This window comes from Ictidomys tridecemlineatus, chromosome 5 (genome assembly GCF_052094955.1).
Source record: "Ictidomys tridecemlineatus isolate mIctTri1 chromosome 5, mIctTri1.hap1, whole genome shotgun sequence".
NCBI lineage: Eukaryota > Metazoa > Chordata > Mammalia > Rodentia > Sciuridae > Ictidomys > Ictidomys tridecemlineatus.
In genome coordinates this window covers 173,710,302-173,854,480 of record NC_135481.1, presented here as the reverse complement: position 1 = coordinate 173,854,480, position 144,179 = coordinate 173,710,302, and the positions used below count along the sequence as shown (strand labels likewise).

The window sequence follows — 144,179 nt, the reverse complement described above, 5'->3', positions numbered from 1 at the left end:
ATCATCACTTCTGTTCTTACACTTCTTTATTCTTCATCACTTCTGTTCTCTTTTGTCCACCATTAGAAAAAATAAATCTTTTGTAAACTTACTGTTTTTATTGTAGGCAATAACTGATCATATGATTTTCTGATTATTTGGACAATTAACCTGTTACCATAGCAGTAACTATTTACTTAATGTTGTATATTCTTTGCATTGGTTGTTGTTTTTATTTATCTCTCCCAAACTATGAGTTACTGGTAACTTTCAGGAACACTGTTCGCTCACAGGGTAAAACTTCAGCTACCTGTAGATGGGCAGAGACAGAAACAACGTGAAAAAGCAAGGGAAAAAATCACCTCAAATAAGCCAAAATACTTAAATGACAGAATCTATCAACAATATAGTGGAAGAAATGTTAGAAAAGGAGTTTATAATGTACATAGTTAAACTGATCTGGGGGGTAATGGATGATGTAAGAGTGAAATCAGAGAGAAAATATAGGAAGTGAAAGACAACTTCAATAAAGAGAAATCTGGAAAAATATCAATTAGAGGTCCTCAAAATAAAAGTATTAATAAACCAAATTGAAATTTCAATGGAAAGCAACACCAACAGGGTAGACCACTTGGAAGACAGAGTTTCAGGCAATGAAGACAAAGCATGTGATCTCAAAAATAAAATGGACCATGGGGAAAGATGTGAAGAGACTATGAACACAGAATTTCCAAGAAATATGAGATAACGAGAATAGACCAAATATAATATTTATTGGGCTATATAAAGCCTCAGAGATACAAAGAAAAGGAATGTGGAATCTTTTCAATGAACTAATATCAAGAATTTTACTAAACCTTAACAATAAAATGGAAAATTAGAGGCCTACAGGACCTCAAATATTCAACATTATCACAGACCCACACCAAGTCACATTGTTAAACAAATCCTACCATAAGAAATAAAGATAGAATTTTAAAACCTGCCAGAAAAAAATGCCAGATCACATTTAGAAGAAAACCCATCCTGATCTCAGCTGATTTCCAAACCCAGACCCTCAAACCTATCTGGTCTTGAAATGATATGTACCAAACTCTGAAAAAAAAATGTTAATGAAGACTACTATATCCCCAAAAAAACTATGCTTCGAAATAGATTATGAAATTAAAGCTTTCCATGATAAACAAAAGTAAAAAGAATTCACATCTAAAAAGCTTGTGGTATAAAGCATACACTATAAAATATTCTATGAAGAAGAAATGGAAAATGAAAGTGAAAATCAGGAAACAGACTATAAAAGAATGGTAAGTCAAAGGAGAAATAAATTCAAAACAAAAAACCAGAAATAACTAAAAAATGATGGGGAATAAAAATATTTCTCAGTAATAACATGGAATGTAAATGGTCTACATTCCTGAATCAAAATACATAGAATCACAAATTAAATTAAAAGACAAGACCCAATAATATGCTGTCTCAAGAGACTAACCTCATAGTTAAAGACATCACTAACAGGAAGTCATATTTGGGAAAAAACATATCACTCACATGGATCTTAAAAAGAAGCAGGGGTTTCTATTCTATATAATGGGAACTTCAAGCTAAAGTAAATCAGAGGGGACAATTAAGACTATTCATACTGCTTAAGGTAATTATACATAAGTAAGACATAGCAATCATAAATATATATTCCCCATCAATGGAACATCTACATACATTAAGCAAACCCTTCACAATAGCAGAAATCAAATAGATCACAACACAATAATACTGAGTGACTTTAAATTGCCTCTCACATTATTGGACAGATCCTCCAAACAAAATCTAAAGAAGATACAGAATTAAATAATACAATTAATAATTTAGAATTAACAGACATATGCAAAATAGATCATTCATCATTGACTGAATACACTTGCTTCTCAGCAGCACACAGATCATTCTATAGCTAGGCCACAAAGCAACTCTTAGCAATTAAAAAATAGAGACAATATCTTGCAATTTACCAATAGAAGTTGATGATAATGATGAAAGAAAAATAAAAATGACTCTAACCCTAGACCCTAAATAACACATTATTGAATGTCCAAATGATAGCAGAAGTGATCAGGGATAAAACAAAAAAAAAATACCTAGAGGTAAATGAGAATAGTGAAACAACATATCAAAATGTCTGGAGCACTTGAAGGTAGTACTGAGAGGGGACTTCAAGGCTTTGAGCTCATTCATTAAAGAATAAAAAACCAACAAAAATAACCTACATTACAACTGAGAGACATAGAAGAAAAGAACAAATCAACACCAAAAGCAATAGAAGAAATTATTAAAATCAAAGTTGAATCAATGAAATTGAAATTTAAAACAAAAAGAGCAATTAAAATTATCCATGAAACAAAGTTGGCTTTTTGAAAAAATAAATACAACTGTTAAATCCTGAGTCTTGCTAACAAAGAGAAAAAGAAACTCAAATTAATAAAATTTGTGTTGAAGAAAGGAATATCAACACAGATAGCACTGAAATACAGATAATAATTGGAAACTATGTTGAAAATTTATACTTCAATCAAATAGAAAATCATGAAAAACATTGACAAATTTTTAGAGACATAAGACCTACCCAAATTAAATCAGAAGATATGAAATATTTAAACAGATCAATTTCAAGCAATGAATTTAAAGATGCCATGAAAAGCTGCCCAACAAAGAAAAGCCCAGGACCAGATGGATTCTCAGCCATGATCTATCAGGTCTTCATGGAGAAACTAACACCAATCCTTAAATTATTCCATGAAATAGAAAAAGAGGGCACCCTTCCAAACTCATTCCATGAACTTAGTATCACACTGATACCAAAACCACACAAAGACACATCAAGGAAAGAAAACATGAGACCAATATCCTTCATGAACCATAGATGAAAAAATTCTCAATAACATTTTGTCAAATCACATACAAAAAAATTTAAAAAATAGCGCACCATGATCAGATGGGGTTCATCTTAGAAATGCAAGGTTGGTTCAACAGACAAAAATAAATAGATGTAATTGATCACATAAATATATTTAAAGATAAAAATCATATGATCATCTCAATGAATGCAGAAAAATCATTTGGTAAAATAGAGCACCCCTTCATGTTCAAAACACTAGGAAACTAGAGATAGTAGAAACATACACCAATGTTGTGAAAGCTAAGTATGCTAAGCCCAAGGCCAAAATCATTCTGATTATAGAAAAAGGAATAGCATTGCCTCTAAAAACTGGAATAAGACAGGGATGCCCTGTTTTCACCACTAATATTTAACATAGTCCTGGGAAATCTAGCCACAGCAATTAGACAGATAAAAGAAATTAAAAGAATACAAATAGGATAAAATGGGGCTGGAGTTGTGGCTCAGTGGTAGAGCGCTTGCCTTATACACGTGAGGCACTGCATTTGATTCCCAGCACCACATATAAATAAAAAAATAAAATAAAGGACCATCAACAACTAAAAAAATATTCAAAACAAAAATAGGACAAAAGGATCTCAAGCTGTCACTATTTGCCAACAACATGATTCTATACATGGAAGATACAAAAAAAAATCCACCAGAAAACACCTAGAGCTAATAAATGAATTCAGCAAAGTAGCAAAATAGAAAATCAACACCATAAATCAAATGCATGAATCAATAAAATTGAAATTTAAAACAAGAAGAGCAATTAAAATTATCCACAAAACAAAGTTGGCTTTTGAAAAAATAAATACAACTGTTAAATCCTGAGTCATGCTAATGAAGAGAAAAAGAAACTCAAATTAATTTCCAAAAATCAGTGATGAATCAACTTAAAGAGAAATTAGGAAAACTATCACAATTGCAATAGCCTCAAAACATAAATAAATAAATAAATAAATAAATAAGATCCTTGAGAATTAATCTAACAAAAGAGGTGAAAGACCTCTACAATGAAAACTACAGAACACTAAAGAAGAAAACTAAGGAAGACCTTAAAAGGTGGCAAGATCTCCCATGTTCTTGGATAGGCAGGATTAATATTGTCAAAATGGCCATACTATCTAAACTGTTATACAGATTTAATGCAATTCCTATTAAAATCCCAATGACATTCTTCATAGAAAGAGGAAAAAGCAGTCATGAAATTCATTTGGAAAAATAAGAGACCCAGAATAACCAAAGCAATCGTTAGCAAAAAGAGTAAAACAGAAAGCATCACAATAACAGACATTACACTATACTAAAAAGCAGTAGTAAAAGAACCATCATGGTATTATCACCAAAACAGACATGTAGAGCAATGGTACAGAACAGAATACATAGAGACAAACCCACATTGATACAGTTATCTCATACTAGACAAAAGTGCCAAAAATATACATTGGAGAAGAGATGGCCTATTCAACCACTGATGCTGGGAAAACTGGAAATTCATATGTAGCACAATGAAATTAAACCTCTGTCTCTCACCCTGAACAAAACTCAACTCAAAGTGGATCAAGGACCTAGGAATTAGACCAGAGATCTCTGCCTAATAGAAGAAAAATGGGTCCAAATCTTTATCATATCAGCTTAGGACCTGACTTTTCTTAACACAACTCCTGAAGCACAAGAAATATAATCAGGAATCAATAAATGAGATGGATTCAAACTAAAAAGCTTCCTCTCAGCAAAGAAAATAATCAATAACATGAAGAGAGCATACAGAGTGAGAGAAAATCTTTACTGCACACACATCAGATAGAGCATTAATCTCCAGGATATATAAAGAACTCAAACAACTTAACACCAAAAGAAAAAAAAAATAACCCAATCAATAAATGGGCAAAGGAACTGAAAAGACACTTCACAGAAGAAGAAATACACTTGATCAACAAACATGTGCAAAAATGTTCAACATCTTTAGCAATTAGAGAAATGGAAATCAAGACTATACTGAGATTTCATCTCACTCCCGTCAGAATAGCAATTATCAAGAATACAAGCAACAATATGTGTTGCTGAGGATATGGAGGCGGGGAGGTACACTCCTACATTGGTGGTGCAGCCAAGCTGGAAAGCAGCATGGAGATTCCTAAGAAAACTTGAAGTTGAATCACCATTTGACCCCACTATCCCACTCCTTGGTTTATACCCAAATGCCTTAAAACCAGCATACTATAGCGGCACAGTAAACACATCAATGTTTATAGCAGCTCAATTCACAATAGCTAAACTATGGAACCAACCTAGATGCCTGTCATTCAACAGATAAATGGGTAAAGAAAATGTGTTATACATACATAAGAGGATACTACCCAGCCTTAAAAAAGAATATCATGCTAAGTGAAATAAGCCAATCTCCAAAAACCAGAGGCCGAATATTTTCTTTGATATGTGGATGCTAATTCATGATAAGGTGGGGGCACTAAAGAAGAAAAGAGTTACCTTAGATTAGGTACAGGGAAGTGAAAGGAGGGGAAGAGAAGAAAGGGTATGTGGGAATAGGAAGTAGAGTAGAATGAAACATACACTATTATTATCATTATCATATGTATATGTATGACTGCATGACCAATGTGATTCTACAACATGTCACTCAGAAAAATGAGAAATTATACCCCTATGTATATCAAAGTGCATAAATTATACCCCTATGTATATCATGTATAACTAACTAAAACAAATAAAAAATTAAAAATTAAGAAAATAAATGAGATTATGGTATTTGCAGATAAATTAGTGTAGTTGGAGTCTATCATGCTAAGTGAAATAAGCCAATTCCAAAAATCCAAAGATTAATATTTCTTTTTTATGTGAATGCTGATCATAATAGATGAGGGGCTAGTGAAGAATAGAGAAACTCTGGATTGGGCAGAGGGGAATGAGGGAAGAGGAAGAGGTGTGGGGGTAGGAAGGATGGGGGGATGAGATGGACATTATTACCCTATGCACATGTATGATTGCATGAACAGTGTGACTCTGCATCATATACAGTCAATGAAATGAGAAGTTGTGCTTCATTTGTGCACAATGAGTTGAAATGCATTCTGCTGTCATGTATAATATTTATAACAAAAGAAGACCCCTAAAGTGCAAGAAGTAAAACCAAGAATCAACAAACTCAAAAGCTTCATAGCAAAGGAAATAATCAAGAATGTGAACAGAGAGCCTACAGAATGAGAGAAAAATCTCTGACACCTGCACCTCAGATATATCATTAATATCCAGGATATACAAAGAACTAAAAAAATTAACACACACCACACACAAAAAAGGAAATTCTAAAAAACCCAAACAATAGATGAATAAATTAGTGAAGAAACTTAACAGGCATTTCATGGTAGAAGAAATACAATGTTCAAAAAATATATTTAAAAATATTTAACATCACTAGCAATTTGGGAAATGCAAATTAAAGCTACATTTAGACTCCATCTCACTCCAGTCAAGATGACAATTATAAAGAATACCAGTAACAATGAATGTTGGTGAGGATGTGGGGAAAAGGCACACTCATACATTGCTGGTAGGACTGCAAATTGGTGCAACCCCCCTGGAAAGCAGTATGGAGATTCCTTAGAAAACTTAGAATGGAACTACCATCTGGCTGAGTTATCCCACTCTTAATATATACCAGAAGGACTTAAAATCAGCATACTATAGTGACAAGGCCACATCAATGTTTATAGTAGCTCAATTCACAATAGCTAAGCTATGGAACCAACCTCGATGCCCTCAAGAGAAAAATAGATAAAGAAAAAAACATTAAAAATATATACATAATGTGATATTACTCCATCATAAAGAAGAATGAAATTATGGAATTTGCCAGTAAATTGATGGAACTGGAGATTATCATACTAGGTGAAATAAGCCAATCCCAAGAAACCAAAGGCCAACTATTCTCTCTGATATATGGATGCTAACCAATAACACAGGAGAGTAGGAATGCGGAGTATGAAGTTCACTGGATTCGAATTAAGGGAAGGGAGCAGGGATGGGAATAGGGTAGATAGTAGAATGAATTGGCCATTAGCTTCCCATGTTCATATATGATACAGCCACAAGAATGGGAGGTCGCGGGCTGGGGATGTGGCTCAAGTGGTAGCGCGCTCGCCTGGCATGCGTGCGGCCCGGGTTCGATCCTCAGCACCACATACCAACAAAGATGTTGTGCCTGCCGAGAACTAAAAAATAAATGTTGGAAATTCTCTCTCTCTCTCCTCTCACCCTCTCTTTAAAAAAAAAACACATTTCAATACATTACATTTCTAAAAAAAAAAAAAAAAGAATGGGAGGTCGCATTCCATGTTTGTATAATATGTCAAAATGCACTCAATGTCATGTACAGCCAGAAAGAACAACTACAAAATTTTAAAAACCCAACACACACCCCTTCAATCAAGCAAAGCCAAATTCCTCTTGGAGTCTAGACCACTCACAAAGACCATAAACTGCCCCATGGCTTTGGAGGCAGACATCTGCCCTCATGTCTTTGAGTTACATATCATGAAAAGTCTTTACCGCACACACATCAGATAGAGCATTAATCTCCAGGATATTTAAAGAACTCAAAAAACTTCTTGAGTGACTTCTTGGCTCTCTGGGACTTAGATATTCCAAAAACTCATCACCATCCAAGCTCCCCACAGCTGCCAAAGCATCATCAGGACAGAACAGAGCAAAACCTAGACATTCTGGTGTGGACCACATAGGATGGGGCGGCTTCCTCATGCTTAGTTCCTTACATGAAGCCTGGATATTAGAGGGGGTCACCGCCCACGAGGCTCCTTGGCTAGCTGTGGAGCCCTAAGAATTATCCCAGTGGGCAGCAGATTAGATTAGGTAGAGGGAAGGAAGATTTTATTTATTAATCCTCCTAATAAAGCTCTCTGGGTGCTGTGCTCATCCCTGTGTGGTGTCCCTACCCTCCTGTCTCTAGGCAGCGCAGCTGTCCAGCCAGACAGTGAGGACCATCAGCCCAGGGGCTGCTCCAGGCCTGAGGTCAGAGCCTTCCTCTCAGCACCGGGGCATTGCTATGAATCTGGGCTCAGAGTGGAACCTGTGGACATGTCTCACTCTTTTTAATATATTTTAAAATTTCTGCTTGCCTACCCTGGAAACTTTGTCACTGAGGGTGACCATTTATAGAAAGAAATGCAGGTGACAAATGGCACTAGGATACCATTAGGAACACAGTTACAAAGCTGTCCATGCTGCAATGAGGCCTAGTGCCACATCAGTGGAATGGGGTGGTTGGCATATGTCTTCCCAGGCCACACTGAGCACAGTTGGCTTTGGAACACTCTGCTGATGCTTCTGGAAAATGAGCAAAGAGCTGGGCATGTTGGCCTACTCCTGTAGTCCCAGCAACTGGGGAGGCTGAGCAGGAGGTTTGCAAGTTCAAGGCCAGCCTGGGAGACTTAGCAAGAACCAGGCTCAAAATAAAAATATAAAGGGCTAGAGACATAGCTCAGTGGTAAAGTAACCTTGGGGTGAATCCCCAGTATAAAAATAAAACAAAACCAACTAACAAACCTGGCAAACCCAGATCCATCCTCTTCCATAGTTAGTTATGAATTCAGTCCAATTGTTATCCTTCAAAGAAATATAGCATCGGTCTAACACGGCTCAAGGCCTGAGTTTGAGGAGGAGAGGATGAAGAGCTGCTTCTCTGAATCAGGGCTTCCTTGGTCACTTTTGTATTGGAAACACAGGTCACTGAGTGCTGAGGAAGTCACAGGAATAAGTTCATAACTAATGACTAGTTTCGAGATTTGCAGACTCAGGTCCCTGAGCAGGTCCTGAGGCACTCATGTGAGACATCAGGTGGCTTCTTGCCTATGGACAGGACCTCAGACGGGTCCTTTGGTGTCTCCAGGTTTCTCATCACCATCCAGCACCTTCCAGAGCTGTTGCTAGGCAGCAAAAATCATGCAGGTTTGTATCAGCAAATGTTGACCTCCTGCCTGACATGCATCGAACACTTGGAGGGCACGATATGGAGGGTATCGCTGAAGAAGTGGAGTCACCCAGGACCCAGGAGCCTGGAAGTCCCTACAGGGGTTAGGGACTCTAGTCAGTGGCCACTTATCAAGAGATACTCAGCATCCTAATGCTGGCCTGAGCCCTTGGAGCCCCTCAGCTCTTGAATCCCCACCTGCCCTGTGAGGGAGTCCTAGTGAGAGGCCATTATGGGACAAGGCTCAGAAAGGAGTGTGGCTGTCCAAGGCACCAGGCTGGGGAAGAGGGGATAGAGCAGACTCCTCTAAGACATGCAGGACCATTAATATAATGTCCTTTTTCTGCTGAGCCTCACTGTCCCCTTCTGTAGAGAGTGATTGAAAGTATATCCTGCAAGATTAAGGTATCTAGCAAGATGAGGGGATGATTTTGGTGTGCAGTAGATGCCTAATAAATGACACTTGTGGCTGCTATTGTCACACCTTCTGAAACCACACACTCATTGTTTAGCAACAAATGCAGTGGGGACCCCAGGAAAGTTCTCCATCTTGTTCTTGGAGCTGCCAGGAGGACCCCTGTGAGAGGAGAGGCAGAAACCCACTAATGGTGGTGCACCACCTGTGTTCCTGCCCCCCCCCCCAGAAACTGACAGTCTACCCAGGGCCTCAGGGTGCTCAGCAGGAACCAGCACTGAGCTGCACCCCCGCCCTCTCCCTGTGTTCTTAAGAGTCCCCACAGGAAACAAGGTGGCAAAGGGCTTCTCACATCATGAACAGCATCACAGGGGTTTCCTTTAAAGAAGCTATTTCCAGAAAGTGGAGTGACAAGTGCCAGATGCCTCAGTGGCATTTGGTGTCCTCAAGGCAGGAAGGGCTCTGTGCTGAGGAGCCAGGACTCATGGGCTCCAGCTCCTGTTCAGAGGCAGCCACATATCGGAAGTGTGTCTGCTGGTGGATCTGAGCGGGCTCTGTAGGGAGACCCTGCCCCAGGCCCCAGGGAGCTGAGCCCACACGTGCTGTTCTGAAGCATCCACACCTGAGAGGGGCTCCCACGCTGTCCTTCATGGGGTACCAGCTTTACCTGAGGAAGTACATCAGAACTTTCCCTATGTCTTCAAGATATCTAGCTCAGGATTTGTCAGCCTTTGCTGCGTGCGTATTAAAACCTTCGGGTGTAACTATTTTTAATTACTCAGATGCCCAGATTCAAGTCAGACCTTTTAATGCAAAATTTCTAGGTGAACCCTGGGTCTGGAAGTTTTTGTCTTCAGTTTCCCACATGATAACTCCACACAGCAAGTTGGGAGCCCCCAACCCCACCCACCACAACACTAAGAACAACAGAAACATCTCCACAGGAAGAAGTATTTTGCACTTGTTCAAACAACAGAGCAGCTCTGTGTGTCTTCTGGGGCATCTCCCTGTAGAAAGAGATTATGGCTGACCTTCAGGAGAGGTTTTCTAGTCACTGTGGCTTCAGGGTGTGAATGTGAGTGGCCCCTGAACCTTGGGAAAGGGAGGAGGAGCAGAGACGCTGCTCCCTCCCAGTGGGTCAGGTCAGAGTCTGTGTTGAGCCCCTCCTGTGCCCTGGCTCCTCTGTGGGGACAGTGTCTATTCCCAGGGCAGCAGGAGCCTGGGCTGGAGTCAGGTCTGGGCTCTGTCCCCTCCTGGCATTAATGTGCTGTGTGAGAGAGGGCCTGCTGGGCCTCCAGCTCCCCAGGTCCACAGGGGTGGGCACAGGGGTGAAGGTCCATGTGTGCTGACCACCTCAGCCTCATGGCTTAGGAGGGGCATGCAGGGCCTCTTGCAGGAACCACACAGTGAGCACCTGTGCTTCCTGAACCTGTGTCAACCATATGGGGAACAAGGCCTGGTGAGTGACCCAGCTCTGCTCCTGCCCTGCAGGGCCTGTGAGGGCTGGTCCCTGAGACACAGGGATTCACAGGCAGACCCAGGGCAAAGGCCCAGCCTCTTGGCAGCTCCTCCACCAGGACCCAGGTCTACAGGGAACCTGAGCCTGTCAGAATCCTCTCAGGTGCTGTTCCAGGAGGGGAAGGAAGGAAAGATGCCCTCCCCCTCCCTGCTCTGGAGTCCAGGTCCTCATGGAGGGACAGGAACAGTAGCCTGTGGGAGGAGAACTTTATCTGCTCTGCTCCCAGCTCTTTCCAGAGCATCCAGAGTGTGGATTGGCACACAGTGGGTCCTGGGTGCTTCTGGTATAAAGAGAACCCACCCACAGAAGGGCAGTGCTCTCTGAAGGCAGCACACTTGGTCTGGCTCTGTGATTGGCAAGTCCCCCAAACCCTCAGAGCCCTCAGCTGGGGAGCCACAGGGCAGGCCAGACTGGAAAAGGCCAGGGCTGTGGAGCAGGCAGGTGAGGGGTGCAGATGCCCCCCATTTACCAGCCATGGAGCCTGGACCTAACAGCACGGCCTCCACAGGCCTCTGCCTCCCTGACCTGCAGGAGGGGTGACCGCAGGTCATGACATGAGCACCCAGTGCTGCTCCTGCTTCTCAGCTGTGGCCCCCAGGGTGGAGGGCGTGACCCTGACCTCCTGTACCACCCCAGGGAGGAGGAGGCAGCTGCACTGACCTCGCACAGACAACTTGGTGCCTGGTCCAGACTTAACCTCCTTATCAACAGGGGTCGATCTCTGGAACTTCACACAGTAGTAGGTGCCGGTGTCTGCTGGGGTGACATTACTGATGCGGATGGAAAAGTCCCTGTTGTCCCTCTTTGTGACATCTGAGAGATTTGTGACTCGGGGGAAGTGGCCTCCTACGAAGTTGTAGATCAGCTCCCGGCCTGGCCTTGTCCCCTTAAACCACCAGATGGGCCCCACTGGGAGCAGGGAGGTCACAGTGCAGTGCAGAGTGGCCGACTCTCCAGCAGGGACAGACACTGCCTTCTCAGGCTGGATCACCTGCAGCTCCTGTGCAGCCGCTCCTGGGGGAGACACAGGGTGGTCACTGTTCATCCTGGGGGAGACACAGGGTGGTCACTGTTCATCCTGGGGGAGACACAGGGTGGTCACTGCTCATCCTGGGGATCCCCTTGGTTTATCACGTGGTATCAGCAAAGCCTGTCACTGACTGAGTGCCCACAGAGTGGCCTTGAGCTCAGCACAGGGCGTGTCCTCACACTGAGCCTCCCCTGGCTGCACCTCCACACTGTGGGACACCTGCCCCTGAGGCCCAGAGCCCTGAGCAAGGAGGAGGGAGGGGACTGAGGGCCTGAGCCCTCCCCTGCGCTCTCATGTGTCACCAACGATTTGTTGCCCCCTTTTTCTGACCACAAGCTCACTGGCTCTTATGGACCATGACATTGGTTGAGCTCCTCCTGTGCCTCGGGTCTCCTGAGTTTTGGGGAAGTGGTGGGTACAATTAGTGGGAAATGCATTTGACATGAATCTTGGCTCAGCTTCTCTGTTCCACAGAGATTCCAGGTCATGATGGGGTTCCCTCCTTCAGCCTGGAGTGATCATGGTGCCTACAGCAATGAACGTGCAGCTCAAATAAGAAATGAAGCATTGCTGAAGCCCCTCGCATATCTCCCCACAGTACAACCGCCTTGTGTAAGTTTCTAATGCTGCCGTGACAAGGGACTGCACACCTAGTGCCTACAGCAACAGAAATCTATCATTTTATGGTCGTGACCATCAGAAGCCCAAATTCACTGTCACTGGGCCTCCACCTGGGGGTCCTCGTGAGAGCTGTTTCCTTAGGAGGCTGTTCCCTGCTCTCCACACCCAGGGGCCTGCCTGGGCTGCTTCCCCTTGTTTCCTGTCCTCCTGTTCCTCCTCCCTCTTCCCTCCCTGTCCCATGTCCTTCCCTAGCTCTTACCCTCCTGCCTCCTCCTCCTCAGGACCCTAGTGACCTATTGGGCCCCACATGATAAGAGACCAGCACTGTGAAGCAGCTGTCTCCAACATGCTCCAGGAAAATTGGGATGAAGTGGAAAAGGAAACGTGGAATGTGATCAGCAAATTGAGAACATCAACAAATAAAGAGAATGTATTTAAAAAAAACCAGAAATTTTGGAGTTGATAGGCTCAATTAACTCAGAAGTTCACTGGAGATTCCATAACAGGTTTGAATAGGGAGTTGAAAAAAATCACAAAATGTGGAGCAGGACCCATTGACATTGCTGAGTCTGCAATTCAGGGGGAAAAAAGGAATCTATAAAAGAACCTAAATCCATTCAAGATGTCAGAAAGGGTATTGACAAACATGAGAATCCCAGAGGTACAAAAATGAAAAAAAAAATAATAATAAAAGTTTATTTGAAAGAGAAATGACCTCCTCAATCTTGAATATGATCAAGTATATGAATGTTCTAATCCAAGATACTGAACAAACTCCAGGAACCATCAACGTGAGCAGACCCACACTGAGGCCACTGGAAACCAATCTGCCAAAGCTAAAGTAAAACAGAAAATGCTGAAGCAGAAAGAGAGGCCTGTCCACCAGACACAGGAGAGCTTCCTGAGGTTTTTATCAAGTCCTCAATGATTGGAATCAGAGGCATAAAATGATTGATCTAAAGTGTTGAATAAAAATGTACCAAGAATTCTATCCCTGGCACAACTGTCCTTCCAACATAAATGAGAAATGAAGATATTTTCAGATAATAAAAGCTGAGTAGGGCACTACCTCTAGAAATGTCCTGCAAGAAATTCGAAAGGAGACCATTAGGTTGAAATGAAAGTATTGTAGATAATGAGGCCAAGGAATACCAAAAAATAAATATCTTATACATGTTTTAAATTTTATGGTGCCCAATATCCCCACAAACAGATGTGAGCACTTCATTCAGCCAAAAAGACTCAACAATGAGTTCCCCTGGTCTGGGATCTAGTGACATTCATACATACCTGTGAAATCCCTCACAATATTGGCTTGTGTGCTCTGCAGGGACCCCAACCAGGCACTTGCCCAGGGGTTCTCTCTAGGACTGTGTTCCTGAAAAATCCTCAATTTCTGGTGTCTTTCCAGGTGCAGTTCCCACAGCTCTGTTGGGGTGATCTTTATGTTGCTCATCAGTGGGATTAACTCTCCCATTGGCCACAGAGTGGAGATGAGGAAGGGACGTTCTGAAGACAAGAGCAAAGTCCCTGGGGCATGGCCTCTGACTCCTTGTGCCTCACCCTGGCTGTCCCCAATGGCTCTGACAGGTTGCACAGCTCTCTGGACTGCTAGCTATATTGCACACTGTTTTATGCAGCTCTCTGTTGCTTTTTCAGAGAGCTGCTAACATTCTCCACTTTACAATTGGTTCTGTCCCAACTCCAAGAATGCACATTGGAATACCAGTTCCTAGCTTTGCCCCAGCTGCAGAATCATCCTACCATTGGAATCTGGAACACCAGACCCTGTGAATTGGCTCTTTGCCAGTGCACTGTGTGGGAATGTGATTTCAGGAAGGACCTCTGCTGGAGGGTGTGTAGTTCCATGAGGAGCTGAGTGTCCATTGCTGAGTGTTAGTGTGAGAGTCAAGGGGGCAGAGGGCCACACAACAGCTGGATGAGCCTGTTTACAGTGTCCACCACCTGGTGAGTGGCATTGATGAGAAAGGTTAACTGGTTCTTTTCCCTCTTGACTTCACATGGTCACCCTCCCAAGGACAGTCCTCTGTTACCCCCTAAATGTCCATGCTGCTGCACTGCTGGAAGCCTCTTCTCTGCTGCTTCCTTGATGCTGCTGATCTCCATCTCCCACCCCGTCCATGGCTGCTGTCCAAGGTGATGGGTGGCTCCTGGTACAAGATCAGGGGAAGGAGCAATTTGAGCCCTCTCTCCTTCAGATGCCCAAAGAAGTAATTTGAGGTTATGAGACACCTTTGGAAAATGTACTTGGACTTTGAGGTGACAGGCTAAGAGTCTCTCCCTTAAAATTAAATGGTCACACCAGGAATAGTGGCACACACCTGTAATCCCAGAGGCTTGGGAGGCTGAGGCAGAAGGATCCCTAGTTCAAAGCCAGCCTCAGCAAAAGTGAGACACTAAGCAACTCAGTAACACCCTGCCTCTAAATAAAATAAAAAATTTTATTTAGAGGGCTTGGATGTGGCTCAGTGGGCGAGTGCCCCTGATTTAATCCCAGGTAACTCCCCCCCCATAAAAAGGTACATGGTCACAAATGAAGAATGTACAAGATATACTTGTGTCCACTATTGCTCCTCAGGATGAGGACCCCTTTTCCTCTGTATTAGTGAACTTTGTAAGTGTCTCTCAAATGATGAATGGATAAAGAATATGTGCTGCATTTACACAATAGAATTATATTTAGCCATAAAGAAGAATGAAATTACACCACATTCAGGAAGAAGAATGTAGCTGGAGATCAGGATGTCAAGAAAAGTAGGCCAAACTCAGAGAGACAAATAATGTTTTCTTCTGTATGTGGAAAATAGACAGGGGGAAAAAACAGGGCTTCATGAAAATGAAAGGGAGGGAGGGAAATAGGGAGGGAGAAAAGAGGGTACAGAGAGGTATTAGGGGCATTAGGAGTGAATTTGATCATATTATGTTATATGAATATGCCACAGGGAAACCATTATTTTGTAAAACTAATATGTGTTCCACCCTCCAAAAAAATTAAATAGTTCAAAAGAAAGAGGAACAAAGCTCCCTGGTATTTTCCCAGCTGCATTCCAGGAAGAGAAGGTGAAACTCCCCTTTGCAGAGCAATAATGAGGGAAGTTCCAAGCTATGTCAGTGTCATAGCTGCTAAAAATGTTCACAGCCAACACAGGCTTGAGGACAGTTAGGGAGCAGCCTGGAGTCTCCACACTAACTTTGCACTGGAAAAGGATCTCAAATCATCTCCCCACCAACCCCAGAGCTCAGGCTGGGGTAGCTTGGTGCCATCTTTAAAAGTGAGGTATTGTCTGAATTTGTACTGCTTTGTGAGGATCCAAAAAACCACTGTATATCCCCCAATCTGATACCCCACAGTTGATGAATGAGAATGGAATAAAATAAGAAATCAATCATTGAACAAAAGAAGTTACTCTAACACCTGGAGACAAAATATTACACCTTTGAATGACCAATAGATAGTAGAAGAAATAAGGGATGAAATAAAAGAAATACTTAGAGGTAAATGAGAATAGTAATACAACATATCAAAAACTCTGGGACACTGTGAAGGCAGTGCTGAGAGGAAAGTTCATTGCATTGAGCTCATTCATGAAAAGAATAGAAAGTCACAAAATAAATAACTTAATATTACATCTGAAGCCCTAGAAAATCAAGAAAAATATCAACACCAAACACAATGCAAGACAAAAAATAATTAAATAAGAGATGAAATCAATAAAATTGAAACAAAAACAATTTTACACATTGAAAAAGAAAAAGTTTGGTCCTTTGAAAAAAAAAGAGATAAATGTTACAACCACTTATCCAAGCTAACCAAGAGAAGGAGAGAGAAAAGTCAAATTACAAAAATTCATGATGAAAAAGGAAATATTACCATGGACACTACTGACATGCAGAAGATAATCAGAAACTGTTTTGAAAATATTTACTTTAATAAAATATAAAGAATTGAAGACATTGACAAATTTTGAGACACATATGATCTACCCAAACTGAATCATAAAGACATAGAAAATTCAAACAGATCATTTTAAGAAATGAAATTGAAGTTGTCATCAAAAGATGACCAACATAGTATGGCAATATGTAAATCAATGGAAGTGTAACTGATGTGATTCTGCAATTTGTATACGGGGTAAAAACGGGAGTTCATAACCCACTTGAATAAAAGTGTGAAATATGATATATCAAGAACTATGTAATGTTTTGAACAACCAACAATAAAAATAAAAATAAATGACCAACAAAGAAAAGCCCAAGAGCAGATGGATTCTCAGCCTAGTTTGAACAGATCTTCAAAGAAGAACTAACATCAATGCACCTCAAATTATTCCATGAATTAGAAAAGGAGGGAACCCTTCCAAACTCATTATATGAGGCTGGTATCACCTGGATACCAAAACTAGACAAAGACACATTAAGGAAAGAAAACTTCAGATTAATATCCCTGGTAAACAAAAATGCAAAAATTCTTAATAAATACTGACAAATAACATAAAAACATATTAAAAATATAATGCACCATGATCAAGTGAGATTGATGTTCAAGGATGAAAGGTTGGTTCAATATATGGAAATCAATAAACATAATTCATCATGTCAATAGACTTGAAGACAGGAACTACTTTATTATCTCAATATATACAGAGAAAGAAAGCATTTGACAAGATTCAGAATCAATTCATATTCAAAACACTAGAAAAACTAGTGATAGTAGGAACATACCTCAACATTTTTAAAACTATATATGCAAAACACAAGGTTAACTCCATTCTAAGAAAAACTGACAGCATTCCCTCTATAAGCTGAAACAAGACAGGGATGCCCTCTCACCACTTTTATTCAACACCTTCCTTGAAATACTGGCCAGAGCAATTAGACAGAAGAAAGGAATTAAAGGAATATGGAAAGGAAAAGAAGAACTCAAACCATCTCTGTTTGCCACTGACATAATTCTATATGTAGAAGATCCAAAAAATTACACCAGAAAACATCTCTCAGAAATTAATTCAGAAAGCAGAAGGATATAAAATTAACACTCATAAACAAATTGTGTTCCTCTATATCAGTGATGAGCTAACTGAAAGAGAAATTAGGAAAACCATCCCATTCATAATGGTCTCAAAAATATTTGAAAATCAACCTAACAAAAGAGGTGAAAAACCTCTACAATGAAAAATAAAAAAAATACAAAAATACAAAAGAAAGAAATTGAATAAGACCTTTGAATGTGGAAGGATTCCCCCCACATTCTTGGATAGGCAGAGCTAAACTGTCATGATGGCTTTATTACCAAAAGCACTGTGCCTATTTAGTGCAATACATATTATAATTTCAATAATGTTCTTCATAGAAATAGAAAAAGAAGTGTGAAATTTATTTGAAAAAAAAAGAGTCCCAGAATAGAAAAATAATTCTCAGCAAGAAAAATGAAGCAGGAGACATCACAATACCAGACCTTAAAGTATACAACAGAGCTATAGTAATAAAACAGCATGCTTTCAGAACCAAAACAGACATGAAGACCAACAGTAGAGAATAGAAGACAAACAGATACAGCCACGTATACAGTTCTCTCATACTAGACAAGGCACCATAAACTAACATTGTAGAAAAGATAGCCTCTTTGCAAGTGGTATTGCCAAAATTGGAAAACTTCTTGTAGCAAAATGAAGTTAAACTGCTATCTCTAATCCTGCACAAAACTCAACTCAAGTGGATCAAGAACCTAGGCATTACACTAGAGACCTTTTGCCCACTAAAAGAAAAAAGTAGGCCCAACTCTCCATCATATCAGCTTAGGAAACAAATTCCTCAACAAGACTCCTAAAGTGCAAGAAGTAAAATCAAGAATCAATAAATGGGATGATATCAAACTAAAAAGCTTCTTCACAGCAGATAGAACATCAAGAAGTTGAACAGAGATCCTACAGAATAGGAGAAAATTTTTGGCACTGGTACCTCAGATACAGCATTAATCTCAAGGTACATAAAGAGTTTAAAAAACTTAACACCAAAATAAACAAACAAACAAATAACCCAATCAATAAATGGGAACGGAGCTGAACAATCGCTTCATAGAAGAAGAAATATAATCAGTCAAGAAATATGTGAAAAAATGTTCAACATCTCTAGCTATTAGAGAAATGTAAATTAATACTACACTGAGATTCCATCTCACTCCAATCAGAACGGCAATTATCAATAATACAAATAACAATAAATGTTGGCAAGGATGTGGGGGAAAAGGTACACTAAACATTAATGGTGGAACTGCAAATTAGTGCAACCACTCTGGAAAGCAGTATGGAGATTCCTCAGAAAACTTGGAATGGAATCACCATTTAATCCAGCTAACACAATCCACTGTCTATACCCTGTGGGGACAAGTGCATGGAGTACTGCATACATGGCATACAGTAAGGGCATCTGAGTGGCCAGCCACTCCCCTCATGCTAGGTGTGTGAGCATCAGGCTGCTTACCCTGTAGGCACAGCTCTGGGCATGAGGCATGTGTTGCAGTCCCTTGTGTATGGCCCACTCCTTGATTGGTCACTACAAGGACAATTAGCAGATATTGCATTGGTGGCTGCCTAAAATCTGCTTGGCTATTGCTTGAGTATATATCCATGGTAACTGCACAATAAAATCACACCTGCTTCCTGCTTGGTCTCCGGAGGTCTTGACTAGTGACTCCACAGCCACACTTTCCTCTACCCTGTTCCATTGACCTCGTGGCTGAACAAGAGAGAGCCCATGCAGCTAGTGCCTGAACAGGGACCTGAGGTGAGCTTGTAAAACAGGGTGTGGCCCCTCACAGAGCAGTGCAGAGGGGAAATGGGAACCTACCTAGGTCCACTAAAGACTTACATATGCAAGTGATGTTCACTCTCTTAAATACTAGAGGTTTAACCCTGAATAAGAGAGAAGCCCAGAGGTTCTGGGCATTGTGATTGAAACCAGCCCATGGATAAGTGCTGCTGATGTTTTTGATTCTAGGATATGGGACAAGATAATGGCAAATGTGCAGCAATCTGAAGTAAAACAGGGGTATACTTTACCACTATACTTTTTTTCTATTGTTACAGTCATTCAGCAAAGTTTAGGGAGCCCTGCAACAGATCCTTGTCATATAACGATGGCCCTGAGGGAAGATGAGTCTGTAAAAGACAGACAAGTAGAAAAAAGTGGGAACAAAAATCGACCTTAAAGCAAGCAACTGTAGCTGGCACAGAAAGTGGATGCAAGAATCTACTTCAAAGCAAGCAACCACAACAGGTGCAGGAGGGAGAGAGGTAGAAAACGGTATAGCTAACCTTCACAGTGCATGAAGAGGTGACCTCAAATGGTGCAGGTGCACCTTCTACTGAACAGCAAAGATCATATCCTAAGTCAATGGCAACTGCCTTCTGATGAGGCAATGCCAAAGCCAGCAAGGGACTATGACAGTTTAGAAATTACCAGGCTGCTGGACAGCCCAAGCCATGGTCTCCCAGAAACCCATTCCAGGAGGCCAGAGATCCTGTTGAAGATCTATGTAAGATAAGAGATGAAAAGTGGGGCAAGAGAGTACAAGCCTTCCCAGTCAACACGGCCCCCACACCACAGCACCCTGCCACTGGGTATCCACACGCATTGGGTACCCTGAAGGAATTAAAGAAGGCAGTAAAAGAAGATGGGCCCTGGGGGCCGTTTGCAGAGCAAATGCTCAAATCACTTGAACTTAATTGCTCTCAAGACTGGAAAGACCTAGCCAGAGCGGCTCTTGAGCCCATAACATTTTGAAGTGGGAGGCATCCTTCTGTGATGAAAGTGAACAGCAGGGGACTGCAATTACACCACAAATGTTAACATCCCAGCTGAATGCTTGCAGGGAGAGGGAATCTACAGTTCCCCTGCAGTACAGGCTACAGGTCCACCAAATAATTTCAACTAGGTGAGGCTCTGTAACTCCAAAAGCCTGGAGGAAGTTACCAGCTCGGGAGGTATGTTTCTGTGCAGGGGTTAAGGCAGAAAGCCACTGAGGACTTGCCCCAGGTTATTGACAGGGTAAACAAGGTGGTGGAAGGGAAGGTGTCTCATGAAACAGCTACAGCAGGCTTAGCCAAGGAGTTGATCTGGGACAGAATAAATAAGAAACATAAAGCAGCAGTGGCACCAGTACAAAATGGCACACTGGATGACTGGATCTGGGCCATCCAGAATATAGGGACAAAAGCAGCTGAAACCCCTCTGCTGACCTCAGCCATGGCAGTTGCATAAAAGCAGGACTAAAGAGGCTTGCACACAGCTAGTCAGAGATGGCAAAAAAAAAGTGCATCTTTTTTCCCCATTGGCCCTTTAAAACCTGCTGGAGTGAATTCCCAAGAGTTAAGATCTAATGCTTTATGGCAAATGGATGTCACTCATTTTTCTCCTTTTGGAAATTTAACATATATTTATGTAATTATTGATGTCTATTCAGGCTGTCTAGTGGCCACAGCCTCCACAGGAGAAACCCCAATAAAGGGTCATCTCCCATCTACTTAAATGTTTTGGAATTATGGATGTTCCCATGTCTATTAAAACTGACAATGGGCCAGCCTATACTCGCAAGACATTTTAAGCAGATTGCAATGATTGGCATATACAGCACTTAACTGGGATCTCATACAACCCTTAACTCAAGGCATCATAGAAAGAACACACAGGGAATTAAAGACCATGCTACAAAAGAGAGGGGGGAAGCTGTACCAAGTCCCCTCGCAGTACCTTGGAAAGAATCTTATTTGCTTTAAATTTTATTTCAATTTCAAATTTTTCTACAGAAATGGCATTGGGCACTATTATGCATACAAACAACAATAATTGTTGATGTGGATGTGGGCGAAAAGGTACTTTCATACACTGCTGATAGGACCACAAATTATTGCAGCCATTATGGAAGGCAGTATGGAGAGCCCTTGGAGAACTGGGCTTGGAACATCCATTTGACCCAGCTGTCCTTCTCCTTGGTCTATACCCAAAGGACTTTAAAACAGCATACTACAGAGACACAGCCACATCAATGTTTATAGCAGCATAATTCACAGTAGCTAAACTGTGGGACCAATCTAGATGCCCTTCAATAGATGAATGGATAACGAAAACGTGGCATATGTACACAATGTAATATTATTCAGTAATAAAAGAGAATAAAATCATGGCATTTGCGGGTAAATGGATGGAGTTAGAGAAGATAATGCTAAGTGAAGTTAGCCAATCCCAAAAACACAAATGCCAAATGTTTTATTTGATAGTGGGATAGGGATTGGGAGCCTTAAAGGAATAAATGAACTCTAGATAGGGCAGAGGGGTTGGAAGGAAAGGGGAGGGGCATGGGGTAATTAATGATGGTGAAAACTGATGATCATTACTATCCAATGTACATGTATGAAGACATGAATTGGTGTGACTATACTATGTATACAACCAGAGATATGAAAAATTGTGCTCTATTTATGTAATAAGAATTAACATGCATTCTGCTGTCATATAAATAAATAAAATTTACACAGAAAAAAAGAAATAGCATTGGGCCATAAGCATTGCCCCCTCCCTCACGGGGCCCTCCCATTTACCTATGGTCTCATGGAAGGATCCCATAACAAATGCATGGGATGGTTTGGGCCCCTCCTAACCATGGGTGGAGGGTTTACATATGTTAACAGGGGCTTCACCCCACCTGGGTGCCTGCCAGAAAGTCAAGCCCTGGACACCCAGAACCACCAACCAAGAAGATAAAGAGGCTAACTCTGGAGGAGAAACCTCACAAGCAAAGGACTCAACAACTCAAATAAACCTCACGTAAAGTAACCTGTGATATTAAAGGTCTTGTTGAACAAGCCACCAGAGTGGCCTCTTTGCTGGGTGGCAATTCCATCCCTGAACCTATGATGATGGTCCTAGTGTGTGCAATGCTCACTCCTAACAGTGAAGCCTCCCATGAGTTAAATTGAGCTTTGATCACTAGGCCACCATTTTAGCAGTGGCTAATTGAGAAGGGGCTTTACCCAAGCTTTTCTCTAATAATTCCAACCTTATTGATCCTGAGTCATCCATCCAGGAGGTAAATGTACCCTGGGATACCTGCATTTCCATACCTACTCTGCCCATTTGTTTCTCCATAGTAGATAATGAGACCATAATCCAGACAGTCCCCTTAGTTTTGCTCTTGCCAATGAAACTGTTGTAGATACCTATAATAAGTCATATGTTGGGCTGTCTCTCACTGACCTTAGAGTTACAGTTAATGCTACCTATAGCCATAGACTCCCCCATGGCAAATGCAAGAAACCCTTGCTGCCAACATGCCCAACAAAACTTTTGGGAAAGCCCCTCTCAGATAGTAATAGCATCTCATGGAATATATGTGTCACAGCCATACCTTATCTCCTTGATAAGAAAAATTTCTTTGGGGAAGAACAACATCTATGCCCCTGGGTGGGCACAGCCCCGTGGAATGTAACTGATGTGTACCAAAACCATATGGGCTACTGCAGTAACTGCTACACAGGACAAGCCATTACCAACCCGTATGCAGGAAATCAGTATGGCATGATGGGTATTATGTCAATATTATTAGCTGCTACACCTGTCAAATGGGCATCTGCTGCTGGATGAATGGGTCTATACTGAGTCCAGACCCTGACCATGGATTTGCTTTTGTGCCAAATTATACCCATACCCACTAAGCACAACCTTGTGTTACACCACCCTGTGCTGTGCTAATAATCAATGATACTGATGGCATAAATGTCACTCATACAGAGAGCCCTTGTGCAGTCAATACATCCTGCTGGTTCATGAATTGTCTAACCCCTGCTATGAAAGCTAAATCTATATTTATCCTCAGTGTGCCTCCAACAATCTGGCCTCCGGTGAATTTGTCCAGAGAATGGAGGAGTCCATGGGACATGGAGATGAAGAATCTTCTGAATCAGATCCTACATCAGACAAAGCATGCAATTAGCCTCATCAAGGCTGGGATTACTGCCCTGGTAGCCGCCATCACTGCCACAGCCACTGCGACTACTTTGCTCACTCAGAGTATCCAGTCTGCTCAGACTGTAAACAGTTTGTCTACTGCCATGGCAGAAGCCTTTGCCATTCAAAATGACTTAATTAAACTGTCCTGAGCCACTATTTTAGTCATTCAGCAAGAACTAGACCTCCACCAGGAACATCTAGATATTCTGTTTATGTTGCAAAAGCTCACTTGTGACCCTGAATGCCATAGTATCTGTGTCACCCAATATGCTGTATCTGGAAATGTAACCTGACACTTTTCTAATTTTTCTTAGTATATTAAGGGCGCTTGGGGTGCTAAATATGTTATGACTATGCATAACCTTAATAAGGCAATTGTCAAAATCAATGAGACTAAGGGGTCTATCTTGACAACCTCTTTCTTTTTCCAGGGGTTGGCTGACCATTGGAAAAACCTGATAGCCAAATTAAGTAATCCTTATAATGCTATTACCTGGCCCTACCGTTCAAAATAGTGATAATATTTTCTTGTGTTGTGAGACGCTTATGTAACCATGTAAAGGCCACCAAATGAAAAACAGCAAAGCTGGCTGAAGTCCTGGCACCACAGTCAGAGGAGGGAGATGCGGAGACAAGGGCATGGAGTACAGCATACATGGCATACATTAAGGGCGTCTGAGTGGCAGGTCACTCCTCTTGGGCTTGGCGTGTGAGCGGCAGGAAAAGACACAGCCCTGGGCGTGAGGCCATGTGTTCCAGTCTCTGTGCTTGCTCCATGGCCCACTCCTCGATTGGTCACTGCAAGGACAGTTAGCAGACATTGAAGGCTGCCTGTAATCTGCTTAGTTACTGCCTGAGTGTGTGTGTGTGTGTGTGTGTGTGTGTGTGTGTGTGTGTAATATATATATAGTAACTGCACAATAAAATCAGACCTGCTTCCTGCTGGTCTCTGGAGGTCTTGATTAGTGACTCCGCAGCCACACTCTCTCTACTCTGTTCCAAGGACCTCTGGCTGGATGAGAGAGAGCCCACACAATGTCCTAAGAACATTAAATCAGCAACTAAAGTGGCATGGCCACATCACTGTTTAAAACAGCTCAATTCACAATAGCTAAGCTACGGAACCAACCTAGGTGCTCCTCAACAAATAAATGGATAAAGAGAATATGGTGCATATACTTAATAGAATATTACTGAGCCTTAAAGAAGAAAGAAATTATGACATTTGCCAGTAAATGGATGGAGCTATCATTCTAAGTGAAATAAACCAGTCTGAAAGAAAAAAACAAAAGCCAAATGTTGTCTCTAATATGCAGAGGCTACCACACAACAATGGAGCATGAGGAGGGAAAAATAGTTCACTGGATTTGACAAAGAGAAATAAAAGGAAGTGAGTGGGGGTAGAAATAGGAAAGTCAAAATGAATCGGACATAAATTATATTGCACAACCAGCGTAACTCCACAGCATGTAAAACCACAAGAATGGGAAGTTATACTCCATGTGTGTATAATATGTCAAAATACAGTCTAATGGCATGTATATCTAAAGTGAACACATTTAAAAAAATTTTTAAAAGACCAACACACACCCCTGTTATTCCATTTAAACAGCAGACAGAAATTCCCCTTGGAGGCACTGGACCACTCACCAGGATCACAAACTTCCCCCTGGCTTTGGGAAACTCTTCCCCTCATGGACTTGTCTACACATCATGAAAACAACTGGTGTCTGCTGACCCCTTGGCTCTCTAGGACTTAGATGCTCTGTGAACACTGATCACCTCAATGCTCCCCACAGCTACAAAAGCATCATCAGGACAAGATAAAGCAAAACCTAGACCATCTGGCCTTTCCCACCTGCAGGATGGGGTGACTTCCCTAGGCTTAGACCCTTACCCAAAGCCTGGGTATCAGAGGGGTCACCTCCCACCAGGCCCCTTGGCTAGCTGGAGCCCTAAGAATTAACCTAGTGGACGTAATGGAAACCCGTGGACTGTAGGAATGGCACAGCCACCCGCCATACACCCTGGAACTCAGTGGGATGTGGCTGCCTCCACCCCTTATCCAGAGCCTCCCTCTAAATCATGGGAACCAAGGACAACACACCTGGCCACAGCCCAGGCAGCCTCCTGAGCTCAGGGCAATTCACCTCTCTGCTCCACCCCTGGAGGTGGCTCCCATTTCAATCAGAGTGAGAGGAAGTCCCTTGAACACAGCAGGGACATCTGCTCTCACATCCTGTGACATGGGGTTTCTCTATCAAGCCCTTCTGCCAGGAAAACCTCAGGGCCACTCCTGCCCCTCCTCTTAATTGCTGCTCAAATTCCCCTTCTTGGTAATGCCTGCCCCAACAATCCTATTTGCAGTGCCTCTCCCACTCGTTCTCCAATTCCCTTATCCCACTGATTGTTTTAATTTGCATTGATCACTGTTCAATATGTGATACAATTTACCTCTTTGTTGTGTGTTGATCACCACCATTGTCCCTAGAGGTACCTTAGCTACACAGGGCAAATCCTTTGCCTCCTTTATGCACAATACACTGCAAGATTCTGTAACAGTTCCTGCACACAGTAGGTGTACAATAAGTGTGTACTTAGTGTGTGAAGTGCTCAGTGCAACCCTCCCTGCATTGCAGAAGTGGATACATTTTGTAGAAATGGCCACAAGTTGAGTTTCCCACACAGAATACTTAGCAAAACAAGAACTGTTTGCCAGATATAGGCAGGAAGTAGAAGAGCCCAGGAGAAGAAAACCACAAACCCTTTTCCTCCACCATTGTCTAGACCATTGGCAGAGCTGTACAAAGTGTGGAAATCAATCTATATATGCATTGTTTCTAACTTCATATAAAAATTTAAACCAGGCACCCCTCTTATTGTCTTCAAGTACAAATATAATAAAAGAAAAAAATCTAAATCCTCTTGGGGTCTCTAGTCCCCCCATGATGAGCATGAGATGCCCAGGTCTTTGGAAGCAGACATCTGACCCCATGATGTCGTGCTACACACCATTAAAACAGTGTCTGGCCACATGTAGGGTCAGGGCCACAGAGTTTGAGAAGATGGTGGCTGAACCACGAGCTCCAGGTCAGAGCATCTGCACCCAAACCCCAGCCCTCGCACTGCCCCTGAACGACCACGGAGCTCCTGGTGCTTCTGCTTCTTAGCTGTAAGGTGGGTGGCCAGGGTGTCTGCTGTGAGTGTCATGGTCACGTGATGAGCTGTACAGCATTTCAGAGAGTCTGGCCCATGGTGAGTGTTCAAAAAAATTGAAAGTCATTACTCAGCAGATCTCCTGGGGCCTGGAGCCTTTCACTGCCCCCTATGATGTAGATAAGGGTATGACATTGTCACAGCCTGTGTCAGTCAACTCTTCATTACTGTAAGTAATACCTGAGACAAATCCACTTATGAAGAGAAAAGTAGGATGACAGCTGACAGTTTTAGAGGTTTCAGTCCAGCATTGATTGACCCCAAGGCTATTGGACCTGTGGGAGGCACCAAATCAATGGAGGGAAAAGTATGATGGGAAAAAGCCATGTACCTCAAGGCCAGACTGTGTGTGTGTGTGTGTGTGTGTGTGTGTGTGTGTGTGTGTGTGAGAGAGAGAGAGAGAGAGAGAGAGAGAGAGAGAGAGAGAGAGAGAGAGAGATCACTTACTCCATGGTCTTGAGGAAGTCACCTTATCTTTGATGTCTCAGAATTCATCAGGATATAAACATTGATCCTTCTGTAAATGTATTATGTAGGCTGAAATATTACAATATGCAGGTGATTCTTGTCGCTGCTGTTTAAAGGATCAGCTCATCTGATGCCTCTGGCCCCAGCTGCAGGGGAGGCCTCCCAGGAACAGCACTCAGGACCCTTGGTCTGGGCTCCAGAGAATGCCCTGTCCTTGCCATGATAGCAGAGCCTGTGTTTGCCCTGACTCCCTGGGAGTCCAGGCCAGAGCTGCTCCAGGGGCCAGAATAGAGGACTGTCCCCAGACAGAGCTCACTCACCTGTGAGTCCCAGCAGGAGGGTCAGCAGCAGGACAGGACAGGGACGCTGGGGCTGGGAGGCAGGTGCAGACATGGTGGAGCCCTGAGGAGCCTGCTCTGTTCCAGGGTCTGTGCTGGGGAGATCCCTGACTCTGCTCTCTGGAGAGAACTGACACTCTGCCTCCCTTGTTGCAAGAGGAAGTGACTGTGACAGAGTGACAATTTCCTCCAAAATTGAGAAGTAGAAACCAGGAGCACAGACAGCAAAGGTTAAGGGTCTCTCATGCTGCAATTTCAGAAGGAATTGGACAGGCCTCGAGGAACAAGGCCTCCTTTTCCCTGAGTCTGTGCTAGTCCACTAGGCACCTCATGGTTTCCTGGGCCATAGTGACAGTCTTTCTTGGAGTTGCAGGACATGCAGGACATGTCCCAGACTACTGACTCTGAGGCCCTGGTGTGGCTGGCTGGTGGCCTCCCTCTGCAGCAGCTACACACAGAGCTACTCAGCTGGAGGGAGTAGGGGTCCTGGGGTCTGCTCAGTGGTGGAGAGGAACTGGTCACCTCCTGCCATGGCCAATCACTGCAAAGCAGTTTTTCTGTAAAGGATCATAGTTCCCCATAACAGTTGGGCTCATCCTGACAAAACCATACGTGCATAGAATTAGGGATCCATTCTGGATCTCCCTTTTCCTCTCCCCTGCTCACCCCACACCCTCCTCCTTCCTAATTTCTACTAAACTTCCTTTTGCTCATGTCTTCATTTATTTTTATTGTTTCTTTCAATTTATATATAATTGTGGTGTATTTATATTACACTTAACATAATTTTAAAAGAATTCCTTCTGCATTTCTTTCCATTTTCCATCCCTCCTCTTTGACTCTTGCTCTCCTTCTGTTCTACTGACCTTTCCCACATCTGTGTGACATCCTGTCCTTCTCTCCTTCTTTCCTTATTACACTCTAGTGTGCAGAGCTGAGAGAAAACATTAGACCTTTGACTTTCTGAGTGTGACTTCTTTACTTAGCACGATGTTCTCATGTCCATCAACTTACTGTCAAATGCCATGATGTCATTCTTTTTTGTGGCTGAGGAGAACAGGAAGTGACCACGATGGAGTGAGAAGCAATTTCCTTCAAATTGTGAAGTAGAAACCAGGGAGCACAGTCAAAAATCACAGTATCTTAGTCCATTTTTCTATTGACAGGCTCTGATTGACTCCATAATTTAGCTATTGTGACTTGTGCTGCTACAAACCTTTAACTGGCTGCATCCCTGTAGGATGCTAATTTCAGATCTTTTGGAAAAACACCAAGGAGTGGGATGGCGGGGGGATGTGGTGGTTCCATTCCTAGTTATTTGATGACTCTCCACTCTGCTTTCCTGAATGGTTGCCTTCATTTGCAGTCCCACCAACAATGGATGAGTGTGCATTTTCCAGTCATCATCGCCAACACTTATGATCTGTAATCCTGGCATTTGCCGTCCGACTGGAGTGAGATGAAGCTGTATTGTAGTGTTGATTTGCATTTCCCTGAGGACTAGGTGTGTTGAGATTTTTTTCATATACATATTGGCCATTTGTGTTTCTTCTTTTGAGATGTTTCGGTTTGGGTTTTTGTCTCTTTGGTTTTGTGGGTTGTTGTTATTATTATGACTTAGGTTGAATGTACTGGAGCTCTGTGAAGATTCTGAATACTAACCTCCTGTTGGGGGAGTGACTGGCAATGATCCTCTCTTCATCATTTCCTTGCTGTGCACCAGATGTTAACTGAGAGCATCCTCCTTACTGATTCTTGGTTTTCTTTCTTGCACTTTGGGGGTTTCATTAAAGAAGCTATCACCAGAACCTACATGAGGGACTGTTGGCCTTAGTTTACTTTAGCATTTGCAAGGTTTCAGGACTAATTCCTAAGTCTTTGGTCCATTTTTATTTGACTTTTGTGCAGGTTAGAGATGTGGATCTATTTCTACTTTTCTACATATATCTAGCACCCAGTTTTCCCAGCAACATTTGGTAAAGAGGCTTTCTAACAAAGTGTCTCTTTAGCACTTGTGTCAAATATCAGATAGCTGTGAGTATGTGGTTTGTCTCTGTGTCTTCTATGATTTTACACTGGTCCTCATGTCTATTTGTGGCTAATGCCATGATGTTTTTGTTACTGTAGCTCTATAGTATAATTTCAGGTCAGGTACTCTGATGCCCTCTGAATCATTTTTCTTGTTCAGTATAGATTTGGCTATTCTGGGTCTCTTATTCTTACAAATGAATTAAAGAATTGTTTTTTCTAATTTGGTAATGAATGTTATTATCATTTTCATGAGTATTGCATTGAATCTGTATATTACTTTTGGTAATAAGGCCATTTTGAGATACTAATTCTGCTTATGCAAGAACAGGGGATGTCTTTCCATTTTCAATCATTTCCTTTTTCTATGATCTATAATTTTCAATGTAGAGCTCTTTCACCTCATTGGTTAGATTAGTTCCTATGACTTTTTTTATTTTGAGATTTCTGAATGAGTGTTTTTTTTCTGATTTGTTCTTTGGTTGAAATCATTATTGGTGTATTGCAAAGCAATTGATTTGTGGGTGTGGATCTTGTGTCCTGCTCCTTTGCTGAATTGATTTATTATCTCTAGAAATGTGTCTAGGGAGTTTTTTGGGTCTTCTAGTTATAGGGTCATGTCATTCACAAGCAGGTGACTTCTTCCTTTCCTATTTGTGTCCCTTATTTCCATCTCTTGTCTAGCATCTCTGGATAGTTCTCTCTGGTGTTTCAATAACTAGGTATAAACAGAGGTGGGGTGAGTGGACAAGCTTGTCTTGTACTTAATATCCCATGAAGTGCATTTAATTTTTCTCCATTAAGTGTGATGTGAGCTGTGGCTTTGTCATTTACAGACTTCATAATGCTGAGGTAAGTTCCTCCATTCTCACTTCTCCAGCATTTGTAACATGAAGGGAAGCTGCATTTTATGAAAGGACATTTATTTATGAATTGAGATGGTCCTGTAATTTCTATCCTTAATTCTTCCTAAGGGGGGGGGATAACATTTATTCCCTTGTGTATGTTGAGCCAATCTCACACACCTGGGATGAAACCCACTTGATCAGGGTGTATTACCACCTTGACGTGTTTTAGGCAGTTTCATAATATTTCATTAAGTATTTTTGCATCCATGTCCATCAAGGCTGTTGGCATGAAGTTATCTTTCCTTGATCGGTCTTTGTCTGATTTTGATAGCAGCATTTGTGTTATTTCTTGGTTAAAGGGGTGGTAGAAATCAGCTGGGAACCCATGTGGTCCTGATCTTTTTTGGAAGTCTTTCCATTGCTGTTTGAATTTCATTCCTTGGTGTTGAATTATCTCAGTTTTCCATGTTTGTGGGGTTTAATTTGGACAGGTCACGTGTGTCCAGGGATTTGTCAATGTCTTCTAGATTTTCCACTTTTTTGGAGTCTAAATTTTCAACATAGTGTCCAGTGTTCCTCTGGATTTCTGAAGTGTCTCCTGTGATATATTGTTTTTCATCTCCAATTTGATTGATTTGAGTCCCTTCCCTCTTTCTTTTGGTTATGTGTCTAAGGGTTTATCAATTCTGTTTATCTTTTCAAAGAACCAACTCCTGCTTCCATTGATGCTCTGTATTGTTTTTTTCTTATTTTCAGGTTCCATAATTTTGGCTCTGAACTTAGTTATTTGCTACCTTCTACTGTTTTTGGAATTATGTTGTTCTTTTTCTAAGGATTTGAGGTACACTATAAGCTTATTTATATGAGATCTCTTTATTTTTAAATAAATAAAGCAGTTTCTCTTAGAACTGCTTTCACAGTGCCCTGAGATTTATCTTTGTTATACCTATGTTCTCATTTGCTCTCATTTGATTTCTACCTTATTTCCTCTTTGGTCCATTTTATGTTTAAAGAATAGGCAACCAAGATGAAAGTAGAGTGAGGAAAGGAAAGGTGACAATTCTGGAAGTGAAACTAAACTGGCCACAAGAGGGTCAGAACAGAAGTAGCTGGCATGATGTGTGGACACGGATCCCACATGGGGACTTTCCTTTGGCTTCACCTGGTGAAGGTGACGTTAACCACACACATGGGGGTGTGGTGGTGCCCAAAAGGGTGATGGTTATAAAGGGGGCTGATAATTGACCAAGGCAGAAAAGACGCTTGCTTCACAACTTCTACTAATAAGAACCAGGCTGCAACATTTTTTTTATCCATTCGTCTATTGAAGGGCATCTAGGTTGGTTCCACAGTCTTGCTATTGTGAATTGTGCTGCTGTGAACATTGATTTAGCAGTGTCCCTGTAGTACGCTCTTTTAAGGACTTCAGGGAATAGTCTGAGAAGGGCAATAGCTGGGTCAAATGGTGGTTCCATTCCCAGCTTTCCCAGGAATCTCCATACTGCTTTCCAAATTGGCCACACCAATTTGCAGTCCCACCAGCAATGTACAAGTGTACCCTTTTCCTCACATCCTCGCCAGCACTTGTTGTTGTTTGACTTCATAATGGCTGCCAATCTTACTGAAGTGAGATGGTATCTTAGGGTGGTTTTGATTTGCATTTCTCTGACTGCTAGAGATGGTGAGCATTTTTCCATGTTCTTGTTGATTGATTGTATGTACTCCTCTGAGAAGTGTCTGTTCAGGTCCTTGGCCCATTTGTTGATTGGGTTATTTGTTTTCTTATTGTTTAATTTTTTGAGTTCTTTGTATACTCTGGATATTAGGGCTCTGTCTGAAGTGTGAGGAGTAAAGATTTGTTCCCAGGATGTAGGCTCCCTATTTATCTCTCTAATTGTTTCTTTTGCTGAGAAAAAACTTTTTAGTTTGAGTAAGTCCCATTTGTTGATTTTAGTTATTAACTCTTGTGCTATGGGTGTCATTTATACACAATGGAGTATTACTCTGCATTAAAAAATGACAAAATCATAGTATTTGCAGGGAAATGGATGGCATTAGAAAAGATTATGCTAAGTGAAGCTAGCCAAACCCTAAAAAACAAATGCCAAATGTCTTCTTTGATATAAGGAGATTAACTAAGAACAGAGTAGGGAGGAAGAGCATGAGAAGAAGATTAACATTAAACAGGGATGAGAAGTGGGAGGGAAAGGGAGAGAGAAGGGAAATTGCATGGAAATGGAAGGAGACCCTCAGGGTTATACAAAATTACATACAAGAGAAAATGAGGAGAAAGGGAAAAAAACAAGGGGGAGAAATGAATTACTATAGATGGGGTAGAGAGAGAAGAGGGGAGGGGAGGGGAGGGAAGGGGAGATAGTAAAGGATAGGAAAGGCAGCAGAATACATCAGACACTAGTATGGCAATATGTAAATCAATGGAAGTGTAACCGATGTGATTCTGCAATCTGTATACGGGGTAAAAATGGGAGTTCATAACCCACTTGAATCAAAGTGTGAAATATGATATGTCAAGAACTATGTAATGTTTTGAACAACCAACAATAAAAATTTAAAAAATAAAATAAAATAAAAATAAAAATAATTCTTTAAAAAAAAAAGAAGAACCAGGCTGACATGGCTGAAACTCCTCTGGTAAGTTGTTACAAAGTAATAAAACACTAAGGCTCAGTGTTTCTGATGTTTCAAATTACTGTACTTGGGGGGGGCGGTCTCGCTGAATGACCTGCATTCTCCTTCAGGTGATCAAAAGAGGCTCTGTTGGTCACTTTTATAGTGACCTGGATATTGTCCCATCCTCAAAGTAGCAGAATGTGTCTTCATATGTAGGTGGGCAGCCCATGGATTGAGCTATGCTCACCTGTTCCTTTGGGATATCACCCCTTGCCCTGTTTGGGATAGAATATTCTATGGAAACACCCTTTGTGTGTCCCCTTCTCTTGCTCTACATTTGGGTGTGGCCTTCCTAGATGTCAGTCGACCTGCTGACAGCAGACATCATGAAGCTAGACTCAGCCCTCTGAAACCTGACCCTGTGCCTCATCTGAATGGCTTCTCCTCAATAAAAGTGTTAGCACATGCTTGATCTTTTTTTCTGCAGACCCTTAAGGTCAGAGAAGCTGACACAGGACCCCAAAGAAAAAGGAATCTCTGTATCTTGTGTGGTTATTTCATGCAGCCCAGTTCCCCTGGAGTGATCCTGAGTGTTTTAGTCCCAAGGAACACGACACTGTATACCAAGCACACGTTTTATTATTGTTTACATTCCCCTATACATTTAAACTGACATTTAACTAGTGTTTTGAGTGCTGTCACACTGTAAAGGTGGAAGAACGATCATTATTTTTTTAATCATTATGGAGATGGCTTCCCAGGGTTTGAGTTGCACAGTCATTTTTACAATCCTGCTCTTCCATGGAGAGTGGTGAGTGCCTTTGTTCAGGACAATATGTTGCTCATAAGTGCTAAGGGAGAAAAATCACTCAGGTGGAGGAGAACTTTTTTTCCTTGGAGTTTGAGGAATAATACCTAAGTAAAGAGGAGAGAGAATGATTACTCTTACTAAATCAGAATGAGTTTCCTTTGAGGATCTCAACAAGTCTGGGAAGAAGTCATAGGCAGAAAAAAGAAGGCAAAATGACTCTTGAGAGCAATGACTTGGGGCGTTTGATGGCCAAACCCAAGGCAATGAGGAGAGCCATCGTGACATGTTCAGATCGGGTTTCCTTGTCACACTCTGGGGGGTGTCATGAGTAGGTGCCCAGAGGCAGGTGCCAGGCCCCTGCACAGCACCATGAGTGCAGACTGGGTCATGAGGCATCGAGGACTGGGCAGGGGAGCAACAGGGGCCTGTGGGCTGGTGTCCTGGGAGGAGGCATTTGAGCAGAGGCTACAGAGGCTTCTTGGCAGCTCCTTCTCTCAGGCTGAGCACCGTGGAGCAGGAAGAAGGTGGCAGAGACTGAGGGTCCCAGGCAGCAGGGCTTGGTGAAGGATCTGTGGGAAACATGTCCACATTCAATTATCTGCTCACCTTTATGACACATCTCCTGAGAGCTGGGAGGTTCTGGTTGCCCCTCCTTGGATGCCTGTCTTGAGTGAACCCACGGTCCCAGGACAGGTCTCACCTCAGCTTCTCCTGTTTCCGACTGCCCTTCCCTCTCCCTGCAGCTTGGCCACCCTAAAGGTCAGAAGGGGAGCAGCCCTGTGAGCTGTGGGAAGCCATGCTGAATGACTAGTGTTCTCTGTCCCAGAGCGGAGAGGCTTTGACTGTCACTACATCTCATAGTGGACATTTCCCGGGTCCTGAGTTGAGGACATGTCTTAAGACATAGATGTGTCTGTCGCCCTTCAACTCCTTGAGTTGACTTATACTCATCTGTCCTTGTAACCCTGTCCCTCCTGACCTTTTCTTGGATGGAACTTTCTAAGAAAGCCCACGTCCAAACATGCTCACTCTCTCTTGCCTCATGACTCTCATGACTTTCTCTTGCTCTCCCATTTGGGTAGCTTGAAGCCAAGAGTGGAGGAGCCTTCCTGAAGCGTGTTTATAAGGTAAAGGGCATGTCTGTGTTTTATTTGGTGTCCCTAGAAACTTGCATGTGTGACCTTAATTTCAGCTGCCCACTCGGGTCAGGGGCAGCAAGTGCCGCCCAAAACCAGGGACCGCTCGCTATAGAAATTTAGTGAACCATGTTTTTTTGAGGGGTCACAGAGGAAGCAGACAGTTTCAGAGCCAGGGACGTTCAAGAATTATCATGGGCAGTCCCATGTCTTCAGATAAAGAAATGTATTTAACAATTCTGGAGACGATAATCAATCAGAGAGGAAAACCAGTCAGAAGGACCCAGCTAGCTCAGTTCCTGGAAATGGTTAGCAAGGTGTTCCATAGTTTTGAGAGCAAGACTCACCAGATTTATATACTTAGGAGAGACTAGGTAGAAAATTATATAAAGGCTGCCTCTCTGCAAGCTGTCTAAAAGTACAGTAGAGAGTGTTCAGAAGGTCTGGATCCCTGTAGAAATGTGTCTTCTTGGTGCTCCAGATCAGGACCAGTGGGCCCCAGGACCTGTTGAAAGGGCTGCAAAGAGCTGTTAGGATTCTGGAGCAGGAGAAATGGCTGGAGGCTGCTTCGAAGTGGTTCTCTGTCTGTCTGGGACTGAGGGCAGAGGATGTTTTCTTTCAGTCTGCAGCTCACAAACCACAGCAAGTTGCTTCAGGGCAAGACTTAAACCCAAAAGTTCAGTCTCCTCTGAGCAGGACAGACCCAGCAGCTTAGAGGAGCATCAATGGGCATCAGTCAGATTATTGTGAGGCAGATTCAAAATGGAGATGATCAAGATGACAGGAAGATGCAGACAAAAAGGAGTACAAACTTAGGGGACTCAGTCAGAAGGTGAGGAAAACCTAGAGGAGGATTTTGCTAAATTACATCTAGCTCTAGCTGGGCCGGCACCCTCCATCCAAATTTGGCTGCTCTCCTCTAGGAGAAAGGGGTTCAATAATTACTCTGAACTGATGGTCACCATGCTTATGCCCCTACAATGTGGCCTGAGAAGAGCACAGGAACAAAACCAGCATGTCCACGTATATGCTGCAGTTCCCTTTAAGACTTTAAAGGAGCTCAAAAGCACTTGGGACACCTATGGTCCAAACTCAACTTTGTGCAAAGCCTCCTTGATTTGTTATGCCACAAGCATTTTTGGTGGCAAAGGCTTGCCTTTCCCAGGGTGATTATCTTTTTCGGTGATCTCACTGGACTGATTATTGTACTAAACAGGCTGAGAGGAACAGGAGGCAAGGCTTTAATGCCCTTTGGAGATGTTAACGGGAACTGGGAAATTTGCAGAACTAGAGAGACAATTGAATTATGATCTAGCCATTTATGATCAGATCACTACATGTGCCTAAAGAGTGTGGCTCCAGATATCTTCCTAGGATCAAGCAAAGTTAGATTTTAGCCAGATAAAACAGGGATCAGAAGAACAATTCTCCAACTTTGCAGCGTGTCTGTACCAGGCAGCAAACAGGTCAATCGGGGATTCAAACGCCTCAGAATTCATAGTTACACAGTCAGCAGTTGAAAACTCCAGTAAAGTTCATCAGGATATCCTCTGACCCCATTGAAAGAAAGGTGCAGTTTCTGAATTTATTCACCTTTGTACAGATGTTGGTCCTACACAATCACAAGGTTTTACGCTCCTGAAACTTTAAGCAAGGTACTTCAGTGCCAATCTCAGAGACGCCCATCTCAAGGGCGATGTTTTACTTGTGGCAGGACTGGACATTTGGCACAGATCTGGATGCTGAGAGCCATAGCCAAGTAGGAATGACACATGGCAATTTCCTTGTCAGCCTACCCAATGTTGCTTAGAGGGAGGACTCTCCATTATGGAAATGGGCTTGCCATGGACCCAGGTCATTTTCAGTGACATTGCATGAATATTTGAGAAAGGTGACCCTGCTCAAGGACCAGGGTGGATCCGGGTTTAGGGTGGATCTGGGTTTAGGGTGGATCCTGCTGGGAATAGGGCATATCCTGCTGCCTCAGGTGCCCTCTCCTTGAGTTCCCATTGAGTTCTCGCGGGATTCAGAGAGTATTTGGTATGCAGAGCCGAGTGGAGTGTGTGGATTTTTCCCAGAACGTGCATGTAGAGTGCCAGTGAGAGTTTGGGAATAAAGAGTTGTTGTTGGAATCTACAAGGCTTTTGTGGTGGCTCGGTTATTTTGTGCCCAGCCAGGCTGCAGCATTTGGTGGCCCGTGTGGGAAACGTCTGAAGCTTAGAGGTAAGTGAAATTGCTCTCCCCTGAGGGAAGGCGAGAGAATTTCAAAAAACAATGTGTTCTTGTTTTGATTTATTTTGTTTTTGTTTCAAGCTGCCTATCCCTAGAACTTTCTCAGGCAAACTGGGAAAAATGGTTGGCTCAGAGTTTGAAGTTTGTCGGCCCTGAGGAAGAGAAAATTGATACAACGATTTTTTATTCCATTTTTGTTTCATTCAGTTTTGGTTTTGTTTTGTGTTATCTTATTGGGCTGTGTTATCTTTATAGTAGATTAGAAATTAGTAAAAAACAAACTGAAAGAGTGTTCAGTAAATTGTTAGAGGTTCAGACCATGGAGAAAGACATTTTAGATCAAGCAAAAGAGAAGGTCTCTCAAGCTAGTCAGACAGAGGAATAAAATTTAAAGGAAAAGGGGCTATTAGGAAAAAAGCTACAAGAGGAGGCTCCTACTAACTTCATTCTATCACCAGAGGGCGTAATTCAACCAACAGCTCCACCTATGGAGACAGCTGAGTGGCCCTCAACCCCCGTAGTTGATAAATGGGATCCTGAGACCGGACCTCAAAGATTAGCATGCCCTATACTTGAGCCGGCAGGAGGGCAGTGAATTCACTGTGCTTTAGATTTCAAAACAGTGAAGCAGTTAAAGGAGGCTGTAACAACCTATGGTCCCCAAGCACCCTTCTCGGTAAGCATGGTCGAATCCATTACCAACTTGGACATGACGCCAGCAGATTGGGCTAGCATGTGTAAATCTGTGCTAAATGGAGGACAATATTTGTTATGGAAGGTTGCCAATGAGGAATTTTGCACGGAGACAGCTAGGCGAAATGCAGAAGCCAGTTACCCTCAAAGAAATCTAAATATGTTGTTAGGAAAAGGACTTTATGAAGGTCAACGGCAACAAACTGAATATGATCCTGCTATATATGCACAAATTGCTGCAGACGCAGTTAGGGCATGGAAGACTTTACAAGGACTTGGAGATTTACAAGGTCAGCTATCTAAGGTAATACAGAGAACTAATGAACCTTATGCTGAATTCGTAGATAGGCTTATTCAAACAGCTTCCAGAATTTTGGGGGATACAGAACAAGCAATGCCATTAATAAAACAACTGGCTTATGACCAAGCAAATTGTTGCTGCAGAGAGGTTATTAGACCATGGAAACATGAAGATTTAAACACATATGTAGAGACATTAATGTAGAGACATTAATGAACAAGGGCAAGTCTTGGCAGCTGCAGTACAACAGGCTTTAGATGCCAGGCCAAAAACATTCTACAATTGTGAACAAACAGGACATTTTAAAAGGAATTGCCCCATAGGAAAAGAGTTTAACAAAACTAAGTATCAAAGGAATAGAATACCAGGTATTTGCCCACAATGCCGTAGAGGGAGACATTGGTCTAATGAATGCCATTCTCAAACCACTATAGAGGGTACTCCCTTATCAAAAAATGGACAAGGATCAGGTATTTACCCATGATATTGTGGAGAAAGGCATCAGGCTCCATTGCCAAAAAACAGACAGGGGGGCCCAATGCTCTAGGGCCCAAAACCACAAATATACGGGGCAGTGGAGGAACCAAGCAACACCATCAGGGTAGTGCCCAGGACACATTGTCCATTAAATCCCTCATCAGACAAACCAGAGAGAGTGCAGGGTTGGACATCTGCGCCTCTGCCAGAGCAGTACTAACTCCAGAGATGGGAGTTCAATTCATTCCCACAGGAGTAAAAGGACCTCTTCCCCAAGGAACAGTAGGCTTATTTTGGGACGCAGTTCTTCTACACTAAAAGGACTTATGATAAGTCCTGGGATAATTGATCCCAATTATGTAGGTGAAATAAAAATTATAGCTAGTTCTCCAAGAGGTATATCAGTAATTTCACCAGGAGATAGAATAGCATAGTTGTTAATAATACCCAGCCTACATGATAAATTTTCCAGCCGTAGTGTAGAAAGAGGTTCCAGGGGATTAGGCTCCACAGGTGTAGATTGGGCTATGCTTTCTTTAAATTTAGATTCTCGCCCAATGCTAAAACTAAATATTCAAGGACATGAATTTAATGGGCTACTGGACACAGGTGCTTACCTTAGCATCATATCTCATCAAGAATGGCCAAAACATTGGCCATTACAACAAGCCACTCAAACGCTTCGAGGTCTAGGAGTGGTGACTAATCCCCATAGAAGTGCAATGGTATTAGATTGGAAAGATCCTGAAGGATGTGAAGGAACTATACAGCCATATGTATTGGATCATCTTCCTATAAATTTATGGGGATGAGAAGTCCTACATCAACTAGGTTTGATGTTAACAAATAACATCTATCCTAATGCGCCCACTACTAGGGCTAGACAAGGTTTTAGGAAAGAAAAAAGATTAGGAGAACAAGAACAAGGTATAGCAGCACCAATTCAAATAGATCAAGGAATAAATAGACATGGATTGGGTTTTCAGAAGGGGCCACTGAGACAATCAAACTTACTTGGAAATCAGAAAGACCAGTATGGGTTCCTCAGTGGCCCCTGACTAAAGAAAAGATACAAGTAGCCCATGATCTTGTCAAACAACAATTAGCGGAAGGACATATATAACCTTTCATATCTCCCCATAATACTCCCATTTTTGTCATCAAAAAGAAATCTGGTAAATGGAGATTATTGCAAGATTTAAGAGCCATTAATAATGATATGGTTATTATGGGACCAGCTCAATCAGGGATTCCTCAATTGTCTGCTTTGCCAAAAACCTGGTATGTTTTAGCTATAGATATTAAAGATTTTTTTTTCAATTCCATTTCATCCCGAGGATAGTCGATGTTTTGCATATACTATCCCTGAATTAAATCATGAAGGTCCTGATCAGAGATATGAATGGAAAGTACTCCCAAGGGATGGCTAACAGTCCAACTATGTTTCAAATTTATGTTAACAAAGGAATCCAGCCACTTAGAAATCAAAATCCTGAACTACAAATATTTCACTATATGGATGATGTATTATTAGCACATAAAGATAAAAACATATTGCTAGAAGTTCTGCCACACTTACAAACTTATTAACAAATTATAATTTAGAGATAGCAATAGATAAAGTACAATTAAATTTTCCAATTAACTATTTAGGAGTTCTATTATCCTCAACCATGGTCCGTCCACCAAAAATTCAAATATGAGTAGATCAACTCAAATCACTTAACGACTTTCAAAAGTTATTGGGAGACATAAATTGGATAAGGCCTTATCTAGGCATACCAACAGGATAGTTTGGACCTTTATTTGATATCCTTAAAAGTCTATCAGATCCAAATTCACCCCGCATGTTAACTCCTAAAGCAAGAAAGGCATTAAAAATTATTGAAACATATATGGAAAATATGCATTTGGATAGAATTGATATAAGTTTGCCTTTATTATTTATTGTACTACCAACAAAAAAATATTCCTACAGGAGTATTTTGGCAAGAAGGTCCATTATTATGGATACATTTATCTTATTCCCCTAATACTATTCTTACTAGGTATCCTGAGGCTGTAGGACAATTAATACTCAAAGGAATAAAAGCAGCAAAGGGAGTGTTTGGAATTTCTCCCAATAAAATTATTACTCCATATACTATGGATCAAATTGATGAGTTAGCTAATGAGTTAAATACTTGGGCAATAATCATGTGTAAATCCAATGTTTCATTTGATAATCACTTACCATCTAATCCTTTGTTGTCTTTTTGGTCTAAGCATCCTGTAGTCTTTCCAAAAATGACAAGAAAAACCCCTATCATGAATGCTCCAAATATATTCACTGATGGGTCAAATAATGGTACAGCAGCAGTAGTTACCCCTGATCAAACTTTTACATTTTTAGTACCCAAACAATCAGCTCAAAAGGTAGAGCTTAATGCAGTATTACAAGCTTTTGTGATGTTTAAAGATTCTGTATTTAATTTATTTTCTGATAGTCAGTATATAGTTAATGGTATAGTATCCCTTGAAGATGCTGGTAGGATTTCTCCTTCCTCTACTGTTTTCTCTTTGTTTTCCACTATACAAAGTCTAAACTGGGACAGAAAAGATCCATTCTTTATAGGACATATCAGGGCACATACAGGATTGCCTGCAGCCCTTAGTTTGGGCAATTATTTAGCAGATAAAACTACACATGACATACATATTTTCTCTACACTAGAAGAAGCTACAAATTTTCATAAAAGATTCCATGTCAATGCTAATTCTTTACAAAAGCATTTTAAAATAACTAAGGAACAAGCCAGACATATAATAAAACAATGTCAAAATTGTGTGACCTTTTTACCACAAGTTAATCTTGGAGTCAATCCTAGAGGACTGATACCTAACCATATTTGGCAGATGGACGTCACACACTTGCCAGAATTTGGAAAATTAAAATATTTGCATGTTACAGTTGATACTTCTTCCAGATTTTTGATGGGCTCCCTTCATGCTGGAGAAAAAACTAAAGATATTATAGCTCATTGCTTACAAATTTTGCCACTGTGGGCATTCCAAAACAGTTAAAAATAGATAATGGTCCTGGCTATACCTCTACCTCTTTTAAACAATTTTGCTCATCATTTGGCATAACCCACATAACAGGAATTCCATACAATCCTCAGGGGCAAGACATAGTTGAAAGAGCTCATCAAACTATTAAAATGTACTTATTAAAGCAAAAAGAGGGAATTGGAAAGGGGTATATATCCCCAAAAGATAAACTTAAAATAACCCTTTTTACTCTAAACTTTTTAAATTTGGATTCATCAAGACTTAGTGCTGTGGAAAGACATATGTATCCAAAAAATGTACATAAGCCTAAGGTACTTTGGAAAGATATTCTAACAGGACAATGGAAAGGTCCTGACCCAATGATTGTCTGGAGTCGGGGTTCTATTTGTGTGTTTCCACAGGAAGAACAGCAGCCGATTTGGATTCCAGAGAGACTAACCAAAGCGATTTCTACAGACCAAAAAGGAGATGATTTGACTCAAATCCATAACAGCTGATATCCAGAGCTCCAGCTTGGCTATTCTTACATCTGCAACAGTGATTAACCAGGATGCTTTTTTTAATATCTATTTTATTATTGCATTTTTCCCACATCATAAAGTTCTATTTTATTTTTGAGCTCATACAGACCTAGGCTAATGTTTTTCTGATCAGTTTTACTTTTTGACTATGGAGTTTTTAAACTTTACAATGGAGATTTCGCCTTGTAGTAAAGCTACAAGGCCTTTACTATTGTCTTATTGTTGTACGTTTGTGTGCACTCTTGTGTTTTGTGTTGTATGTCTGTATGTGCGTATGTCCATATTTCATATATGAGGAGCACTCATGAAAATATGGATCCGAATGTTTTTTTATTCACGTGATTTAAATGGTTTAATTTAAATTAGGTAAACAGCTCTTAAGGATTGTATTTAAAGGAGGTTAACAGATCTGTTTGTTTACTTTCACCTTTCCTTTTCATTATATTTAATAATTCTGTTCAGGATAATGTAGATTGTTCAGAAAATTGTTTTCTTAGTACCTGTTGGAATGTTACATAATTTCTTTCAGCATCATTGCCAGAATTCCTATCTTCATCCTAGTGCCAGCAAAGACAAAGATAAAACCAAACTACAGCTTCTATGATAGCTATCACAGTAAACTATATAAACTGATGCATTAATGAATAATAACTTAACAATTAATGCTCAATCAAGGAGTCGATTTACTTTGGGAGGAAATGGACATATTAATAGATTCCTCTGCTTTGAACTGCTTGCAGAACTTGCCTGGACTATGTATCAATTGTATGCATTGTGAACTATCTGTTGGTGCAGCGAATTGTGGTAGTGCTGGTGTATCTTTGCTGATGGTGTCACCAGTGATATAATTTTTCCAAAGGAGCCATCAATTGGCTTGGTGTTGTGGCATTTCTGTATCCTCCTCCCTTCTGCCAGTGATGGTCTAAAATTTGGGGGCCAACAGAGGTGAGGCAAAGAACCTCACCCCCCCACTGGTGCATAGGCCTATCCACAAGTATGGCTGTATGCTGGACCGGTAGTCAGTGATGGGTATGATCCAATTGCAGTGATACCAACCTAAGACAGGAGGCTGATACCTAGAGGTCAGATCATCTGATGATGGGTAAGGACCACATGTTGAATAGGACAACCTAACAGGCATGGTCCCTAAGCCACATTGCTTGTTGTTTAATTAATCAGAAGAGGGGAGATGCTGAGAGCCATAGCCAAGTAGGAATGACGCATGGCAATTTCCTTGTCAGCCTACCCAATGTTGCTTAGAGGGAGGACTCTCCATTGTGGAAATGGTCTTGCCTTGGACCCAGGTCATTTTCAGTGACATTGCATGAATATTTGAGAAAGGTGACCCTGCTCAAGGACCAGGGTGGATCCGGGTTTAGGGTGGATCTGGGTTTAGGGTGGATCCTGCTGGGAATAGGGCATATCCTGCTGCCTCAGGTGCCCTCTCCTTGAGTTCCTGTTGAGTTTTCACGGGATTCAGAGAGTATTTGGTATGCAGAGCCCGGTGTAGTGTGTGGATTTTTCCCAGAACGTGCGTGTAGAGTGCCGGTGAGAGTTCGGGAATAAAGAGTTGCTATTGGAATCTACAAGGCTTTTGTGGTGGCTCGGTTATGTTGTGCCCAGCCAGACTGCAGCACTGGGAATCACCTTGCAACAGGGCAGAAACCTCTCCTGGTTCTCACAGGTGGCATTATGGAACAAAATCTGCATGCCAAGAGAGGATGGGAACAGATATGGCCACGTTCTGCCTCCATTTCTGACTTCACTTCTGCCTCCTTCAGGGCCACAAAACTGGAGGCACGCCTTACCCCAGGCCCAAAAAAATATTGGGGCTCTACAGTATATGCAGGAGGAGGAGTTAGCGTTGCAGGCCTTGAAGTCATCACAGCCGACCATGGTGAATCTCACTATTACCAGCCAGCTCCACCCAGACAGTAGTTTTATGACCAGCCATGGTAATAGATGTCACCCCTCAAATGGGACCACAGCAAGTTCCTACTGGAATCTGTGGGCCATTTCCCCAAGGAACCATAGGCCTAATTTGGGTATGAAATAATTTTAAAGAGGAAATTCAAGTAATGCCAGGAGTTATTGATTCAGATTTTATAGATAATCTAACAGTCAGTGTGAAATCAGAACATGCCATTCGGCTGTCTACTAAAGATGTGGTGGCACAGTTAGTGCTTTTACCTTGCTGTTCTGCAGGCAGTCCACTTAAGATCTCAACTTCTGTGCTCCTGGACAGAATGTACTGGGCTCAATTAATCCAGGAGGACCACCCCCTACTAGAACTTACAATCAACCATAAAAAATTTCGAGGTGTCCTAGATACTGGGACAGATAAATCTGTTTTATCTCGCTGATTTTGACAAAAAAAAATGGCCTTACATAATGCACCTGCCAATTTAGAAGGCATAGGACAGATCTTGCAACCTACCCAGAGTGCTCAGTATCTTCACTGGGAAGACCAAGATGGTAATACTGGAATTGTTAAGCCTTATGTTTTGGACACATTACCAGTAAATTTATGGGGTAGAGATATTTTAAGCATCTTAGGATTATTATTAGTAACTCCAAATTCTTTCATGTCATTTGAGGGATTTAATTAAGGATCTACTCCTAGGAAAATTGAGAGAAACTTACAGGATGAGTACTTACCTATGACCCAATCTCCTTGATAGACATTAATTAATTAAATTTTTGGTAGAGGCCTTGACCTTTTTCCCAACCCAAAATACAGCAAAAAAAAAAAATTAACTGGCTCACAGAAGACCCAATCTGGGTTAGTCAGTGACCCCTAACAGGGAAAAAATTTAAAATAGTCCATCTGTTAGTTGAGGAACAGCTTCAAGCTGGTCATTTAGATCCTAGGCTCAGCCCTTGGAACACAAATTACAAAGATGGCTTTGTAATTAAGAGAAAATCTGGTAATTGGAGACTATTACAAGACCTTAAATCTATTAATTGGACCATAGAGTCCATGGGAGTGTTACAATCTGGGCTTCTTTATCCTACAGCTATTTCTTTAGATTTTTATTTGATAGTAGATTTAAAAGATTGTTTCTTCTCTATACTTTGCACCCAGATGACTGTAAAAAGTTTGCCTTTAGTGTTCCAGCAATTAATTGTAAAGAACCAGTTAAAAGATATTTCTGGAAAGTACTGCCTCAGAAAATGTGTAACAGTCCTACACTATGTCAAAATTTTGTGGCACAGGCTATCATGCCTGTGAGGGAAAAATTCCCTGATGCATATATTATTCATTTTATGGATAACATACATTTAGCTAATGATTATTCAGATGTACTTTAAAATTATTTTTCCAGTTAGAGACTTCATGCACAGCAATGAGATTGTGCATTGCACCTCAAAGGGTGCAAAGGACATCTACTTTTCAATATCTAGGTCATGTGACTGAAGGATATACAATCCATCCTCAAAACTTACAAATAAGACTCAATGAGCTGCACACCCTTAAAGATTTTTAAAAATTATTAGGTGATATTAATTGGTTGAGGCCATCTTTAAAGCTAACTACCTCAGGTTTAAGTCCTGTATTCCAGATATTACAGGGAGCTTCTTCTCCAACTTCTCCTCATCAGCTCACAGCAGAGGTGAGAACAGCTTTGAGGAAAGTTGAAATTGCTATTAAAAATACTCAGCTTAATAGAATTAATACTTAAGAGCCTATGCGTTTATTGATATTTCCAACTGCTTATGCTCCAACAGGGGCAATATGGCAAACATTGGGAGTTATTGAATGGATTCATTTAGCCCACTCTCCTCAAAACTCATTAACACTTTTTCATGATTTTATTGCTCATTTAGTGATAAAGGGCAGAACAAGAGTCTTATAGCTAGTTGGATCAGAACCTAATATTATAATCACTCCTTTGTCTGCTCAACAGAATGATTGGCTCTTTCAAACTTCTAATGTTTGGCAAGTAGCTTTTGCTAATTTCCCTGGTAGATATAAAGTCATTATCCTTGTGATAAAATTATTCCATTTGCATTGGTAATGCCATTCACATCCAAGGATTGTAAGTGTACAATCCATAAATGGTGCACTGACAGTATTCACTGATGATGCAAGCTCAGGTAAAGCAGGTTTATATAGTCATGCTCATACAGAGGTAATACAAACCTTACATGCATCTGCCAATGAGAAGAACTACAAGCTCTCATTTGTGCTTTAAGTCATTTTCAAATGAGCCCATCAATATTTATTCTGACAGCTTATATGCAGCTGGAGTTACAAAAAGTATTGAAACTTCAGTTATTGGGTAGACATCATCACAAGAGTTATTCAGTTTGTTCCATACTCTACAAAGGAGGGTGCCAATGTGAAAGCACCCATGTTATATAGGCCACATAAAGGCCCACACTAATCTTCCAGGGCCTCTGACATCATGTAATGATAAGATTGATAAATTGCTTACTATTTGTCAAATGCCTTTGTATGACTGTGCACAAGCTTCTTTGCATCATCAAAATGCTTCTAGCTCACATAAAAAAATAATATAACTAGAGAAAAAACTTGTCAAATTGTACATTACTGCCTGCAGTGTGTTATACACACTCCATTTTACCATCTGGAGAAAATACCTATGGATTAAAAGAAAATAAATTATGGCAAATGGATGGAATTCACATTCCTCAATTTGGTAAACAATCTCATGTACATGTAATTGTAGATATTAATTCTGGATTTATCTTTGCTAGAGCCTGTGCGAAAGAAAATACTCAACATGTTTTTTTCTCATTGTTTACCTGCCTTTGCAGTATTAGGATGTCCTTTAGATTAAAGCTGATAATGCACCAGCTTATGTAAGTTATTGCAGACTCAAAACCTTAGATCAGTTACTAAAAAGTGATTTTCTCATAACAAACCAGTCATCCCAGCAGAACGTACTTGAATTCTTTATTGTCCTAACCATTCTGCGATAGAAATTGGCACCTTCTCTAAGTGGATGGATTGTCTATGTTTCCATAGACATAAGGTGTCTAGAAATAGTGGGTATATTTTGGACTGGTCTCCTAAAATTGACAAAAGGCAATTACACAAGGGTACTGCCATGACTCTTGGAGAATTTGTTAGCAACATCTTGACCTTCAGCCAAGTGGCATTCAGAAAGAAATCTGGTGCTTAATTGCTGCCTCAGAATTCTTACATTTTACTGACAAACCTTTACCAGAATTTGTAGGAAAAAAACGTAAGGAAGGTTTTTGTTATAGCTTACAGGCCTGTGTTCAATCTCCTTACATTTTAATTACTGGAAATGTAAAAGTTAAAAGAAAAGACGCTAGATATTTTGTAACATGTCATAAATATAATTTAACTAACTGAATCACCAGATATAATAGAGGAAAGGAAACACTGATACTTCATTAGCCCTCTTTTGTCTTATTGCCAGCTAATGTTTTAGAGCCATGGTATGCTGATTCCAGTTTTCAAATATTACAACAAATACATGCCCAGCTAGCCAGACCTAAATGTGCATTTGAACTCCTAATAGTGGGAGTTGTTACCTTGGTTTTCTTTATGGCTTCAACAGTTACAGCTTTGGTGGCCATATCTCAAAATATTCAACATGCAAACTTTCTTACTAATTTGGCTCAGAATACTTCCAAGGTTCTTCATAATCAAATAAATATTGATGAAAGGATTGAGACTGAGCTAAATGCCTTACAGGCTGCTGTTATAAATATTGGTAATGAATTTTCAGCTTTGAAATTCAAGGAAATACTTAAATGTCACAGTAGCTATAAGTATGTGTGTATTATAGCTGCCAAATTCAATGCTTCCCAATGAGATTTGGAGGTTAAAAACCATTTGTTGGGTATTTGGCAAAATAATAATAACAGCTTGGGTCTTTTGGAGGTCCATCATCATACTCAACATATACAAAAAAGTAAGATTGATTTTTCAGATCCTACTTCTTTAGCTGATCAAATACTTAAAGAATTGAATGGCTTTAACCCTGGAAACATTATTAAACATTCTGCATGGATTAGACTCTGTGTCCTCTATTCTGTACCATTGATCTACCGATCTCTTTTGTTGCCAATACCATGCTGTTTTTGTTACTATTGCTCTGTAGTATAGGTTAAGGTCTGGTATAGTGATGCCACCTGCTTCAATCTTCCTGGTAAGGATTGCTTTAGCTACTCTGTGTCTCTTAGTTTTTCCAAATGAATTTCATGATTGCTTTTTCTACTTCTATGAGGAATGTCATTGGGATTTTGATCAGAATTGCACTAAATCTATATAGTGCTTTTGGTAGTATGTTCATTTTGATAATATTAATTCTGCCTATCCAAGAGCAAGGTAGATCTTTCCATCTTCTAAGGTCTTCTTTGATCTCTTTCTTTAGGGTTTTGTAGTTTTCATTGTACAGATCTTTTACCCCTTTCATTAAGTTGATTTCCAAGTATTTTATTTTTTTTTCAGGCTATTGCAAATGAGATAGTTTTCCTCCTTTCCCTTTCTGAGTATTTGTCACTGTTATACAGAAATGCCTTTGATTTATGGGTGTTGATTTTATATCCTGCTACTTTGCTTAATTCTTTTACTAGTTCTAGAAGTTCATTCAGCTTTTTGGGTCTGCTAAATTTGGAATTATATTGTCAGCCATAGTGCTAATTTAATTTCTTCTTTTCCTGTACATATCCCTTTAATTTCTTTTGCTCTCTAATTGCTCTGGCCAGTGTTTCAAGAACTATGTTAAATAGAAGTGGTGAAAGAGGGCATACCTATCTTGTTCCAGTTTTAGAGGGAATGCCTTCATTTTTTTTCCCCATTTAGAATGATATTGGCCTGGGACTTAGCGTAGATAGCCTTTATAATGTTGGGATATGTTCCTGTAATCTCTAGTTTTTCCTAGGATTTTGAACATGTAGGGGTGCTGTATTTTGTCAAATACTTTTTTGCGTCTATTGAGATGATCACATAATTCTTATCTTTGAGTGATGTGATGGATTACATTTATGGATTTCCGTATGTTGAACAAACCTTGCATCCCTGGAGTGACTCCACTTGATCATGGTACACTACCTTTTTGATATGTTTTTGCATTTAATTGGCCAGAATTTTATTGAGAATTTTTGCATTTATATTCATTTTAGAGATATTGGTCTGAAGTTTTCTTTCTTTGATGTGTCTTGGCCTGGTTTTGGAATCAGGGTGATATTGGCCCCAGAGAATGAGTTTGAATGTGCTGCCTCTTTTTCTATTTCCTAAAATAAATGGAAGAGTATTGGTATTAGTTCTTCTTTAAAGGTCTTTAAAGTTGAAAGTAGCAGGATATAAAATTAGTCTTCTTTAAATTCTTTCTTTAAAGTCCTTCTTTTTAAAAAAGCCCAGGAATGTAGAACTATAGAACTCTTCCTTGTATCCATCCACTCCTGGGCTTTTCTTGGTTGGTAGGCTTCTGATGGTGTTTTCTATTTCATCACTTGATGTTGATCTTTTTAAATTGTGTATTTCCTCCTGATTCGAACCGGGTAAATCGTATGACTTAAGAAATTTGTCAATGCCTTCAATATCTTCTACTTATTGGGTTATAAATTTTCCAAATAATTTCTATCTATCTTCTGTATTTCTGTAGTATCTGTTGTGATATTACCTTTTTATCATATATGCTGTTAATTTGAGTTTTCTCTCTCCTTCTCTTCCTTAGCATAGCTAAGGGTCTGTCTGTTTTATTTATTTTTTCAAAGAACCAACTTTTGTTTAGTCAATTTTTTCAATTGTTTCTTTTCTTTCAATTTCATTGATTTCACTTCTAATTTTAATTATCGCCTGCCATCTACTGCTTTGGTGTTGATTTGTTCTTCTTTTTCTAGGGCTTTGAGATGAAAAGTGAGGTCATTTATTTCTTGACTTTTTCTTCTTTTAAGGTATGAATTCCATGCAGTAAACTTTTTTTTTAGAACTGTTTTCATAGTGTCCCAGAGATTTCGATATGTTGTGTCACTGTTCTCATTCACCTCTAAGAATTTTTTAATCTCCTCCTTGATTTCTTCTGCAACCCATTGTTCATTCAATAGCATATTGTTTAGTCTCCAGGTGTTGGAGTTGTTTTTATTTGTTATTTTGTCATTGATTTCCAACTTCATTCCATTATGATCTTATAAATGGCAGGGTAGTATTTCTACTTTTTTATATTTTCTAAAAGTTGCTTTGTGGCATATAATGTGGTCTATTTTAGAGAAGTATTTATGTGCTGCTGAGAAGAAAGTGTATCCACTAGATGCAAGTTAAAATATTCTATATATGTCAGTAGTGTCAAAGTTATTAATTGTACTATTGAGATCTATATTTCTTTATTCAACTTTTATTTGGAAGGTCTATTCAGTGGTGAGAGAGGAATCTTAAAGTCAGCCATTTTTGTTTTTTGTTTTCTCTTCATGGAATATTTTTTGAAGGATTTTTTGTGTTGTGGTCAATTTGACTCTTGAACTTGAGAAGAATTTGTTTAATAAACACATCTGCTCCATTGTTTGGGAAATATATACTTATGTTTGTTATGTCTTGCTGGTGTATGTTCCCTTGAGCAGTATGTAATGTTCTTCTTTATCCCTTTTGATTAATGTTTGCTCAAAGTCTACTGTATGTGATTAGAGATTGGACACCCCTGCTTACTTCAGCAGTCCTTGTGAGTGGTATGATTTTTCCCAACCTTTCATCTTCAGTCTATGTATGTAATTTCCTATCACATGAGTCTCCTCAAGCCAGCATATTGTTAGGTCTTTTTTTAAAAAATCCAATCTGCTAGTCTAAGTCTTTTGATTGGTGAGTTTAAGCCATTAACACTCAGGGTTATTATTGAGACATGGTTTGTATTCCCAGCCATATTTGTTTATTTTTTGTTATTTAACTTGACTTGATTTTCTTCTTTGATTATTTTTTCCTTTTAGGGTACTACCTCCCTCTGCTGATTTTCATTGTTGGTTTTTGTTTTCTTTTCATGGAATATTTTTGAAGGATATTTTGTAGTGCCAGTTTTCTAGCTACAAATTCTTTTAATTTTTGTTTATCACAGATGGTTTTTATTTAATCATCAACTCTTAAACTTAATTTTGCTGGATACAAGATTCTTGGTTGGCATCCATTTTCTGTCAGAGTTTGATAAATGTTGTTCCAAAATCTTCTAGCTTTGAGTTCTGGATTGAAAAATCTGCAGTTACCCTAATTGGTTTTCCCCTATGTGTAAACTGATTCCATTCTCTGGAGGCTTTTAAAATTCTCTCATTATTCTGTATGTTGGTCCTTTTTATTATAATGTGTGTTGGTGTGAATATGTTATGATTTTGTAAAATTGGCATCCTTGAATTTGGATTTCCAATTCATTCTTTATGTTTGGAAAGTTTTGGGGTATTATTTCATTGAATAGATGTTTCATTCTTTGTTTTGGACCTCTATGCCTTCCTCTATCCCCATAACTCTTTAATTTGGTCTTTTTTATGTTATCTCATATTTCTTGAATATTCTGCTTGTGGTATTTTTCCCTTTATCCCTGTGTAGTCTACATTCTTTTTAAGATTATATATTTTGTCTTCGTTGTCTGATGTTCTATCTTCCAAGTGGTCTACTTTGGTTGGTGATGTTTTCATTTGAGTTTTTAATTTAATTTATTGTTTCCTTCATTTTAATGATTTCTTTGGGGTGTTTTGTTTGTTTGTTTGTTTGTTTTAGAAACTCTATTTCCCTATTGAGGTGATCTTTCACTTCCTATATTTCTTTTTGTAGCTCCTTGTTGAAGTGATCTTTCATATTTGCTCTCTTATATCTTCCTTGAGTTCATAGAACATTTTAACCATGTACATTCTGAACTCCTTCTCTGTCTTTTCTTCTGCTGTGGCTGCCAATGATTCTAATAATGTGGTCTTTTGATTTCTTTGGGGCACTTTCTTCTCTTGTTTTTTCATGTTGTTCATGTGTCTTCCCTTACAGCTCCATGGGTCCAGAGTGTTATTGTTTTTATCTTATAGGTTTGAGGCACTCTTATAGGGTTCCAAGAGCTATCCTTTGTGGGAAAGGACAATGTTAACAGATCCCAATATCAACAACATACCAACTATGAACAATTTGTTGTTATTAACATGTTTACAGCTTGGTCGCAATGTACAGAAATGTTGGATGAAATTTTATATATAATGCAATCAGTAGTTTTATAAAAGGGTTTACAGTTTCTGACTGTGGACCATGAGCTGGGGGCAGGGCATAGGATGATATGCTGAGGAGATAGGATGTGAGGATATAGAGTTAATATATCTTAGGAGGTGTGAAAGAGAAATCTAATGAAGTTGTTTAGTAGCAAGAGAATAGACAGGAAGTAATTTAGGGTAAAAAGTACATGGGAAAGACAGTAGAATACATAAAACAAACACACATATATTTAGAAAAATATAGGATGTTAAAATCTTAAAATTTGGCAGAGGAAAGAAAAAAAGTGGGGGTGGGCACATACAACACTTCTATATTATATTATTCAGGTGACCAAGTCCTAAAAATTCTATTTCATGCAAAGTTCTTATTTTCACATATGTTGAGGATGTGAGGGTGAGAAGATACAAGGGTAGACTAAAAGGAGAAAAAAAATACTTGAAGGAAGAAACCAGGATTGTTTCTAGTTTTAAAGATCCATATCTTTTCTGTTTCTCTTGTCATCCAATAGGTGGGCTCATCTGTTGAAGCTGTTGTCTCTAGTCTCAGGATGGTGGAGATTACCAGGAAGGGAAGGCTGGTCCTAGTGCAGGGTGACTGGAAGCAGAGAGTGGCACCTGCCAGTCCCTGCAGGGAGACTGCACCCCATGTGTCTCTTTTGGGGACCGCTCAGATGACTTGAGCCCCAGTACTATCTCCCTCTCTTGCCTGGAGGTTTCCCAGTTCCTGGTCTCTCTATTAGGCTCCAAACTTTAGCCCTGTCTTTCTCTTCCTTAGCAGTTTCTCTTCCAATTGAGGAGCCTCTCACATGAGGGACTCCCACAAGCGGTGGCCTGGTCACACTGTGCACCTGTGTTGGGCAGCTGCTTTGTTGAGTTACCATCACTGGGGAAGGGGGAAGTTGGAAACCTGGTACCTGGCCACTGGAGATCCGACCTGGGAGCTGCCCCACCTAATATGGCAAGAATCTTGAGCCAAGATGGAGGCAGTCTGGTTCCAGCACAGGGGTGTCTGGTGGGGTGGGGAGAGCCAGGCAATGGCTTGTGCTGTGTGTAGATAGGAGGGGAGTGATCTGTGTGGGAGCAGAACAAAATCTGGGAGATCTGAAGATGTATTGATAGGTGATTCTGCTAAGGCGTTAGGGCCCTGAATTGGCTAGAACTTTAGACTTTGCGTGTGGGGAGCCAGGAGTCCTGCTCGAACACTGGGCACCCTGCTTGAACACTGAGCCCCAGAGCCCTGTGTGCAGGGTCACAGCTCTGATGATTTCTCCAGAGAGCAGCTGCTTAGGGGTCTTCTAACACTCTCAGAGATGCAGTATTCTGACTAGGTGAGATCTGGATCACAGAGCAACACAAAATGCTGCCTCCTCTGACTCACTATCTTCCTCCTCTTCTGATTTCCATTTTTGAGACTGCTCTATTTCTAGTCTTCAGATAAGAGTTAGCTGGGCCATGGATCTGCTCCTACCAGCTGTGGACTGCTACCGGAAGAGCCAGGCCCTAGAAGCAGGGGAGACCCACCAGGGAGCCTGGAGCTTGAAATGGGATTGGGGCTGAAGTTCTAGGTGAAGTTGTTGGGCAGCCTCTGACCCCTGGCCTCTGAGGGAGGCTTTTCCAGATCATTATTTTTCACGGTCAGTATGGAGATGGCTTCCCAGACTTTCAGTTTGGAAGGTGACTTTTACAATCCTGCTCTTCATGGAGAGCAATGACGGCCTTTAACCTGGACAATTCTGATGTTCATAAGTGCTAAGGTAGAAAAACACTCAGGTGAAGGAGAACCTTTTTTGCCTTTTTTCCCTGGGTTTGAAGCATAGGACACTTAGGTAAAGAGGACACAGAATAATTTTTCTTATGAAGCCAGAATGAGTTTCCTTTGAGGAGCTCAACAAGGCTGGAGAGGAGGGGTAGGCAGGCAAAAATAAGAATGACTCTTGAGAGTGAGGACTTTGGGTCTTGATGGCCAAGTCTAAGGCAATGAGGAGGGTCATCCTGACGTGTTTGGATGGGACTTGCTTGTCATATTCTGAAGAGGGGTCATGAGTTACTACCCAGAGGCAGGTCCCAAGGCCATGTTCAGAACCATGAGTGCAGACTCGGCCATGGAGCATCAAGGGTTGGGCAGAGGAGCATCAGTGGCCTGTGGGCTGGTGGATGTCCTGGGAGGAGGCATTTGGAACAGCATCTACAGAGGCATCTCCACAGCTCCTTCACTCAGGCTGAGCATCACGGTGCAGTAAGAAGGTGGCAGAAACTGAGAGACCCAGGCAGCCTGAATGAGGAAGGATCTGTGGAAACATGTCCACATTCAATTATCTGCTCACCATTCAAGAGAGTTTCCTGAGATCAATGATGTACGCAGATGACTTTCCTGGGACACTTGTCTTAAGTAAACCAAGCCTCAAGATAGGACTCTTACCTCAGCCTCTCCCAATTCCTGACACCTTTTCCCTTTCCTCACAATGAAAGTCAGAGGGAAAGCATCCCTGCGAGCACCCCATCTAGAACTTCTCAACGTTGCTCCAAATGGTAGGACCTTCCTGTCCATGGAGGCCCAGCAGTTGACTATTGGACTAGTCTAGGGGTGGTCTCCAAGGCCACACCAAATCTGCTGACCCTCATTGCACCATTTCAGCTCATCCTGTCTGGAGCCCTTAGGACTCAGTGGACATCCACTGCCAACGTTTAACTCCTCATCTCCTGAACACCTCACACACATCCTGGGAGCTGGGACCCCACAAAGTTTCCTGAGACCCTGAGGGTGCTGAGGGGTGTGTGCCTGGTTCTCTAGACCCACTGACTCTGCAGCTGTGCACAGGTGGGCTGCACTCCCCCTGGCCCTGCCCCCTCTGCAGCAGCCTGTACTCCACCCTCCCTCCTGGGGACTTACAGTCAGGACTTCTGCTTCCTGTGGATGTAGAGGGCAGAGAAACTGACTCCTAGAAGGATCTTGGGGCCAAGGAACAGGCCTATGAGGTAGGAAGCAAGAGTAGACTTCGCTGCTCCTGAAAATCAAGGGAAAAGGGGGCGCCATTAGGAGGACTCCAATGCATCCATTCTCAGGAGCCTGCACTTGCCCCAGGTGAGGCTACCTGGGCCCAACAAAATTGTGAGGTTTTAGCATACATCCCCTGTCCTGGCTGCCCTGGTCAAGCCTGGGGCAGAAACCTGGTCAAGAGGCTCCTTATTCCGTTCACCCAGCCTCAGCTCCCAGAGTGTCCTCCTGGAGGGACGGTGAAAACATGAGCGCCATGCACACTGCCCACCCGCCATGGAGATTCCTACCTGATCCTCACCATCTCATGGAGGGCGAGCACCATCTCCTCCTGTTATGGAGACTGAGGCCTGGGGAGCTTAGGGAGAGTCATGGCTTAGAGGAATCCAGGCCCAGAGAAGCTCCTCCCTGGAGTCCTTTATGGTGAAACCTAAGATCATGTTTTTTGTACCAAGACAATGTCCGTGTCTTCGTGCCAAGGAACCAGTTTTCAATGGGGCATGCACATGAAGGGCGAGTCATTTCATGGTGACAGAGGAGAGCCAGGCTGCCTGCTCAGTATCATGGGTGTGTGAATGACCCTGTGCCTCAGAACCTCGGGGACCCTGCTAAGAAGGTGTAAGATGAACTAATAAAATTCTGGCTGAAAAACACTTTCATGGGTCAAGAAAATGTTTCTCCTATGTGTGAGGGACCAAAATATCCAAAGGGCAGACCACCCCTCCAGTGCTGTGTCACCTGAAGTCTTTCTGTTGGACACACAAAGCCATCTCCAGAGAAGCAGACCTGTGGAGTCTTGTCCTTGTCACTATGGGCCATTTTCCTCTAAAATGATGCTAACAACAATGGAAATATTTTTTGTAAATAAAGAAATCCTTCCAGGTCCATAGGAAGGAGTGGACACTGCTGCCCTGCTGGGGGCCATGGTTCTCAGCTGAGTGCTGCTCTGGGGCTCCCCCTCAGTGGAGGAGAGCTGCACTCCTGCCCCCTCCTCCCTCTAGAAGGCACCAGCATCAGAGCCTGCCTGAGCAGGGAGTGGAAGGCCCCTCTCCTCCAGTGAAAGCAGCTCTGGGGTTCCTCTGGCTTCTGTGGGGACAGCTGAGATGCTTCTGCAGGTGGGAGGGACCCTGATGTTGATCCTGAGAACATTCCAGGAATCTCCCTGATCCCCTATGTCCATCACAGAGGGCACTTCCTATGGACACCCAGCTCAAGGAGAGTTCTGGGAATCAGACTCTACACTGAGAGTTTGAACCTGGGACCCATCAGCTGCCTGGTAACATGGCCCCAGTGCTGGGGGTCAGTGGCACCTGGGCAGGCACTGGCCTGTGATGAGGGGCCCTTGTTCACTCTTTCACCAGAAGTGAAGTGGTTTGTCCTCAGAAAGGGAATTCTTGACATCTGGTGCTTGAACATAAATTAGGAAATGGTTGGTATTAGGCTCTGGCATTGGAGGGCTATTTCTGGGCATCAGTTCCTTTGGGGAAAGACAATGAGAAGCTAAACGTGAGAAGCTAAAGCTGTCCACAGTCACAGCAGGATGGCTGCCAATTAACTCTGCTCCAAAGACATCCAGTGCCATCTTCCACGTCCCATCCCAACAAAAATACCTCTCCTGCATCATGTAATCCTCACTGTATCCCAGAAAGGAGAAATGCTATGATTCCAGAGAGAATCTGGGATGCACCAGGATACATGTCCCATGGGCTGGCCCTCAGGATGCAGTTTTCATGCTGGTGTCCAGGTGTGTCACAGGAAACTGGGAGAGTCTCAGACCAATAACTGAAGCCTCCTCCCACAGAAGCAATAAAAGAGGATCCATATGAAACCCAAGGAAGCAGAATAAAGGAAATAATAAAGAAAAGAGTCAAAATGCAATATAATGGAACACAGGGAATTAATAGAGAAGATCATTGAAACACAAAGTTGGTACCTTTAAAAGATCAATAAAATTGAAAATGCTCTTGCACTGATGATGATGATGATGATGATGATGATGATGATGATGATAGAGAGAAAGGACACACTCACATCAAGATTAAACAGGGTGCAGGGTGTATTTGTAGAGATTCTGCAGATTTTAGACTTAAATCTGCAGTTATAAAGGTGACACTATTCACAAAATAGACTAAAACTGCTTCAAGAAGCTCAAGGTACCCCAATGCACCCAAAATGAAATCTAGCACATGAATGGTCTTAAACTGCTTAGGAAAGACATCATTTTTAAATTGTAGGGAAAGGCTTCCTGATGCCCAGTGGTTTCATAAGGAAATTTTACCATGCACTGAAGGATGAATTGAAACCAATGTTGGTGCAGAGAAAAGAGCAATAAAAGGAATTTTGAAAAATTTGAATACATACTCCAATTATTTTTAATGATTAGAGAAAATTATCATTATTGTTATGAACTGGGACAAAGCTGTTGGATTTGTAGAAAAATGTCCTTCATCATTCGACCATTCCAGCTGTGGACTCCACTGGCACTGGTGTGCATTGGTAACTAAGTGATTATTGGATGGGATTAGACAGCCTCCATATATCTCCTACCATGAGGGAAATTGTCTCTCACCTCCAATCATTACTCTTCCTACAAGAAGGGACAGGGATAAATCAGTGGCCCAGTGTTGACCCAGCACATGAGGCCCATGGTAGGGCATGCTGGAAGGAACCTGGACCTTGAAAGAGTCTGTAGGAGTCCAGACCTGCTCCTGTCGTCACACAGGGAAATCATGCACATGGGGCTACAGAATGGGGTCTCCAGACCGCTGTGGGTCTTTGGGACAATATTCATGGGAGAGGGAACACTTTTTTAATTAGCAAAAATTTGCTCTATACCTGTTGTTGGCCCTGACCGCAGTGACTTTAGATTTGCCTACAGCAGTTTAGATAGTTTTCATGTGTCAGGGCAGGAAGCCATCAGCAATGCTCCCATTGCTCTCCAGGGTTGTCCTAGTTTCCCTTTCTGTAAACTCCTAACACACAGGTAGTTGGAGCATCAAAGGAGAATATACACAAGCAGAAATTTGCATGTTGTGATGAGGTTTTGAGGGTCGTCACTTCAATAGGTCTGTGACCACAAATCAGGAGGAAATCAAGACCCCTGTGGAGACCGCTCAAGGTCACCTACGGGCCTGGTCCAAACAGTCTCCACCTCCCCAGGGAGTCCTTTCCAGATTTCCCCTAGAGGAGCCAGAGTCTGTGTGGTGAGGACACAGATGTGCAGTAAAATTCTGATATTGAATGGAGGCTGGAGAGACTCTGAGGGAAAAGAAGAGAGCAATTGGTATGTGGAGAGACAAGAGGCAGGACGGTAGGACAGGACGGTTCCCCTCCCTCCCTTTCTTCTTTAATGTCTGTTTGTGTCAGAAGATCCATGGGGAGAGATGAACCAAGGTTTTGACGGTGGGGACTCTTGGGGTGAGGACGGGGGTTTGAGGTGATTGTAAGGCTCTAATACATATTTGTAGACTTGAGAATTATTCTATAATGAATAAGAATACTACATTTAGCACTAAAAATCCCCAACAAATACAAGACAGAAAAGACACAGTCACCTGGAGTGCAGACCCCCCCCCCAGGGAGATATGTTTTTCATTTTGGTCCTGGAAGTTGAACCCAGTGGTGCTGATCCACACAACCGCATCCTCAGCCCTTTTTAATATTTCTTTAGAGACAGGGCCTCGAGGGGTTGATCATGGCCTCACTAAGTTGCAGGTGCTGACCTGGAGTTCACCTTCCTCTTGCCTCAGCCTTCTGAGCTGCTCAGATTAGACACTGGCCCTCCCCAGGGAGGGGTCTGTACCCTGCTCCTTCCGGGGGGCAAACATATTGAGGCTATGGTTTCTGGAGGTGGCTGGCTGTGTTTCATGTACCACCTGGCAGGTGACCCCCACGTCCCCACTCTGCACACAGGAGTTCACAAGGAGCCCACTAATGTGGTTACAGGTCGCATCCTTGTTCTCTGTGACGACTGAGGCCGTTTCCATCTTGGACACATGTCCATTCTACAACCAGGTCACTTGCAAGCTCAGGAGGTAGAACTTCTTTCCCTGGCAGGTGACCAGCACCTGGTTCTGTCACTGTGTGTTTTGAGGGGCCCCTCAATGTGGGTGGAAAGAGAGGAACAGAGAGAGGGCCATGAGGATATGACATGTGTCCGGTGAAGAAGGCAAGTGGTGGCGGCCAGGACAGGCCCATCCCCCGTCCTCCCTTCCTCCTTAGTGTCCCTGTTTGAAGGCCCCATGAGATGTGTGCCCAACCCCACAGAGGAGACCCCCAGAGTGGGGTGTGGGGAGCTGACTAAGACGCTGCTGTGTTCCCAGGCCCTGGGTGCCCTGGGAGAAGGAGGGGTCACTGCTCTCACGTCACAACACACAGAGTCAAGATGAAGTTTAAAGCATTCAATCAGTTAGGAGAGGCCTCACCGTGGGTGTTGTCCATACCTTCCTCCCTGGGGCCAGCAGAGACCTGCAGGGTGTAGCTCCTGGTGGTGGCTGGCTGCCCGTCATGCTCCACCCGGCAGGTGAACGTCACGTCCTCCCTGTGCACAGAGGAGTTGACCAGCAGCCAGCTCGTCAGGTTGAAGGTCCCGTCCTTGTTCTCTGAGCGGGTTGAGGCTGTCTCTGTCCTGGACACATTTCCATTCTCCACCCAGGTCACCTGTAGGCTCTGGGGGTAGAAGTGCTTCACCTGGCAGGTGACGTTCACCTGGTTCCCAGCCATGGTGGGCTGTGGGGTGACCTCCACGGTGGGTGGAACTGAAACAGCACAGGCAGAAGCTGTGACCTTATGGGACAGATGCTGAGCTCCTCCCAGCAGGGCAAGGGCCTCCCTCGGGACAGGGCCAGGCATGCAGAGGGGCTCAGACACTGGGGGTTTGCACAGGAGTGAATCACTAACCACAGGGCCTGCCACCCACAGGTGCCAAGTGACCAGCAGCTCCCCTGAAGGTAAGTGAGTGAGGCGGACAGGCTGCCTGCAGGAAGTGAGCAAATAGATGAAACCTCCTGCACGTCAAGGCTCGGCTCTGGGAGGAGCTCAGCAGTGGTAGTTGCTGATGGTCAATGAAATGAAGCCACCAGCACATGCTGGCCACAGGGCAGTGGTCCACATGTGATGGCAGGGGACAGCACTGCTGGGAGCTAGAGCCCAGGCCACTGAGGTCCTGGCCAAGGCCCCTGGGGAGCAGCAGGCTGGGTGGGCAGTGTGGGCTGAGGTGGGGAGCAGGGTCCTGTACCTCGGATGGTGTCAGACAACTTGGCAGTCCCACGAAGAGGGCTCCCCCATAGGGTGACATGGGCCACCTCACAGATGACCTGAGAGTGGACATCTCCAGGGGCCAGGGTCACCTGGGCTGTGCTGGATACACTGTAGGACACACTTTCTCCCGTGGGGTGCACGCTGGTCTGGGTGTGCGAGAGCTCATTCCCATTTCTGAACCACTTGAGGGTGATGTTCCGGGGGGAGAAGCCGTGGGACTCGCAGGTGAAGCTCACCATCTGCCCAGGTGTGGCCCTGGTCCCAGGACCCGATACCATGGGGGGAGAAGGTCTGGCTGTGAAGGGGATTGACAGACAAGTGAGATGATCGGGAGGCCCCTTCTAAGCACAAGTGAGTGACGCTGTTAAGGATCGTCTTTGATGTTATTGTTGGTGTTCTTATTTGCTGTGCTGGGGATTGAGCCCAGGTGCATGCTAAGCACATGCTCTGTCACTGGGCTACACCCACAATGACAAGACAAGATGTTTTTAATGCTCCTAATAAAGCTCTCTGGGTGCTGAGTGTCCCCGTGTGGTGTCCCTACCCTCATGTCCCTGAGTGAGCACAGCTGTCTGGCAACACAGTGAGGAATGTCAGCCCAGGTGCTGCTCCAGGCCTGAGGTCAGAGCCTTCCTCTCAGCACCAGAGCATCGCTACCAACTTAGGCCCAGGCAAGAGCTCACTGCCCTGTCTCACTCTTAGTTAACAACTGTGTCCTGCTGGCCTGACCTGGAATGCTTGACACCAAGGGGAGTCATATTTAGAAACAAATGCAGGGGACAAACAGTACCAGGACACCAAAGTGAACATGGGGACCAGCTCTCCATGCTGAGACCTGGCCCAGCACCTCATCTGTGGGATGGGGTGGTTGGCAAATCTCCTCCCAGGCCACACTGAGCACAGCTGGCTTTGGGTCACACAGAGCTGCCCCTGGAATCTCAGCAAACGGTAGGGCCTGTTGTCCAGAGACTGGGGAGGCTGAGGCTGGAGGACTGCAATGTCCAGACCAGACTGGGAAACCTAGAGAGAACCTTCCTCAAAATAAATAATAAAAAATGCTGAGGATGTAGCTCAGTCTTAAAATGCCCCAGTTTCAATCCTCAGCGCGCGGACACACACACACACACACACACACACACACACACACACACACCCAGGTCCCTCCTTCTCCCTGACTTTGTTCTGAGCAGGGCTCGTCCACAGGGGGTTCTGAACTCAGCCCACTTGTTCCTCTTTCCACCAACATGCCATGGGCCTCACCTGGGCCAAGACCCGGATGTGAGAGGGAGAGGATGAAGGGGTGCTTTCTGAATGTGGGCTTCCCTGGGTCACTTGGCATTGGAGTCACAGGTCACTGAACAGGGATGAGTTCATAACTGATGGCTAATTACAACACATGCAGACCCAGGCCCCTGAACAGGTCCTCAGGGCACTCAGGGGAGAGCATCAGGAGGCTGCTTGCCTGTGGACGGGTCCTCAGACGGGTCCCTTGGTGTCTCCAAATTGCTCACCACCACCCAGCACCTTCTACAGCTGTCGCCAGGATGAAGGTTTGTATCAGCAAATGTTGAGCTCCCTGCCTGACATGCACCCATCCCAGAGGGCACAATGTGCAGGGTGTCACTGAAGAAGTGGAGTCACCCAGACCACAGCAGCCTGGAAGGCCCTACAGGGGTTAGGGACTCTGTGGCCACTTATCAGGAGCTGCTCAGCATTTTACGGCTGGCCTGAGCCCCCAGAGCCCCTCAGCTCTTGATAACCACCTCCGTGAGGAGGTCCTAGTGAGAGTCCATTATGGGAAAAGGCTCAGAGAAGGGCATGGCCAGCCAAGGGCACCAGGCTGGGGGAGAGGGAAGAGATCAGACTGCTCTCATCCACACAGAGGATAAGGCAACACCTTTTTTTATTTTTTTCCTGCTGAGGTTCCTTGACCCCGTTGGCAGAATTCTTAAAAGCACCACCCTGCAAGAGGAGCTTAAAGGCAAGGCACAGCTCTGGCATGCAGTAGGAGCCTAATACATGACACCTGTGGCTGTATCCTCACTTGTTCTGAAAGCACACATACATTCTTCAGAAGCCAGAGGAGCAACAAATGCAGTGGGGACCCTCCATCCTGTTCCTGCAGCCCCCAGGATGACCTGTGTGAGAGGAGGAGCAGACACCACAGGATGACGGGGCTCCACCTGTTTCCCTGCGCCCCCCCCCCCAGGGACTGAGAGTCTACCCAGGGCCTCAGGGTGCTCAGCAGGAACCAGCACTGAGCTGCACCCCCACCCTCTCCCTGTGTTCTTAAGAGTCCCCACAGGAAACAAGGTGGCAAAGGGCTTCTCACATCATGAACAGCATCACAGGGGTTTCATCCAGAGAAGCTGTTTCCATAAAGTGGGGCTCTGTGAAGGGACAAGGGACAGATGCCTCAGTGACATTCTGGGACACCAAGGCAGGGAGCGCTGTATGCTGAAGAGCCAGGGCTCCTTGGTTTCAGCTCCTGTTCAGAGGCAACGTGTGTCAGATGTGGGCTCTGGGGTGACACTGGATCTAGGGGGCTCCATTGGGAGACCCTGCCACAGGCCCAGGGAGCTAAGCCCAGCACTTGCTGTTCAGCAGCATCCACACCCGAGAAGGCTCCCGTGCTCTCCTTCATTGCCAGAGGAAAGAACCCCAGCTTTCCTTCCGTGTCTTCAGGACGTCTACCTCCAGAGTCCACAGCCCTGGCCATGTGTCAGAAACTTCTGGAATAAGTGAAAACTTCAGAAGCCCAGAACCTCCTCAGACTTTTTAAAGCAACAATTCATAGGTGAAGCCTGGGTCTGGGAGTCTTTGTGTTCAGGTTCCCCCATGATTCCTATGCACAGCCAGTGGGGAGCCCCCGACCCCACCCACCATGACAACAGGAGCCTCAATAACATCTCCCCAGGGAGAAGAAGAAGGCTTTTGCCCTTATAGAAACAACAGAGCAGCTCTGTGTGTCCTGCTGGGGCATCTCCCTATAGAGAGAGATGTGGCTGACACTCAGCAGAGGTTCCCCACTCACTGTGGCTTCAGGGTGTGAATGTGAGTGGCACCTGAACCTGTGGGAGAGGGAGGAGGAGCATGGACGCAGCTCCCTGCCCAGTGGGTCAGGTCAGGGTCTGTGTTGAGCCCCTCCTGTGCCCTGGCCCCTGTGTGGGGACAGTGTCTATTCCCAGGGCAGCAGGAGCCTGGGCTGGAGTCAGGTTGGGCTCTGTCCCCTCCTGGCATTAATGTGCTGTGTGAGAGAGGGCCTGCTGGGCCTCCAGCTCCCCAGGTCAACAGGGGTGGGCACAGGGGTGAAGGTCCATGTGTGCTGACCACCTCAGCCTCGTGGCTTAGGAGGGGCATGCAGGGCCTCTTGCAGGAACCACACAGTGAGCACCTGTGCTTCCTGAACTGGGACCCCTGTGTCACCCACATGGAGAACACTCCCTGAGTGAGTGACCCAGCTCTGCTCCTACCCTGCGGGGCCTGTGAGGGCTGGTCCCTGAGACACAGGGATTTACAGGCAGACCCAGGGCAAAGGCCCAGCCTCTTGGCAGCTCCTCCACCAGGGCCCCAGGTCTACAGGGAACCTGATCCTGTCAGAATCCTCTCAAGTGCTGTTCCAGGAGGGGAAGGAAGGAAAGATGCCCTCCCCCTCCCTGCTCTGGAGGCCTGGTCCTCAGGGAGGGACAGGAACAGTAGCCTGTGGGAGGAGAACTTTACCTGCTCTGCTCCCAGCACTTTCCAGAGCATCCAGAGTGCAGATTGGCACACAGTGGGTCCTGGGTGCAGGTGGTATAAAGAGAAGGCTCACCCCCACAGGGCAGTGCTCTCTGAAGGCAGCACACGTGGTCTGGCTCTGTGATTGGCAAGTCCCTCAAACCCTCAGAGCCCTCAGCTGGGGAGCCACAGGGCAGGCCAGACTGGAAAAGGGCAGGGCTGTGGAGCAGGCAGGTGAGGGGTGCAGGTGCCCCCCATTTACCAGCCATGGAGCCTGGACCACATAGCACGGCCTCCACAGGCCTCTGCCTCCCTGACCTGCAGAAGGGGTGACAGCAGGTCATGACATGAGCACCCAGTGCTGCTCCTGCTTCTCAGCTGTGGTCCCCAGGGTGGAGGGCGTGACCCTGACCCCCTGTCCCACCCCAGGGAGGAGGAGGCAGCTGCACTCACCTCGCACAGACAACTCGGTGCCTGGTCCAGACTTGTACTCCTTCTCAACAGGGGTCGATTTCTGGAACTTCACACAGTAGTAGGTGCCGGCGTCTGCTGGGGTGACATTACTGATGCGGATGGAAAAGTCCTTGTTGTCCCTCTTTGTGGCATCTGAGACATTTGTGACTCGGGGGAAGTGGCCTTCTTTGAAGTTGTAGATCAACTCCCTGCCTGGCCCTGTCCCCTTAAACCACTGGATGGGCCCCACAGGGAGCAGGGAGGTCACAGTGCAGTGCAGAGTGGCCGACTCTCCAGCAGCGACAGACACTGACTTCTGAGGCTGGATCACCTGCAGCTCCTGTGCAGCCGCTCCTGGGGGAGACACAGGGTGGTCACTGCTCATCCTGGGGATCCCCTTGGTTTATCACGTGGTATCAGCAAAGCCTGTCACTGACTGAGTGCCCACAGAGTGGCCTTGAGCTCAGCACAGGGCGTGTCCTCACACTGAGCCTCCCCTGGCTGCACCTCCACACTGTGAGACACCTGCCCCTGAGGCCCAGAGCCCTGAGCAAGGTGGAGGGAGGGGACTTGAGGGCCTGAGCCCTCCCCTGAGCTCTCCTGTGTCACCAACTGTTTGTTGATCTTCCCTTTCTGACCACAAGGTTTCTGGCACTTCATGGACCAAGACATCAGGTTATGTCATGTGGCTCTTGAGTCCCCTGAGTATTGGGAAAGTGGTGGGTACCATTAGTGGGACATGCATTTGACTGTGAGTCTTGGCTCAGCTCCCTGTTCCACAGAGATGCCAGCTCTTGTTTCAGGTCCCTCCTTCAGCCTGCAGTGATGATAGGACATACCAACATGAACGTGCAGCTCAAGGATGAAAGAAAACAGTGCTGAAGCCCCTCACATATCTCCCCACAGCACAACCACATTGTACTCTCCCTGGCTGACCCCAATGGCTCCACCATGTCGCACAGCCCTCTGTCCCGCTGGCTGTCCTGTGCCCTGGGTGTGCAGCTCTCTGTCACTTTTCCAGAGAGGAAAATGCTCTCCAACTCAGAGTACTGCTCCCATCCCAACCCCAAGAATACCCATGAGATACCAGCTCCTAGCCTTGACCCAGGCTGCAGAATCATCCTACCATTGGAATCTGGAACACCAGACCCTGTGAATTGGCTCTTTGCCAGTGCACTGTGTGGGAATGTGATTGGAGGAAGGACCCCTACTGGAGGGTGTGTAGTTCCATGAGGAGCTGAGTGTCCACTGCTGAGTGCTCCTGTGAGAGTCCAGGGGGCAGAGGGCCACACAACAGTTGGATGAGCCTGTTCACAGTGTCCACCACCTGGTGAGTGGCATTGATGAGAAAGGTAACTGGTTCTATTCCTTCTTGGCTCCACATGGTCCCCCTCCCAAGGACAGTCCTCTGTTACCCCCCCCCAAATGTCCATGCTGCTCTGGGGGCAGCCCCTTCTCTGCTGCTTCCTGGATGCTGCTGTTCTCCACCTCCCACCCTGTCCATGGCTGCCATCAAGGTGATGGGTGGATCCTGGTACAAGGAGAACAGGGGAAGGAATAGTTTGAGCCCTCTCTCCTTCAGATGCCCAAAGATATAATTTGAGGTTATAAATCACCCTGGGCAATGTGCGAGGACTTTGAGGTGACAGGCTAAGAGTCTCTCCCTTTAAATTAAATAGTCTCACAAGGCACAGTGGTACCCAGAGGCTTGGGAGGCTGAGGCAAGAAGACCTCTAGTTCAAAGCCAGCTTCAGCAAAAGTGAGATACTAAGCAACTCAGTGAGTCCCTGCCTCTAAATATAATACAAAATAGGGCTGGGGTGTGGCTCAGTGGTGAGTGCCCCTGAGTTCAATCTCCAGTAACCACCCTCCACCCCCCCCAAAAAAGTTAAATGGTCAAAAATAAAGAATGTGTAAGACATACTTGTGTCCACTATTGCTCCTCAGGATGACAACCCCTGTCCCTGTGCATTAGTCAGCTTTGAATCCTGTGATCAAATACCTGACAAGATCAACTAAGGGAGGAAAGACTATTTGGGGCTCACCAGTTTCAGAGGCCAGTCTACTGTCAACTGGCACCATGTGGGACGTCCATGACAGGATGAAAGTCCATGGATGGAAGAAGGAGAAGAAGAAGGGGAAGGGGGAGGAGGAGTAGGAGAAGGAGAAAGAGGAAGGCAGTGGTGGTGGGAAGAGCAAGTGGACATGGAGATCCAGGGACAACTACTTCCTTCAGACAGTCCACACCTGCACAGAGTTCCCACCACATTGTGACTGAATCTCTCTCCTGTTAGAATGGCCATCACCAAGAATCTAAAATATAGATGATAGTGAGGATGTGGGAAAAGGAACTCTCACTAACTGTTAGTGAAAATGTCAACTAGTACACCCACTATGTAAGTCAGTGTGGAGGTTCTTCAAGAAACTAAAAACACAACCAGTGTATGAGGAAATCTAGTACTGCTTGGTATCTATCTTAAAGAATTAAACTCAGTACAGAGTAGAGAAGTGTCGAGGCACATGCGTACATATTGTCATGGTTTAGACATGAGGAGACCCTCACCAGCTCATGTGAGACAATGCAAGAAATCAGTTTAGGGTTGAAATGACTGGGTTATGAGAGCCTTCACCTAGGCAGGGTCTTAGTCCCCTCATAGGGATTAGCTCAGGGGTGAGTGCAAGCAGGTCTGGTGTGGCTCAAGGAGGTGGGTCCACAGAGGCATGCCTGTGGGGTCCATATGTGGTCCTTGTAGGGAGCTCTATCTCTCTCCCTCTCTGCTTCTTGGTGGCCATGTCCTGACCTGCTTATGCTGCTACAGACTCCTGGTATAATGTTGTGCCTCGACTCTATCCCTGAGGAATGGAGCCTCTATAGGAGGAGACCTCTGAAATTGTGAGCCCAAATTAATCATTTCCTCCTCCAATTATTCGTGTCTAATCTTGGGATCATGGCAAAAAAGATGACTTAGACACCCATGCTTATCACAGCACAACGCACAATAAGCAAGTCATGGAATCACCTCAGTGTCTCTCAAATGGTGAAGGCTAAAGAAACTGTGCTACATTTACACAGTAAATTTTTATTCAGCCCATTTTATTCAGGAGAAAGAATGTATCTGGAGAACATCATGTCAAGCAAAATAGGCCAAACTCAGAGAGACAAGTAATGTTTTCTTCCATATGTGGAAAATAGAGGGAAAAAAGAGGGCTTCATGAAAGCGTGGTGCTCAGAGCAGCGGCTTTAATGGAGATTTCACGCAGCTTGTTAGAGCCCCTTTCAACATTAATCTGTAGTGGACCACTTTGCAAAGCAGCAGAAAGAACAAAGAGTTTGAAAAAGAGATGCTTGGCTCCCAGACGCTTTGCTGCACAGAGCCGCAGGCGCTTTGCCCCCATCTGCTTCCTCTTTCACTTCACTCGGGGCAGAGAAGCTGAATGTGTAATCAGCAGTGGATTGTAAGTACCTGAGGCAAAGAAAGCTCGGTGTGCCCCGCCTTCTTTTTTTTTTAATATTTTCTATACAGGGAGAGTTTGTGGATTGGGATTGTTGACTGGGCTATGGTTTCGGTGCCAAAAATCCACTCCGCGGGAACTGCCATTTGCTTTCTGCTTGCTGTCTTGATGGCTCTGTCTAAAGTGTCCAGCAGCCGCATCTAGAGTTTGGAACTGGGCTGCGTGCAGAGCCCTGTCCTCCAAAGGCTGGACCACGGCTTCAAGCGCCTCGGTCACCTGTTTGTCGCTGCACCTTCGGGCAGAGCCTGCTCTGGGGTCGTTCTGCATCCCCCTGTGAGGGGACCCGTGCTCCTGAGGAGGGGGATGGAGAGCCGCGGCGGCAGCCACTTGGACCCCGGGAGACGGGCACCTGGCCGAGGAGCGGCGGGCGGCAGCACCGCTAAGGTTGCGGACGATCGCAGCGCCCGTGAGCGTGGCCCAGAGGCGGAGGTGACGGCAGCAGGGTTTCAGTTCTAGAAATCTGGACTGGAAACAGAAGCAGCAGTTTGTATAATCCCAAGATCTTGCTTATGCCAAGAAGCTGTAAGGGTAATATGAATATCATTGAGGAGATCTAACATGGCGGCAAGCACAGAGAGATCAAGTCTCTGACCTCTTCAACTGCACGGGCATAGGGAGCTGTAAATTATCTAAAGGCTGTTTGCTCAGGATCACTAGGCAATGCTGAGCTGACGTGGATCTGGGACGTACAGTCTAGGCCCCTTAGAAAACACACACAGAGCCCGGATCAGCTGCATTAAAGCTCCAGTTCCCCTGCTTCTCGTGACTCAGCACTAACGATCCCGCTGAAATAAGTGGTCAGCCCTTCTGAACTTAGAGGTAAAAGCCCAACCGAGCCTTCATAGGCAGTGGCCACAGGACTGAAAAGGGGATTGGGAGAGATAGTCAGGACACACCTGTTGCATTGGTCACCCGGCAAAGGGAACGAACGGTCACCATTTGCATGGGATACCACCTTGGCAGAGAACTGACGTCACGGGCAGAGGAAATAACTTCATTGAAACCAGCAAGACAGGTGAGCACGGCCTGGCTTGAGGAACCACAAGAGAAGGCCCTAGGCACTCAGGATTGGAGACCCGCCCAGTCTGGGAGGAAGAGCTGCTGCACAGTGATTGGTTTCCACCTATTGAGAGGAGAAGCTTGACCCAGTGGGCACAGCTCCACCTACTGGAAGAGAAGTTAATGGAACTCTAGGTCTACATTTATTATTATTATTATTATTATTATTATCATTTTTTTCTCTTTTTTTTTTCTTTTTCTTTCATTTTCAATTTTTGTTTTTGTTGTTGTTGTTGTTTAACTTTTTTTAATGTTTTTTTCTTTTTCTTTTTTAATTTTTTTATTTTATTATTATTTTTTAATTTTAATTTTAATTTTTTTATTATCATTATTATTTTTGTAAAAATGATTTTTTCTCTTTTCTTTCTTTCTTTATTGTCTAATTTGTTTGTTTGTTTTTGTTTCTTTTGTCTCTTCATTTTTTTTCAATTTTCTTATCCCCCCTTCCTTGAATTCTACCTGCCTACTCTCATTCTCTTTAGTGACTTCTTCCCTTCCCCTTCTAATATCTTTCCTCTCAAGCACCAAATAAATTTAAAAGAGTAAACAATAACTCAGCACTCAAACAGAACAAGAAGTAACATGACCAGCATAAAATAGCAAGGAAGAAAAGGACTACAAACAATGAAGGACAGCCTAAATATTCAGGAGGATCTAGAGTCACCAGAAAAATGGTCACATAAGGAACTCAAGGAATACCTTAGACAGATGGAATGGAACCTTAAAGAGGATACGAGACAGCAAATCCAAACAGTGAAAGAACACATTGAAAATGAATTTCATAAACAGATAAAAGAAGAAGTTAAGCATCTTTATCAGGAGATAGAGATTATTTAAAAAAATCAAACAATAATTCTAGAAATGAAGGAAACGATAAACCAAATTAAAAACTCAATTGAGAGTATCACTAACAGAGTGGAGCAAGTAGAAGCCAGAACATCAGATAATGAAGACAAAATATATCATCTTGAAAAGAGTCTAGCCAACTCAGAAAGGCTGGTTAAAAATCACGAGAAAAACATCCAAGAGATAGGGGATAACATAAAAAAACCAAATCTACGAGTCATCGGGATAGAGGAAGGTACAGAGATTCAAACCAGGGGAATGAGTAACCTGCTGAATGAAATAATTATAGAAAACTTTTCAGAAATAAAAAAGGAAACAGATATACAAATTGTAGATGCATACAGGACACCGAGCACACAAAATCACAGTAGACCAACGCCAAGACACATCCTTATGAAGATATCCAATATACAGAACAAAGAGAAAATATTAAAACCAACAGGAGAAAGGAGGCAGATCACATTCAGGGGTAAATCAATAAGGTTAACAACGGATTTTTCATCACAGACGCTGAAAGCGAGAAGATCCTGGAACAACGTATTTCAAACACTGAAAGACAATGGATGCCAACCAAGAATTCTGTATCCAGCAAAATTAAGCTTCAGGTACGACAACAAAATAAAAATCTTTCATGATAAACAAAAGCTAAAAGAATTTGCAGCCAGAAAACCAGCATTGCAAAGCATCTTGAGCAAAACACTACACGAGGAAGAAATGAAAAACAATAACCAAAACCATCAGTGAGAAGTGCCTCTATAAAGTCAGAGGGCGGGGGAAAGCTAACCTTGGAGAAACAAACTAAAAGAAGATAAATAATCAAACATGGCTGGAAGTACAAACCATATATCAATAGTAACTCTAAACGTTAATGGCTTAAACTATCCAATAAAGCAACATAGGCTAGTAACATGGATTAAAAAAACCAAATCCAACACTATGCTGCCTCCAGGAGACACATCTGATTGGAAAAGACATACACAGGCTGAAGGTGAAAGGTTGGGAAAAAATATACCACGCACACAGTCCTCGCAAGCAAGCAGGGGTGCCCATCCTCATATCGAATAAAATCAACTTCAAGACTAAGTTAATCAAAAGGGATAAGGAAGGACATTATATACTGTTAAAAGGAACCATTCGCCAACAAGACATAACAATTATCAATATTTATGCACCAAATAATGGTGCTGCGACGTTCATAAAACAAATTCTCCTCAAGTTCAAGAATCAAATAGACCACAACACAATAATTATAGGTGACTTCAACAAACCTCTCTCACCATTGGACAGATCCTCCAAACAAAAGTTGAATGAAAAAACTATAGAACTCAATATCACAATCAACAACCTAGACTTAACTGACATATATAGAATATATCAACCAACATCAAGTAGATATACTTTTTTCTCAGCAACACATGGATCCTTCTCAAAAATAGACCATATATTATGCCACAGGGGAACCCTCAGTTAATATACAGGGGTGGAGATAATACCATGCATTTTATCTGATCATAATGGAATGAAACTGGAAATCAATGATAAAAGAAGGAAGGAAAAATCCTACACCATATGGAAAATGAACAATATGTTACTGAATGATCATTGGGATACAGAAGACATAAAGGAGGAAATCAAAAAATTCTTAGAGATAAATGAAAATACAGAAACAACATATTGGAATCTATGAGACACAATGAAAGCATTTTTAAGAGGGAAATTCATCGCCTGGAGGTGATTCCTCAAAAAAAGGAAAAACCCACAAATAAATGTGCTCACACTTCATCTCAAAGCCCTAGAAAAGGAAGAGCAAAACAACAGCAAATGTAGCAGAAGGCAAGAAATAATTAAAATCAGAGCGGAAATCAATGAAATTGAAACAAAAGAAACTATTGAAAAAATTAACAAAACTAAAAGTTGGTTCTTTGAAAAAATAAATAAGATCAACAGACCCTTAGCCATGCTAATGAAGAGAAGAAGAGAGAGAACTCAAATTACTAACATACAGGACGAAAAAGGCAATATCAAACAGATGCTACAGAAATACAGAAGACAATTAGAAATTATTTTGAAAACCTATATTCCAATAAAATAGAAGATAGTGAAGACATCAATAAATTCCTTAAGTCATATGATTTGCCCAGACTTGAGTCAGGAGGATACCCACAACCTAAACAGACCAATATCAATAGATGAAATAGAAGAAGCAATCAAAAGACTTCCAACAAAGAAAAGCCCAGGACCGGATGGGTATACAGCGGAGTTTTACAAATTCTTTAAAGAAGAATTAATACCAATACTTTTCAAGTTATTTCAGGAAATAGAAAAAGAGGGAGCTCTGCCAAATTCATTCTATGTGGCCAAAATCACCCTGATTCCGAAACCAGACAAAGACACCTCAAAGAAAGAAAACTACAGACCAATTTCTCTGATGAACATAGATGCAAAAATCCTCAATAAAATTCTGGTGAATCGAATACAAAGGCACATCAAAAAAATTGTGCACCATGATCAAGTAGGATTCATCCCTGGGATGCAAGGATGGTTCAATATACAGAAATCAATAAATGTTATTCACCACATCAATAGACTTAAAGATAAGAACCATATGATCATCTCAATAGATGCAAAAAAACCATTCGACAAAGTACAGCATCCCTTTATGTTCAAAACACTCAAAAAACTAGGGATAACAGGAATTTACCTCGACATTGTAAAAGCTATCTATGCTAAGCCTCAGGCTAGCATCATTCTCAATGGAGAAAAATTGAAGGCATTCCCCCTTAAATCTGGAACAAGACAGGGATGCCCTCTATCACCACTTCTATTCAATATAGTTCTCGAAACACTGGCCAGAGCAATTAGACAGATGAAAGAAATTAAAGGCATAAAAATAGGAAAAGAAGAACTTAAATTATCACTATTTGCGGGAGACATGATTCTATACCTAGAAGACCCAAAAGGGTTTACAAAGAAACTACTAGAACTAATAAATGAATTCAGCAAAGTGGCAGGATATAAAATCAACACGCATAAATCAAAGGCATTTCTGTATATCAGCGACAAAACTTCTGAAACGGAAATGAGGAAAAACACTCCATTCACAATATCCTCCAAGAAAATAAAATACTTGGGAATCAACCTGACAAAAGAGGTGAAAGTTTTATACAATGAAAACTACAGAACCCTAAAGAGAGAAGTAGAAGAAGATCTTAGAAGATGGAAAAATATACCCTGTTCATGGATAGGCAGAACTAACATTATCAAAATGGCGATATTACCAAAAGTTCTCTATAGGTTTAATGCAATGCTAATCAAAATACCAATGGCATTTCTTGTAGAAATAGATAAAGCAATCATGAAATTCATATGGAAAAATAAAAGACCCAGAATAGCAAAAGCTATTCTAAGCAGGAAGTGTGAATCAGGCGGTATAGCGATACCAGATTTCAAACTATATTACAGAGCAATAGTGACAAAAACAGCGTGGTACTGGTACCAAAACAGGCGGGTGGACCAATGGTATAGAATAGAGGACACAGAGACTACTCCACAAAGTTACAACTATCTTATATTTGATAAAGGGGCTAAAAGCATGCAATGGAGGAAGGATAGCATCTTCAATAAATGGTGTTGGGAAAACTGGAAATCCATATGCAACAAAATGAAACTGAATCCCTTTCTCTCGCCATGCACAAAAGTTAACTCAAAATGATCAAGGAGCTTGATATCAAATCAGAGACTCTGCGTCTGATTGAAGAAAAAGTTGGCTCTGATCTACATATTGTGGGGTTGGGCTCCAAATTCCTTAATAGGACACCCATAGCACAAGAGTTAATAACAAGAATCAACAAATGGGACTTACTTAAACTGAAAAGTTTTTTCTCAGCAAGAGAAACAATAAGAGAGGTAAATAGGGAGCCTACATCCTGGGAACAAATTTTTACTCCTCACACTTCAGATAGAGCCCTAATATCCAGAGTATACAAAGAACTCAAAAAATTAAACAAGAAGGAAACAAATAACCCAATCAACAAATGGGCCAAACACCTGAACAGACACTTCTCAGAGGAGGACATACAATCAATCAACAAGTACATGGAAAAATGCTCACCATCTCTAGCAGTCAGAGAAGTGCAAATCAAAACCACCCTAAGATACCATCTCACTCCAGTAAGATTGGCAGCCATTATGAAGTCAAACAACAACAAGTGCTGGCGAGGATGTGGGGAAAAGGGTACTCTTGTACATTGCTGGTGGGACTGCAAATTGGTGCGGCCAATTTGGAAAGCAGTATGGAGATTCCTGGGAAAGCTGGGAATGGAACCACCATTTGACCCAGCTATTGCCCTTCTCGGACTATTCCCTGAAGACCTTAAAAGAGCGTACTACAGGGATACTGCCACATCGATGTTCATAGCAGCACAATTCACAATAGCTAGACTGTGGAACCAACCCAGATGCCCTTCAATAGATGAATGGATTAAAAAAAATGTGGCATTTACACACCATGGAGTACTACACAGCACTAAAAAATGACAAAATCATGGAATTTTCAGGGAAATGGATGGCACTAGAGCAGATTATGCTTAGTGAAGCTAGGGAATCCCTAAAAAACAAATACCAAATGTCTTCTTTGATATAATGAGAACAACTAAGAATAGAGCAGGGAGGAAGAGCAAGAAGAAAAGATCAACATTTAACAGATACATTAGGCGGGAGGGAAAAAGAGAGAAAAGGGAAATTGCATGGTAATGGAGGCAGACCCTCATTGTTATACAAAATTACACATAAGAGGTTGAGAGGGGAACAAGAAAATAAACAAGGAGAGAAATGAAATACAGTAGATGGGGAAGAGAGAGAAAATGGGACGGGAGGGGAGGGGGGATAGTAGAGGATAGGAAAGGTAGCAGAATACAACAGTCACTAATATGGCATTATGTAAAAATGTGGATGTGTAACCGATGTGATTCTGCAATCTGTATTTGGGGAAAAATTGGGAGTTCATGACCAACTTGAATCTAATGTATGAAATATGATATGTCAAGAGCTTTGTAATGTTTTGAACAACAAATAAAAAAAAGAAAATACCATCAAAAGCAGATCAACAGAGAAAAGCCCACACTGATGGATTCTCAGTTTAGTTGGAACAGATCTTCAAACAAGCACTAACACCAATGAACCTCAAATTATTCCATGAAATAGAAAGGGAGGGAATCCTTCCAAATTCATTATAGGAGGCTGGTATCACCCTGATAACAAAACTAGATAAAGACACATCAAAAAAAGAAAACTTCAGATCAATATTCCTGATGAACATAGCTGCAAAAATTCTTAATAAAATACTGATAAATAGCATAAAAAAAAACATTAAAAAGATAATGTACCGTGATCATGTGAGGTTCATCCCAGGAATGCAAGGATGGTTCAACATATGGAAATCAATAAACATAATTCATCATGTCAATAGACATAAAGACACGAATCACTTTATTATATCAATGGATACAGAAAAAAAGCATTTGGCAAAATTCAGGATCAATTCATATTCAAAACATTAAAAAACTAGTGATAATGGGAACATACCTCAACATTTTCAAAGTTATATATGCAAAACACAAAGCTAACACCATTCTAAACAACGAAAAGCTGAGAGCATTCCCTCAATAAACTGAAACAAGACAGGGATGCCCTGTCACAACTTTTATTCAACACCTTCCTTGAAACTCTAGCCAGAGCAATTAGACAGAAGAAAGGAGTTAAAGGAATACAGATAGGAAAAGAAGAACGCAAACCATCTCTCTTTGCCACTGACATAATTCTATATGTAGAAGATTCAAAAAATTACACATCTACATTGAAAAGTATTCTACAATGAAAAGTCCAAAATATGAAAGAAAGAAATTGAATAAGACCTTAGAGTGTGGAAAGATTCCCCCCACTTGCTTGGACAAGCAGAGCTAATACTGTCATGATGGCTCTACTACCAAAGCACTGTGCCTAATTAGAACAATACATATTATAATTCCAATAATGTTCTTCATAGAAATAGAAAAAGGAGTTGTGAAAGTTATATGAAAAAAATAAGAATCCCAGAACAGAAAAATAATCCTCAGCAAGAAAAGTGAAGCAGGAGACATCACACCAGATCTTAAATTACACTACAAAACTAAAGTAACAAAAGCAGCATGGTTTCAGCACCAAAACAGACATGAAGACCAATGGCACAGATTGGAAGACAAACAGATGCACCCACACACACAGTTCTCTCATACTAGACAAGGCACCATAAACCTACGCTGGAGAAAAGATAGCCTCTTCCCAAACGGTACTGGCGAAACTGGACAGCTGCATGTAGCAAAATGACATTAAACTGCTATCCCTAACCCTGTCCAAAACTCAACTCAAAGTGGATCAAGGACCTAGGATTACAGCAGAGACCTTGTGCCAACTAGAAGAAAAAAATAGGCCCAACTCTAAATTATATCAGCTTAGGAATCAACTACCTCAACAAGACTCCTAAAGTGCAAGAAGTAAAACCAAAAACCAATAAATGGGATGATATCAAACTAAAAAGCTTCTTCACAGCAAGGGGAACATCAGGAAGTTGAACAGAGATCCTACAGAATGGGAAAAAATTTTGCCACTGACACCTCAGACACAGCATCAATCTCAAGGATATATAAAGAATTCAAAAAACTTAACACCAAAACAACAAACAAATAACCCAATCAATAAGTGGGAAAGGAACTGAAGAGTTGCTTCATAGAAGAAGAAATATAATCAGTCAACAAGTATATGAAAAATGTTCAACATCTCTATCAATTAGAGAAATGTAAATTAGTACTACAGTGAGATTCCATCTCACTCCAGTCAGAATGGCAATTATCAATAATACAGGTAACAGTAAAATGTTGGCAAATATGTGGGGGGAAAAAGGTTCACTCAAAGATTCATGGTGGAACTGCAAATTGGCGCAACCACTATGGAAAGCAGTATAGAAATTCCTCAGAAAACTGGGAATGGAATCACCATTTGATCCAGCTAATACAATTCATTGTTTATACCCTAAGAACATTAAATCACCAACTACAGTGACACAGCCACAGCAATGTTTAAAACAGCTCAATTCACAATAGCTAAGCTATGGAACCAACCTAGGTGCCCTTCAACAAATAAGTGGATAAAGAAAATATGGTGTATATACACAATAGAATATTACTCAGTCATAAACAAAAATGAAAGCATGACATTTGCCAGTAAATGGATGGAACTATCATGCTAAGTGAAATAAGCCAATCTGAAAGAAAAACCAAAGGCCAATCTTGTCTCTGGTATTCAGAGGCTACCACACAACAATGGAGCATGAGGAAAGAATACAAATTCACTGCATTTGACAAAGAGAAATAAAAGGAAGGGAGTGGGGATAGGAATAGAAAAGTCAGAAGGACTCAGACATGAATTTCCTATATTCATATATAAATGCACAACCAGTGTTACCCCACAACATGCACAACCACAAGAATGGGAAGTCATACTCCATGTATGTATAATATGTCAAAATACATTCTACTGCCATGTATAACTAAAAAGAACAAATTTAAAAATTAAAAATAAGAACAACACACATCCCTGTTATCCCATTTAAGCAGCAGACAGAAATTCCCCTTGGAGTCCCTGGACCACTCCCCAGGATCATAAACTTCCCCCTGGCATTGGGAAACTCTTCCCCTCATGGACTTGTCTACACATCATGAAAACAACAGTTGTCTGGGGACCCCTTGGCTCTCTAGGGCTTAGATGCTCCATGAACACTGATCACCTCAACTGCTCCCACAGCTACGAAAGCATCATCAGGAGAAGATAAAGCAAAACCTAGACCATCTGGCCTTTCCCACTGGCAGGATGGGGTGACTTCCCCATGCTTAGACCCTTACCCAAAGCCTGGGTATCAGAGGGGTCACCTCCCACCAGGCTCCATGGCTAGCTGGAGCCCTAAGATTTAACCTAGTGGACGTAATGGAAACCCGTGGACTGTAGGAATGGCACAGCCACCCGTCATACACCTGGAACTCAGTGGGATGTGGCTGCCTCCACCCCTTAACCAGAGCCTCCCTCTAAAGCATGGGACCCAAGGACAACACACCTGGCCACAGCCCAGGCAGCCTCCTGAGCTCAGGGCAATTCACCTCTCTGCTCCACACCTGGAGGTGGCTCCCATTTCAATCAGAGTGAGAGGAAGTCCCTTGAACACAGCAGGGACATCTGATCTCACACCCTGTGACATGGGGTTTCTCTATCAGGAAGCCCTTCTGCCAGAAAACCTCATGGCCACTCCTGCCCCTCCTCTAAATCTCTGCTCAAATTCCCCTTCTCAGTGATGCCTGCCCAGATGACCATATTTGCAGTGCCTCTCCCACTCGTTCTCCAATTCCCTTATCCCACTGATTGTTTTCACGTCACATTGATCACTGTTCAATATGTGATACGATTTACCTCTTTGTTATGTGTTGATCACCACCATTGTCCCTAGAGGTACCTTAGCTACACAGGGCAAATCCTTTGCTTCTTTTATGCTAAATTCACTGCAATTTTCTATAACAGTTCCTGCACACAGTAGGTGTACACTCAGTGTGTACTTAGCATGTGAATTGCTCAGTGCCACAACCCTGCATTGCAGAAGTGGATTTGCAGTGGATACATTTTGTAGAAATGGGCACAATTTCAGTTTCCCACACAGAATACTTAGCAAAACAAGAACTATTTGCAGAAATAGTCAGGAAGTAGAAGAGCCCAGGAGAAGAAAACCACAAACCCTTCTCCTCCACCATTCTCTACGCCCATTGGCAGAAGCTGTACAAAGTGTGTAAATCAGTTCACATATACATCGTTCACTAATTTCATATACAAATTTAAACCAGGCACCCTTCTTATTGCCTTGAAAAAAAGAAGAAAGAAAAGAAATAAGATCCAAATCCTCTTGGGGTCTCTAGACCACCATGATGAGCATGAGATGCCCAGGTCTTTGGAAGCAGACGTCTGACCCCATGATGTCGTGCTACACACCATTAAAACAATGTCTGGCCACATGTAGGGTCAGGGCCACAGAGTTTGAGAAGATGGTGGGTGAACCACGAGCTCCAGATCAGAGCTTCTGCACCCAAACCCCAGCCCTCGCACTGCCCCTGAACGACCACGGAGCTCCTGGTGCTTCTGCTTCTTAGCTAAAGGTGGGTGGCCAGGGTGTCTGCTGTGGGTGTCATGGTCATGTGACGAGCTGTACAGCATTTCAAGAGAGTCTGGCCCATGGTGAGTGTTCAAGAAGTTGAAAGTCATTACTCAGCAGATTTCCTGAGGCCTGGAGCCTTCCACTGGCCCCCTATGATGTAGACAAGGGTAAGGACATCGTCACAGCCTGTGTCAGTCAACTCTTCATTACTGTAAGGAATACCTGAGACAAATCCACTTATGAAGAGAAAATCAGGATGACAGCTGACAGTTTTAGAGGTTTCAGTCCAGCATTGATTGGCCCCATGGCTATTGGGTCTGTGGGAGGCAGCAAATCAATGGAGGGGAAGGTATGATGGGACAGAGCCATGTACCTCAAGGCCAGACTATGAGAGAGAGAGAGAGAGGGAGAGAGAGATTGCTTGCTCCATGGCCTTGAGGAGGTCAACTCATCTTTAGTGTCTCAGAAATTATCAGGATATAAACATTGATCTTTTAGAAATGTATTTTGTGAGATAAAATATTATAATATGCAGGTGATTCTTGTCACTGCTGTTTGAAGCATCAGCTGATGTGATGCCTCTGGCCCCTGCTGCAGGGGAGGCCTCCCAGAGACAGTGCTCAGGACCCTTGGTCTGGGCTCCAGATGATGCCCTGTCCCAGCCTCCATGGCAGAGCCTGTGTTTATCCTGGGTCCCTGGGAGTCCAGGGCAGAGCTGACCCAGAAACCAGGAGAAAGGACTCTCCCCAGACAGTGCTCACTCACCTGTGAGTCCCAGCAGGAAGGTCAGCAGCAGGACAGGACAGGGACGCTGGGGCTGGGAGGCAGGTGCAGACATGGTGGAGCCCTGAGGAGCCTGCTCTGTTCCAGGGTCTGTGCTGGGGAGATCCCTGACTCTGCTCTCTGGAGAGAACTGATACCCTGCCTCCCTTGTTGCAGGAGGAAGTGACTGTGGCAGAGTGACAAGCAATTTCCTCCAAAATTGTGAAATAGAAACCAGGAGCACAGACAGCGAAAGTTAAAGGTCTCTCATGCTGCATTTTCAGAAGAAATTGGGCCCGCCTCCTTCCCCTGGGCCTGCGCTAGTCCACTAGGCCCCACCTTTTTTCCTGGGTCTTAGTTACAGGAGTCATAGGACAGGAAGGATGTGCCCCAGACTCCTGACCCTGAGACCCTAGTGTGCCTGGCTGGTGGCCTCACTCTGCAGCAGCTACACACAGAGCTACTCAGCTAGAGGGAGGAGGGGTCCTGGGGTCTGCTCACTGTTGGGGAGGAACTGGTCACCCCCTGCCATGGCCAATCACTGCAAACCTTTTTTTTCTGTAAAGGATCATAGTTCCCCATAACAGTTGGGTGCATCCTGACAAAACCATATGTGCATGGAATTAGGGATCAATTCTGGGTCTCCCTTTTCCTCTCCCCTGCTCACCCCACACCCTCCTCCTTCCTAATTTCTACTAAACTTCCTTTTGCTCATGTCTTCATTTATTTTTCTTTGGTTCTTTTGATTTATACCTAAATGTGAAATTCCCTGTGGTTTTATTTATATTACACATAACACAATTTTAAAAGAATTCCTTTTGCATTTCCTCCCTTTTCCATCCCTCCTCTTTGACTCTTGATCCCCTCTGTTCTACTGACCTTTCTCACATCTGTGTGACATCCTGTCCTTCTCTCCTTCTTTCCTTATTACACTCTAGTGTGCAGAGCTCAGAGAAAACATTAGACCTTTGACAGAATTTCTGAGTGTGACTTCTTTACGTAGCATGATGTTCTCATGTCCATCAACTTACTGTCAAATGCCATGATGTCATTCTTCTTTGTGGCTGAGGAGAACAGGAAATGACCATGATGGAGTGAGAAGCAATTTCCTTCAAATGTGAAGTAGAACCTAGGGAGCACAGTTAAAAATCACAGTATCTTAGTCCATTTATTTATTGATAGGCCCTGATTGACTCCATAATTTAGCTGTTGTGACTTGTGCTGCTACAAACCTTTAACTGGCTCCATCCCTGTAGGATGCTAATTTCAGATCTTTTGGAAAAACACCAAGGAGTGGGATGGCGGGGGGATGTGGTGGTTCCATTCCTAGTTATTTGATGACTCTCCACTCTGCTTTCCTGAATGGTTGCCTTCATTTGCAGTCCCACCAACAATGGATGAGTGTGCATTTTCCAGTCATCATCGCCAACACTTATCACCTGTAATCCTGGCATTTGCCATCCGACTGAAGTGAGATGAAGCTGTATTGTAGTGTTGATTTGCATTTCCCTGAGGACTAGGTGTGTTGAGATTTTTTTCATATAAATATTGGCCATTTTTGTTTCTTCTTTTGAGATGTTTTTATCTTTTTGGTCTCTTTGGTTTTGTGGATTCTTATTATTATGACTTAGGTTGAATGTACTGGAGCTCTGTGAAGATTCTGAATACTAACCCCCTGTTGGGGGAGTGACTGGCAATGATCCTCTCTTCATCATTTCCTTGCTGTGCACCAGATGTTAACTGAGAGCATCCTCCTTACTGATTCTTGGTTTTCTTTCTTGCACTTTGGGAGTTTCATTAAAGAAGCTGTCACCAGAACCTACATGAGGGATTGTTGGCCTTAGTTTACTTTAGCATTTGCAAGGTTTCAGGACTAATTCCTAAGTCTTTGGCCTATTTTGATTTCACTTTTGCAGGGTAGGAGATGTAGATCTATTTCCACTAGCACCCAGTTTTCTCAGCAACATTTGTAAAGAGGCTTTCTTACAAAGTGTCTCTTTAGCACTTTTCTCAAATATCAGATAGCTGTGAGTATGTGGGTTTGTCTCTGTGTCTTCTATGATTTTACACTGGTCCTATGTCTATTTGTTGCCAATGCCATGATGTTTTTGTTACTGTAGCTCTATAGTATAATTTCAGGTCAGGTACTTGGATGCCCTCTGAATCATTTCTCTTGCTCAGTATAGATTTGGCTATTCTGGATCTCTTATTCTTACAAATGAATTAAAGAATTGTTTTTTTCTGATTCTGTAAGGAATGTTATCGTCATTTTGATGGGGATTGCATTGAATCTGTATATTGCTTTTGGTAGTAAGGCCTTTTTGAGATACTAATTCTTCCTATGCAAGAACAGGGGATATCTTTCCATTTTCAATCATTTCCTTCTTCCGTGATCTATAATTTTCAATGAAAAGCTCTTTTACCTCATTGGTTACATTAGTTCCCATGACTTTTTTTATTTTGAGGTTTATAAATGGGTGTTTTTTTTCTGATTTGTTCTTTGACTAAATCATTATTGGTGTATTCGAAAGCAATTGATTTATGGGTATAGATCTTGTGTCCGGCTCCTTTGCTGAATTGATTTACAATCTCTAGAAATCATCTGTTGGAGTTTTTGGGTCCTCTAGTTATAGGATTATGTCATTCACAAGCAGATAGCTTCATTTTTTCCTATTTGTATCCCTTAATTTTCATCTCTTGTTGGATTGCTGTTCTGGTGTGGCTATAGCTAACTATATTGAAGTAGAGTGAGTGGACAACCTTGTCTTGTACTTAATATTAGATGAAGTGCATTTAATTTTCCTCCATTCAGAATGAAGTGCGCTGTGGTTTTATAATTCATAGCCTTTATAATGCTGAGGCAAGGTTCTTCCATGCTCACCTTCTGCAGCATTTGTAACATGAAGGGATGCTGGGTTTAGCTTCGATACACCTCTGTTCTCATTTGCTCTCATTTGATTTCTACCCTTATTTCCTCTTTGGTCCATTCTATGTTTAAAGAATAAGCAACCAAGATGAAAGTACAGCGAGGAAAGGAAAGGAGGCAATACTGGAAGTGAAACTAAACTGGCCACAAGTGGGTCAGAACAGAAGTAGCTGGCATGGAGTGTGGACACGGATCCCACATGGGGACTTTCCTTTGGCTTCATCTAGTGAAGGTGACGTTAACCACATACATGGGGGCGTGTTGGTGCTCAAAAGGATGATGGTTTTAAAGGGGGCTGATAATTGACCAAGGCAGAAAAGACGCTTGCTTCGCAACTTCTATTAATAAGAACCAGGGAGACATGGCTGAAACTCCTCTGGTAAGTTGTTACAAAGCAATAAAACACTAATGCTCAGTGTTTCTGATGTTTCAAATTACTGTACACCAAGCACTCAATTTATTAGTGTTTACATTCCCTATACATTTAAACTGACATTAACTAATGTTTTCACACTGTAAAGGTGGAAGAACAATCATAATTTTTAAATCATTATGGAGATGGCTTCCCAGGGTTTGAGTTTGCACAGTCGTTTGTACAATCCTGCTCTTCCATGGAGAGTGGTGACTGCCTTTGTTCAGGACAATATGCTGCTCATAAGTGCTAAGGGAGAAAAATCTCTCAGGTGGAGAAGAACTTTTCTTTCTTGGGGTCTGAGGCATATGACCTAAGTAAAGAGGAGAGAGAATGATTACTCTTATTAAACCAGAATGAGTTTCCTTTGAGGAGCTCAACAAGGCTGGAGAGAAGTCATAGGCAGAAAAAAGAAATCAAAACGACTCTTGAGAGCAATGACTTGGGGCGTTTGATGGCTAAACCCAAGGCAATGAAAAGAGCCATCGTGACATGTTCAGATCGGGTTTCCTTGTCACATTCTGAGGGGTGTCAGGAGTTGGTGCCCAGGGGCAGGTGCCAGCCCCCTGCACAGCACCATGAATGCAGACTGGGTCGTGAGGCATCCAGGACTGGGCAGGGGAGCAACAGGGGCCTGTGGGCTGGTGGGTGTCCTGGGAGGAGGCATTTGAGCAGAGGCTACAGAGGCTTCTCGGCAGCCCCTTCTCTCAGGCTGAGCACCATGGAGCAGGAAGAAGGTGGCAGAGACTGAGGGTCCCAGGCAGCAGGGAGTGATGAAGAATCTGTGGGAAACATGTGCACATTCAGGTATCTGCTCACCTTTATGACACATCTCCTGAGAGCTGGGAGGTTCTGGTTGGCCCTCCTTGGATGTCTGTCTTGAGGGAACCCACAGTCCCAGGACAGTCTCAGCTCAGCCTCTCCTGTGTCTGACTGCCCTTCCCTCTCCCTGCAGCTTGGCCACACTAAAGGTCAGAAGGGAGCAGCCCTGAGCAGCCCATCTAGAACTTCTCAACATTGCTGCATATGGTAGACCCTTCCTGCCCATGGAGGCCTCTCACTGGACTACTGGACTAATCTTGGGGTGGTCTCCAAGGGACACGCCAAATCTGCTGACCTTCATTGCACCACTTTGGCCCATCATCTCTGGAGCCCCATGCCTCAGTGGACACTCGTGCCAAGCCTTGACCTCCTCATCTCCTGCATACCACACACACTTCCTGGGAGTTGGGGACCCCACAAAAGTTATATGAGACCCTGAGGGTGCCAAGGGGTGTGTGCCTGGTTCTCTAGACCCACTGACTCTGCAGCTGTGCACAGGTGGGCTGCACTCCCCCTGCCCCCTCCCTTCTTCAGCAACCTGTGGTCCACCCTCCCTTCTTGGGACTTACAATCAGAACTTCTTCTTCCTGTGGATATAGGTGGCAGAGACACTGACTGCCAGTAGGATCTTGAGGCCAAATAACAGGACTACAAGGTATAGAGCAAGATTATAATTCACACTTCCTGAAATCAAGGGACAGGAGGAGCCATTAGAAGGGATCCTGGGAGTCCATGCACACCAAGAAGCCTGCACTTGTCCTAGCTGAGGCTCCCTGGGTCCACACCCTCCCTGTCCTGACTGGCCTTGTCAAGCCCAAGGCAGAAGCCTGGCTTATTCCTTATCCCCACTCACCCAACCTCTGGTCCCAGGGTGTTCTCACTAAAGGGAGGTGAAAACATGGGCTCCATGCACATTGCCCACCCAGCCATGCTGGTCCCTCCTGGATCCTCACCATCCCATGTAGAGGGATTACCATTTCCTCCTCATGAGGAAACTCAGACGTAAGAGTTATAGGAGGGTCACAGCTTAGAGGAATCCAAACCCAGAGGAGCTCCTCCCTGGAGTTCTGTAATGTGATACCTTAGAGCATCTTCTTTGGGGCCAAAAGAATGGTTCAGTATCTCTGGGCCATGAAAACTATTTTCTTTTTTTTTTAATATTTTTAGATGTTGATGGACCTTAATTTTATTCGTTTATTTATATGCAGTGCTGAGAATCGAACCCAGGGCCTCTTCAGACATGCTCTACCACTGAGCCATGACCCAGCCCATGAAAACTATTTTCAACGGGGCATGCACATGGGGTGTTGGCATTCCATAGTGAGAGAGGAGAGCATGGCTGCCCGCTCAGTACCATGGGTGACCTGAATGACCCTGTGTCTCAGGACCTTGGAGCCTGCTAAGGAGATACAGGCTGAATAACAAAATCACTGGCTGAAAAACACTCTCCTGGGTAAAGAAAGAGGTTCTCCTATATGTCAGGGGCCTCAAACTCCATCCAGAAGAGAACACTCCAGGGCTGTGTCTCCTGAAGTGTTGCTGCTGGACATACAAAGCCAGATCCTGGGCAGCAGACCTCGGGAATCTTTGCATTTTACCAAGAGCCACGTTTTTCAGTTGTTCACACTTTCACCAAAAGTGACCTGGCTTGACCTCAGGAAGGGAATCGTGGCGTCTGGTGTTTGAACAAAAATTGGGAAATGGTTCCAGTTAGCCATGACATGTCAGGGCTGCTTCTGGGCCACAGTCCTCCTTTGGGGAAAGACAATGACAAGCTTAACTTATGTTATCAGAAGGCAAAGGTGAATTGTAAGAGCCTGGGGACTTCTCTGTAGTATTGTGGATTTTTTTGTCTCCTGGAGCCCGAGGGCAGCAAACACAGAGGACTGGTTCCTGGATGTAATTCTAAGAGTAGCAGGGCTTCAGAGGAGGTTGCATTCTCAAGTTCAAGGGCTTTCTCTGTTTGGATAGGGCCCTGATGGGAAGTTGTAGAACACTGAAGCGTAGACTAGGGACCTATGGATGAAGGTCCACAAAGACCTTAGTTGACTCTGAGTTGCTGATCACAGTCACAGCAGGAAGGCCTCAGAGTAACTCTGCTCCACAAATATCCAGTGACATCTTCCATGTTCTATCCCAACAAAAATGCTTCTCTGCATCATGGAATCCTTACTGCAACCCGGAAGGAAGAAGTGCTGTGGTCCCACATTATAGAGAGGACCTGGGATGCACCAGGCCATGCTTATAGTGGGCTGGCCCTCAGGATGCAGTCTTCATGCAGGTGTCCAGGAGTGTCAAAGGAAAGCGGGAGAGTCTCAGACCAAGAACTGAAGCCTCCTCCCACAGAAGCAATAAAAAGAAGATGCATATGAACCCTGAGAAAGCAGAATAAAGTAAACAATAAAACACAGAAGAGTAGAAATTCAATAAAATGGAATACAGGGAAGTAATAGAGAAGATCATTGGAACACAAAGTTGATCCCTTTGAAAGGTCAATAACATAGAAAATACCCTTGCAAAACTGATGACAGAGATAGAGAAGGAGAGGGAGAGAGAGAGAGAGAAGAAGAAGAAGGAGGAGGAGGAGGAGGAGGAGGGAGACATTAACCAACTCAAGATATAAAAAGGACTGCAGATCCTACAGACATTAGAAGGATACTGATGAGATAGTAGGAGCACATCTGTAGACATAGATAAAGTTGACACCTTCGATAAAATGGACCAAAAATCCCTCAAGAAGCACAACCTACCCCAGTACGCTCAAAATCACATCTAGCCTGTGAATGGCCAAAAAATGCTGAGGGAATTCAAACTTAGAAAAGGACTCATGATGCCCAGGGGGTTTCCTAAGGAGGTTGAAGATGAATTCAAACTAATTTTGGAGCACAGAAAACTGCTATGAAAGGAATTTTCAAAAATTGGAATATACTCCAATCACATTTAATGGTTAGAGAAAATTGTCATTATTTTTATGAACTGGGATAAAGCTGTTGGATTTGTAGAAGAATGTCCTCATCACTGGACCATTCCAGCTGTGGACTCCACTGGCACTCGAGTGCATTCCTGGCTAAGTGACTAGCAGATGGGATCAGCAGCCTCCATGTGTCTCCTACTATGATGGAAATTGTCATTCACTTCTCATCATTACTCTTCCTGCAAGAGGGAACAGGGACAGACCAGTGGCCCAGTATTGACCCAGCACATGAGGCCCAGGATAGGACATGCTGGAAGGAACCTGGACCTTGAAAGAATCATCTGGCATCCAGACCAGCTGCTATGACTGCACAGAGAGATGATTCACATTGGCCCACAGACTTCAGCCAACTGTGGGTCCTTGGGACAATGTGCATGGGAAAGGGAACACGTCCTCAATTAGCTCAAATTTGCATTATAGGCTGTGTTGGCTCTGTCCCCAGGGACTTTATATTTGCCAGAGTAGTGTGGATAGATCTCCAGGTGCAGGGCAAGAAGTCATCAGCAACACCCCTTTGCTCTCTAGGGCCATCATAGTTTCCCTTTCAATAACTCTTCATGCACACAGTGGTTGAAGGAAAATACACTCAATCAGAAACTTGCATGTTGTCATGATGCATTGAGGGTCATCATTACTACGGGTCAGTTATCACAAATCAGGAAGCCAATGAGACCGCTGTGGAGACTATGCAAGGTCACCTATGGTCCTGGTCCAAACAGTCTCCACATCCTCAGAGGGTCCTCTCCAAAATTTCACCCATCAGGGACCAGAGTTTTCTAGGTAAGGAGACAGATGTGTATGGAAAATTCCAATATGGAATGGAGGCTGGGCACAGGTTGACAGGGTGAGGAAGAGGGAGAGGCCTGGAGGAAGGATAGCAGAGCACTTGTTAGGTGCAGAGACGAGAGGCAGGACAGTAGGACAGGATGGTCCCTTCCTCCCTGCTTATCTTCTTTAATATCTGTTATGTCAGAAGACCCATGGAGAGGTGGACCTAGTTCTTCACAGTGGAGACTCTTGGGGGATTGCAGCTGACTTATAGGCTTATAGATTATTTAGTAATGAACATGACTACTACCTTTACCACTATAAAAAATAGAAAAGACATGAAAAAGACCCATCCAGCTGGAGTGGAGACCCCACAGGGAGGTGTCTGTCCCCTGCTCCTTCTGGAGGACAGAGACATCTAGCCTACGGCTTCTGGAGGTGGCTGGTTGCCCTTCATGTACCTCCTGGCAGGTGAGCACCATGTCCCCACCCTGGACACATGAGTTCTCCAGGAGACTGCTCATGTGGTTACAGCTTTCTTCCTTGTTCTCTGGGATGACTGAGGTAGTTTCTATCATGGACACAATTCCATTCTCCAACCAGGTCACATGCAGGCTCGGGGGGGGGGGGATAGGACTTCTTTGCCTGGCAGGTGACAGTCACCTGGTTCTATGTCACTGTGTGTTTGGGGGTAACCTCTAAGGTGGGTAAAGAGAGAAGGAGAGAGGGCCATGAGGATGTGACAAGTGTCAGGTGAAAAAGCCATGCATCAGCTGCCAGGACAGGCCCATCCCCCCCTTCCTCCTTAGTGTCCCTGTTTGAAGGCCCCATGAGATGTGTGCCCAACCCCACAGAGGAGACCCTCAGAGTGTGGTATGGGGAGCTGACTAAGACGCTGCTGTGTTCTCAGGCTCTGGGCGCCCTGTGGGAAGGGGGGTCACTGCTCTCACGTCACAACACACAGAGTCAAGGTGAAGTTTAAAGCATCCAGTCAGCCACGGTAGAGGACTCACCGGGGATGTTGTCCGGGCCTTGCTCCCTGGGGCCAGCAGAGACCTGCAGGGTGTAGTTCCTGGTGGTGGCTGGCTGCCCATCATGCTCCACCCGGCAGGTGAACGTCACATCCTCCCTGTGCACAGAGGAGTTGACCAGCAGCCAGCTCGTCAGGTTGAAGGTCCCGTCCTTGTTCTCTGAGCGTGTTGAGGCTGTCTGTGTCCTGGACACATTTCCATTCTCCACCCAGGTCACCTTTAGGCTCTTGGGGTAGAAGTGCTTCACCTGGCAGGTGACGTTCACCAGGTTCCCTGCCATGGTGGGCAGGGGGGTGACCTCCATGGTGGGTGGAACTGAAACAGCACAGGGAGAAGCTGTGACCTTATGGCACAGATGCTGAGCTCCTCCCAGCAGGGCAAGGGCCTCCCTCGGGACAGGGCCAGGCATGCAGAGGGGCTCAGACACTGGGGGTTTGCACGGGAGTGAATCACTAACCACAGGGCCTGCCACCCACAGGTGCCAAGTGACCAGCAGCCCCCCTGAGGGTAAGTGAGTGAGGCTGACACGCTGCCTGCAGGAAGTGAGCAAATAGATGGAACCTCCCTGCACGTCAAGGCTCAGCTCTGGGAGGAGCTCAGCAGTGGTAGTTGCTGCTGGTCAATTAAATGAAGCCACCAGCACATGCTGGCCACAGGGCAGGAGTCCACATGTGACGGCAGGGGACAGCACTGCTGGGAGCTAGAACCCAGGCCACTGAGGTCCTGGACCAAGGCCCCTGGGGAGCAGCAGGCTGGGTGGTCAGTGTGTGCTGAGGTGGGGAGCAGGGTCCTGTACCTCGGATGGTGTCAGACAACTTGGCAGTCCCACGAAGAGGGCTCCCCTGTAGGGTGACATGGGCCACCTGACAGATGACCTGAGAGTGCACGTCCCCAGGGGCCAGGGTCACCTGGGCTGTGCTGGTCACATTGAAGGACACACTTTCTCCTGTGGGGTGCACGCTGGTCTGGGTGTGCGAGAGCTCATTCCCATTTCTGAACCACTTGAGGGTGATGTTCCGGGGGGAGAAGCCGTGGGACGTGCAGGTGAAGCTCACCGTCTGCCCAGGTGTGGCCCTCGTCCCTGGACCCGATACCATGGGGGGAGAAGGTCTGGCTGTGGAGGGGATTGACAGACAAGTGAGATGATCGGGAGACCCCTTCTGAGCACAAGTGAGTGACACTGTTAAGGATCGTCTTTGATGTTATTGTTGGTGTTCTTATTTGCTGTCCTGGGGATTGAGCCCAGGTGCATGCTAAGCACATGCTCTGTCACAGGGTTACACCCACAATGACAAGACAAGATGTTTTTAATGCTCCTAATAAAGCTCTCTGGGTGCTGAGTGTCCCCGTGTGGTGTCCCTACCCTCATGTCCCTGAGTGAGCACAGCTGTCTGGCAACACAGTGAGGAATGTCAGCCCAGGTGCTGCTCCAGGCCTGAGGTCAGAGCCTTCCTCTCAGCACCAGAGCACTGCTACCAACCTGGGCCCAGGGAGGATCTCACAGCCCTGTCTCACCCTTTGTTAACAACCTTTTCCTGCTGGCCTGCCCTGGAATGCTTGAGACCAAGGGGAGTCATATTTAGAAACAAATGCAGGGACAAACAGTACCAGGACACCAAAGTGAACATGGGAACCAGCTCTCCATGCTGAGACCTGGCCCAGCACCTCATCTGTGGGATGGGGTGGTTGGCAAATCTCCCCCAGGCCACACTGAGCACAGTTGGCTTTGGATCACACAGAGCTGACCCTGGAATCTCAGCAAATGGTCAGGCATGTTGCCCAGAGACTGGGGAGGCTGAGGCAGGGGGACTGCAATTTAAGATCAGACTGGGAAACCTAGAGAGAACCTTCCTCAAAATAAATAATGAAACTTGCTGAGGATGTAGCTCAGTCTTAAAATGCCCCAGTTTCAATCCTCAGCACACACACACACACACACACACACACAGAGGTCCCTCCTTCTCCCTGACTTTGTTCTGTGCAGGGCTCGTCCACAGGGGGTTCTGAACTCAGCCAACTTGCTCCTCTTTCCACCAACATGCCATGGGCCTCACCTGGGCCAAGACCCGGATTCGAGAAGGAGAGATGAAGGGATGCTTTCTGAATGTGGGCTTCCCTGGGTCACTTGGCATTGGAGTCACAGGTCACTGAACAGGGATGAGTTCATAACTGATGGCTAATTACAAGAGATGCAGACCCAGGCCCCTGAGCAGGTCCTGAGGGCCCTCAGGGGAGAGCATCAGGAGGCTGCTTGCCTGTGGACAGGTCCTCTGATGTCTCCAGATTGCTCGTCACCACCCAGCACCTTCTACAGCTGTCACCAGGCAGCAAAAATCATGAAGGTTTGTATTTATTAGCAAATAAAATTGACCTCCCTGCCTGACATACTTCCAACACTTACAGAGCACAATGTGGAGGGTGTCACCGAAGAAGTAGAGTCACCCAGACCCCAGCAGCATGGAAGTCCTTACAGGGGATAAGGACTCTGGTCAGTGGCCACTTATCAAGAGCTGCTCAGCATCCTGAAGCTGGCCTGAGCCCTCAGAGCCCTCAGCTCTTGATAACCAACTGCCCCATGAAGAGGTCCTAGTGAGACCCCATTATGGGATAAGGCTTAGAGAGGGGCATGGCCGGCCATGGGCACCAGGGTGGGGGAGAGGGAAGAGATCAGGCTCCTGTCATCCACACCTGTTCTTTTTCTGGTCAGTCTCAGTGTCCCCTTCTGTAGAAATGATGGCAAGGGACAGCGCTGGCATGCAGTAGGAGCCTAATAAATGACACCTGTGCCTGTGTCATCACTCCTTCTGGAACCACACATTCAGTAGAAGAAACAGCAACAAATGCAGTGGGGACCCCAGGAAAAGCTCCATCCTGTTCCTGCAGCCCCCAGGATGACAGGAGGAGCAGACACCACAGGATGACGGGGCTCTGCCTGTTTCCCTGCCCCCCCAGGTACTGAGAGTCTACCCAGGGCCTCAGGGTGCTCAGCAGGAACCAGCACTGAGCTGCACCCCCACCCTCTCCCTGTGTTCTTAAGAGTCCCCACAGGAAACAAGGTGGCAAAGTGCTTCTCACATCATGAACAGCATCACAGGGGTTTCATCCAGAGAAGCTATTTCCATAAAGTGGGGCTCTGTGAAGGGACAGGGACAGACACCTGAGTGACATTTTGGATCATCAAGGCAGGGAGGGCTGTGTGCTGTCGAGGCAGACTCGCTGGCTCCAGACACCTATTTGATGGGGTCCTGGGCTGACCTGGACGTGAGCGGGGTGTGTAGGGAAACCTGCCACAGGCCCAGGGAGCTGAGCTCAGCACATGCCCTTCTGAAACTTCTGCACACAAGAAGGCTTCCCGCGATCTCCTTCATGACCAGAGGGAGACACCAGCTTTCTCTCTGTGTCTTCAGAACATCCCAGGGGTTGTCCAGGGCTTGCCCGCCCTGATGGTGTAACAGAACCTTAGACCCACGTCAGACATTTTAAAGCAAAATTTCTAGAAGAAGCCTGGGTCTGGGCGAACTTGTCTTCAGTTTCCCATGTGATATCTAGGCACAGCAAGTGGGGAGTCCCTGATCCCACCCACCGTGACAACAAGACCGGCTATAACATCCCCATAGGATGAAGTCTTTTGCTCTTGTTCAAACAACAGAGCAGCTCTGAGTGTGCTGATCTCCCTGTGGAAGGAGACCGTGGCCGACGTTCAAGAGTTTTGTTGTTGTTTTTCTAATTAGTTATACTTGACAGCAGAATGCATTTCAGGTCCTTATGCATAAGTGGAGCACAGCTTTTCATTTCTCTGGTTGTACACGATGTAGAGTGGCACCATATGTGCAGTCACGCATGTCTCTAGGGTAATGATGTCTGTCTCATTCCACCATCTTTCCTACACCCATGTCCCCAACCCTCCTCTCCATCCCCTTTGCCCAATCGAAGTTCCTCCATTCCTCGCATGCCCCCCCACCCCGTTATGGATCAGCATCCACTTATCAGGGAGAACATTCGGCCTTTGGTTTTGGGGATTGGTTTATTTTGCTTAGCATGGTATTCTCAATAGAGGTTCCCCACTCACTGTGGCTTCAGGGTGTGAATGTGAGTGTCGTCCTGAATTTGTGGGAGAGGGAGGAGGAGCAGAGATGCTGCTCCCTGCCCAGTGGGTCAGGTCAGGGTCTGTGTTGATCCCCTCCTGTGCCCTGGCTCCTCTGTGGGGACAGTGTCTATTCCCAGGGCAGCAGGAGCCTAGGCTGGAGTCAGGTTGGGCTCTGTCCCCTCCTGGCATTAATGTGCTGTGAGAGAGGGCCTGCTGGGCCTCCAGCTCCCCAGGTCAACAGGGGTGGGCACAGGGGTGAAGGTCCATGTGTGCTGACCACCTCAGCCTCGTGGCCTAGGAGGGGCATGCAGGGCCTCTTGCAGGAACCACACAGTGAGCACCTGTGCTTCCTGAACTGGGACCCCTGTGTCACCCACATGGAGAACACTCCCTGAGTGAGTGACCCAGCTGTGCTCCTGCCCTGCAGGGCCTGTGAGGGCTGGTCCCTGAGACACAGGGATTTACAGGAAGACCCAGGGCTAAGGCCCAACCTCTTGGCAGCTCCTCCACCAGGGCCCCAGGTCTACAGGGAACCTGAGCCTGTCAGAGTCCTCTCAGGTGCTGTTCCAGGAGGGGAAGGAAGGAAAGATGCCCTGCCTCCTCCCTGCTCTGGAGGCCAGGTCCTCAGGGAGGGACAGGAACAGTAGCTTGTTGTTAGAAATTTCCCTACTGTTTCATAGCAGTCAGAGCACAGATTGGCACAAGGGAGGCCTTCAGTGGCAAAAAGAGAAGGGTCACCCCCACGGGGCAGTGTTCTCTAAATGTAACAGATGTGGTCTGGCTCTGTGATCGGCCAAACCCTCAGAGCCCTCAGCTGGGGAGCCACAGGGCAGGCCAGACTGGAAAAGGCCAGGGCTGTGGAGCAGGCAGGTGAGGGGTGCAGATGCCCCCCATTTACCAGCCATGGAGCCTGGACCACATAGCACGGCCTCCACAGGCCTCTGCCTCCCTGACCTGCAGAAGGGGTGACAGCAGGTCATGACATGAGCACCCAGTGCTGCTCCTGCTTCTCAGCTGTGGCCCCCAGGGTGGAGGGCGTGACCCTGACCTCCTGTCCCACCCCAGGGAGGAGGAGGCAGCTGCACTCACCTCGCACAGACAACTCGGTGCCTGGTCCAGACTTATACTCCTTATCAACAGGGGTCGATCTCTGGAACTTCACACAGTAGTAGGTGCCAGTGTCTGCTGGGGTGACATTACTGATGCGGATGGAAAAGTCCCTGTTGTCCCTCCTTGTGTAATCTGAGAGACTTGTGACTCGGGGGAAGTGTCCTTCTTTGAAATTGTAGAACAACTCCCGGCCTGGCCCTGCCCCCTTAAACCACTGGATAGGCCCCACAGGGAGCAGGGAGGTCACAGTGCAGTGCAGAGTGGCCGACTCTCCACCAGCGACAGACACTGGCTTCTCAGGCTGGATCACCTGCAGCTCCTGTGCAGCTGCTCCTGGGGGAGACACAGGGTGGTCACTGTTCATCCTGGGGGAGACACAGGGTGGTCACTGTTCATCCTGGGGATCCCCTTGGTTTATCACGTGGTATCAGCAAAGCCTGTCACTGACTGAGTGCCCACAGAGTGGCCTTGAGCTCAGCACAGGGTGTGTGTCCTCACACTGAGCCTCCCCTGGCTGCACCTCCACACTGTGGGACACCTGCCCCTGAGGCCCAGAGCCCTGAGCAAGGTGGAGGGAGGGGACTTGAGGGCCTGAGCGCTTCCCTGAGCTCTCATGTGTCACCAACTGTTTGTTGATCTTCCCTTTCTGACCACAAGGTTTCTGGTACTTCATGGACCATGACATTGTGTGGGGTCCTATGGCTCTTGGGTCTCCTGAATTTTGGGGAAGTGGTGGGTACAGTTAGTGGGAAATGCATTTGACTGTGAGTCTTGGCTCAGCTCCCTGTTCCACAGAGTTTCCAGCTCATGATGGGGTTCCCTCCTTCAGCCTGGAGTGATCCTGGTGCCTACAGCAATGAACGTGCAGCTCAAGTAAGAAATGAAACATTTCTGAAGCCCCTCACATATCTCCCCACAGTACGACCACCTTGTGTAAGTTTCTAATGCTGCTGTGACAGAGGACTGCACACCTAGTGCCTACAGCAACAGAAATCTATCAGGTTATGGCCGTGACCATCAGAAGCCCAAATTTGCTGTTACTGTGCCTCCACCCAGGGCTCCTCATGAGAGCTGTTTCCTTAGGAGGCTGTTTCCTGCTCTCCACACCCAGGGGGCTGCCTGAGCTGCTTCCCCCTGTTTCCCATCCTCCTGTTCCTCCTCCCTCTTGCCTCCCTGATCCGTGGGCAGGTGGTCAGAGGGTAAGAGCTAGGGAAGGACAGGGCATGGGGAGGCAAGAGGGCAGAACAATGAGGATAAATCTCCACATACAGGAGGAGGAGCCTATCCACCGTGACCAGTGTGTGGTGTGTGGCATTTGTGAGAAAGATAATTTGTTCTCTTTCCTCTTGACCTCACTGGTCCCCCTCCCAAGGACAGTCCTACATGACATCCGTCAATGGAGTTTCTGCTGCTCTGCGGGCAGCCCCGTCTCTGCTGCTTCCTGGATGCTGCTGATCTCCACCTCCCACCCCACCCATGGCTGCCATCCAGGGTGACGGGTGGCTCCTGATACAAGGAGAACAGGAGAAGGAGCATTTTGAGCCCTCTCTCCTACAGACGCCCAAAGAAATAATTTGAGGTTACAAATCTCCCTGGGCAATGTGCTTGGACTTTGAAGTGCTGCTACCAGTGACAGGCTAAGAGTCTCTCCCTTAAATTAAACTGTCACAAAATAAAATAATTAAAAACACAGTTGAGACCACTGTTGCTCCCCTGGATGACCACCCTAGCCCCTCCGCATTACTCAACTTTGGGTAGCTGTGACTAAAGTACTTGACAAGAACAACTTGGTGGAGGAAAGGTTATTGGGGGCTCACAGTTTCAGAGATCAGTTCCCCTTAAGCTGGCACCAAGGCAGGTCATCCATGACAGGAGGGCGTGTGGTGGACACCTGCTCAGTCCATGGCAGCCAGGGTGGGAAGCCAGGATCATGGAGGACACAGGAGTGTCCAAGGCCAAAATATCATCCTGTAGGCATGTCTCAATGACCTGCTGCCCCCAGCAAGTCCCCATGTGCCTATAGGTATGACCCATTCAAATCACAGTTCCAACAAATGGATTAACACCTGGATCAGGTGGAGGTTCCATGATTTGTCGCTTCCCCTCTGACCCTGCTGCATTGTCACACACAGGAGCTTTTCAGGGAACCCCTCAAAAACAAACCGTAATCCCCTCTGAGTCTCACTGATGTACCCTACAGAGGAGGGCATGCCCCACAGTGGCCACTCTAGACCACCAGTGAACATTCAAAGAGAAAGGGGGAGATTTGGCCACCAGCAGGAATTAGCCATGAGGAAGGTTTTGTTTAAGAGGACAAATAATGGATGAAGGAAAGAATTATCCTTTGGAGGTGTCACCCTAGGGACAGGCCATTCCTTGGAGACACCAGATCTTTCTCTTTCTTCTTAGCAACCAGAGGCAGGGACTGAACACCACTGCTGAGGTAGGTAAAGGCATAACCAGGGGAAAAGGGAGGGGAAAGGCTGCCACTTCAGACACCTGCTAAGTCAAAGCAGCTAAGAGGAACTTAAACCTTGTGCTCTGATCTCATGGAAAATCTAGCAAACACGATGGCAGCCTTAGGCTACTTTTCAAGTTAAAAATATGATCCATGGAGAAAATAAGCAGGAATAAAGAGCGTAGGTAACCTCTTAGTATAGTTATGTAATAAATACAGTAGTGTAGAGGCATGCATACTACGTGACTAAGCCAACTCCAACTTTCATAATTTGGCTTGATTGGAAACCCTAAATTTATAGGTGACACTTTTATAGTAAACATTTTATACAACAAACAATATCATACAATATAAAGCATGCTGATTTTGTTTTGTGTGACTACAATACAGTTGGAAATAACCTACATGTACCAATTCTCAAAATTTCATGTCCTTCAGCAATAAGAAGAATTAAATTATAGTTATAGGTGAGAATAGACTCAGACACCATGTCCCCTATAATCTTTAGAAGCAACTAAATATAAAACAGAGAAAATATGGGCATGCCTCATTTTATGTGAAGCCTTGCCAATATTCCCCACAGTTGTGGTCTCATGGCTATGAAAGCCCACTCCAGAGTGGGCAAGGAGCTCTAACATAAGGAATAATAAGTTAAAACAAATGTTCCTTTGAGGGACTTAAAGGTGGCTTGATGAACAAACCCTATAAACCCACAACTGAAACAGTTCCTATAGGGAGGTTCCACGGTGGCCAAGCAGAGGGGCCAGCACTCACTCCTCACAAAGAAGAACCAGGCCACCGGTGGGCACTGCATTTGAGGTGAATGATGTGGAGAATGCTGGGCCTCAGCAGGGAGAGACTTAGCTACGTGGGACTCGGAGACCCTGGACAAGACCACAGGAAGAGGGACAAGAAGATTCTCAAATCACTCACTGGAGAGCACATGGCCTCCTTGATACCTGGGGCTAGAAACTGGACGTCTATGTGTGCAACTGGGTCCCTCTCACCCTGCACAAAAGTCAACTCAAAGTGGATCAAAGACCTGGGGAAGAAGACCAGAAACTTGGAAACTGCTAGAAAAAAATGTAGAACCAACACTTCAACATATCAGCCCAGGGGTTGACTTCCTTAAAAAGACTCCTAAAGCATAAGAAATTAAACCAAAAATCAATAAATGGGATGCAAATTAAAAAGCTTCTGCAGAGCAAAGGAAACAATTAATTGCATGGAGAGACATCCTAGAGAACAGGGGATCTTCGCCACCTGCTCCTCAGATAGGGCAGTAATATCCAGAACAGAAAAAGGACTCAAAAATCTTAACACCCAAAATAAATAAATAAATAACCCAATTAATACATGGCATAAGAACTCAACAGACTCTTCTCAAAAGAAGAAATACAAATTTCTTAATAAATACGTGAAAGAGTGTTCAACGTCGTTAGCAATCGGGGAAATGCAAATCCAAACCACACTGTGTGGGGCTGGTGTTGTAGCTCAGTGGTAGAGCACTGCCTATCACAAGTGAGGTTCAGTCCTCAGAACCGCATAAAAATAAATAAATAAAAGTATTGTGTCCATCTACAACTAAAAAATAAAGAAAAAAGCTACACTGTGATTTCATCTCACTCCTGTCAGAATGACAAATATCAAATACACCAATAATAAGTGTTGGTGAGGATGTGGGAAAAGGTGACTCATACACTGCTGGTGGGACTGCAAATGAGGGCAACTACCATGGAGAGCAGAAATTCCTCAAAAAAAATTGGGAAGAAGGGAAGGAGGAGGATGGGAATGGGAAAGACAGTAGAATGAATCAGACATAACTTTCCTATGCTTATATATAAATACGCGACCAGTGTAACTCCACATCACGTTCAACCATGTGAATGAGAAGTTATACTCCTTGTATGTGCAATATGTCAAAATACACTTTATTGTCATGTTTTAACTTAAAGGAACGAATAAACTTAAAACAAAAATCTGGGAACAAAGCCATCATATGACCCAACTATCCCACTCTTTGGTATATATTCAAAATCTAAAATCAGCATAACATAAGGTTACAGCCTCATCAATATTTATAGCAGCATGATTCACAATATCCAAGCTATAAAGCCAAACTCATTGCCTGTCTCCAGATGAATGGATAAAGAAAATGGAGTGATACTCAACCTTAAAAACAAATGAAATTATGGCATTTGCCAGTAAATGGATGGAACTAAACACCATGATGCTGGATGAAAGAAGCCAGATCCAGGAAGTCATAAATGTGTCCTCTGATATGTGGAAACTAATCCAAAATAAAAGAGATCAGTGGAGCCTAGGAAGGGCATGGGGGAGGGGGGACTTAATAAGGGAAGAACAGAGGAACGAGTCTGAACTAACTTTCCTGTGAACATGTGAATATACCACAGTGAATCTCAGCCTTGTGTAAACCCACAAGGCACTGACTTTTAAAAATTGTTTTAGGAGGTACCAAGGATTGAACTCAGGGACACCCAACCACTGAGCCACATCCCCCAGCCTTATTTTGTATTTTATTTAGAGATAGGGTCTCACTGAGTCGCTTAGTGCCTCTGTTTTGCTGAGGCTGGCTTTGAACTCGTCATCTTCCTGCCTCAGCCTCCTGAGCTGCTGGGATTACAGGTATGTGCCATCACACCCAGCATACGTAGTAAGTTATAATACATGGGGACGCTCAGGAAAATATCTGGCAGCACATTGTTAGTGAACACCGAGTACAGCCAGAGATCTAGTTCTGGCTCTCTGAGTCGTATAACAGGTGATAATTCTTTCTCTATTGGTGACTCTGTTTTCAATTGTTTTTCTGCAATTAGCCTCCACTGAGAAGCAGAGTAGTGCAACATGTTTAAAAGAAAGCAATCTGGGGGTGTGGGGTCAGAGCTCACGGGTTAAGCCATGTACTGAGCATGCACATGGGCCTGGGTCAATCCACAGTCTCAGAAAACAAGAAAGAAAGGACAAAGACATTTGGAACTGGCTGGTCTGGATTTGAATCCCAGCTACTGCATGCACTGCCTGGGGACGGGGACAGTGGGCAAGTTCCCTTCTCTGCCTGTTCCCTTCTGCAGCTAGAGGATGATGTAATCACGGGTCACAGAGGGCTGTCCTGGGACTAGACTAGCTACAGCACACAGTGCTCACCCTGTCCCTGCCCAGGGGAAGGCTCACTCGGTGACCTGGGTGCTCATTTGGGTGCAGTGTAACTGGAATCACTTTAGGTGGAGTCTGCCCCTTAGGACCTGTAAGGTGGCATCACAACAGGACCACAGTGGGGAACCAGGAGGGCTGAGGGGTCACAGGGTGGGCTTCATGGCCAAAGAAGGGGAGGGAGGGAAGCAACCTGTGGGAGCTGTGAGCAGGGGCTGTCCTGGACTCTGCCAAGAGCAGGCCTCCAGCCCTTCCTGTCCTGGGAAGAGGGAAGTTAAGGTCTCTGCAGGAAAGTCCAGAGGGCCTGGGAAAGGTGGGCATGGTGGGCACACCTGCAATCCCGGCTACTCGGAGACTGAGGCAGGAGGATTGCAAGTTCAAGGCCAGCCTCCACAACTTAGGGAGATGCTCTCTCCAATTAGAAATATGAAGGGTTGGGGTGTATCTCAGCAACAGAGCACCCCTGATTCCATCCCCAACATTGAAAGAAATAGGCAGGAAGAGAGAGAGGAGAAAAAGGAGAAGGAGGAGGTGCATAGTGAGCTCACTAAGGTTAAGTGAAGTCACAATCCAACATGACTCTGCCGTTTCAAAAGGACGCAATGCCCAGAGGCACATAAGGAGAGACCCCCAGTTCCCACAAACAGAGGAGATGCCGGGCACCACCGCTGAGAGGCCTCAGAGGAAGCAAACTGCCAAAGTCTGGACCTTGCACTTCCAGACTTCAGAACCTTGAGAAAATCTCTGGCAGCACATTGTCACTTTGTTATGACAGCCCTACCAAGGAGCAGTTCCCATGGAGCAGAAAATGAGAAACTTCTTAAAGAGGAAGAGGTTTCTGGGCATGAAGGCACCCAGCTGTGTAGCCAAAGCAACTTGGGTATCTCAGATACTGCACTAATCTCAAGGATACAGAAAGAATTCAAAAAACTTAACATTCAAAAAATAAATAGCCCAATTAATAAATGGGCAAAGAAACTGACCAGACACTTCACAGAAGAAGAAATGGAATCAGTCAACAAATATATGAAAAAAATGTTCAACATCTCTAGCAATTAAAGAAATGAAAATCAAAACTACTCTAAGATTTTATCTTGCTTCAGTCAGAATGGCAATTATCAAAAGTTCAAAAGTAATGATAAATGTTGGCGAGGATGTGAGGGAAAAGGTGCACTCCTGCACACTGCTGGTGGGACTGAAAATTGGTACAACCACTCTGGAAAGCAGTAAGGAGGTTCCTCAGAAAACTTGGAATGGAACCACCATTTGACCAGGTTATCCCACTCCTTAGTTTATACCCAAAGGACTTAAAAGTCAGCATATTACAGTGACACAGCCACATCAATGTTTAATTCATAATTCATAGTAGCTAAGCTATGGAACCAACCTAGGTGCCCTTCAACAAATGAATGGATAAAAAAGTGTCCCAGGCTGATATACACAATGGGATATTACTCAAGCATAAAGAAGAATAAAATTATGGCATTCTCCAGTAAATTGATGGAACTGGAGACTATCATGCTAAGTGGAATAATCCAATCCCAAGGCCAAACGTTCTCTCTGATAGATGCTAACACACCACAAGGGAGGGTGGGGAGGGCAGAATAGAAGTTCATCGGATTCAAAAATGGAAATAAAGGGAAAGAAGAGGGGACGGGAACGGGAAAGGCAGTAGATGAATTGGTCATAACTTTCCTGTGTTCATATGTGAACACGCGACCAGTGCGACTCCACATCATGTACAACCACAAGGGTGGGAAGGTATACTCCAGGTATGTATGACATGTCAAAAGACATCCTACTGTCATTTATAACTTAAAAGAACTAATAAAAAATTTTAAATGGGGTGGGGGGTGGGGAAGTAAAATATAAAAATAAAAACATAAGAAGGGTTGGGAACATAGCTAAGTGTAGAGTACTTGTGGGCCCAAGCCCCAGTACCAAAAAAAAAAAAAAAAGGGAGAGAGAAAAAGAGAGAGAGAGAGAGAGAGAGAGAGAGAGAGCGCCGAGGGATGAATGTGAAGACCTAGTTCACAGCGGAGGAAGAAGCTGGGGACAGAGGGAAAGTGAGGCACCGCACAGGGGAAGGATGGAGGCTGAGCTTCCGCAGGCTCCACATCAACTTCGGGCCCAGACGGTTTGGGGCTGAGAGCCAGGCAGACTTCAGCTGCCTCTGAGCTCCTTCCATGGCCTTGGGAAGGTCACCTTGCCTCTTGGGGTCTCGAGAGTTATCAGGATATAAAGATTGATCTTCCTGGAAATGTATTTTGTGAGCTTAAATAGAATATTATGCAGGTGATTCTTGTCACTGCTGTTTGAAGCATCAGCTGATGTGACGCCTCTGGCCCCAGCTGCAGGGGAGGCCTCCCAGAGACAGAGCTCAGGACCCAGGAGAATGCCCTGTCCCAGCCTCCAAGGTGGAGCCTGTGTTTGTCCTGAGTCCCTGGGAGTCCAGGGCAGAGCTGACTCAGGGGCCAGGACAGAGGACTGTCCCCAGACAGTGCTCACTCACCTGTGAGTCCCAGCAGGAGGGTCAGCAGCAGGACTGGACAGGGGCTCTGGGGCCAGGAGGCAGGCACAGACATGGTGGAGCCCTGAGGAGCCTGCTCTGTCCCAGGGTCTGTGCTGGGGAGATCCCTGACTCTGCTCTCTGGAGAGAACTGACACTCTGCCTCCCTAGTTGCAAGAGGAAGTGACAGTGACAGAGTGGCAAGCAATTTCCTTCAAGATTGTGAAATAGAAACCAGGAGCACAGGCAGCAAAGGTTAAGGGGGTGTCATGCTGCATTTTCAGAAGGAATTGGACAGGCCTTGAGGAACAAGGCCTCCTTCCCCCTGGGCCTGCGCTGGTCCACTAGGCCCCTCGTGGCTTCCTGGGCCTTAGTGATGGTCAATTTGGGAGTCCCAGGACAGGCAGGATGAGCCCCAGACTCCTGACCCTGAGACCTTGGTGTGACTGGCTGGTGGCCTCACTCAGCAGCAGCCTCACTAAGTGCCACTCAGCAGAGGGAGGAGGAGGAGTCCTGGGGCCTGCTCAGTGTGGGGGAGGAACTGGTCATTTCCTTCAATGGCCACCCATTGCACACCTTTATAATACATGTGCCACAGGGTAGACCAAATGCAGTGCAATGCGCACCTTAGTACATCACACCTGCACCCAGCAAAAGAATCAGTTCCTGATTTCTTTCAGGAAACCATGTAGATTTAGGCCAATAACTACCTCTTTGTCAGGGAAGGTGGGATGATGGGTCCCGGGCTTGGACAGGGATTTGATGGAAGGGGAATATGGTGGGCAGGTTTCTGGGCAGGAGGAGGAACATGGCTTCCCATGCTCTCTGTTGTCCGCACAGAGCACCTGTTCCTTGTACCACTCTGCAGATGGCACTGGGGAAGGAGGAACGTTGAGTGTCCCAACCTACCAAGAGGGTGCGCTGAGGAGCTGGGCCGTCCTTCGAGCTCCCCAGCTCTAGTTTTGCCCCCGCTGTACCTGGGACAAGACTTCCTCCTCTGCAGTGTGTTAGGGGAGATTAAAGGAGACAATGACCATAACAAGCCTGAAATCCAATAGGTCATTATGGATACTCCTGAGTGGCTCCTGCTTCTGAAGGGACCCTGCCTCTCAGTGCCAGGTGCTCACCAGTGCCTTCCTCCTAGCTGCCTGGGACCTCCTGGGACTCAGCTGATGTGTCCATGCTAAGACCCATGCCCACCCCCCGACTCTCTGCATCCTTCTCCCTGGTGTTCTGGGGGGTAGCACTGCCTCACCTCTGCTGTGTCCTGCCTCACCCTTAGCAGGACGACTTGGGTCCCCTTACCTCTAGGTTTAAGGTACAGGTGCTTGGGGTATGCATGCTTTTCTACACACCCATGTCTGAGGACTTCCAGGGTGGGGTGGGGCAGAATGCAAGAGGGAGAAGATGCAGCACCTCTGTCTAGACCTGAAGCCCAGTGGGATCCGATGCCTGACCCTGCTCATCCTGAGGGTTCCCTATCTTTCCCCTGCCTGGCCCGACTCAATGTTGTCTGGGAAATTGTTTTCAGAGAATCCCTAATTCCTAGATCTAATAATGATCAGGAAGCTCTAGGTGCTAGTCCTCCCTCAATTCTTAGCTGTGTGACTTTCCACAAGACACTTGACTTTGTTGAGCCTATTTTATGATAAGTGAATGGAGATTATAGCAGGAACCTTGTTGGGCTGTGGCAGGAATGACATAAAAGAAGGCAGACAAAAAGCTCCCCCCATCCTTAATTAGAACCAGCAAATGTGGTTATAGTTATTGTTGGTGTGCAGAGATCCCTTCTAAGTCTCCAGCAAGTCCTGCCTTAGAATGCCACCTCGTGAGGAGAAATAGTTTCTTCTCCAGCACCTGGGACTCACACAGGTATGACTGGACAACTCTGCTCCGTGCTGGGCTTCAGGCTCATCACAGGTCATGTGCAAGGTCCAAGGAAACTGTAAAGGTTATCATATTTCCATCCAAACTCCCACTTCAGTTTGACAGATGAGCATATGGAAAAAAAATTTGAAAGTCCAAAGAGCATAACCCTGGCCCTGTTAATGACCCACTTGATCACATCTCCTTATGGTGGATGAGGCCACATTGCAGGAACATGTCCAAGAGGGAGAGATCACAGGGCAAGTCAGGAAGCCCAGTGAGGTAGAAGGGACAGTCATGTGACCTTCCCTAAGACCCCACCTCTTAAAGGTTCCACCACCTCTCCCATTGCCCCCAAGTGACCAAACCTTGGAGGGCACTCAACCATATGCAAAGGACAGTGGTGACCATGTAGGAGAGATCTCCCAGGCACAACTCAGAGACCCACCTAAAGTTATATGAAGTAAAGGAATAGCAAAATACAGCACCTAGTACTCCCCCAAACTGGTTTGGCATTACCAAACCTGAGGAAATTTATTTGAGAAAGCACAATTGGATTGCAAAACTTCTAGCTTCAGGCTCTCAGTCTCTTCACTACCTAGTGTGGAATCCACGCAGCAAAAATTTTTTAAAAATGCAGGGACATAACCACCATGTCATCATTCACATTTTGAGGTCCCAGACCATCTTCCCTTGCTCTCCACCTTTTCAGAGTCTTCTGTTTGTTGTTGGGATATTGACCAAGGCTTTCAGTTGTCTGTAGTTGGAAGAATAGTAAAATATCTGTCTGCTTCATCTTTCAGGAAGTCAAAGACTCCCATATGGTGTCCTTGTACTTCCCACTACCAATCAAATTTTAGAAAATTTTCAGCCTTTGAAACACTACTAGGTATTAATCTCCATGTCTAACAGTGGTTGTAGATGTTTAAAACAAAATGAGCCCTCCACATTTTGCATAAACATCATCTGAAAAGATTTAACCAAATCATTCAGCTTCAGGATTTTAGCAAATTGCAATTTGAAAATGCCTACCCAGAGATTTTCTTAGACACAGCTGGATATCAAATGGACAAGACCACCAAAAAACATGCTTGATACCCTCTGCTTAGAAGAATATGGTGTAAAATCATGAAACAGTAGTGATCTCAGTGGCAGATAAAGAGAGATGGTGAACATGGCGAATATCCTTATGTTTTACTAATCTTTGGGGGAAAAAAAAACCAGCAGACTGGCCAGAAGCTAAACGGAGAGATCAGGGAAATAAGGTAGCCAATGAGAACATTGATAAGGCCTCGCTTTTCCCTGGTGGTCTAGAAGTCTATGCAAGAGCACACCCCTGCACACATGCTCGGGACAGATTGGACGGGCTCTAGTGAGCTGCTCACTCCTAGTTGAACAGGATGGTCCTGTACAAGAGGAAAGCAGACTTGTACAACTGCCTTGACTGTAACAGCATTCCTCAAGCTACATCTGGACTTGGCCAGGAGCCTTTGCTTATCCAATGCAATGCCAATACATGTAGTCCCAGGAGGGATTTGAAATTAATCCCCACATTTGACTTTGACCATCTGTGATTGTGCATTTCATTGTAAGAAGATGTGTCAGTCACATGAACAGATGCATGAAGCAAACATATGAAGCAAAATCAGAGTTAATTGACCTCACATTAATCTTTGGAGCTCTAGCCAACCTAAATACATGTGGGTAATAAGAAATTGCATCTGACTGTATGCCACTGAAATTGTTCTTGCTGTTCATTATGCAGAGATAAATCACCACGGTGGTAGTTCACACATATTGGGCTACTGTGAAAACAAGAACTTGAAAAGTATCATAGTGACACTGGGACCAGTTTATAGACAGCAAATGCACTATTATAGGAAGCTGGAAAACCAACAAGATGTGAATGTAGTGGCAAGACATTTGGTGAAACTGTCCCCTGTGATCATGTGGAAAGCAGAAATGGTACTTGAAATTTTCAAGTGGAATCCTTATGCTTCTCCTACGAATGCTATGTGATTGTTTCTGGACAAAAGGATGTGCTCTGGTAAGGTAGCTTAATCTTTAGTATATATTCACACCCTCTCTCCAACTCCATGACAAAGTGTCCTGGTCATTTTTGTAGGGCTCAACCATGAGATACTTTGGTCAAGAGGATGCTAGTAGATGTGGCCTAAGCATAACCTGGAGAATATGACACAAATGAATGGCCCTGAGGAATCAGAGACACAGGAAATCAACCAGAACTCACCAGGAGCTTAGCTCAACTGTAAGGATTCTCCCTGTGGAAATGTACAGGACAGCATTCCTCTGGTAAGCAAACTCTCAGTGGGTAACTGGCATCCTGTTTTCCATACTTGGAATATTTTGCAATTTCTCCAAGAAACTAGTAAGTTAACTAATACATGTGCAATGCCTAGCTGCTGTGACAATGCTCTGCATGAGGAGGCTCTATGCTAGAGACTTACCAGCCTTGACCTTGATCTTAGACACTCAGCTCCTGGGAATAAAGGAATTCTCTTGTTAGACAACCACAATGTTTCACCAACCCTCCTGAGCCTGAACCTGAGCACATAACAGTTACCTTAAACAATGGACTTTCTTGAGAGCTACACAAAGGTCCTACCATTGCACACCACAACTATAGTACGTAACTAAGAAATAAGCTGCATAATGCGGCTAACTCTGTAACCTGCCTAATGACACAATGAACAATAATGCACTACTGATGCCAGTGGCCTAATGTGACCTATGGATATAAATAAAGCTGGCAGCTTGGACAAGGGGCTTTCTGCCTATCTGCCACTCTGCCATGCTGCTATTCTGCCATTCTGCTTCTGCACCTTGCTTCTGTCTCCTTTGTTTTCTTGTACTCAACCAATCCTAGCCTCCTTCAGTTGAGTTCCAGCCATGATGCAGATCCATGACCGAGTCATGAATGCTGACTGTGTTGTTGGAATTTCGTGGTCATTTATTTTAATGCAACAACTAAATACTACAGTACTGAAACTGAGGAGTGCTAGATTCAGACTTTTGCCTTCTGTCCTTAGATCTTCATTTTCTTTATGCCTATGCCTCCCAAATGCACATCTCCAATCCAAGGCTTTCCCAACCTCCAGACGTACATCTCCATTCCCACCCGATATCTCCACTCAGGGAGGTGTTGGAAAATCATCTCAAACTCAAAATGTTCAAAAACAGGTGCTTAATCCTCCCCGTCCCAAGGCGCTGCCAAAGTACAGGTTTTGCAAACTCACCTGATGGCCATTTGTTATTCTGACCTCTCAGGCTTGAAATCTCAGGGACATTCATGTCTTCTCGCTCTCTCTCACTCTACTGACCAACAGATCCTATGGGCTTTATTTTCAAGATATATCCAGGGAAATATAGTTTCCTTAAAATGAATAAAGCCTGACAGAATGTCACTTCTGTCCTCACAACAAAAACTAGAAGTTTTATCTTCTACAATGTAATAGCTTTTCCTGAATCCCCCAGTGAGCTGAGGTTACTGGCAGCCAACTTATCTGCAATCCAAGGAAAAATAGATGCCTCTACAAAGAGATGGCCCTGGGCAGGGACCCACTGGGACAGAGGCCATAAGCCATGTAAGCTGGTAAGAATAGTTCAGCTAGGATTTCTACCAAGTCACTGAAGTGTAATGTGGGTTTACATGAGAATATAGAACCCCTGGGAGCCACAGACCCAGAAGGAATGCACATTCACTCACAGGTGGTTCTCCACAAATCTTGCTGGATGCTTGGAAACACTGGGTCAGAACAAGAGTTCAGGGAGTTTCCCTCCTCGTACAGGCCTAGTGGAGGGGAGTAACAGCCACTGTGGGAAAGGACAAAGCCACACCCTGATCCATCAAGCCTATCTCCTGTGTGGAACTAAACCTTAAACAGCTGGACAGGGCAGCAGATCTACTTGTTCTTATGCAAAGGACCGGGAAAGTCCTCTTTTACCACTGGGGAAGGAGTAAAAAGATGTCATGGACTTAGATCATTAGAAATTCCTTACTGAGATGCCTGGGGTGGGGGGTCAGTATCACCTCTAGGATCTAGGGTCAGAGTACCTGCCTAAGCCTAAGCCACAATGATAGGGCACGGTCCCATTCCACTTCACCAGGTGACCATCAGCCTACTAAGGAGGGGCAGCAAGAGCCAGAGAGAGACCTTCTCTGGAGCCCAGATGCAAACACCTGAGGTTTGGGGGTAAAACAGGCATTGAGCAGCATCCCCTCTAAATAGCCTATTCTAAGTACCAGGTAATTAAGAGCCTGGGTGTCTTGAAGGTAAATAAAGCATCAACAATACCCACATTTAGTTCATCTAATGATTACATTACCTCAACCTCACACAAAAACTGCCAATCAGAAGAAAAATATATAACTACATCCAGGTTTTACTACAATTTTGATAAGTCTCTACTCTCCTACAAAGATTTTTAGCTTTCTACCAGAAAAATTACAAGATAAAAATGTAATTGGGAGAATAGAGTTTACTGAAACAATTGATTCAGTCAATAAATCTATAGAAAAGCAAATGATAGCAACCCTCAGTGGCCAGGGACAACAGTACCAAAAGTTCCTAAAACACATTATCTAAAATGTCTAATTTCAAACAAACAAATTCTAAGACATGTGAAGTAGCAGGAAAGTATGATCCCTACATTAGAAAAAACACAACTCATAAAACCTGTGTCAGCAGCAAGATGGCAGATTTAACAAAAGCTTCAAAACAGACATTGAAGATATATATCCAAAGAATCAAAGGAAATCAAGTGTCACATCAAATACAGAATTACCTATAAAGCTATAGAAAATACTGATAAAGAACCAAATGGAAATTCCACTTGAAAAGTATAATAACTTGAAATGAAAGAGGCTCAACAGTAGATTTCAGCTGTGAATCTGGAAGCTCTTAGAAAACTTGGATATAGATAGGTTGATAGACATTATGCAATATGAAAGAGAGCAGAAGAATGAAGAAAATGAAGGAAGGGCCATCATCAGGTACAATCGTTTTTGAAAACTGGGAGCACAAGAAGGATAGGAGATAGAGAAAGGAGCAGGGGAAAAGTTCCAGGAAATAATGGTGCACAACATTCTGTTTTCTTGAAAAGCATGAACTGCACATCTGGGAATGTCACCTAACTCAAAGTTAGATAACTACAAAGAGACCAAGAAGAAGGCATTTATTGTGCAAATTCTGAGGGCCAAAAACAAGAAGAAAGTTTTGAAAGCAACAGAAGAAAAACATGATATGTTTCTTGCAAGAAAAGCACAGAAGTATATATCTTACGACTCAATGATAAAAAAAAAACTCGATTTTTAAAAAGGCAAAGTATCTGAATAGACATTTCTCTAAAGATACACAGATGGCCAATAAGCATATGAAAAAATCTTTTGCATAATCAATAATCAGGAAAATGCACATGAAACCTTACAAGATGCTCTTCTAGGCTAAGGGGAATGTACCATTATCTGGAAGACACTCTCCCTGTTCCTCACAGGATTAAATGTAGAATTACCTTGTGCTCAGCAATTCCATTCCTAGTTATAGACCCAAGAGAAATGAAAACATGTCCACACCAATAATGTACACACCTATTTATAGCAACACTATACATAAAGACAAAAGTGAGGAATGAACTTTCCTCTTGGAACTGTCTTTTTGGAGTCCCAGAGATTTCAATATGTTGTATCGCTATTCTCATTTATCCCTAAGGTTTTTTTTATTTCATCCCTGATTTCTTCTGCTATCCACTGGTCATTCAAGAGCATATTATTTCATCTCTAGGTGTTAGAGTAGCTTCTATTTTTATTTTATTGTTGATTTCTAATTTTACTCCATTATGATCTGGCAAAATGCAAGGTATTATCTCTATTTTTTTTCATTTGCTAAGAGTTGCTTTGGGGTCTAAGATATGGTCTATTTTAGAGAAGGATCTAGGTGCTGCTGAGACGAAAATGTATTTAGTCATTGATTGAGGAAATATTCTGTATATATCTACTAAGTCTAAATTATTGAATGTATTTTTTCAGTTATTTACTTTTTTTTTTTTTGGAAAGATCTATCTAGTGGTGAGAGAAGTGTATTAAAGTTACCCAGTATTAATGTGTTGTGGTCTATTGGATTCTTGAAATTGAGAAGGGTTTTTTGATGTACATAGATGCTCTATTGTTTGGAGCTTAAATATTTATGATTGTTATGTCTTATTGATGTGTGATTCCCTTAAGCAGTATGAAATGTCTTTGTCCCTTCTTACTAACTTTGGCTTGAAGCCCATGTAAGCTGATATGAGGATACAAACCCCTCTTGTTTATGAGATCTATGTTAATGATGTGTTATTCCCTTCCTTTTATCTTCAGTCAGTGGCTGTCTCTGCCTATGAGCTAAGTCTCTTAGAGAAAGCATTTTGTTGGGTCTTATTTTTCAATTCAATCTGCCAGTCTGTGTCTTTTAATTGATGAGTCTAGACCATTTACATTCTATGTTATTTTTGAGAAATGATTTTTATTTTCTGAATTTTGATTTATTTTTGGTTTTTAATTTAAATTAGTTTCTCCTTTCATTGACTATTCTTCTAGGATAGTTCCTCCCTATGAGGGTGTTCACTTTGTTGTTGTTGTTGTGTTAGTTTGTAGTTGGACACAATAACTTTATTTTGTTTATTTTTATGTGGTGCTGAGGATCAAAACGAGGGTCTTGCACGTGCTAGGTGGGTGCTCTACCACCAAGCCACAACCCCAGTCCTGCTGGTGTTCACTGTTTTTTAATTTCTTCTTAATGAAATATTTTATTGAGTAAGTTTTGTGATGTTGGCTTTCTAGTTGCAAATTCTTTTAACTTTTGTTTACCATGAAGGTTTTTATTTCTCTGTTGATTCTGAGTCTTAATATTACTGGACATAGTATTCTTGGCTGGCAATCATTTTCTTTTTTTTTTAAAGAGAGAGTGAGAGAGGAGAGAGAGAGAGAGAGAGAGAGAGAGAGAGAGAGAGAGAGAGAATTTTTTTAATATTTATTTTTTTGTTGTCGGTGGACACAACATCTTTGTTGGTATGTGGTGCTGAGGATCGAACCCGGGCCGCACGCATACCAGGCGAGCGCGCTACCGCTTGAGCCACATCCCCAGCCCACAATCATTTTCTTTCAGAGCTTGGTATATATTATATCAAGACCTTCTACCTTTGAAGATCTGGGTTGAGAAATCAGCTGAGATCCAGATCAGGTTTTCTCTAAATGTGACATGACATTTTTCTCTGGCAGTGCTTAAAATTCTATCTTCATTCTGCATGGTAGGCATTTTTATAATAATATGCCTTGATGTGGATCTATTGTAATATTATATCTTTGGAGTCCTGTAAGTCTCCTATATTTTACTTTCCATTTTATTTTTTAGGTTTTGGAAATTTTCTGATATTTTCTCATTGAAAACATTGTGCGTTCCTTTGGTTTGTTTCTCTGAGACTTTACCTGTCCCAATAAATCTTATATTTGGTCTTTTCAGGTTTATCCCATATTTCTTGGAAGTTCTGTTCATGGTCTCTTAACATCTTTTCTACATGGTCCATTTTATTTTCAAGGTATTTTGTCTTCATTATCTAAAACTCTGTCTTCCAAGTAGTCTAGTCTATTTGGAGATTCTATCCATTGAATTTTTAATTTGGTTTATTGATTTCTTCATTTTGAGGATTTCTGCTTATATTTTTTTCAGAATCTCTGTGTCTTTATTATAGTAATTTTTTACTTCCTGTGTTTTTTCTCTGATTTCACTCCTTACATCATGCTTTCTCTCACAAATTATTTTAATTATGTACATTCTAAACTCCTTCTCATCCACCATGTTTTTGATGGAATATGTTATAGAGGTATCTTGTTTGTTTGAAGCAATTTGTTTTCTGGCTTTTTAATGTTGTTTGTATGTCTATTTATCTAACTGTATGGATCTGAGGCAGTACAGTTTCCACTCTGTGGAATTATAGTGTCCCTGAATTTTCCACTACTCACCATTTAGGGGGAGACAAATAATAACAACAACCAATGAAAACAATATACATCATTAAACCAAAGAGTTCCTCCTGTGACATCTACAATATTGTCACAATAAACAGAAATCTTATGATCGGTTATTGCCTACAATAAAAACAGTCAGTTTACCAAGGGGTTTACAATTTCAAATGTTGAACAGGAAGAGAACAGAAGTGATGTAGGCTGTGATGATTTTGAGGGAGGAGGAAAGAAAATAGAGGTAAAAAATTAAAGGAGGAATGAAAGACAAATATAGAGATTCACTGTTAGCAGACAAAAATAGAAAGAAAAGGGAAACAGAAGAGTGAGAGAAATATATATTTTATATATATAAATATATATAGTAAAAAATTAAATTAAAAAGTATAAAAATAATAGAATACAAAACTGAAATATACTAATCAAACATCCTAGTCTGTAAAAAAAAACAATCCATGAAAAATAACTGGTTTCAAAAATGCTAGAAGTGAGAAAAAACAAATATGAATATGTATAAATGTCTATGAACCATTAAGGTCACAATTCAACAGAAAAAAAAGGCAGGGAGATCTCAGTGAAAAGTTAAAGAGTTGTTTCTATTGGAGTTCAAAAGGTTCTCAGCTTCTCTTTTCAGCAGTGTTAAGTGGGGTTATCTAGAGTATGATGTTTTGCTCCACACTCAGGACGGATTGTTGGGGTAAGAGAGGTAATCCAGTAGGTGGAACTCCTGGAGGTAGGATTTAGGCCTAGCTGGGCTCCAGGCTCTCCACTGAATTCCAATTGATCTGGAGATTTTCAATCAGCACACCTCCAGTGCCAAGTACTTGTTGGCCCATGCTGGAAGTCTGAACCACAGACATCTCCTTGTGTTCCATGCATTTGGTGGAAGGGCCAACTCTTAGTTGACTACATCCCTGCAGAGCCCACGTTTCCTGGTCTCAGGTTCAGTATCCAAACACAATCTCTCCTGCCCCTGCCCTTTTCAATTCTCTGCCAGCTCTCTCCTAGGTGGTCCTGCAAGCAGCTGATTGAAGGAGCAGGGGGAGAGGCAGTGAGTTTCCATGACCAGTTGTCCCCTGTGGAAACCTATCTCCATATTGGATTTTCTCCTGGTTACTCAGGCACACTCTAGGTTGTGCAGTGTGGGTTTGCCAAGCCTGTATTTCAGGTCAGACTCGGGTTTGCCAGGAGTCGGCTTCCTCAACTGCCAGCCACAGCTGCAAAATTTCTCCTTCCTCTGTCTTCCACAAGTAGCTGGGAGAGATGCCACTTCTTTTCCATACAAGGATATTGAGCCGAATGCCTTTCAGTTTAGTTGGACAGTGTCTTTGATCTCTAAATTCTTTGAATTCAGACACACCTGATTTCTTCTAAAATTTTGGGGTCCTTTAATTCCCTTGTCCCTCTACTTTTCTTTCAGAGGAATGACTCTGGCTGGTGCCTTCAACTGCAGCAGTCATTGTGGTTCTGGGGATTTCTTATTACATCCAACCTCCCGAGTTCCAGATCTGCTTTGTGTGTCCAATACTAAATTCCAATAAAATCCCTCCTCCTTTATTGTTCACCTGCCTTGCTGAGAAGTTGCATATCTTCCTTATTGCTTTTATGCCATGGAATAGCCAGAAAAGTGACCTTCTCTATTCTGCCATTTTGAAGTGACCCTTAAGTAACTCCCAGGTATACTGGACAATATGGTAACTATTTCATGGAAAGCACATCTCCTTCAATGACATGCAAACATTTTGTCATTGTTGTTAAGTCAATTGGGCAGCTCATGTTGTGTTCTCTCTCTCTCCCTCTTCTTTTCTAAGGCTCTTCCAGAATGAACATTTTATTTCCTCTCATTTTTTTCTCTTCCTTTGAAGTCTCCCCAAGAGACTCTTGATAGATTTTCCTCTTAGATTTCAGCTATTCTCCCAGTTACTTCCTTCCATTTGCTGCTCTGTCTTCTCTACTGTTTGGGTGGTCTGAGTTCCATTTGGGTTTCCCTTTCCATTTATGACGGCATCTTCAGCTTGAGTTTGGGCAGCTGAAGCATTTCTGGGGAAGAGCCTTTTTCAAAGTAGAGTCCCAATGCTTACGTGTTGTTGGAAGCCACTGTCACATGCATTCCCACTGGTTTTGTTTGTTCTTATGCTAGAGTTGCTGGGAATGGCTGAACTGAAGCCGTCAGTGGTCATAAGAGCTCTCTGGCTTATAACATCTGGGGGTTTTGTTTTGTTTTCAGTCCACATGATGACCCAGGTGTAAACCAAGGGCTCTGATCTTACTCAGTGCTTCTGTTGCTATGTCGCCCTGAAGCAAACTGGCATCTCTCCTTCTCTCCTGGGTTCAGTTGATCTACCTTCTCTTCAGTAATAAAGTCTGACTGTGACTTAGTTTGGTTAGTTCTTTCATATCTCACCCTACTAACCTTTATATCCTTGACTATTGGTTTTTCTGATGCATAAGTCCAACTAGGGGTCAGAATAAAATGAGAGAAACCTGTCCTTGGGGTTTTCTATACAAGTCTTCACAAGATCTCCTTTACAAAAATCTTGCAAACTTGCCACAGCCTGGCTTGTCTTTCTCCAAGAAATTGTTTATTTACTCTGTGTTTCAGAACAGCACTCTTTACTAAATTTTTGTCCGATGCTTGTTTGGGATCCAGCTGCTCTTCGTTTGAGGGTCAGAGTGAGTCTCTGGCTTTCTTCTGGTACATAATTCAGGATTTGGTTTCCCCCTCAGAGTCTGATAAGATTTGAAGTAATTTCTCTTTGTCATCTCTTTTGGGAATCTATGCAAAGACTCATTTTTAATGTGACCACTGTCCATAGAGTCTGTATGTTTAACATGTCATTATCTTTTCCATGCTATTCACAGTTTTCAATTCCTTATATTAAGTGATCCTGCAGGTTTGCATGGCAGACCTTCTTCCTTGCTGGTCCATCTCAAGATGCCGTAGACTGTTTCTTATAGTGTGGGTTAGAAGAAACATCTGGAAGTGAGCTTTTGCACAGAAGTTTTGGTGGCTTCATCTTTGGCACTGGGACCTTATAATACTGGCAAATCTGGGCTGGAGCGGGATGCTATTGGGTCTAGATGCTTTGATAGACTGAACAACATGGTCAATAACTCCACTTTTGTGTATTTTTAGCTGGTGAATTTCTGCAGTTACTCTTGGATTTTAGGTGAGGCTTGATGTTTGGGTATTTCTGTTTCCCCTTGGCTCCTAGGTCCTCTTGGAGTTTTCTTTCTGCTCTGCAGCAGCAATGGAAAGCCTGGCTTCACCATGACTTCTTAGAAACAGTTTTTCTTCTCTCATCACTCTTATTCAATATATTACTGGAAGCCCTTGTCAGAGCAATGAGTCAAGAAAAGGAAATAAATGGCAAAAATTTCAGAAAGAAAAAAAAATCTATTTGTTGATGACATAATAGTCTTTTTATTTGTTCTAATTAGCTGTACATGGCAATAGAATGCACTTTGACACATCATACATAAATGGAGAATAACTTCTCATTCTTCTGATTGTACATGGTGTAGATTCCCATCAATCACATAGTCATATAATGTTTGATTCATTCTACTAAACGTCTTACCCCCATACCCCTTACCCTCCCTTCACTCCCCTCTGTCTAATACAAAGAACCTCTGTTCTTCTCTAGAATCACCCCCTATTGCAAATTAGCATCTGAAAATCACAGAAAAAAACTTAGCCTTCGGTTTTGGAGGATTGGCTTATTTTCACTGAGATTGTCTTCGGTTCCATTCATTGACCAGCAAATATCATAACTTCACTCTTCTTTAAGGTGGAGTAATATTCCATTTTCTTCATCCATTCATCTGTGGAAGGGCATGTAGGTTGGTTCCATAGTTCAGCTATTGTGAGTTGAGTTGCTATAAACATTGATGTGGGTGCATCACTGCAATAGGATGATTTTAAGTATTTTGGGTATAAACTGAGGAGTGGGATAGCTGGGTCAAATGGTGGTTCCATTTAGAGTTTTCTTGAGAAATCTCCATACTTCTTTCTATAATGGGTACACCAATTTGCAGTTCCACCAGCAATGCAAGAGTGTACCTTTTTTCCCTCACCAAATTTTATTATTGCTTGTATTCTTGATAATTGACATTCTGATTGGAGTGAGATGGAATCTTAGTGTAATTTTGATTTTCATTTCTCTAATTGCTAGAGATGTTGAACATTTTTCATATATTTGGTGATCAGTTGTATTTCTTCTTCTGTGAAGTGTCTGTGCTTTTCCTTTACCAATTTATTGATTGAGTTATTTGGTTTTTTGGGGGTTTTTTTTTTGAGTTTTCTGTATATTCTAGAGATTAACGCTGTATCTGAGGCATGTATGGTAAAGATTTTCTCTCATTTTTTAGGCTCTCTCTTCACATTATTGTTTTCTTTGCTGCAGAGAAGCTTTTTTAATCCATCCCATTTATTGATTCTTGATTTTACTTCTTGCACTTTAGGAGTCTTGTTAAGGAAATCAGGTCCTAAGCCTACATGGTAAAGATTTGGATATACTTTTTCTCCTATGAGGCACAGGGTCCCTGTTCTAGTGCCTAAGTCTTTGATCCACTTTGAATTGAGTTTCATGCATGGTGAGAAATAGGGGTTTAATTTCATTTTGCTACATATGGATTTCCAATTTTCCTATTTGTTGAAGAGGCTATCTTTTCTCCAGTGTATGTTTTTGCATTAGTATTTTTACAAAATTCTAAGGAATACAAACACATACACACAGGGGAAAAAAACTCTTAAAACTAATAAGTGAGTTCAGAATGGTTGCAGAGCAGATGATAAACATAGAAAAATCAATTATGTTTCTTATACTTGAAACAAACCTGTGAAAAACTAAATTAAAAATATAAGACCAGGCTGAGATTGTGGCTCAGCAGTAGAGCACTCGCCTGGCATGTGTGGGGCACCAGATTTGATCCTCAGCATCACATAAAAATAAAGAAATAAAAACAAAGGTATTGTGTTCATCTACAACTAAATATATATATATATATATTTAAAAATACAATACTGTTTGCATGGCTCAAAAAATAAAATACTTGGGTATAAATCTAACAAAATATGTATAGGACTTGTATGCCATATGGGAGGGTGTGGTAGTCAGGGTTCTCTAGAGAAACAGAAGCAATAGGAAATCATCTGGATGGACAGATAAGTCAGTAGGAGAGGAAAGGGTGTATTATGGGAATTGGCTCAAGCCATTATGAGGGCTGAGAACTTCATGATATGTCATCTGCAAGCTGGAGACTCAGGGAAGCTCATGGTGGAACTCTCAGTTTGAGACCAATGGTGTGAGAACCGGGCAGGCAGTGGGGAGAATCGGGGGTGCTGGTGCAAGTCTTAAAGCCCAAAGGCAGATGCCCCTGAAGTTTTAATGGCCGTCCATCTCCAGAAGAGACAGCAAACTCCCTGGTCCCATGCCTTTTTGCTCTATCCAGGCTCTCAACTGATTGAATGTTGCCTGTCTGTGTTGAGTGAGGGCAGATCTTCCTTATTTAGTCCACTGATTCCAATTCCAATCTCTTCAGGAAACACACTCACAGACAGATCCACAAAGAGTGCTTCACCAGCTATCCTGAGTATCCCTTGACGGGATCCAGTTGACATCTAATTAACCACCACAGGGGGTGCACGTTGTGTTCATGGACTGAAAGTCTCAATATATTAAAAACGTCAATTCTATCCAAGCTAACATGTAAGTTTAACAACTTCTTATCAAAACCCTAGATAAGTTAAATTAAATATATTAAATTAATAATTAATAAAATATTAAATATTTAACATGATATGATATACATATATTAACTATAAATATTAATACATATATAAGACTTACATACACAAAAAAAGAGAGAGAACCAGAAGAGTCAAAAATACTTTGATAAATGAAAAAAGAGTGAGGATATGCAATTTTAAGAGTCCTTACATACATGCAGTAATCAGAACTTTGTGAAATTGTCAGAGAGATACACATAGATCGGTGGAACAGAATAGGTAATCCAGAAACAGCTCACACAGTATAGACAACTCATTTTTTCAACAACAACAACAAAAAATCCAATGGTAAAAGGATTAATTTTTCTGAAAAGAAAATCTTTTAAACCAAAGGTGCTGGATATTCATAAACAAAAAAAAAAATGAACCTCACCAAGCACAGTGTCGCACACTTGTAATTCCAGCAATTTGGGAGGCTGAGCCAAGATAATCACGAATTCAAAGCCAGCCTTGTCAACTTAGTGATGCCCTAAGCAACTCAGTGAGACCCTGCCTCAAAATAAAGTGTAAAAGGGCTGAGGATGTGGCTCAGTAGTTATGTGTCCCTGGGATTCAATCCCTGGTACAAAAAAAAAAAAAAAAACACCTCTGTCTAAACCTCAACCTTGTACAAGAATTATCTCAAGATGAATCATAGGTTCAAATGTAAACATGCTTAACTATAAAATGTTTAGCAGAAAATACACAAGAAAATCTTCAGGAATCGCTAACAGACCTGACATCAAAAGCATAATCAGCTTTTAAAAAGCAATATGTTGGGCTTTCTCAAAATTAAAAATAATATTTTCTCCAAAATACCATGTTAAAGGAAGGAAAAAAGGGCTTCAGGTGTTTTGAAATATCTAAAAGCCACACATCTGACAAGGGACTCATATATTAAAATGTTTCTCTCAAAATGCAATAGTAAAAAAAACAAAATAAGGCAAAATTGTCAATGGGCAAAAGATATAAAGAGACATTTCATTGATTAGGATAGACAGAAAATAAAAAACGTGAAAAGATGATCGACAACTCAGCCATCTGGAAAAATGTAAATTAAGGCCACAATGAGGTATTACTACAGACCCAACAGAAGAGTTACAGTGAAACAAAGTGACAGTGCCACCTGCTGCCCAGGATGTGGAGAAACTGCATCTCTCCTGTGCTACAGGTGGGAATGGAAAATGGTACCACCAACTCTAAAGAGTCTGGCAGTTTCTAAAAAGAACTAAATACAAACTTACAATTTGATCCAGCAATTGCACTCCCAGGCATTCATCCTGGGGGGAAAAAAAAGAAAGCTTATGTATACTCAAAAACCTGGGCATGGGTACTTATAGCAGATGTCTTTATAATAGTGAGACACTGGAAACAACCAAAATGTCCTACAAGTGGATGGTTAGGCACACCATGTGCACCCACACATTGAAATAATACTCAGCAATAAAAAGGAAGTATTTATATGTGCAAACACTTGTAAGGATCTCAAAGGCATTGTGTGTGTGTGTGTGTGTGTGTGTGTGTGTGTGTGTGTGTGTGTAATGGTGCTAGGGATTGAAGCCAGGGCCTTGTGCATTCAAGGCAAGCACTCTACCAACTGAGCTATATTCCTAGCCCTCAAAGGCATTTTGAGCAAAGAAAATCAAACTGAACATTTCACATACCATAGGAGACATTTATACAACATCATCAAGATCATGGAGACACAGAATACATCAGCATTTGGCAGAGATCTGGTAGAGTGGAGTGGGCACCTTATCAAGGAGGAGCATAAGGGAGGCCGTTATTATCATGGAATCGTTCTGTGTCTTGATTGTCACAGTGGTCACATGAGCATGCTTATAAGACAAAACTGGAAGCATTGCTACACTCAGCTACAAATAATGTTCATGCAGTCACCATAGTGCAGGCTGTCTCAAATTAAAATACGACCCTATTCTGGGGACACCTGTGTGGCAGGAAGTCAACAGGGACAGAATGTTGTACCCATGTCTTTGGTCATAGGAAGTCATTAAACAATGCCTAAGAGGGGAAAATTAAGAAGTGGCCACCGAAGCATGTGATATGAGATATGAGAGTAAAATCTAAAACAACCAGTTAAAAGAGTTGAAAAATAGCCAGGCACGGTGGTGCATGCCTGTAATTCCAGCAGCTTGGGAGGCTGAGGCAGGAGGATGGAGAGTTCAAAGCCAGCCTCAGCAATAGCGAGGCACTAAGCTGCTCAGTGAGACCCTGTGTCTAAATAAAATACAAAAATAGGGCTGGGGATGTGGGTCAGTGGTCAAGGGTCCCTGAGTTCAATCCCCAGTACCACACCCTTCCCCCACAAAAAAGTTGAAAAGTGTTGCTTTGGGAGGTAGGAAACGGTGGGTGGTTAGGGAGACTCTGCTTTTCAAATGTAGAATTTAAAGGACTATTTGACTCAAACTACATGTACATGGAACTTTGATAAAGGGAAAATGGACTTTAGATCATTAAACTAATGTTATAAGAGTAACATCAAAAGAATATTCACATTAGTAGCACTAGAAAGAGAATTTTGTAATTTGCTGGATAAAAGAATGATGTTCAAAACTCAATGGCAATCCTATTCAGTAGTTAAAACCACTGAAAAAAAGTAACAATAATTTTTTTAAGATTTCATAAACTAGAAAGTGTTAAAAAGAGTACTAATTAAAGATACAAAAACCATTATGGGTGAAAAAATAAAAAATCATAAATTAAAAGTCATCTAAAACTAAATATATACTTGATATATATAAGATCATATATAATAATACATACAATTCACACACACACACACACATATATATATATCAATTTTCCCCAAATTAGTATAGAAATTCAATGCAATCAAATCATAATTCTAAGTGTCATGAAACCTGACAACATTATTCTAAAATGCTTTTGGCCTAAGAATAGCCATGAGAAATGTGAACAAGAAAAAGTAGAATGGTTTGCTTAAAAGAGCAAAATTTAAAGCTCTTCTAACACAGTGTAGTGTTGACAGAGATGGACAAGGAGATTCATGGAATTGAGTGCTCATCAAATGAAAGACAGATTTAGAGAAAATTGATATATGGCAAAGGTGGCAGCAGATATATCACAGAGGACTGGAGAATTCGTTCTTGTAGAAAAACGTCAGATCCCTACTGCCTGTGACTAATGTGTGTGCGCGCACACACACACATGCACACACCAGAAAAATATGGCTAGATTAAAGACAGTATCAAAAGAGCATAACTTGAGCAAAAACTCTAAAATTTTATTTTGTATAACAAAAAACTCAAATGCTACCAACACTGCGACTTTGTGCACTACACTAGAGGAACGAGAGGGACTCTTACATGTGCCCAAGGGAACAAACATAAGAATGTCTGTACAGACAAGGTTATACCAGTAAAAACATTGACGATAGCTTCAATATCCATTTCAGAAGAATAATCAATGAATTGTGCCTGTTCTGGCAACAGAAAACCACAGATCAGTGGACATTAATAACAGAGTTACATAAATCCACACAATAAATCCACAAACTGGGTTAAGCGTAAAAATGCTGTGTGTGATAGACTAGCATCTACGTAAAACTTAAAACATGCAAAATAACACTGTACATGGCTTAAGGATTTATATGTATGTTGTAAAAATCATAAAATCAGAGAATGAACATCAAATTCAGGAAAAAGTTTTTTCAAAAAAGAAACTAAACAACATAATGGCAAAAAGCTGATATTTTGTGAAGATAATATGGTAGGTCCTGGGATATTTTACATTTCATTTTTATACACTTGAGAACAGATAAATGCTTACTCAACCGACAGTAACTTCAAATTCTGTATGTGTTAAAATCCTACTTTGCAGAAGCCCTGAGTCAAGGTGAAATCTCTGAATATTAAAGGCTGCTCATGATCAAGGGCAGGTGGACATGTGTTTTCTTGGTCAATTGGATCCTCTTGGATGGAGGCAGAGTCAATCTGAAGTCCAGCTCATTAGGACTGAGCCTTTCCCAAGTCCCCTGACCCAAGTCCATCCCTGCCCAGCTCCAAAATTCTGAGGGAAGGAACATCGGAAGGTGTGCAGAGGGAGCATTCTGTGGCGGGGGTGGCAGAGGAAAGAGTGGGGCCTGAGGTCACTTCCAGGTCCTTGGAGCTGCTTCTGTCCATTTGGACTTGTCAGAGAGGGTGGACGGCAATGGACCAAAGAGGATGCAGGAGCTGTTGGTGGAAATCATTAATTCATCTGTTTGCTCATTATGTACTGAATCCACAAATATTTATTGAGCACCTACTATGTGGCAGGTACTCTGCTTGGCTAGAGTTCAGCTGCAGATCAGGAAAAAAGTCCCTACTAACTACATCCCAACCCCTGTCTCTCTCCCATGCCCTCCATCATCGCCACCAGTCAGAACCTTCACATCTCTAGAGTATGTCCTCTGAGTTGATGTACCATCCTTGGAGAAAAGGAGGACAGTAAAACACATATCCCTGCAATGACCCTCTCCGTCCCCAAGAACCCAGCCAAGTGAAGGGAACAATGAGGGTGAGTCTGCTCTGGAAGGTCCAGACACACATCACCTAGAGGGTCACTGGCCTCTCTGCTGGATGCTGGGAATTGGGGCAAGTTCCTGTTATCTATACAAAGCTGAGTGGTGGCCGTACAAGGAACAGAGCATGAGAAGCAAACAAGGGATGTCGCTGCCTCTGGAACCTAACTCCTCGACTCCCTCTTGCTGTGGCAACAGGCAGAACTGGGGGCACTGTTGAGAGAACAAGGGCTACTTGTCCAGATGGTACCGGACGAGGTGCTTCAAGAGGCAGCCGTGCTTATCCGTTTCTCTTTTTGTGGGGGACTGGAGGGGAAGGGAATCCAGGGTTGCTCTACCACCAAGCTACATCCCCAGCCCTCTTTATTTTTTTATTTTGAGGCAGGGTTTCTTTAAGCTCTTGAGGCTGGCCTCAACCTTGTGACCCTCTTGCCTCAGCCTCCTGAGTAGCAGAGGTGACAGGTGTGGTGACACTATTTTCTGGTGATGTACCATGTAGGAGAGAGATGATGTTCGCCCAGCCTAGGGCCACCAGGCTTTCTGGAGTAGTGTCATGAGGGACAGAGGTGCTACATGGCAAAGCACTGTAAGGGACAGAGGTGCCATCTGTCTGGCCCATTGCCCCTTGACCTTCCTTCTAGCATGTTTTTTTCAATAAATCTCCTGTGTCACATGCCTTCTCTGGGCGCTTCCTTGGGTCTCTCAGACCCTCCCCCACTGCCCTGACATAACTGGGCCACAGACAGTTGAGCAGATTGTAGCAATATCTGCCTGGTTCATTTCAAAGATACAGCACATGAAAATTGAAATATATCACAGAGTATGGGGGACTCTCTGGAGTTGGGGTCTTGACATTCATTGCACCCCGACACTCTGGACTCCCACCTCCAGGGCCCTAGAACATAACTTGAAAACCTTCCAACTCCAAGGCACTGTACAATGCATGGTTAGTTGGAAGGCTCTGAGAATTCCAAAAGACATTTGGAGAAAACAAGGGAGTTTATGACCTTTTCTTGAGGCTGATCACATCTGTGGACACTCTTGTGGGCACCCTGTGTGACCGATGTGGTTTAGATATGAGGTGTCACCCAAATGCTCATGTGAGAGACGATGCGAGAAGGTTCAGAGGAGAAATGACTGGGTTAGGAGAGCCTTGGTCTAATTAGCGCATTAATCCACTTGAGTGGATTATCTGGGTGATGACCGTAGGCAGGTAGGTGTGGCTGGAGGAGGTGGGTCGCTGGTGGACATGCCTTGGTGTGTATATGAGGTCCCTGGGGTGCTAGGCTTAGTCTCTCTCTGCCTCTTGATTATCAAGTCCTGAGCCCCGTTCCTCCTCCACGCCTCTCTGCCAAGATGTTCTGCCTCCCCTCGGGCCCAGAGCAACCGAGTCCGCCATCTATGGACTGAGACCTCTGAAACCATGAGCCCCAAATAAACTCTTCCTCCTCTGAGATTGCTCTTGTCAAGTCTTTTGGTCACAGCAGTGAAAAAGCTGACTAAAATGGTGACTTTGTACCCTTGCCCTGAATTTCTCTTGCTTGCCCATAACTGTGCCCCTGACCTGTCTCCCTGGGGACTCAGGCCCACCCCAAACTCACCTGTCACAGTTTCCACCGCCTACAGACGTAGGAGACCGTGAAACTCACCAACAGCAGCACCTTGACGCCCAAGAGGAAAGCCACAGAGGTAAGGGTGGACGTGCCTGGACCTAAACGCCACAAAGCAGAAGAAGCCACTGAATGGGGCTTTATGAGTCTGAACATCTCTGAGGTCAGGCAGCCGGGAAGTTCCAGAGCCAGCAAGTTGTACCCAGTTCCTTGTCCCAAACCTGACAGTTTGCTCTCTTGGAAAGGAAAGGTGATTGTGACCTATGGGGCTCGCCTTGGATTTGGCCCAATAAATGCTGATTTGAGTATCTGACATCCACCAGTCAGTGTGCCAGGCTCTCGGGGTACAAATCTAAGTTCAGCGCATGCCATTGAGCCCTTGGGGTCATTTATCATACCATTTGCCATTATCACAGGAAGCTGGTCTCATCGGCAAGATTTCATAGATGAGTGAACTGAGTCTCGGAGATCATTGACTCCCTTGCCTACGTTTACACAGCTGCCATCACTGGAAACCACTTAAAAATAATTCTACCCTAATTCAAGTAGCAATAATAGAAGCCGGCTTTATTGCAGACATTCGTGTAGATTATGCTTATATTAACTTATTTAACCCTTGTAAGGACTCTGAATTAGGATGTTTCCTTAGGCCCTATCTACAGATGAGCAATCTGAGCCCAGAGGCGTCTATATCTGTGCAATGATTAATTGGAAGAGCTGGTTCTGTCATTGGAGCAGACATCATGCAGCGCCCAGGTGAGGTTGTTCAAGCAAGTCTTATAGAACAACGTCCAGCAAGCTCACTTCCATGTCAAATAGACTATTTTAACCAAGCGTCTTGCTGACAGCCAACTCAAAGTCACCAGTAAAAGAGCACTAACTTACACCCTCTCCAGGGTCTTTTGCAAGGTTTTGCTGGAAGACCACTCTCTGCAAAGAAATGAAGGAAACTTTCAGGATGGCCACAGCCAAAGGAAGCCACTGGCTAGAAACCATTCTGATTATTCTAGAAGTCAGATTTCTACTCTGACAAGATCTCAGTAATGATCCAGCTCCATTTCCTCCCAGTGCCTTCTGGAATCCACTCCAGAGACAGAGGTGACCCAGTTGCCGGTAAGAGAAGAGGTGCACTGACCTGGGCTCCCAGAGGGCTCGCGTTTGGGATGGGACGCTGTGGACAGGATGAGGCTGGCCTGGACGGCAGGCTGTTGCTGGTGCTGCACCCTGCAGGTGACCAGCCACTCGGACTTCTGCCTCGACACGTTCACCAAGTGCAAGCTTTCCAAGGTGTAGGAGCCATCGCGGTTCTTCCTGGGCATGGGCTGATCGGTCCCTTTGAGTGCGTGGCAGTGTTCCAGCCAGGTGAGGTGCGTCTCCTGGGGATAGAATCTCTGCACAAGGCAGGTAACAGCCACCAAGCCGGAGGGAGTCGAAGACTGGGTCACTGTCACTGTAGGGGGAACTGACAAAACCCGGAGAGAACAGACAATTACCGTGGGAATTCCTCTGGCAGTTCCCTGGGGGTGGGGTCATTTGCCCAGGAGAAAGTCCTTGGGTGGTACAATTTGAAGGAGCTGAGAGCTTCTGATCCCAAAATATCGTTTCCTCATTCTCGACCTCCAAGATCTATCAAGTTTTATCAGTGATGCTGGGAATGGGTCAGGACTGCCGCAGAGAAGGTCCTGAGTATTGGTAAATGGGTGGGTGCGTGCATAAAGAAATGCATGACGGAATGGGTGAGGGAATGCATATTTGGATGGATGGATGGATGGGGATGGATGGATGGATGGGGATGGATGGATGCATGGAAGAAAGAATAAATGGTATTGGTGAAATCTTTCTTTTCCACATTGGCCATTAAAGATGAAAAGATGAGGTATGAATGTCCCTTAAGAATCTACAAGTCAGTCAACTCACTCTCTATGACTAGACAATCCTAAGATTTGAAGGTTCAGAGCCACTAGACGTCTTTGAGTCCAAGATACTAAGATTGTAATAGGAAGGAAATTCAGTTTGGGAAAGGAACTTGCTCAGGGTTATAGTTGGTGCAGCTGGAATTACACCAGAGAAGGAGTGTTTGACCATTGTGCTATCCTGATACCCAAACTATAACGCAATTAAGATTCTGATAATAGGATCTAATGGCTTCTAGAATTTTTTTCCACCAGATTTTCACCTATGCAACAGAAGGTTTTCACAACAGGGAACCTTAGGCTATTCTGGAATCCAATAAAATATGACCCATCTCAGTAGATTTTGAATGCTCACCCAGCACGATCCAACTGTGACAGGCGGGGTGTTGTGGGTTAGGATCCTTGAGCTGCCACCATAGCCAACATCACCTTGTGTGGTTCATTTTCCTGTGTTTCCAAGACTGAAATTTTGAAATTTCTAACACTCATGGGTCTATTTAAGACGGATGTCAGCGCTTGGTCTAGGGTAGAGAGTAAGTCCTAGGGTGGTATAATTGGAAGGAGCTGGGTGTCTGATCCCAAAATACCGTTTTCTCATTCTCACCCTCCAAGACCTAGCAAGTTCTATCAGTGATGCCGCTAACGGGTCACACAACCAAGGCAAGACCCTGTCCTGAAGCTTACTATCTGTTCTGTGTCCCTATTTGGTGCTCAGGCCCAGCACAGGGACTCTCACCAAGCAAAGAGCAAGACTTGGAAGGGAATCCCAGGACGTGAAGGTCTGGTGGTGTCGGTGGTACCCATGGGGAACAGGCTAGGGTGAGTGTCACCAAGCAACCCATTTCTCCTGGTGGCATGGTGTCCAGGGCATTTGGGGGAGGACAGAGGCCTGGACGCGGCTGAGGACACTGCTCCCGTGTACTGACTGGCTTTGTCTGAGGCAACGTCCGTGGGTGTCCTTATTTAATCCTCACAAAACCAAATGTGGTGAGCGCAGAAGGCCGCTTGATGTCATGAAAAAAGACAAAGAAAAACACACTTAGAAGGAGCCCATGCAAAATCAGGCTCCCATTTCATAGAAATGGTCAAAAAGGAATTGGCTGAGCTTCATCTTGAAAAAAATCACTTAAATTATAAAAATAATTTGTGTTTTAAATAAATATAGAATATCTCTGCAACTATGCACCAACTCTCAAAGGAATAAGAAAGCTGGTATCATGTCTTATCCAAAACTTAAACTAGGGGACCAACCAATCCTTCATTTCAAATTCGCATTCACAGCACCATCATTAAAAGATGATTTTGGAAAATGATTTGGAATGATTTGAGGCTTCTATCAGTTTTCAGAGGGGCCTCTTTTAACCAAAGCGTTCTCTCCTGAAGTGCCCACAGCACCATTATCTTCAGAGACTTTCTTCTCCTTCTTCTTCTTTCATAGCTTTGCCTGTGATCCCAGCACATCTCCGGGATCATTTGCGTCAAATTCTTGAAATACCACTTTTGTAGGATCTCCCAATTCACTGTGCCCTGGAAGTGGACTCTCTTTGTCTGGTACGGTCTGCTGTTGCCACACATCAATCAAGGCAGGGCTCACTTCCTGCAGGAGGGGCTTCCTGGTGGTATGGCGTCCAGGGTGTGGGATCACACAGGTGGTGTCAAGACGCCCACGCTGCACAGCAAACTGGTGACCAGCCCCTCAGACTCACTGAGTCTCATGGCAGGACTCAGTCCACCCACCTCCACAAGCTGCTGGCCTCTGGGTGCAGTTGTATCTCTAGCTCCCAAAACTCCTTCTCATGCCTCTGCCTGGGGTTTCTCTTTAACCAGGAAAAGCCACCTAGCCCACGAAGGCACGTCCCAGGCTCCTCTCCATCACGGGACAGTTCTAGGCACAGACTACACTACCTCTCAGAGGGTCCCCAGGGGCCCTGCCCTCCAGGCACCCACAGGGATATCTAGCCCAGTAACTCACCGTTTCTTGCCTATTCTCCTAACCCATCTCTCTTCCCCACCCTCAGAATCACCTCCCAGCCCTCTGCCCCCAGATCTCAGATTCAGACTCTGCTTTCAGGGAAACCTAAATAAAGACAACCACAGAGATAATGTCCTTGAAACCCAACTCAAGAAAGGGGTGCAGCCACAGCTCATTTTAAAGGAAGCAGTCATTTGGGGACATTTGTATCTTCTGTGATTTTTTTGGTTCTCTGCACAATTGCCCTAGCTCCAGGAGATTATGTAATAAGTACTCAGGTAGGAGAAGCCTCTAAAAGATTTTTTCCTGTTACTCAGCCAAAGACAGCAAAGCTAACAGAACAGCAGGCAAACCCGCAGCTGGTTAGGAGGGCAGAGCCGGAAGCCTGTATTCATGCCAAAGGCTCCTCACTCACCAGCTTGGTAACCTCGGGGCACCCTTGCTTCTTTGTTCCAGCCCAAGAAAATTAGATAAAAAAATTTTAGACCCATATCCAGGTAAGAGTTAGTCATCTAAAGACATCATATTCTAACAAATTTGCAAGTTTGCAAATCCCTTCAAATCTTCTTCCTATAAGGTGATAATAATACAATTAAGTCCCCAGAAGATAAACAGATGTTCTGTCTCCATTCTACACATGAGAGGAGTGGGTTCTGAGTCCAGAGGATGTGTACGTCAGCTGGATGCTGGGTCCTGGCTCGGCTCGCTGCAGGGGGCCTTCCACCTTGTTAGAGGTGGTTAGCATCCTTCCTGCAAGGAGAGACTCCCAATAATTAAAAGCAACACCCATTACTCCTTCTGAGAGGTTCCTGAGAACAAAGCACCCTGTGAAGTACTTTACAGGTGTTTCACAGAATTTTTGCCACAACCTAGTAAGACCATTCGCCAAAGAAGAAACTGATGCTCAGAGAGGTCCACAGCCCAACTCAGCCCTGACTCAAGTCATCTGGCAAAGATAAAGACTTACTGCGAAGGTACTGGTCCAAGTTGATGGTTTTCTGGAACACCGTTGTCAGCTTGTGCTTGACGTGGCAGAGGACCTCAGAGTTCATGTCATCCAACTGCAGAGGGACGAGCACACTGCTGGTCACATTGTAGGTGTCTCCACTGGCGAGGATGACGGTCTTGGATTTGGGGAGCTCGTGCTTGTTTTTGAGCCAGGTCACGCTGACCTGACGGGTGTGTAGTCCGGAGGATGTGTACGTCAGCTGGATGCTGGCGCCTGGCTCGGCACGCTGCAGGGGGCCTTCCACCTTGTTAGAGGTGGTTAGCATCCTTCCTGCAAGGAGAGACTCCCGTGAGAGGGACTCAGGTGCCTGAATCCCGGAGTGAAGGAGTCTCCTGCATCTCTGTGAAGAGGCCCATACTTCCTCTTCCATGAGGCTTAAAAGCTGCCTTTTAATAGGAGCTAGCCTCGGAGGCTGAGAGTGGAGGCCAGGCAAGGAATCCACAAGGGATCACGCAGGTGTAAAGAGGCCCACACTGCACAGAGGCCCACGCTGCACAGCAAACACCCACATCACACCCTGCCTACCAGCCCCTCCAACTCACTGAGTCCTCACAGCAGCCCAGTGGATACAGCTGTTACCATTCCTATCCTACAGATGAGGAAACCAAGGCCCAGACAAGCCAGGCAGCTTGTTCAAGATCCACAGCTCATCAGTGACAGAGCCAGGGGTTCTCAGCCAGCTAGTGTGGTCCCTGAGTCTATGCCCTCCATCCTCCCCTCAGTCCCTGAAAAGGTGAGACTCCTCTCACGGCTCCTGGGCAGGTCAAAGGAAGAGGTCAGGAACACAGGCTTTGGGTTTCTCAACCGCATTTGCATCCCCAACTCCTCCACAGGGTGAGGCTGAGCAACTCCACTCTCTGGCCTCAGTTTCCTCATCTGTAAAATGGGAGTGATTCTTAACTCTCAGAGTTAATCAATCAAGTAAAGGGGAGCTAGCATAGAATATGTGCACAGTAATCATTCTATAAGTGTCAACCAGCAGTAGCATGTACTGTAAGTGGGCATCTGAGGAATTGTTATTGATAATCATATTTTTAATGTGAACAGAGAAAGAAAAGGCTCAGAGTAGGTCTTGACTCACCCAAAAGCTTCACAGCAAACAGAACTGACATTGCAACCCAACAGAGCTGCCTCTACTTTTCCACAATTGGCTATTAACTGATGGCCTTTAATAGTACCCAGGGTTCTGCCCAGCTCTGGGTTGGGCCCTACGGAGGCTGCAAACAACCATCACAGATCCCTGACCATGTGCTGCATGGTCCAGATGCCACACAGAAGTCAGAGAAATGAATCCTCAGCAGGTCTCCACCAGGCAGGGACAACAATTGTTACTGCACAATGAGGAAACTCGGAAAGGAACCGAGCTTTGCCTGAGATCACAGGAACGGGCAGTGGCAGCCCTGCAAGGGGACACTGATCTGTCTGCTTCCAAAGTTCTGCCACTTCCAAAAATAAGAGCCAATCCCTGCTCCCAGGATGCAGAGAAGGTGAACCCAATAGAACTCAGGCTACGGGTTTCTAGAAGCCCCAGAGTTTAAGTATGCATTGTGGGAACCAAGGGGTACAGGCAGACATGACAGTTCAGAAGAAGTGAACATTAGAAATAGGGTATTTTAATCGGAGAGTTGAAAAGAGATTTGAGACAACACTGAAGTTGGCATTCTCAGCCAGGAGAGAGGAGAAAAGTATAGGAAAATCACATTTATGAATAGACTAACCTAAGCCAGCACTAACCTAAGGCTTTCCCAGACCTGGGTCCCTCTGCTGCCCATCAGAGGATCAGGTTTCCTAGTGAGGCTCCCAGAATACTGAGAGTGCTCTGTGAGCTGAACCAAGCAGGAACGGGCGACAGCGTGGGAGCTACAAGGATACCGCCTTAAGGAAAGAGATTTGGGGGAGGTTTGCAGAAGTAAAAGGTGTGTTCGTGCCAAGTAGAGACAGGCCTGAATCCAGGCGAGGAAGGGGCTGCTCTTCCCGCTGCAGACTCTGGGGGACCACCCAGCTGCACAAGTCAGGGCTGTGATCAAAGTGATGGTCTCAGGGGCTTTGCCTTGCCGCAGTGGGACAGATGTACCGTACACAGGTGAAGGAGAAAAAATTAGGAAAAAACTCAGTGAGTCAATAAAAAATAATAATAATGCAACTCTTTTCCCATCAGAAAGGACCATTTTGGAATTTTTCACCCAGACCTGAGCATTACTAGTGGGTGAACCTTTCCTTATGTCTGCGGGGCATCAAAAAAGGGGGGCAGGGCAGAAATTTAAAGGTGGGTTTATGGCCCTGGAGAATTCTCGCAGCAGGCTCAGAAAAGCCAATCCTGCCAGGGAGAGAGAAAGCGGGTGGAAGCCTGCTCCGTGGAGAGGGGCTGGCTTCCCCGCAGCGCCCTCTGCTCTGCCCTGTTCCCTGCCTGCGCTGCAGGGCGCAGCACCCAATAGGCAGCTCCGCTGTGGGGACGGTCTTTTCCCACCCGGTGAGGCTCGGCAGAGCTGTGAGCCCATTCGCTGGCTCGGCCCTGGCCCCAGGCCTCGTCCATCATCACACCACCCCTCACCAAGCCCGCGCCCCAGCCAGCCCCCTCCAGGCCGCTAGGCCTTCTCCGGGGCCAGTTCCAGCGGGACCCAGGAAACCCTGCTCGCGCCTCTTTGGCTCTGAACTGAGCGGGCAGCGACACCTGGTGGACGAAATGGTGTAAAGCCACAAAGAGTGAAAAATAGGGAGCAGAAACTGGGTTAGGCGTGGAGGAGACAGGATGAGGAGAGAGAAAGGAGGGAGACGGAGATTCATACTGACTCCATGTGAGAACCTAAGGGACACTCTTTCCCAGCGAAGGGAGTCAAGAATTCCTAGCCTCTCTTTAAAATTGACTTCTAGAAATTTCCAACAGGATCGGGGATCTGGAGCCCAGAGATCTTCCTTCCTTCCTTCCTTCCTTCCTTCCTTCCTTCCTTCCTTCCTTCCTTCCTTCCTTCCTTCCTTCCTCCTTCCTTCCTCCCCTTCCTCCCTTCCTTCCTTCCTTCCCTCCCTCCTTCCTCCCCTTCCTTCCTTCCTTCCTTCCTTCCTTCCTTCCTTCCTTCCTTCCTTCCCTCCTTCCTTCCTCCCCTTCCTCCCTTCCTTCCTTCCTCCCCTTCCTCCCTTCCTTCCTTCCTTCCCTCCCTCCTTCCTCCCCTTCCTCCCTTCCTTCCCTCCCTCCTTCCTCCCCTTCCTCCCTTCCTTCCTTCCTTCCTCCCTCCCCTTCCTCCCTTTCCTCCCTTCCTTCCTTCCTTCCCTCCCTCCCTCCTTTCTACTGGGGATTAAACCCAAGCGTGCCTTACCACTAAACTACCTCCCCAGACCTTTTTATCTTTTGAGACAGGGTCTCACTAAGTTGCTTAAAGCCTTGTTAAATTGTTGAAGCTGGCCCTGAACTTCTGATCCTCCTGCTTCAGTCTCCCGAGCCACTGGGATTACAGGTGTGTGCCACTGTGCCGGGACAGCTCTGCCATGTCTTACAGTCAAGTGTGAAGACGGAGAATTTTTTGATACAAAGACATCATGAATGGGGAAGGGGACTTCCCTCCTTTTTCTTGATGGGGTGCTGGGCAGAGAGAGAGGAGTGCGATTTGGGGATGGATGTGAGAGTCTTCACACCAGTTAGGGCACCCTGCCTCCCTCCACCTTCACCCAGGGGCTTCCCTGAGTTCCAAGCCCCCCGACCATGTTGTCCCCAGGGGCTGGGTGCACCTACCTTTCCCCCGGTTGGAAGCCTGCGCTCGCAGGGTGATGTTGGCCTGCATGGGGGGCTGCTCGTCCTGGACCACCCAGCAGGAAAACTCACTCCCGTTCAGCGTGACCTCTGCCTGCAGTGTGTCCTTCAGAGAGAATGTCCCATCCGGGTTTCTAGTGACCTGGGGGGACTCCACCGTGGGGATCTTGTGCCTGTTCTCCATCCAGATGATCTGCACGTAGGCGGGGTAGAAGTGGCTGGCGTGGCAAGTGAGGTTCACTCTCTGATGCACCTGGATGCGGGTCCCATCGGCGTCCATGGTGATCTTCAGGGTGGGGATGACTAGCGAGCAGCGAAAGAGGGGGCTGTTGAGAGGGGCTCCTGCCTGCTCGTCCCCTCCAGGTCTTCCTTTCCCAGGGGCCAATCTAAAGTCTCTCTCTCCCTTTTTAAAGAAATATTTTTTTCTTGTATGCTGAATATTAGGCAGATCGGGCTAACTGTTATTTTTATTAATATGGGTGGAGGGGCTGGGCTGTCTGGCATATTCTTTTCAATAAGTTTGAAAATTTTTATATCATAAAATACAATTCTAAGGATGATTGAAAGATCATGCCCATGAGGACAGGGACTTGTCCCTCGCTCTGTCACAGCACTTAGAACAGGACCTGGCGTACAGTGGCTCCTCATGGCTTATTGAATGAATGATAGTTAAAATCAAAAACAGAATAGCAATGAAATGAATAGAACACAGATATTCGGAAAGGGAAGTTGGGGCCAGACAACTGCAGAATAAAAATCAGGTCACGGTAAACAAGTGAGTGCCGGGCATCGTTCTAAGTGTTTTAGAAGGAATAACTCATTTAATCTTAAAAGGAACTTTACAAAGCAGGTCTTAATTTTATTCCCATTTTATGAGGAAACTGAGATATGCCCAAGGTCATACAATTTGTAAGGTGGCCTAGGGACAAAACCCAGACAGCTAGCCTCAGACACCCATGGTCTCCCATCATGTATATGACTAAATTTATTGATCTATTTATGGGCAGTGGTGGAGATTGAACCCAGGGCCTCCTGCATGTCAAGCAGTACTTGACCACTGAGCCACATCCCCTTGGGACCTACACTTATAATCCCTGTACATGTCCATCAGGGACAGAAGGGAAGAATGTCCAGTTCCCATTTGTGAAATGGGGATTCAGGCAAAAACCCCAAAGCCCATGCCGCCCCCACCACACTCTACCACCCACTCACCTTGGAGCACTTCAGAGAGATTCAAGGTCATCTGCAGGGGCTCGGCGAGGTCCCCGTGGGTAACTTGGCAGGTGATCTGAGACAAGACCTCTTTTCCCGTCAGTGACACCAGTGCCTTGCTGGTTACGAAGTACCTGCCTTTGTCATCGGTCATCTGAGACTGGGCTGAGGGTGGATGTTCATCACTGTCCTTCAGCCAGGTGACATTGAAGTTTGTGGAGCTGAAGGGGCCAGCCGTGCAGTTGAAAGGCACTGAATTTCCAGGGGTGGTCCTCTGAGATGGGCCCGTCAGGGAGATGACCGGCTGCTCCCCAGCTGCAAAAGAGAGGGGTTGTGGGGCATGCTGAGGGGGGACAGATCCAGGAGGCGATAGACACGCCCAGGACTCTGCACCCAACTGACTTCTCTCTCCCTCTTTTATTTGGGGGTAACCAGGGATTGAACTCAGGGGCACACGACCACGGAGCCACATCCCCAGCCCTATTTTGTACTTTATTTGGAGATAGGGTCTCCTTGAGTTGCTTAGTGCCTCGCTCTTGCTGAGGCTGGCTTTGAACTCGTGATCCTCCTGCCTCAGCCTCTCAAGATGCTGGAATTACAGGCATGCGCCACTGCATCCGGCTCTTTCCCTCTTTCATTCATGGTTTCCACCCTCTCTGACCCAGAGCTGGCATCGGGGACTCTGGGCTCCTCTTTTACCTCCAGCCCGGCCTCTCTTCCTGGGTCCCATGTTCCTCCCTTGACTCCCAGGCTCCCACCATCGCCCTTTCCCACAGTCTCCACACTGAGAAAAAGATGCCAAACAGCCCCTGGCAGGCAGGGAACCGGCTCAGCCAGGTCCCAGCCTCAGCCTCCCCCTGGACACAAGCTGGCTCCATCTGGTAATCCTGGGGGCCTCCTGTCTGCTCTGAGGGTCTCCACGGACAGGACTCAGGACTCACCTGTGAGTCTCAGCAGGAGGGTGAGCAGGAGGGCGACCAGGGCCTGCCCAGGGGAGGCAGACATGGTGAGGTACCTGGCGTCCCTGACCTGTGCTGGTGGCAGCCCTGGATGAGGCTCTGCAGGGACCCAAGAGCCACTGCCTGGTCTCCTGCCAGCCTGGGACTACGTTATATTTCCCAGCTGCCCACTTCCAGCCAGACCTGGAGAAGTGGTCACTGTGGCAAAAGTCCCCATCCAGACCCCAAACCCACAGCTGCCGCAGTGTCTGCAGCCTGTGGTTGGGTGCTGACTCTTTCTGGTGCCCCAGGGGCCAGACTGGGGCAGGGCTGAGCTCCACCTTGAACCTCAAGGCCAGCTAGCTCTGTGTCCTCTGATACATAAGCTGCGGGGGCCCCTCTTCTGGAGGCTTCTCCATAGTGGGACCACGGAGAGCCTTCTCTGTCCCAGGGATGGCTTCTGGAAATACAGAATGGATCGGATAGGATCCCAGGAGGGTTGGTGACATGAGCTGGGACAAATGCGACCAAATGCAATGAAAACAGCAGGAACCGTGCAACGCCCCCTCTGGCCTCGACTTAACTAGAGCATCACGACATGGACCGGGCATTTCCTCTTGCCTGGAATTGTCTAGCGGATTCCAAGCTGAGAAAAATGAATTTGAAGCGCAGCCAGAAATTTCCCTGCCCTTGGTCTCTCTCCACCCCTTCTCCACTCTATCTGGCTTCCCAGAGCTTCCCCCTGGGATTGTTTGGGGCCTGTGTTCACCATGAAAACCTTTGCCAGGAAAATGCTGCCTTTGGTTCCCTGCTGTAGCCAGCAGCCAGGGCACTTCTGGGCACAAAGAATTCACCCCAAAACAATGAGGGGATCTTCAGGGCAAGGAGAGCTCAGGCTGACCTGAAGCAGCCAGGCCCAGCCTGCTCCGTCCCCCCAGCTCCAGCTGGTGCCAGGGGGAGGCTGAGAGGAGCTGTCATCCCGGGGGACTGTCCTGGAGGCCCCCCTCCCTCGCCACCCCTCCTAGCCAAGCAAGACAGAGGGCATGGGTGCCTGTTGGCAGAGGCGCCTCTGTCCCCAGGTGTGTCCTGCGGCCGACAGCGGGCTTGTGGATCTATCTTCATGGCTCCCTGAGCAGGCGGAAAGGGGAAGTGAAAAGAGACGCCAAGCAGAGACAGGGTGGACTTCCTCCTCGCACAGTGGCAAGGGGCCCTCGGAGAGGCCTGCCCTGGATGAGGGTGGCCAAGCTTGGAGCCTCCTGTCTGCGGCCCATTCTGGAAGGCTGAGTGCTGGCCAGAGGGCCCAGGAGCAGAAGATGCAGCATGGACTCCAAGCTGGGCACAGCCATGCACCCCCAGGGCCCTCCCAAGCGCCTGGGCCTGTGCTCCAGGAGGCACCTGGCCTCCAGACTCCACCCACAGTGAACAAGGCTGCTGAGAGGCCTCCGCTTCCCCTGACTCCCCTCCCAGAGGGCAGAAGGAACCCCTCCCCCCCGGGAAAGGCAGGAGGAACCCAGGAACACCTCACCTGCACCCCTCTTTGGTCCCTCTTCATGTCACAGGGGCGGCACAGGGAAAGCATGAGGGCAGGAGGTCCGTGCGCTCTGATCTGGACTAGTCAGGACCAGGCCTCAAACAGGGCCTGAGTAGCTATTTCCTAAAGTTTGGAAACGATTCGTCCTTTGTCATCCATCCGTTCCACTTTGTAGAGCACAGTTCTGCAGGTACGCAGTCAGGTGGGAAGAGTTTAAGGGGCCAGAGGGGGGAAGGAAGGAGAAATTTGACAGAGCTGAGTTAAAAGCAGGTAGAAGAAACCAGCGCAGGTGTGCACCCCAGCAAAGTGCACCTGTTACAAAGGGGCTGCACCTGCTCAGCACTTGCTCAGGTTTCCTCACCTGTCCAAGCCTAAATGTAGTCAAATGAACTAAATTAGTTAAAATCAATTTCACCTGATATAACATTTAATCCAATAGACAGTCGTCATGCAAACAGCATTGAAAAATTGTGATATCTTCCATACGTTTTTCTTTAGTCTGAATTTCCTACAAAGTGGAATGTCATCTTAACAAATCAAAAAAGTGGTGTTGAATGAACAGCAACAAAGAGTTGATAGTGCTTTAGTTTTTCAGTGCCCAATATTAATTAAAATTAAATAGTATCTGCAGTTCAGTTGCTCAGTTTTGCACTAACCAGGTTGTGAATGCTCAGTAACTACACATGGTTCTGGCCACCATATTGGAAAGAGAGCTCTTGGTGACCTTCCTCAGGAAAGCCTACCTGATACCCCAAATGGGTCCAGGCACTTCTCTTGCATAGCCTTTATCACGGCCGTATGAACATTTTCATTAGTTGCATGGTGACTGTTACCCTTAATAGATTCTAAGCCCCGGAAGGCAAGGACCATGTCTTTAGCCCACTACTGTGAATAAGTGCCAGGAATCCAGAAGGTCTTCCATGAATGTTTGTTGGATGGACAGATGGATCCATGGAGAGATGGTTGTACCCATGGACGGACGGACGGATGGACGGACGGACAGATGGACTCGTCCCTGGATGGACAGACTCACGTGTGCTATGGAGAAAGTGGAAGGAGGACACACTCCCGGTGGGAAAGCAAAGAGGGCCTCTTGGAGGAAGGGCTTGGCCTTCAGGGGCTCCTGCAGCTGCTCCTCAGCCTCCGCCACGCCATCTCCGCAGGAGGAGGCTGGTCATGCCGAGACTTGGCCGCAGAGGGTGGGGAGCTGTGGGTGGCCAGCCCTGTGAAGCTGGCAGGCTTGAGGAGAAGTGGGGAGATCAGAGTTCTCCTGTGGGTGCCCTGGGACGAGCCAAGGTACCCACAGGGCTCCCCCAGGCTGGGCCGCTGGGCAAGACTCGGTTTTCTCTGGGGGGAGCTGTGCCAGTCTTCTTCCTGATTCCAGTGAGAACTGGATCCCACCCCCTCAATGCTTGTGGGCGCCGTTGTTATGACTGTGGGCCCCTATCCTCCCCAGAGGGACCAAGGGACCAGAGAGCGACAGAGAGGAAAGATTCACCAGCTGTCCTTGAAGTCTGATTCCTGGCTCCGGGGACCCACGGAGAGTCTTCATCCTCGCCCAGGCTTAGAGGGGGCTCGGTTCAGCGTCGCCTTAGGGCTCACGCCACTCTGAGGCTCCCGCAAACAAAATGCTCATCTCTTCCCAAGAGGGTGACCAGACCGTCTGAGGGCACGGCCCTTCCTTGTTCGCCCGCTCCCTGCTGAAGCCATCAGAGCTTAGCACGGTACCACGTGTCACAGGAAGTCTTCTCCTTATCGATGGACTCATTCCCCCGACTCCTAACAGAGCGTCAAGGATGCACCAGCTGCCACTCCAGGACTGAGAGGTGAGCTGTGGACACACAGGTCTCTGTCCTCAGCGGGCTCCATTCCAAGGGGGAGTGGACATCAAGGAAGGGATAAGCAGCACAGTTCCCTGGAGGGTTAACTGGCAGGTAGGAAAATAAAGAAGGCAGGGGACACCGAGTAACAGGGTATGTTTGAGACAGGGTACCCAGGAATGTCGCTCTGGGGGGAGGCATGTGAGCTAGGACCTGCAGGAAGGGAGCCATGGTGAGTTCTAGAAGGAGCGTGTCCCGGAGAATGGCATGCAGCGTGCAGGGCGGTCACGAGTGGGCACAGTGGTGGGAGCAGAGTGGCGGGTGCAGGTGGTCACGGGAGAACCCTCGGGGTCGGATCATGCATGCCATGGTTGGACGTGGCATTGTCCTCTGTGTGCAGTGCGTTGGGCTGAGATCGGGGCTGGGCGGGATCCAATGTGCAGACAGAAGCTTCACCCACTGGCCGCTGCAGGCAGGAGGGATGGGGTGGAGGTAAGGGACCACTGTGTCCAGCTGCGGCCTGGTGGACCCGGGAGTCTGGGCTGGGGAGGAGACAGGAGGTGGGAAGTGGAGAGAGACTTGAAGACCGATGGCATGTGGGTGGTTTCCATGACCTGGCATGGCCAGCCGCAGTGGCACACCCTGTAATCCCAGTGGCTCGGGAGGCTGAGGCAGGAGGATCTCGAGTTCAAAGCCAGCCTCAGCAATAGTGAGGCGCTAAGCAACTCAGTGAGTCCCTGTCTCTAAATAAAATACAAAATAGGGCTGGGGAGGCGGCTCAGGGGTCGAGGGCCCCCGGGTTCAATGCCCTGTACCCCTCCATCAGGAAAAAAAAATAAGACCTGGTATGGGATGAGACCACCTTGGAAAAGAAGCAGAGAAGAAAGGGAAGTAGGGGGAGGGTCCTGGGTTGGTTCTGGTCTGATCTCTCTCTGCTACCACTTGCTGGGGAGCTGGGCCAGGTCTCGGGTCTCCACCATGGAGGGGCTGGGCCAGGTGATCTCTGAGAACTCCCGTCCCCTGAGCCTTCACAGACCTGGGTTCACTTGCTGCACTCCGATCCAGCCCACTCAGGGCCCCCCTAGCCACAGTGTCCGCTGGGCCTGGTCTCTGCAGGGGCACAGGGCCCCACACGCAGAGGGACTGGCTCTCCTGCCGCGGTCTTAGGACACTTGGGAATTCTGAAGCCAGGGCCAGGCTAGTTATGTGACCCATGCTGCCACACGCCCTTGGCACGGAGGGGGTGGGGGTGGAGGTTCCTCAGGGTGCTAGGCATCAGGACCGAGGACCCCCAGGGGACCCCTCCAAGGCATTCTGGTCCCTGTCAGCACCACCCTCCACCACCTCTCCTGCTCTGGGACCCCAGGAAGGTGCTTTCAGAAGCTGAACAAATGGTGTCGGGGCAGACCACACCAGGGATCCTGATTCAGACCAGCGTCTCCCAAGGCGGGAGCCAGGGGCTGGCGTGCAGCCCACAGCCCACCCTAGGTGCAGAATCGGAGAGGCCCTGGAGTCTGCAGGTGAGCAAAACACACCGGCTCTCCTGCAGATTGAGTGACAGCTTGAGAACGACTTGTTTAAGCCAGTGACCCGGCTGGGCTCCACCGGCCATGTGTGGGGGTGGGCAGAGGAGGCAGAGGGAGGCTGGCCCCTTGGCCACAGGCCACTTGTCCTTCAGGTCTCAGTTCACACGTCTCCCCCAGGAACCTTCCCCCACCCCCATCACCCCCTGAGCAGAGGAGACCCTGCTCTGAGCTCCCCCAGTTCCCGGACCTTACAGAGCACCCATCACACCTGATTACAGGTGGATCATCCCTATTACCTCTAGACGGCGCTCTCCAGTAAGGATGAGACCATCCTGGTCTGCATGGCACACAGAAGGTGCTCAACAAATGTTTGCTCATGAGCAAATGAAGGAAGAGAGAGTTCAGACTTCCAGGGTCAAGGTGGTGACTGGTCCTAAGAACTCGCACTCATCTCGGGGCGAGGCTTGGTTACTGCCTCCTGCCCCACCTCTGAGAAGACCCGTGGAGGGGCTGGGCCAGGTGCTCTCTGAGAACTCCTGTCCCTTGAGTATTCCCAGACCTGGGTTCACTTCCTGCACTCTAAGTCCACCCACTCAGGGGCCTTCTGACACCGGCCACCAGAATCACATCCCCTGGGGGAAATTCAGACTAAGAGGTGAAGGTCTGACCCAATCCTTTACCGCCTGCTTGCCATCCCTGAAATGTTGTTTCATTACCCCAGCCACCTCCTTGGGAAAATTCTAGCAGTTGAGGAGAGAAAACAGGGGAAAGAGAACTGGGGCCGTAGGAAGCTTCTGGCTACTTCACACTGTCCCAGCACACTGCTGTGCCCAGGGGCTGAGGACTTCAGTCACATCCATGCCAGGGCCCTGAGGGCCCCCAACTGCAGAAGAGGGGAACAGTGGGAGGTGCTGGTGACCATCAGTGCCTCTGCCCCAACAGTGGCCTTGATGGTGGACTCTCAGCTCCTTGCACTTAGGTGGGCCCAGGTGTGGAAGGGAAACTTGATTGACGGCTCACAGCAGCGGGAGCAGCCGACTGAATGGGGAAGTGTGGGAGGCTCCTTCGAGCTTCTGAGAAGGAAGAACTTTCTAGCAATCAATGCTGTCCAACAACGAAACCTCTCACCTGCTGAGGGCAGAACTTCCCTTCTCTGGGGGCCGGGGGTGGGACATGTGAGCAAGTCAGGGAGGAAAGTTCTGGCTGAGCAGCTGGAACAGAGAGCGGTTTCTCCACACCCAGGTCACAGCACCCCCGGGGCCAGGAAATCGGGGCTGAGGAGGGAACTCCGCACATTCTTTCTAATGGAGAACAGAGAGAGAGAGAGAGGAGGAAGGAAAAGAGAGAAAGAGAATCAGAAGGGAGGAAAGGATGGAAAAGAGGAAATTTTGGATTTTCTCTCCCATTGTCCAGGCAAAACCCCCAGGTGTGTGTGTGGGATCTGGGATGGCATAAAGTGTCTCGCTGACGGTGGTGACAGTGGAGAAGATGAGACGCCCAGGAAGTCAGTCTCCAGGTCCTTCCCACTTTACGGTGAAGGGACTGGAGGTTCTTAGGTCTCCTGTGTGGACCTAGGATTCAGGGATCTCCTTTTCCTTCGTGTGCACATGTAACACCCTTTCTCAGCCACGCTGGGGGCCAGGGGCAGAGAGATACATCAGAATACGTCCCTGCCCTCAAGTCAAGTGACGGAGACGGGTGTTTAAACAGATCCTCGATTGTGACCTGGTGGCTGCTCCAGCCAGGCCCCAGCCAAGATGTGTGCCTAGGTCACCCCGCCCCGGGGCCATTCATAGAGGAGAAAAGATGAGGCCCAAAGGGTCACTCAAAGGGTTCATCGGGGCCGTCTGTGGGTTGAGCCCAAGACCCCTAAGCACAGAGCCTGTCCACCTAAGCACTGGGCTCCCAGGCTGTGTGGTGTGCAGCTGGGGTTGTGGGGGAGAGAGCAAAGGAATCCTGGAGCTTCGTCTTGAGAGACCAGGAGGTGGACAGTTTGACGAGGGGTCAAGGCACTCCCTTCCTCAAGAGATGGCCCAGGAGTCATGCTGGATATGGGATTTATAGGAGGCAGAACTGGTTCAAACTTTAGTCCCCGGTTTTAATAACTGTGTGAGCATAAGCCAGTGGCCCAACCTCTCTGTGCCTCCATTTCTTCATGTAGTCAAGGGAAGGGAGGTCATCATGAGATTAGAGATTATACACATCATCCTTATTATTAGAAGCCATTTATCAGAGTTTCCCAAATTGGAATCCCAGCTCTGCCACTTACCAGGTGGGTAACCTTGAGCAAGTTGCTAACTTCTCTGTGCCTCAGTTTCCTCATCTTTAAAATGGGAATGATAAGAGCACCACCTACCAGGTAAGGTTATGAATCAAAATCAATCCATGGGAAGGGCTTAGAAGAGTCCCACGCACAGCTCAGCCGATAAAAATTGGCTACACTTTAATACTTATGTGCTACCTACGGGCCTGAGAGTGTCGCGATTTTATTCACTAATTAGATTAACAAATGATTGTTGAGGATTTCCTACATTCAGGGCAATAGTCAGGGTGGCTCCTGGAATTTCTAGTGTTTGCAGGCATGGCTGGATCCTGGATTCAAAATGAAATTTATTTTTGACGATGAGGGTGGGGAGAACAGGGTTTGAGTGGGAGGAAAGAGGAGACAGGCGGCCGGAGAGAGAGAGAGCCGGGCAGATGAAGAAGCGTTTTACATGTTGTCATCTCAGAAGCACTGCTGAACCTGCGGAGATTTCCAGTCCAGGGAATTTTTATTCCTAGAATTGATGAGTCCCCGGTTGTAAACACTCTGTGAGTCTAGGTGCCAGCTAAGACTCCAAGATGACAGTCGTGTGGTTTTGTGACTCCTTCGTACTTCTCCCTGGCCGTGGTAGATGGCATTAAAAATGGTCACAAAATGGCTTCGGGCTTCAACTCCTCCGACCAGTCAAGAGCCCAGAAGTCGTTACTCCTGTTGTTAAAAAAAGAAAAAAAAAGCTGAAAATCAGTGACTTTTCTTGAAACTACCAGAAAACTGAGGCTTCAGGGCAGAGTGCACCCCAAATATCCAGAAAGTGAGGTGCAACCAAAGAGAGACAGCGTGCAGAGCTGCTGGCTGGGAGCTCCGCCCCGGGCCAGGGGGAAGGGCTCAGCTCAGGCCTGGGAGGGAGACCCTGGGCTGGAGGCCAGAGCCTCGGGGAGGAGGGAAGACCTAGGGAGAGTCAGAGATGGTGCCTCCTCCCTCAAGGCCCGGGCAGGAAGAGGCCAAGAGTAGCCATGGCCTCTAGGCCCCCTAGGCCCTTTCCCCTCCTTCCCAGAGGGAAGCATTTTGCCAGAGGGCAGATCTGAAACCCATCGCAGCCAGGCACAGGGAAGTCACCAGCCCCCTACTTCCTGTTTGGCCTAAGAGGGGAAAAAGGGGGGGAGGGAGAGAAGCTTCCCCTGAAGGAGGAAGAGGAACCCCAAACCAGGCCACACTTCTGCCGAGAGAGGCCCCCGGAAGACAACGACTCAGAGGGTGACAGACCCCCTCCCGCCCCACGGTGGAGTCTTGGCACTGGGCAGTGCCTCGGTGTCCATTCTGAACCTAGGTTGGGCTTTCTCATTTAAGAAGCAGGACGCAGTCACCCTGGGCATTTTCTGGTGTCACCTGCGTCCTAGTTCCTCACTGTGGTTGCTGTAGGTGTCTCTGCCTAACTCAGCTTCTTCCTGGTGACCACCTCCCTGTGGCACAGCCTGGTGCGACCTACTTGACAGCCGCACAGGGACTGCAGATTTGCCCCAGTGTCCACCTCTCGGTCGAGGCTGACCCCCGGGGACTCCTACCTGCTGGTTTAAAACCCACCAATTAAAATTTCCCACAGGAAACCTATTTGGATCTCACTCTGGATCCAACAAGGGCACCAGCGCGTGGGTCCCCCAGTCTCTCTTGTGCTCCCTGACCTCTGTGTGGGTGGTCTCTGGATGTACCATGTACCCCCAGGACCTGTGAGTAATAAAATCTTTACTTCCATCTTGTGTGTCTCCTAATTACTGATGAGGTGCTCTCCATTTTATGGATTCTATATTAAAACACTCCCTGACAATTGACCGCCACATCCATCAGGCTGCAGTGTAATCAGCAGAACACAGCTGCAAGACACAGACTCTGAAGAGCACTACAA

At 44.9% G+C, this 144,179-nt stretch overlaps 3 protein-coding genes across 3 annotated transcripts; all 3 read right to left on the bottom strand.

The window, feature by feature from the left end:
• Positions 1-52,362: 52,362 nt before the first annotated feature.
• Positions 52,363-80,420, bottom strand: LOC144364820 (signal-regulatory protein beta-1-like). The gene is made up of 6 exons (XM_078051548.1): positions 80,286-80,420; positions 64,877-65,230; positions 60,684-61,001; positions 59,890-60,204; positions 55,343-55,457; positions 52,363-54,740 (listed from the first exon to the last, which is right to left on the bottom strand). The coding sequence occupies exons 1-5, from the start codon at positions 80,356-80,358 to the stop codon at positions 55,345-55,347; spliced, it is 1,173 nt and encodes a 390-aa protein (XP_077907674.1). The 5' UTR covers positions 80,359-80,420; the 3' UTR covers positions 52,363-54,740; positions 55,343-55,344.
• A 3,695-nt stretch (positions 80,421-84,115) lies between these two features.
• On the bottom strand, positions 84,116-94,776 carry LOC101972741 (signal-regulatory protein beta-1). The gene is made up of 5 exons (XM_078049075.1): positions 94,392-94,776; positions 90,012-90,329; positions 89,198-89,530; positions 85,012-85,126; positions 84,116-84,402 (listed from the first exon to the last, which is right to left on the bottom strand). Exons 1-4 carry the CDS (start codon positions 94,774-94,776, stop codon positions 85,014-85,016), a joined length of 1,149 nt encoding a protein of 382 aa, XP_077905201.1. The 3' UTR covers positions 84,116-84,402; positions 85,012-85,013.
• Positions 94,777-124,347: 29,571 nt separating this feature from the next.
• LOC101972450 (uncharacterized) lies at positions 124,348-136,718 on the bottom strand. Its single transcript, XM_078049074.1, has 7 exons — positions 136,665-136,718; positions 134,202-134,544; positions 132,968-133,292; positions 132,038-132,050; positions 129,206-129,491; positions 125,489-125,815; positions 124,348-124,454 (listed from the first exon to the last, which is right to left on the bottom strand). The coding sequence occupies exons 1-7, from the start codon at positions 136,716-136,718 to the stop codon at positions 124,348-124,350; spliced, it is 1,455 nt and encodes a 484-aa protein (XP_077905200.1).
• Between the last annotated feature and the right edge of the window lie 7,461 nt (positions 136,719-144,179).

Coding starts and splice junctions, on each gene's coding strand:
- LOC101972741 (XM_078049075.1), bottom strand. CDS start 94,776: ATGAACAGTGACCACCCTGTGTCTCCCCCAGGAGCAGCTGCACAGGAG. Junction 90,330..94,391: donor CACCGAGTTGTCTGTGCGAG/GTGAGTGCAGCT, acceptor TCCCCTCCACAG/CCAGACCTTCTCCCCCCATG. Junction 89,531..90,011: donor GTTGTCTGACACCATCCGAG/GTACAGGACCCT, acceptor GTGCTGTTTCAG/TTCCACCCACCATGGAGGTC.
- LOC144364820 (XM_078051548.1), bottom strand. CDS start 80,358: ATGTCTGCACCTGCCTCCCAGCCCCAGCGTCCCTGTCCTGTCCTGCTG. Junction 65,231..80,285: donor CTTCCTGCTGGGACTCACAG/GTGAGTGAGCAC, acceptor TGTCTCCCCCAG/GAGCGGCTGCACAGGAGCTG. Junction 60,205..60,683: donor GTTGTCTGACACCATCCGAG/GTACAGGACCCT, acceptor GTGCTGTTTCAG/TTCCACCCACCGTGGAGGTC.
- LOC101972450 (XM_078049074.1), bottom strand. CDS start 136,718: ATGCTTTCCCTGTGCCGCCCCTGTGACATGAAGAGGGACCAAAGAGGG. Junction 134,545..136,664: donor GGGACCAAAGAGGGGTGCAG/GTGAGGTGTTCC, acceptor GTCCCCCCTCAG/CATGCCCCACAACCCCTCTC. Junction 124,455..125,488: donor CGAGCCCTCTGGGAGCCCAG/GTCAGTGCACCT, acceptor TGTGGCGTTTAG/GTCCAGGCACGTCCACCCTT.